Source organism: Sphaerodactylus townsendi, linkage group LG16 (assembly GCF_021028975.2).
Source record: "Sphaerodactylus townsendi isolate TG3544 linkage group LG16, MPM_Stown_v2.3, whole genome shotgun sequence".
Classification (NCBI taxonomy): Eukaryota; Metazoa; Chordata; class Lepidosauria; order Squamata; family Sphaerodactylidae; genus Sphaerodactylus; species Sphaerodactylus townsendi.
Genome location: NC_059440.1, coordinates 16,467,976 through 16,591,740, shown reverse-complemented (window position 1 = coordinate 16,591,740; position 123,765 = coordinate 16,467,976). Strand labels below are relative to the sequence as shown.

The following is a 123,765-nucleotide window of genomic DNA, read 5'->3' as shown; positions in this document are numbered from 1 at the left end:
GAACCAGGTTTGATTCCCCACTCCTCCACCTGAGTGGCAGCAGAGGCTTATCTGGTGAACCAGATGTGATCTGTGCTCCTGCATCCCTGCTGTGTGACCTTGGACTAGTCACAGTTCTTTGGAATTATCTCAGCCCCACCTACCTCACAAGGTGTCTGTTGTGGGGAGAGGAAGGGAAAGGAGTTTGTAAGCCACCTTGAGTCTCCTTACAGGAGAGAAAGGTGGGGAATAAATCCAAACTCTTCTTCTAAGGCCCGAAATGAGATTCATTTATTTGCTCTGTTTATACTCTGCCTTTCTCCCCAGTGGGGACCTGATACGGCTTATGCAGTTCTCCTCTTCTCCATTTTATGCACACAACAACCCTGTGAGATAGGTGAGGCTGAAAATGTGGGGCATGCTCAGTTTTCCAGTAAGCTTCCATGGCAGAGTGGGGATTCAAATTTGGGTCACCCAGAGCCTGATCTGACGTGTAACCCTTCCATCCAGCTGGATCTAACATCCATTTCCCAATGGTAGACGGGTCTGGAGTGGAAGAGGTAGAGTCAGCATTGTATAGTAGTTAGGGTGGACTCTAATCTGGAGAACTGGGTTTGATTCCCCGCTCCTCCATAAGTGGCGGACTCTGACCCAGCTCAGCTCGATCTTGCCAGCTCTTTAAAGCTAAGCAGGGTCAGCTTCAGTTAATGTTTAAATTGGAGACCACCAATGAAATACTGGGCCACAACACAGAGGCAAGCAATGGCAAACCACCTTTGAATGTCTCTTGCCTTGAAAACCCCTATAGGGTCACAATGTCAGCTGTGACTTGATTGCAAGAAAAGCTCCGAAAAACCTAAAGGCAATCACCATACCCTATCTCAATGAAACTTATATAGGCTGTTTCTGCACGGCCCTTTTTTTATCGCGGCCTGGGCGCCAAAAAAGGCTCCAGGCCGCCGTTTTCAAGATAGTGGGGCACCGCTACGCTGCTTACCCAGCAGCAGCGGCGACCTGACGCCTCTTCTTCCTCCCCAGAGGCGCGCTGTCGCCTCTAAACAACACCGCACTTTTAAAGGGTTGTTGTTGGGGAGAGGATCGTCTTTCCGCGCGGGCGCCGGTGCGCGTAACCGGCTGGCCACCGGGAAGATACGCTGTTTCTCCCGCCCCACTTCACGGTGTCCTCCTGCATTGCGTACCTGCGGGCGTCAGCCCGCCTTACACGCGTCCTCCCGACCTCCAGAGCCGGAGGGCAGCGTATGGGCTCACGGCGACGCCCGCAGGCTGGCGATTACAGAGAGTGACACCGTAAGTGGGGCGGGGAGGGCGCAGGAGGCGTTCAGCGGAGCAGCCTTCGTCGTCAAGCCGTTGTCTGCTCTCAACTGGCCGCGGGCGAAGCTTCATAGCCGCCCCCCACGCCGACAGAACTCCTGCCGGCGTGGGGGCGCGAGGGGGCCGTGCAGAAACGGCCATAGAGACAAATAATCCTGTTTCTAGCAAGTTAGTCCAATGCTTCAGGGAAATCCACAAAGTAGGGCCCCTTCCGCACACATAAAATAATGCGTTTTCAAACCACTTTCACAACTGTTTGCAAGTGGATTTTGCTATTCCGCACAGCTTCAAAGAGCACTGAAAGCAGTTTGAAAGTGCATTATTCTGCATGTGTGGAATGAGTCTAGATGTGAAGGCAACAATCCTGCTTTCTTGTTTGGCCCCAGGAGTGAAAATTCAGTGGCAGCTCTTTTGGGGTTCAGTTATTCAGGGAGGGTCAGAGAGTGTTATTTTCCAGTTATTGCCAGAGAAACAAAAAGAAGGTGGAAAGAGGTATGAGTTTGTAAAAAAAATATGTATATGAAAAAGCAGCATTTCTCATCACTATGGCCCCTTCTGCACATGCAGAATAATGCACTTTCAACGTACTTTGCAGATGGATTTTACTTTGCGGAATAGCAAAATCCACTTGCAAACCATTGTGAAAGTGGATTGAAAATGCATTATTCTGCAGGTGTGGAAGGGGCCTGTGTTCCATTATAGATATAGCTGTCTGTGAGATTGCCAGAAACTATGTATGGTGCCCGATGTTTCTTGAATACCAGGACAGAAAGGTGAAGAGAGAGTACTGCACAGTTGGTCACCATATGCTAGGCAGCAAACACAATGCAGACAAAAGATTAACCAATTTATTATGAATTTTTGGTCTTATAAAGTTACAGCAAACACACAGATATCACAGACAGAAGAATCGGTGTCTAAATCCAGTTCTGAGAAGAGCTCAAGAGAATTTTCCTATTCATTTAAGTACAACTAGACCCACATTGCTTACAAACTGTATTCCACCTTTCAATGAAACTCAAGGTCACTTACAAACAGCTAAAATAGGCCATTAAAACAATAATAAAACAGTAACACAACAACATGACAGTAATTTGTTTCCACAATGGCATATATAACTGTGAATTTTTTAATGCATATATTTGTATAAAGACAATTGTAAATAGAAAAGTCTATTATCAGAATGTATTAGAAAGCTGATCAATCAGGTAAATTAAAGGCTTGTAAAACTAACCAGTTAGAAAATATAGCCTGGTTAGAGAGGAACCAATTAAACAACATGGAGAACATGACCATGTGAGACCAGCCATTTTAAACCTGCACTATTACTCATACCAACGACAACTTGGACAGAAGGGCTGGTGAGAACTCCTTGCACAAGTGTACAGTAAGGTCTTTTTCGCACATGCAGAATAATGCACTTTCAATGCACATTGCAGCTGTGCGAAATAGCAAAATCCACCTGCAAATAGTTGTGAAAGTGGATTGAAAGTGCGTTATTCTGCATGTGCGGAACGGAGAGAGATCCTAGCCAGATCTGGATAGGAACATACATGATTTTTTAAAAAAAGAAACAAGATTTGATTTAGTGATGCTGTATTTTTAAAATTCAGAAGGAAGTTAATAACATTAAAACTGAGAAGATCTGTTGATTTCAATATAAGTTCCAGTTAGGTGCATTAAGCAAAGTCCCTATCATATTCAGCCAAAATTAAGTCCCGTTGTGTTTTTAGAATGCTGCTGTTTGCATAGGCAAAGTACTTTGCATAAAGACACCGTCAACATTACACCATAAGAAGAGATTTGATTTATACCCCACTTTTCTCAACTGTAAGGAATCTCAAAGCAGTTTACAAACTCCTTCCCTTCCTCTCCCCACAATAGATCCCTTAAGGAAGGTGGGTAATAATCTTTACTGTTTAAGCCATTTGGCTATAAAATCCAAAAAAGAGTAAATAGTCTAAAAGAAAAATATTACATACAATTAAAACATTAAAATGGAAATAATAAATGTGTCTTTAGTTTAAAATATAAATGGATTACATTCTTAATAGATTAAAATACCACATCGAATTCTGTCCACATCAAATATTACTACGGCTTCTTCCAAACTGAGCTGAATTGTCAATGGACTTAATAAGTCATCAGTGTCAGCAAAGCCTTCCCTCCTTATGAGGTCGGTGGGGCTGAGAGTTCAGAGAAAACTGTGACTAGCCCAAGGTCATCCAGCAGGCTTTATGTGGAGGAGCGGGGAAACAAATCCAGTTCACCAGGTCAGAGTTACAACAATAACAATAACAATATTAGGCATATTAAAATAGGCTCCAGAGCATTACAGAGATTTCTGAAGTACAAATCAAAAGTACATTCAAAACAGACAGATAAACTGTATCTAGCATTGGACGTTACTTAGAAAATTCTGTCACTTGTAGAAGAAATTTTGCTACTTTTTCCAAGAGCATGGCCTCTGTTATTTAACAAAAGCTCCACAACAGAGTTGTCAGAGTCTCTTTCAGATTTGTCTAAGACACGCCCAGGAGAGAAATTCCTAATACCCACATATCTCGGGCAGTCAAGTATAATGTGAGCAAGAGTCTCCACTTGGTTTTTACAGTGTGGACAGACCCGATCCTGGAGAGGGATAGATAGGTAGCGACCCTTTGTAATGGCCAATGAAAAAGTATTACATCAGGCCCTTGTAATAATCCATCTCTGTTGGGGTTCAGTTAATAGTTCAAGATATTTGGCTATGTGCCCCTGTTCTGGTACTATTCCGACAGAAAGGGGTGAGCATGATTTATTTGCTTGGCCCAAGAAGATATGGTATTCCTATTCTAGAAGTCTGCTTTTTAAGGTTTGCAGAATCTCTCTGGGTGACAGCATACAGAGATCTTCAAGTATTAAACCTAGAGAGTAGATTTTTGATTTAAGAAGTTGATACCATTCGGAGGCAAATAGGTCTGGGCGCACAATGTATGTTAAACTGCGCTCATCAGAGTTAAAACATAGTTTGATCCAATACTTGAATGTATTCAGCCATGCTCTTGTTTCAAGTAGGTTCTGACCAGTTTCTAAGCATAGTACAGCATATGGTACAGAGTGTGGTACCCCGAGTATTTTGTAGAGGAAGCCAGATTGTGCAGGTCAGAGTTTACTGCTCATGAGGAGGAGTAGGGAACCAAACCCATTTCTCCAGATTAGAGTCCACCATTCTTAACCACTTTGGTATACCACCCACTTTCTAAAAACACTTGGTATGCATCAGGAAGGGCACATACAGATGCTATATTGGGGGTTTCTGGCTTAGAGAGTTTACAATTAAAAGGCTGATCACAGTTTGCATAAGCCTGTCAAATTTGGGAAGAACCAGGTGAATTCACGGAATCCTCTACTCTTGCACACAGCAAATGACAATGCAAGTTGGCCCTTGACACCATGCAGAGTAACAGATTTGCAGCAATAGCCACTGGTACAGAAAGTGGATAAATGCTGAACACAATACTTCTTTCGAGGCCTGAAAATCGGCGGACACTGTCTAGAACAATGCTGTTCCCCTTTGGATCATCTGCGTTTGAGAAGCCTCCAGACAACTTTAGTTTTCTCACGTGCCTTGACATTTTAGACTCGAGTAAGAGACGATATTTATCCCTCTCAGTTGCAGTGTTGCAAAGAATAGCGATGTTTTTTCCAGAATAACCATTTCGGAAATACTGAAGACAGTGATTTACTATATAATCTGCTATTGTGTTTTCATTGTTCACTTCAGGTTCGACTAAAACCCCCGCCAGACTGTGACCACACCGAGCTTCTTCCACAAGTTTTTTTAACTGTTCATAAGGAATGTACAGTTCATTGCGAAAGGACAGTATAGAATGCATTTGTTTTTTCATGATATCATAAATGTTAGTGGCATTCCGCACCCCTAGAGTTAGCCATTCCTGAGGTTGCTGATCACATGGAGGAGGGAGGCCACAACTAAAAGAGTGTGTTTTTTGTAAATAATCCAAAAAGATCCACAAAATGCCAGGCTTATGAGCATCGGCTTGCGTAATTTTCACAGCTTCCCCGTACCAATCACCGTCTCCAGACTGGAAATTCTGGGCCTCATCAATTATGATGTGCTTCACAAATGGAGGGTATTTCCCTTTTAAAAAACTAGCTCGTGTAACAGCATTGCAAATGTTTTCCATTCTGGAAAAGAAAATGTTATTAGATGTTTATTTAACAGGCTTGAATTCATAATTGGTTGGATTTTTAAATATATATTGCTTGTAAACAATATATATTGCTTGTAAAAATAACTTTTTAAATATATACTGCTTGAAAACACCTCTTTAATTAAACTGCTGGGTGTCCTGTTATTTTTCCTTTAACAATGCTCATTTGCTACCCACCCTACAAAGACAAGGCAAGTGAGGCAGCGTGTTTACCTAACTGAACCACTACTGACTTGTTATTCCCCCTACTCAACAGAACTACCTTGCTGGTGCCAGATCAAAGATCTGTTACAGCTATTTCTCCAGCAACAGCCAGCCAAATCCACCTGGAGCCTTTACCAACATTTCCTCCAAACTCACTGACCTTGATCAATACTGAAAAAGTGATTTGGGACACATTTTGCCAAATATTGAACAAAAACTGCCTGCAAGTTGCATGCAGGAAACTGAATTTCAGTACTGGTTTGCTGTGATCTTAGTTACACTTCACAATTTTTGTGTAAGTGCTTCTACCACTAGTTTACACTCTTCTCGACTGTACAACAACTGTTACTGTTTGCCCCTTCTGCACACACAGAATAATGCACTTTCAATGCACTTTGCAGCTGGATTTTACTGTACGGAATAGCAAAATCCACTTGCAAACAATTGTGAAAGTGGATTGAAAGTGCATTATTCTGCATGTGCGGAAGGGGCCTTTGTCCCGATTCCTGGCTTTGGTTACCCCTGTAAGATCTAACTAAGCTCAGGCAGGGGACATAGATGTTTCTGCAGACTGCCATGCAAAATACTTACCTCACTGTCTCACACAGAGGCCTGTTTTCACAAATATAAAGGATCTCCTCAGAGTCGCAGCAAAAAGCATTCTTCATCTTCTCTATGATCTGTAAGGCCACAATAGTTTTCCCTGATCCTGGAAGGCCATAGATGAACAGTTTCTTGTTCTTGTGGAGGTTCTTTGTTAAGATCTCATGCTGTTTAATGGTGAGAAGGTTGAAAAACTCACAGCCAAGCTGGTCACTTAAGAAAGACCGGAACCTTAGCAAGACAATTGCAAGGGCTTGTATCAGGTCTTCATGGCTGGAAATCAAATAGGGTTGTGGGCACGTAACTTGTGAACTCATATCTATCTTTACCTCTCCACTGATTCCAAGCGTAATGACATGGGAAAGCACACTAAGTTTCTGAGTATATCCCCCTTCGTTCACCAGCTTCTGCTTTAATACATGGGAAACATTTGTTGAGTATTCCAACAGAGAGATCACTGAAGAGACAGAACAATCCTCATCCACAGTAATTGTGTACAGCCTTGGAAATGTACCTGTGGCTACTAAGAAGACATCACAGGCAACCCACGAATTTTGCTGCAGGCCGACATCAACAGCCCAGCTTCTTGAAAACATCAGGACTCCCTTAGATAACTGCAGTTCCTTCATCTTCTTGTGCATAATGTTCTTCAGTCCCTCATATTCCGAAAAGAGTTCCGTGCAGAGTTCTTCTGGTTTATAGCATATCCCACTTGAATCTCCTAGAAATTTGAGAACCATTTATTTCAAAATGATAGAAACCATTATTCCCATTATTAAGACGTTGTTGAAGTTGCTAATAGTGGTGCGGGGAAGAAGGCAACGGAAAATAGCATCCACGGGACAAAGGAGAGACACAATTTAGCAGAGTGAAAAAAATTACATGTTTGTGCTTGTGGCATTGAGGCCTCAGCATCAACAGATTATAAAACCAAGGGAGACACTGGAGAGAAAGTGTAAAGAGAAAGAGGGAGAGACAGATATGCGAGGAGCAAATTCCTCCTGTTAAAAGTTCAGCCACTTGGGATGGGGGAGAAAATGTGTATGTGTTGAAATCCAGGAGCTATAGAGAAGAGCCGCACACGTCAGAATTCACCTTTCCCACACTTTCAGCATTTCCATAGTGGAGAAATACATACATCATCCATACATAATGAGCACTGTGGGGCAGTGTGGTAAGAAAAAAAAATCTCCCTAGTAAAGGTTGTGATATTATGTTACCCCATAAGTCAGTAATGACCCACTGCTGTTACCTTTATTCTATACATAAGTTAAGGTGCTTTATAACATTTGTCCCAACCGTCAAGTACGGTCAGTTTACACATATGAACATGCAGCAGAATGGTGGCTTACTGCTGGAAATAGAGTACTGGTACCTTAAAGAGAAAGATGTTTTTGTATTGGAAGTGCCAGAAAGCGAACGGCAAAGCAAGATGGAGCAAGCTTGTTTTCTGCTGCTCTAGAGACTAGGACATGGAGTAATGGATTCAAAGTACAGGAAAAGAGATTCTACCTAAACATTAGGAAGAACTTCCTGATGGTAAGGGCTGTTTGACAGTGGAATATGCTGCCTCGGAAAGTGGTGGAGTCTCCTGCTTTGGAGGTTTTTAAACAGAAACTGGATAACCATCTGTTGGGAGTACTTTGATTATGTGTACCTGCACGGCAAGGGGTTGGCTGTTGTGGTCTCTTTCAACTCCTTGAGGGAAATTTGATAGGGTGAGGAAAACAGGCGTATGGCATGTTCCATATCCCTAGCTGCCATATCAATACTTTTGCAAAATATACCCTTTAATGTGAGGCTTTGATAAGCAGGCACAGAATATGCAAGAATAACGTGGAAGTGATTGCAATCTAACTGTTCAGTCACACATCTCTTGTATACCTCCACGTGTGAAAAAGGTCATTTTAAAATAGAGTTTTTGTTAACATTCTTACCCACTCCTGAAACAGGCTGCTTTGTATAGAATAAGAACAGCCTGCGATGCAGGCTTCAGTATACTCACTCACTTACACAGTCATTGTGCTTGATATTACAAAATCAACATGGGAACCCACCGGGGCATAGAGAGCTTCGGAGATCCTTCAGGCAGGCAACGCCTTTAGCAGAATATACCGATTTGCTGAGTGGAGACTTACAGGACCTACTCAGTTCGAGCTGGAAGCCATCATTAAAGTGTGAAAGGTCTAGGAAGTAAAGGAAAAATCCAGACTCTGTTCAGGTAAAAACAAACTTCTCACATGGTCATAAATGCAAGTGTCTGGCTCACTCTGAAATATTACAGCCAGGAAGGGCAGATCTATACATCTAACTGCCTTCATTGGTTTCCCAAAATCTGGGATGGGGCACCACCTGTCGACATCAAGCATCTATTTGGCTGGCCTGTCTGTGGCCAGATCCTTTTCTATTCATATGAGACCCTTGAAACAGAGCCCTTTTCTCAATACAGAAACAAGGGTTGTGGCAAAAACAGGATTGGGAACACTCAGCCTGATAGCACTACAACAAAGCAATGAATGAAGCTTTTTCTCTGTCATATGACCCACAGTTTGTATAATTTGCCTCCATTCAATCTGCATCAAGCTCATCTCCCCTGCTCCCCAAGGCTTGTCATGACAGTTAGATCGTGGTGATCATATCCTATCCAGCAGAGGTATGAGTCAGCAAGAAAGGAATGATCTGACAGCTAGAGAACCGGTTCTAACCAGTTTGAAGTGACCTTTACAATGATTGGTTGAGCCATGTATTTAAGCAACTGTATTGTACTGTGTCTGTGTTCCTTAGGGAAACAAGTGCAGGGCGAAGCACTTTGTTGGACTGCTTAATATTCCTGCTTATTCTACTTTGTATATAGTATCTTGTACATAGAGCAACTCAATGGTAAAAGCCTTCTTTTGAATGAAACAGCTGTGTGGAGTTTTTCTTCATGAAGGTTGTGGTTTGCTGTACAAGACCACTTGTTCTACTCTGAGTAGCACCGCTCAAATTCTGCTATCAAGGCTTCCCTCCTTTCCTTCTCTGTGCAACAGGGGAACCCCATTTGCCGAAACTCCATCCAATTATTATTATTATTATTATTATTATTATTATTATTATTATTATTATTATTATTATTATTATTATTATTATTATTATTATTATTATTATTATTATATTTATATTTATAAACCGCCCTCCCCCGAAGGGCTCAGGGCGGTGAACAAAACATAGAAATAGAGCACACAATAAAATCAACAATATCAAAATAAATTAATAAACATTAAACAGTGGCTCTATATATGTTAAAACTACCCCATTAAAAGCAGCGTTCAATCAAATAAATAGATGGCGTCCTACTAACAGATCCCCAAAAAGAAAGGGGAGGAGGGATAGTAGAATCCACAGATGTTCTGGCAGGGGAAGGGGGGGTGCTCTCAGAGGCCGGTCTCCCCAAAGGCCCGGTGGAACAGCTCGGTCTTGCAGGTCCTGCGGAACTCGTTAAGGTCCCGCAGGGCCCGCGTAGCTGGAGACAGAGCGTTCCACCAGGCAGGGGGCAGAGCTGTAAAAGCTCTGGCCCGGGTGGAGGCCAGCCGCATCATTGAGGGGCCAGGGATCACCAGCAGATTGGCCTCTGCTGACCGCAGAGGTTGATTTGGGACATATGGGGCAAGACAGTCCCGTAGGTACGGAGGTCCCAGGCCGCGCAAGACCTTAAAGGTCAGTACCAACACCTTGAAAATGATTCGGAATTCAACCGGCAACCAATTAGAAGACTGTTGCCTTCCCGACTGTAGAGAGTAACATGTTACATCATTTTAAAAAAAAGTTTTTCCTTTCTAAGCTCTGATATTTTCTGTGTGACCTCAAACACATCCCTTCTGGAGAGAAAGGGTTAAGCAATAGGGGACCAGGGAAACTGATCCACCTGCAGCATATGAATACACTGCACATTAAACTCTACAAAACACATCGCTATAACCAGACCTGGATCTTCTGCTGTCATCAGCTCAACCCATTCATCAACTCGTAGCTTCTTCACTTGGCGATCCTTCACAATCCAGGAATCGGGAGCTGCTACAAAGACAGCACAGCACAATGGCTTAACCTGCACAGCAAAGACGTAACCATGCCTTGTTCCGTTTTCTTCGTAAACAGGCAAGATTTTACATTCAGTGGAGACTTTCTTGAAAGAACCACAGAAATGGAAGTGGGGCAAAATCTCTGTGGCTTCCTGCACTTCGATTTCCAACTGATCTGGCTCTAAGTTTTCTTTATAACCAGTAACCTTCCCATCATCAGACACACCATAAATTAAGTATCCCCCTTTGGTGTTTGCAAAAGCAGAGAGGTATTTGGGCAGCGTGGCTTTAACAAATTCCAGGATGTCTCCAACCCTTGTTAATTCCTTCAACTCAACCTCTGTTGACTCTGAGAAATCCAAGGACTCCTCAAATTTCAGACTGTCCCGTTCCAAAAACCGAGCAGCCGCCTTGAGAATATCTTCTTCCACGTGTACGCCACCTTCTTTGGAATGCCAGATGCCATCCGAAAGACGAGCCCTCTTCGACATCAGCCCTGCCACCTCTCCAGGATCTTTCTTGGCAGAAGCCTGCTTTTCTTTCAGAAAATTCAGAGCCTCCAAGGGTTTCATTTGCACAGCCGAGGTGCCAGATCTCCATAGCAGCCCCGTTTCCAAACAACATAGGCGAGCCTTTGATATAACTGTGGGTTGTGAGAACATCTCGCTACTCCATGTTTTGACCCAAATATCCAAGTAGAGACCGTCCTGAACTACGTCGAAGTAATCATTGAAGAGATCAGATTGAACACAGTCCCTAAATGATTTTTCTATGTCCAATCCAATCCGGTGTCGCATAAAGGAATATTTTTCATTCTCAATTTCAGCTCTTATGACTCCGCCCCCTGAGTTGAGCAGGGCACAGGCTGCTCGGGTGAGCTTAATGTTTTGACTGTCTAGCTTTTCTTTACTGGACTTGTCTAACTTCTTCCTTTTTCTCTGGTCCTCACCAAATGTTATTTTTCCCACATCGATGACATTTTCAGGGAAGTTAGTAACATTGAGCCTCAGCTCATCTGTTGTAGCAGCCATCTTCCACCTGCACAGGCAAAGGTAGGGACAAGCAAATCAATGGGGAAACACTGGCATTTCCATTGAGCATTTCCATTTTGACATACTTTAAAAAATATCTGCAGGTCTCTAAAAGCCGTCGGCACCAGCATGGCTGTTAATCAAGCTGAATTACACAATGGGTATTTTCAAACAAACATAACAGCCAAGGCTAAGTGGGTGTTTTACTGATCACCTCTTCAAAGAAGCTCAGGCAAACAACAACAGAAACAAGATGCTTCTGCAAGAGGATACCAGAGACATGTTTTAGCATCAGCCTTTTTAAAAAAGGTATGTATATACTGGTGGCTCTCCGCCCCAAAACTATAGAGGCTGCCCTACCACCTAGTGGAACTCTCGATCAAATGAGACCCAGGCCTTGTATGACCTGGCTCAGTTCTGCAGGGCCTGAGGACAGCGCTGGTCCCAATCTAGCAGTCTTCCACCCTGTTCTTCTTCTCCATTGTCTTTCCCTGTATCCTTCTCTCTCATATTCCTTTTTCTCTCCCTCCTCATGTTCTTTTGTCCACTCTCTTATTGTTAGCAGGGGCCCATGTAATTTTAATGTGGCCGCTAGTCATGATTTAAAATTCTAACGTTACATTGTACAATACTTTTGTTTAAATTGCATTTCATGGGTTGTTAGCCGCCTTGAACCCAACCTTGGGTGGGAAAAGGGGGGGAGGGGAGAAGGGAAAGAAAGAAAGAAAGAAAGAAAGAAAGAAAGAAAGAAAGAAAGAAAGAAAGAAAGAAAGAAAGAAAGAAAGAAAGAAAGAAAGAAAGAAAGGGAGGGAGGGAGGGAGGGAGGGAGGGAGGGAGGGAGAACGAGAAACAGAAAGAGTAAGGAGGGGGAAAGAAAGAAAGAAAGAAAGAAAGAAAGAAAGAAAGAAAGAAAGAAAGAAAGAAAGAAAGAAAGAAAGAAAGAAAGAAAGAAAGAAAGAAAGAAAGAAAGAAAGAAAGAAAAGAGAGGGGAAAGGGAAAGAGAGAGGGGAAGGAAGTCAGAAAGAGGGATAGAGAGAGAAAGAGAAACAGAGGGGGAGGGATAAAGGAAAAAGAAAAAAGAAAAAAGAGAGAAAGGAGACATAGAGAGAAAGGAGGGAAGGAGACAGAGGAACAGAGAAAGAGAGGGACGAAGAGAAACAGAGGAGGAGAGGAAGAAAGAAATACAGATAAAAGCAGCATAGGATCAGCCTGCGTGGCTGCAATTCTAGACACACTAACCCCAGAGCTGGCACTGCAAATATCAGGGCTTCTGAGCAAATCTGCAGATGACCGTCTGTTACCCGGGAGTAAATCCGATTGATTGCGCAGGGACTTCCCAGATGTTCTGCAATAAGCCTGGGCTGATCAGCAGCTTTTCCCGCACCAGGGAGTTTCGTTTCTCGACCGCCTTTAACGAATCCAAATTTGTCAGTTGCACATGGGCGCTCCGGACCAGCTGCTGATTGGTCCCGCCAGATCGCTCCGAAGAGCAAAGGCTCAAAGAAGCGCGCAAACACGCCGGTTCCCGAACGCCTCAAGCCCAGTTGCGGGGCAATCAAGCACCAAAGCGGGCTGATCCTACAGGAACTCAAGTGTTCCGGGTCAGCAACTGGGGAGGTTAATTGTAGACCTTCGGGGAAAACAGAGTGCGAAATCAAATGCAAGACTACATGGACCACTTGGTCCAGTGGCAACCTAGTTTGAAGCACACACTGAGCTTTCGTCTCCCTGAGATTATGCGCAAACCAAGCCCTGTCTGAATCAATACAATTTTTTAAAAACTCTCCCTGCAACTAAAAAAATAGCATCTCAAGGGAAAAGCTTTCAGCATAGCTTTGCATGTGGAAAGGGGAAATTTGGTGGGGGAGATGTAATTGCTTAGCTGCAATCTGAAGAGTTACATTTTGGCATACCACTGTGGGCCTCAACCACCTCAATTCCCCTGCCTGAGGGAATCGAGCATTGGGTGATGCAAACTCTTTAGGCAAGCTGATGCCAGCCCCCACGTGGAATACGGTGAACACACTGGTCTACCTCACTAGGTTGTTGTAACACATGAAGATCTCTCCCTGCCCTAAGTGCAACATTATTATTATTTTGTCACTATAGAAACCAGCAGAGTTCTGAGATGACAGAACTCACTACATCCCTTCAAGGGGGGAGAGGAGATAATATTTTCCAAATGCCTCCCCCACAGAAAAACATACCACACATTAAGTGAAAGCACATCAGAGGCAGAATTATCCCAGTCCATTTTACCCCCTGCTGGATTAAAATTCTCTCTTTGGGCGGTTGTTTTCCTAGGGAAATATTAAAAACATGATCTCCTTCCAGCTTGGAGCGGTGCAGCCTGGTTCACGTGTGGCAGCAGAGCCTCGAAGTGGGAAAATGGGCTTCGGACTACAGGCAGAGGATCCCGATTTTGAATATTGCTTTGCTGTTGACAAAACACAAACACTCTCTGCAAGCAGAAAGCTAGAACGTCAGGGGAGAAAGAAGGTGGCACACAAGTTTTACTACGAAAGGAATCCCCTCCCTTTCAGACTGCAGGCTCGCCTCTGGTTGCCCACCTTCCCCATCGTGATGCTGGGTTTAATTTGTGTGCCATAGATACAGATGCTATGACAACTATGACACCCTTTCCCTGGCCAGGACTGAGAAGCAAAACATGCACAGAGGTTGCACCCAGGGTGACAGTTTCAACCTCAGCTCTGTCTCTCCCCCCCTTCCCCCCCCCCCGCAACCTGTGTGTGAACTGGCCCATAATGGAGGGAGGAGGTTGGAAAATGTCACTTTCAAAGTACATTATGATGCCTTTCACACACACACCCCAATTACAGGTGAGTCATTGTCTCTCTGTGTCTCTTTCTGACTTGCAGTGCGAAAGACGGGATGGAGACTTTAATTTAATTCATTTATATCCCACTTTTCTCCACAATGGGGTCTCAAAACAGTATTTATCATTCTCCTGTCCTAGTTTCTGCCTTCCACGACAACCTTTGGGTGAGAATTAAGCTAAGAGCTGAGAAAAATGTGACTGGGTCATTGGTTTCCGGCCATTGGTCCTGGGTCATTAGCTTCAAACGCTCCCCGGCTGCCTGGCTCCTGGCTCCCCAAATCTTCATGCGTCCTGATCGGCAGAATCAGCTCCACAGTGCTCGGGAGAACCAACCCCCACCCCGTCCTTCCCCTGGACCACGTCACCCTGACCGCTGCTGTGAACCTTTCCCTCCATACAGTCTTTAGTGGTAGACTACTACTGAACAGGGCGGCTCTGCAGGGAAATTCCAACCGAAATGAACTTGGAGATTCATCGGCTGGGAGGATCCGCCAAACAAGGAGAAAGTTAGAATTTTTTTAAAAAATCAATTTATTGCTGCTAGCATGCAAGGAGAGAGCCTGAACGTTGGCATCCCAGGCCATTACATTGTACAATGCTTTTGTTTAAATTGCATTTCATTGGTTGTTAGCCGCCTTGAACCCAACCTTGGGTGGGAAAAGGCAAGGTGGGGGAGGAGGGAAAGAAAGAAAGAAAGAAAGAAAGAAAGAAAGAAAGAAAGAAAGAAAGAAAGAAAGAAAGAAAGAAAGAAAGAAAGAAAGAAAGAAAGAAAGAAAGAAAGAAAGAAAGAAAGAAAGAAAGAAAGAAAGAAAGAAAGAAAGAAAGAAGCAGCATAGGATCAGCCTGCATGGCTGCAATTCTAGACATACTAACCCCAGAGCTGGCACTGCAAATATCAGGGCGTCGGAGCAAATCTGCAGAGGACTGTCTGTTACCCTGGAGTAAATCCGATTGATCGCGCAGGGACTTCCCAGATGTTCTGCAATAAGCCTGGGCTGATCAGCAGCTTTTCCCGCACCAGGGAGCGTCGTTTCTCGACCGCCTTTAACGAATCCAAATTTGTCAGTTGCACATGGGCGCTCCGGACCAGCTGCTGATTGGTCCCGCCAGATCGCTCCGAAGAGCAAAGGCTCAAAGAAGCGCGCAAACACGCCGGTTCCCGAACGCCTCGAGCCCAGTTGCGGGGCAATCAAGAACCAAACCTACAGGAACTCAGTGTTCCGGGTCAGCAACTGGGGAGGTTAGTTGGAGACCTTCGGGGAAAACAGAGTGCGAAATCAAATGCAAGACTACATGGACCACTTGGTCCAGTGGCAACCTAGTTTGGAGCACACACGGAGCTTTTGTCTCCCTGAGATTATGCCCTAACCCTGTCTGAATCAATACAATTAAAAAAAAACTCTCCCTGCAACTAAAAAAATAGCATCTCAGTGGGAAAGCTTTCATGTGGAAAGGGGAAATTTGGTGGTGGTGGTGGAGGGGGGAAATGTAATCCCTTAGCTGCAATCTGAAGGGTTACATTTTGGCATACCACCATGGGCCTCAACCACCTCAATTCCCCTGCCTGAGGGAATCGAGCATTGGGTGTCCCTTGATGCAAACTCTTTAGGCAAGCTGATGCCAGCCCCCATGTAGAATACGGTGAACACACTGGTCTACCTCACAAGGTTGTTGTAACACATGAAGATCTCTCCCTGCCCAACATTATTATTATTTTGTCACTATAGAAACCAACAGAGTTCTGAGATGACAGAACTGACCACATCCCTTCAAGGGGGGAGAGGGGATAATATTTTCCAAATGCCTCCCCCACAGAAAAACATACCACACATTAAGTGAAAGTGTAACCTCTAACTGTGGGTTCTGTGGGGCAGAACTTGGAAGGAGTTGCAAAGAACTAAATTTAAAACAAAATGGTTTACTTAACAAATAAAACTTTTAACATTTACATTTAACATTAACAATTTACAGTCCTTCTAGGTTGCATTTCAAGTCCTTATCTTGACAAACTACTGATAAATGCAAAGTCCAATTCTTCCTGCTGGTGGTTGGCTTATGAAGACTTCAGAGGCTTGGTGAATGGGATCCAAGATGATGAAGGTCCCCAAACGAACTCCCATCCATTACATACATAGCAAGCCCTTAAACAAGGTGTTAAGAGCTTATAACGGATTAAATCAAGGTCCCAGCCTGGTAGCCTTGCTTCCTCCAACTTCACCAGTTTTTGCAGCTTTCTGCGGCTTAGAGTCTCCACCCCTTTCTGGGTCAACCCATTCTGATCATAGGGGTTACAAAAGCACATCAGAGACAGAGTTATCCCAGTCCACTTTACCCCCTGCTGGATTAAAATTCTCTCTTTGGGCGGTTGTTTTCCTAGGGAAATATTAAAAACATGATCTCCTTCCAGCTTGGAGTGGTGCAGCCTGGTTCACGTGTGGCAGCAGAGCCTCAAAGTGGGAAAATGGGCTTCAGACTACAGGCAGAGGATCCCGCTTTTGAATATTGCTTTGCTGTTGACAAAACAAAAACACACCCTGCAAGCAGAAAGCTAGAACGTCAGGGGAGAAAGAAGGTGGCACACAGTTTTACGAAAGGAATCCCTTTCAGACTGCAGGCTCGCCTCTGTTTGCCCACCTCCCCCATCGTGATGCTGGGTTTAATTTGTGTGCCATAGATACAGATGCCATGACAACTATGACACCCTTTCCCTGGCCAGGACTTAGGAGCAAAACATGCACAGAGGTTGCACCCAGGGTGACGGTTCCAACCTCAGCTCCGTCTCCCCCCCCCCCCCACTGGCCAGGCTCCCTGTGTGTGAACTGGGCCATAATGGAGGGAGGAGGTTGGAAAATGTCACTTTCAAAGTACATTATGATACCTTTCATCCCGCCCCCCTCAATTACAGGTGAGTCATTGTCCCCCTGTGTTTCTTTCTGACTTGCAGTGCGAAAGACGGGATGGAGACTTTAATTTCATTTATATTCCACTTTTCTCCACAATGGGGTCTCAAAACAGTATTTATCATTCTCCTGTCCTGTTTTGCCTTCACGACAACCTTGTGAGGTAAGCTAGGCTGAGAGAATGTGACTGTCATTGGCTTCCGTCATTGGCTTCAAACGCCACCCCCACCCCCCTCCACGTCCTGATCGGCAGAATCAGCTCCACAGTGCTCGGGAGAGCCGATCCCCCCCGCCCCCGTGCCTCCCCTGGACCACGCCATGGGGTTTTGCCCAGGGCTCCAGTTTGCCTGGTCCGCCACTGAAGCGGGGACAGAGGGGCAACAGCTGCTTTGCATTGCAGGACCGGATCTCAAGGGTGGGACCTGTTTCCAGCAGAAGCCTGTTCTTTCCTGCTGTGAAACCTTCCCTCCCCTCCATACAGTCTTTAGTGGTAGACTACTACTGACCAGGGCGGCTCTGCAGGGAAATTCCAACCGAAATGAATTTGGAGATTCATCGGCTGGGAGGATCCGCCAAACAAGGAGAAAGTTAGAAATATTTTTTTTAAATCAATTTATTGCTGCTAGCGTACAAGGAGAGAGCCTGAACGTTGGCATCCCAAGCCAGTCTGTCGATGAGTTAAAAGAAGTTAAATGGGGATTTCTTGGGAGTTTTGCGAGAAAAAAGTGAGGCTCTCGGGTGTGAAGACTGCCGAGCTTCAACCGCAAGGAATTTGTATTTCAAATGGAATCCGGAAGTGAAGGTAACATTTGTCGTCCTAGGAAGTACCTCCCGTGACTCTGGGCGAGCCCGCGGTTCGAAAGCAGGGACGGGATTGGATGAATGAGAAAGCACGGAGGAGGAGGCAGGGACGAGTCACCTGACCTAGTTGCGAGTGTTGTGATTGGGAGAGCAGCTTCAGGGATCCAGCCATGCGCACGATGGACGGAAAGGAAGAGAGGTAAGGAAAGGTTCTTCTTAGGGGGCTGTTAAGAATGATTTATTGATACTATCGGAGAGGGCGGGAAATAAAATCGAAATAATACTAATAATAACAAAAGGGAAGTGTTAATAATACTAATAATAAACCAAAAGTTTTTAAACTAAAAGTTATGGGAAGGGATGATTTCATCTTTCTACTCCCTCCAATCCACTTCCACTCTCTTCTCAGCGCTTTCCTATTATTATTGTTGCTGTTTGATACCCTTTCCTATTATTATTGTTATTACTACTATTACTATTATTAGTAGTAGTTGTTGTATTAACATTTTCCGATTATTGTTGTTTGATATCATTTCAAACAACGACAATAATAGGAAAGTGTTCAGGATCTGGGCTTACGTTACAGAATGGAGGGAAAGGACAAATGAAAAGGAAGGAAGAAAAGAGATACGTTCTGGAAGGACTAGATTAGTATATCGAAACTAAAGACCTACAAATGTTACAAATAATATCAGGAGAATATAAAAATCCATGTGAAGATTAAAATATTGTTTACTACAAGGGAACAGCTTATGTCTTTGGGTTGATGGTGGAATAGGTGTGGTGGTGTCTGTCAGCCATTATGGTAGATAGAAAATAAGCCACCGCAGAGGCTATTGTTTCCTTCCTGTCCATCAACAGAAGCGTCACCCGATCCTTGTCCAAGAGACCGTTCTGATTTTCAAACAGTTGTCCGAGGATAGATGTTCAGACTTCCTTATGTAAGGGGCAGTGAAGAATAATATGGATGAACGTATCCGGTTCGTTAACATCACAAGAACACAATCAGGCAGAATATGGAGTTTGTAAAAAATCCCTCCCGGGTGACTGCGGAAGGGAAGACATTTAGGGAGAACGCTCTGTGATGTATTGGATCATTTAGTGTAGTCAGATATTTTGCACTTGCATCTACTGGGGAAGCTATTCCGAATATTTCTGGGGAGCATTTTCTGGGCTTGTGAAGGTAGATGCCTACCATGATCTATTCGTCTTTGATTATTGGGTAAATATATCTTTCATCACACATTTGCAGGGTGTCCAGTGTAATGACTAGAAGTATAAGTTAGGCTTAGGCCCCTTCCACACACGCAAAATAATGCATTTTCAAACTACTTTCACAACTGTTTGCAAGTGGATTTTGCTATTCCGCACAGCTTTAAAGAGCACTGAAAGCAGTTTGAAAGTGCATTATTCTGCATGTGCGGAATGAGCCTTAGTTAGACAGGAAGGATTTGCAGTTTCTTTGCTAGTCCAGTGTAGGTCTGTGCTTTTAAAATGATTGTCTTTTCATGCAAAAACAACGCTCTCCTCTTCAAAAGCAGCCCCAAGTAGAATGGGTTAGAATAATTCCCTCTGGAGATTACATTAAGGGGGATCAGTGGGGCCAGGTTGGACCTAGATGAGGAGCTAGCTTACATAGTAGATGCGCTTAAAAGAAGGGCCTCCTAGTAACAGCTCCATTCATAAACAAAGTCTGGTCCAGGAGCACATACTATCACAGCAGTCCTGACAACATCCCAGTAAATTAAGTCGTGACTACTATCCCTTATGGCTAGTGCAGGCAGAAGTGCTGCAGGTGGGCTGGCTAAGGCCTAGGTGGGTATTTGGCTGAAATGAGTAGTGGATCAGTGACAGCTGGGTCATTCTGTTTTATACACACACACACACGCTCCTCTCACTATCATGTCTGCCTCATGGTATTTGTCTGTGCCCTCCTCAGAGCTGAGGAGCCATCCCAGTTTGGAAAGAACATATTGAATTAGTTGACTAGTAGGCTTGTTAGTGGGTGGGCAGGGAGTGTTACTTCCAAGATGTGCCAGAGGCAATGATGAGTGAAGTATAGTCTGACCTGGTATTGCTAAGGTCTTTCCTTTGGCTCTGACCAGGAGATGATCATGTAATCTTCTCTCTGAGCTGACCCTGGCTGTCTTCCTGCGGGCAAGTCGCTCATACAATGTCTATGAAAATAACCGATCTAATGTTTGTGGCCACTGTTTCTTCGTTCAATCTTGCTACCCTTAAAAGATCTTTCTATAATGTAATTCTGACCTGTTATGATCTTTTCTTTCAGGGCCAAAGAGCGTCATATTCAGAAGCTTATTCACCCAATGGAAGAATGTGGATTTTGAATAGACCCACAAGATGCTGGTTAATTAATGGTTCCATATGGTCACCCTGTTTCCTCCTTAATAGTAGACTTTTCTGTATTTCTGTCCTGTGTTTTTCATTCCTTGCAATAACAAAGGGAATACACAGTACAGCATCACCACTGAACAAAAATCCCGTGTAGAATGGCTAAAAATGGGCACAAAATAACAGTCAATCATATAAACAAACTAGTATTACAGTTCTCTGTTCTTCAGTCTTCGCCAGATAAGCCTCTGCCACTCAGGTGGAGGAGTGGGGAATCAAACGGGATTCTCCAGATTAGAATCCACCTGCTCTTAACCACTACACCACGCTGGCTGCAATCTGCAACTGACTTGTCACTGAGTCAGCCATTAGGGGCCTCTACAAGGCAGTCTTCCAAGATCCATCACCCTTCTAGCCCTGCCCTTCTGTACTTGATTTTTTTAAAAAATTCAGTCTGTATACACCACTTATGTGCACATAGCAAATCCTCCTCTTTATTGCCACCCCTTGCCCAGATGATGCATATTTGAAACACTGGCGGGAAAAGCACCCATTGCTTTACATCTAGCCTACGAGTTAGGCAAAATGCAGTTCAAACTGACACAGCAAACATTCTGGATTGTGCCACAGTCTTGAATTCCCTGCTCCTGGGTCCACATGTAGAAAGCTAGCGCACAAGGGCTCAGCTGAACATTTGTCTGAAAAGCTGGCTTTACTACCTTCAGGGATTTTTAGCGTTTACAAAAATAAGCACACTCTGCAATCAATCGACCAGATTTCTACCTCCCCGTTCTGCATAATTCTTAAGAGCATGACTATACATCATGTTTGCCACGCTCTGCTCTGAGAAGCTTGGAGGCTGTACCGTTACAGAATACAAGAAAGCTGCAGGCCCCAGCCCTGAAATCACAACATGAAGAAAGGAGGTGCTGCTTTTTCTTCAGTCCTGTCTTGCTGGGCTGATCTAGCAGTCAAGAAACAGAACATTAGTCGGGCCGAGCTCTAATTCAGTTAGGTCCAGCATCATCTTCCCTCTCGACTTGCAAAAGAAACCTGCTCAACTTTCCCAACTTGAGAAAGAGCCCTCAGCAAAGCATAGCTGTTTTTCATGGGGTGAATATAAAGGTCCCGGGGCTCACAGTCACCACGTACTCTGGAATGTCTCTTCGCTGCCATATCCGTTATTTTCCAAAACACACTACGGAAACACCCCCCTCTGTATGTGCCCAAGGATTTCCCCTCGGGTCAGTTTTCAGGCATGTATAACTTGACCAGATGTTGGAGTTCTGTGGCATAGCCTGTAACGGGGCACTGCTGACGGCTCTTCACGTAGCTGTAAGCGCAGCGGTAGCAGAACACAAAGCCGGATGTGGAGAGGGCCGTGTCGTTGACTCGGATTTTGCGGCAGAGCGGGCAGATGGTTTTGAGCTTCGGCAAGAGGGGGGAAGCCGTGTCGTGCTCCAGGTGCAGGGGTGGCGGCGGGGCGGGCAAGGCAGTCAGTGACTTGATGTTCTCCTGGTTTTCGGACGAGTACCACCATTCCAGGAACTGCAGGAAGAAGACTCCGACAGAGAGGCCGGTGGAGAGGGAGAAGGCCAGCCCCCCCAAAGCTTTCTTCATGGCCGACTTCACCTGGTCTTTCATGCTGAAGAGGAAAGGGAAACATAAAAAGCGTTAGCAAAAACAAATGGGCTGATTAGACACTGCTGGTAGTCCAATCCCTGCTCAGCCCCAAGCAGAACTGCAGCAGAATTCCCTTGCTGGTGTTGACCACAATCATTTCATCAGTTCTAAAAGCCAAGAACGCCCCTGGGTACGAGGCAGCTTTTTCTATTTCATGCTGGTTTTCTCAACTAGAGAGGACAGGGTTATGTGGCACTCGCCACTCTCCTGCTTAGCCCCTCCTACTGGCCACCTGCTGGAACTGCTGGCATCTCCACAGGAGAAGCGTTTCACCGTTTGGCACAACTGCCTTTATAACCTGTTTTTTAATGAGCTGCTGTTATGTTGCTTTATTGATGCTCTTTTTGAAAGAAAAACAATCAAAACAGCTGGGGCCTGTGGCGTAGGAGGTTAAGAGCTCATGTATCTAATCTGGAGGAACCGGGTTTGATTCCCAGCTCAGCTGCCTGAGCTGTGGAGGCTTATCTGGGGAATTCAGATTAGCCTGTACACTCCCACACACGCCAGCTGGGTGACCTTGAGCTAGTCACAGCTTCTCGGAGCTCTCTCAGCCCCACCTACTTCACAGGGTGTTTGTTGTGAGGGGGGGAAGGGCAAGGAGATTGTAAGCCCCTTGGAGTCTCCTGCAGGAGAGAAAGGGGGGATATAAATCCAAACTCTTCTTCTTCTTCTTGTGCTCCAGGACCAAAGAAAAGAGGAAAACAACCCTTCTCTTTAGTTTATATTTACAGAAAACTTGCGTAATGTTACTTAAATGTCAGACACACAGAGAAGCGGCCTTATCCTCATTCAGACCCCTGGACCATCAAAATATGTACCAGCTACTCAAAATGGCAATAGCTTACCAGGAGTTCAGGCAGAGGCCTCTGATATCACCTGCTACCTGGGCGTTTCAACTGGAGATGCCAGGGATCGAACCTGGGACCTTCTGCATGCTCTGCCACTCCGCCACTACTGTTCATTAATTTAATTGCCAATTTCATCTTTTCAGTAATGAATCTGGATTGGTAATTAGCAGAAGCATCCACCTTGTTAATAATGGGAATATCTTTTCCTGGTCTAGTGAAACCAGAGCGTTAAAAATACCAGGCTAATATTCAACCAGTTGAGTCTACTGAATCTTTCTGGACTCATTGAACAGATTTGGCTCTTACCGTTGAGGTCCAGAACTCTCTGGATTCTGTGTATCGTTGAAGGCTTTCACAGCTGGAATCACTAGGGTGTTGTGGGTTTTCCGGGTTGCATGGCCTAGTTCCAGTAGCATTTTCTCCTGATATTTTGCCTGCATCTGTGGCTGGCATCTTCAAGATCCTCTGAAGATGCCAGCCACAGATGCAGGCAAAACCTCAGGAGAAAATGCTACCGGAACACGGCCATACAACCCAGAAAACCCACAACACTCTCTCTGGATTCTGTTTCAACTCACCTGCTGGTTGGCAGCTGAGCTGTGCTAGCAGCCAGAAGTTTCTTCTCCAGGGCTTGCAGATCTTCGGCCGTGAGCCTGACCAAGCGTACCCCAGCCAACCTCAGCAGGGGTGAGTGTTGCTGAGCCTTCCCCAGGATGTAGCACAGCTGCTGGGCCAGAAACCAGCCCTCCCACGCCAGGTTGACAAAAGGGTAGGCTGCAAGGAAGGCCCTGTAGAACCGCTTCCAGGCCGAGGACGGGGGATGGATGGAGTAATCGTCCTCTTCCCGCAGCCGGGAGACCAGCTTCTCCAGCTTCGTTTTCAGATAAGGGACGAGGACCAGCAACCACAGGGATTTCCAGTGATGCTTCTGCGGCAGCCCGGCAGTGACCGGCCGCCGGTGCAGCCTCCTGCCGTCTCGTAGCGGCAATCTCTTCAAGCCGTAGAAGTTTTCGGGAAAGGAGGCACTGCAGCTGGATAAGTAGTGCTGCTGGAGCAACAGATCCAGGAGTGTGTAGAGTTCTTCAAACCAGCGCCAGAGGAAGCCATAACGGCCTGGGTTGGATTCTGCTAGCACCTAGATCGCAAGATAAGTAGGCCGTGATTAACATCAAGAAGAAGAAGAGAAGCGCGACGATATCCCACCTTCTCTCCTCCCATAAGGATTCTTTTACTCCGCCACCTGTGTGGCAGAGGCTTATCTGCTGAACGAGTTGTGTTTCCGCACTCCTACATTCCTGCTGGGTAACCTTGGGCTAGTCACAGTTCTCTCTGAACTCTCTCAGCCCCACCTACCTCACAAGGTATCTGTTTTAAGGAGAGGAAGGGGAAAAAGCTTGTAAGCCACCTTGAGTCTCCTTACAGGAGAAAAAAAGTGTGGTATAAATACAAACTCTTCTTCAAAGGAAAGTAAGCAGAGAGCTACTGCCGCTGCAGCCCAGCTGCGGAAAGCTGTTTTTTTTACCTTAGCCACATGTTGAAGCGCAGGTCTCACAGCAGACATCAAGCTGTCTTGCGCCACCACCTCAAAGATAGATGGCCTGTCTTCAAAGGTCGGAGCAGTGGTGAGATGAGCCCCGTGCTCGGCCATGGCTTCTCCTGAGGCGAGGGATCCAGGCTCCCTTCTGTGAAGTCATTTGCAAATGAAAGAAATGGTTGCCAGAACTGATCCCAAGGGTGTTCCTAGTCAGAACTGCCTGAATGCATCAGACTTCATTACTTTAAACAAAGTTTCTAGTCCTCAGTATGTAAAAAGGATAAGATGCAGGCGCAAGATTTGGGAGAGCTCCTTTTATCAAGGGTAAATGCCACCAACTTCATTACAGCGAGGTGTAGTGGTTAAGAGCAGGTGGATTCTAATCTGGAGAACTGGCTTTGATTCCCCACTCCTTCACCTGAGTGGCAGAGGCTTATCTGGTGAACCAGATGTGTTTCTGCACTCCTACATCCCTGCTGGGTAACCTTGGACTAGTCTCAGTCTTTTGGAACTTTCTCAGCCCCACCTACCTCACATGGCGTCTCTTGTGGGGAGAGGAAGGGAAAGGAGCTTGTAGGCCACCTTGAGTCTCCTTCCAGGAGAGAAAGGTGGGATATAAATCCAAAACTCTCTTCTTCTACAGTGTGCAGAGATGAAAATGTGGAGGCTTTACTGTAGGTAAACTTATGTGGTTCTCTGTCCGTTTCCTATTGCCTTCTGTGACTTCTGTATGGAAAGTCTGCTTCCTGCTTTAAACAAAGATCCCTTTGCTAATAAATATTTCTAAATTCTGCAAATTACAATAAATGAATGGTGACCAGTGAACACATTTTTTGCTGCAACAGACAAGACAAGATATAGACTCACAAGGAAAAGAACATGATGTGTCCCTGAGAGTACCACTTTCATAGAGGATTTGTGATTTGATCCTTAAAGAATCAGACAACTATATTTACTTTATTAAACCCAGTTTCACCCCATTCTAATCCATTCTGGGTTCACGTATTATTTAAAATGGAACAATTTATCAGTTACACACTTTATCATTTCTGATATTCTATTTCAGTCTGCTAGTTTCTTTTAGATCTCCAATCCTGCAATTATTTCTCTTCTACCATCTTTTTTCAATAGGTAGTCTGTAGAAGGTTTCCAGTTTTCTTGTCTAGTCCTCTTATAAGGCTATTACTACACCCTGCAGCAGAGAGATCCCCAAGTTACATTGTGTGAAGAAGAGGTTCTTCCAACTGTCTGATCCGAATCGATTAACTATCAGACCTCTTCTCCCCATCCCAATTGATTTAGAGCCCCAACGTCCCCCACCTACCTCAGCCTCCTTTTCTCTACAGTCAACTTGGGGCCAACTTGTTACCGGAAGTTCAGTTGGCACTGCTAGGAACTTTGAGCTCCATGGTTCCACCCAGACCATAGAGACTAACCAAAGAATAAACCCCTGCAATAGTTAAAAAAGAATTTGAGAGCGTCCGAAATTCCATATGAATTGAGAGAGGCGTGGGGGTGCCCCTGTGGGAAAAATAATTCTGAGTGGGAAAAATTTGTTCCATTAGAAACCGGAAGTGTGGCTGAGCCTAAGAGGGAGGGTCGTCCTAGATTTCCACAGCAGCATCCGGAAGTGGGTGTGCCACTCTAGCCACCCTCTTCTCGATGATCACAGTCCACTCTAGGCGGAGAGGCGTGGCGGCGTTCTGTGATCGGTCCTCCCGGACAGCCCTACTTCCGTTGCCTCCCCAGCCAGGCGGCTCCTCTCGCTGTGTCCGCGACCGTTGCTGCCGCCCTCGTCTCCGTCCGAACGAGCCTGTCGAGATTCGCCTTCAGCCCGCAGGTGAGGCTGCGGGGGAGGGGCTTGGGAGGGCGCCCCGCCCCCTCAGGATGGAGGGGAGGGGGAGGAAGATCGGGGAGGGGCGGGGAGGGGCGGGGCGGGGAGCATCCTCAGTGGGGGAGGGGGAGGAGTCAGTGGGGGAGGGGGAGGAGTCAATGGAGTGTGGGGTGGAAGGATGTGGGGGTGGGAGCCTTAGGATTGGCCCTGCCTCCTGGAAGGGGGCAGAGGGAGGCAGCTGGGGTCCAGGAGGGTCCCCATTTCAAAGGCTTTCGAAGCAAGTGACCCTGTGCATGAAGGTAAGAGAGGCAGGAAGGACCCTGGGTAGATTTTGCAAGGAGGGGATGATGAAGGTTGGGGATCTGGTGCATCTTTAAGTACCCATCAAAGGACCTCCCAATTGGATTCACGCTGGGAGGTCTGGGAGAGCTGTGCTGATGGAGAAGGTATCTTAGGGGTGAGGAGATCATGCTGTGCTAGTCTGGCCAGAAGCTTACGGGGTTTTCTCCAGTGATGTGCTGAAAAAACAGAAAAGACCCTTGTCCCTGGCATTCTTGTCCCCATAATCTTAATGGTAAAGAAAATGCACTTTGCTCTTGCTCAGAGGGCACTTTTGTGGAACGCAAGACCTGGGAAGTCAGTTTGTATGCCTGAAAATTCAGCTCCTTGCAAATGAGCATCTTTCCCATATTGACCTGCATTAATGTCCTGTAAAAAATATTGTCTTCAAATGCATTGGGTACCAGCATCAAGTATTGGGGAGCAAAGCGTGTTCAGATTTGGCCCTGAGTCTATGCATGGCTGAAGAGAAGTGTTTAGAATTCAAGCGGTGCCATCCAGGAACCATCATCGGCTTCTTGGCTGAGGGCTTATTTCCAGCCTCCCCAGAATCTGTCTTTCTCTCCCTCAAGTAAACATCACTCATACATCTTCTTAATCGTGACTCCTCTCTTGCCAAGATAAATTCTGACCTATCAGTTCTGAGGGCATGAAAAATGTGTTTATTTGGGCATGCTGCTTCTGGCTCACAGACTCCTGCCTTGGTAAGAGAATCCCCTGGGAAAGATGCATGGGAGATTAGAAGCCGCAGAGTTGGCATTTTCACCCCTGTCAAATAGATCCAAGGGCTGCTGTCACGATACTGGCTTGTCAGCTTGCCCGCTGTTCTGCATCTCCCTCCTGGGTTGCAAAACCGAGCTCAAGTGGAAAAACTGTGCTTTCTTTATTCCCTGCTCAGCTCATGGATGGAGCGCATTGGGGCTGAATTTAGGGGTTCGGTTTGAATGCCCCTCTCAAGACTGCATTTGGGATCCAGTCAGATGTCTGGAAACAGTGGGCTCCCCATTTCTCTTATTTCATTTGCTGTTCTTGTTTGGGTCTTTAGGGCAGGGGCTCACGGTGAGCTGTCTATCCATCCTTTCTCTGCCAAAGACCTTAGAGTCGTAGTCCAGAGGGACCTTTCAGAAGGAAGTGTTCAGCAGAGCTTATTCCAGCCATAAAAATATAACCATGGCCTGTTTCTCCATGGGGGCCTTAATAGTCATCTCTACATGACTAGGCAAAGAGGCCTTTTATAAAGCCCTTCACTTTAGGCTATTGACATGCCTCAAATGTCTTACGTGCTCTTAGTGTTCAGGCCTGTTGGATTCACTTGTGCACCTTCCGCACATGTAGAACAATGCACTTTCAATCCACTTTCAATCCACTTTCAATGCACTGTGCGGAATAACAAAATCCACTTTCAAGCAATTATGAAAGTGGATTGAATGTGCATTATTCTGCATGTGCGGAATGGGCCTTAGTGGTGCAGTTCCGGACACCTTTTATGTTTGGGTTCTGGCAGAAGGCTTACTAGCCAATTCCATTTACTCAGGGGAGAGAGCCCCAAGTCACTATATTTTTTGTGCCTTCAGGTCACATCTGACTTATGGCGCCCCCTGGTGGGGTTTCCAAGGCAAGAGGCACTCAGAGGTAGTTTGCTATTGTCTTCCTCTGTGTCACACCCCCTGTCATTTTTTGGCGGTCTCCCTTTCAAATACCTGCCAGGAATGAGTGTGTGACTGGCCTAAAGTCACCCAGCAAGTTTTGAAAGAAAGGATCGGGAATAAAACCTGTTATGTGGCCTCTCCAACAGGTTAGAGTCCAGTGTCATCTCCACTGGGTTAGGAAGAAGAAGAATAAGACTTTTGATTTATATCCCACCTTTCTCTCCTGTAAGGAGACTCAGGGTGGCCTACAAGCTTCTTTCCCTTCCTCTCCCCACAACTGACACCTTGTGAGGTAGGTGGGGCTGTGAGAGTTCAGAGAGAACTGTGACTAGCCCAAGCTCCCGCAGCAGGAATGTAGGAGTGCAGAAACACATCTGGTTCACCAGATAAGCCTCTGCCACTCAGGTGGAGGAGTGGGGAATCAAACCCGGTTCTCCAGATTAGAAGCCACCTGCTCTTAACCACTACACCACGCTGGCTGGAGAAGTGGCCCAGTTGACTTTTCTTTAACCACAATGAGAAGTTATCTAGAGATCACTACAGTTCACCCTTGAGAAGTTTGTGGAAACTTCAGCTGGTGCAGACTGCAGAAGCCAGGATGTTGACTGGACAGTGGGTTGTAGGGACCAGATCACTCCAGTCCTGGCTGATCTGCAGCGGCTCCAAATTGGTTTCTAGACGCACTTCAAAGTGCTCATGTTGACTTGTAAAGCTTTATTTGGCTTGGGACCAACATGCCTTAAGGCACAGTGTCAAACTCGCGGGCCTCCAAATGGTATGGACTACAGTTCCCAGCATTCTGGCAGGGGATGATGGGAACTGTAGTTCATAACATCTGGAGTTTGACACCTATGCAAGGAGTTCATATTCTCTTGTGAAACTTTCTGACCCCTGCAGTCATCTTCTAAAACCCTGCTTTGTATGCCCTGCTTTGAATGCCTCCACCTTCTAAGATAAGATAGGTGACAATTCAGCAAAGACCCTTTGCAGTCGTGGCATCAAAACTCTGGAACTGTCTTTCCAGAGAAGCTCATGTGTCTAATTCCTTTGCCATCTTCTGCCAGCGGGCGAAGACTTCTCGTTTTGTTTGGTGTTCCCTCCAGGATCCCTCGTTCCTGCCCAGTCGTTTTATTATTGCTGTATTTTAGCTCTGGTTTTAATTGTTTTAATGATGTGGGGGTTTTTTTGTCGGCTGCGGCCGGTTATAAGAGGCAGTTTCATTGCGTATTTTTTCTTTGTTACCTGGTTTGGGGGCCCTCAGGAGGGCAGAAAGGCAAGGAATAAATTTTGCACGGTATGATTGTACCCAAAGGAAATTTGAGAAGCCATTAACCCCCAACCCTGGGCATGTTTCCTGGCAAGTAAATCTTCTAGCCCAGGGGTAGGGAACCTTTAACACTCAAAGAGCCATTTGGACCCATTTTCCACAGGAAAAGAAAACACTTGGAGCCGCAAATAATTTTTGACATTTAAAATAAAGATAACACTATATATATAGGGGTTTTTTTACCTTTTACTCCGCTCATTCTGAGAAGCGCATGTATGTGCCCGCCCTGCTGCCTGCAGGGTGGGCAAGGATGAAGCCAGCGGCCACGCCGGCCGCCGGGAAAGCTTCCACCCCGCTCCAATGGGGCGGGCAAGAGGGGAAGCCTGCGGCGTGGCCCAGCCGACCATGGGCAGTTGGTGCGCCCGCCCTGCTGCCTGCAGGGCGGGCAAGGATGGGGCTGGCAGCTCGGCTCGTGGAGCCACAGTGCAAGGGCAGAAGAGCTGCATGCGGCTCTTGAGCCGCAGGTTCCCTACCCCTGTTCTAGTCCCTGGTGGGGCTTTCCAAACTTTTGCATCTCATGATGGTTTGGGAAGCTTTCTGGGGCATGAGATAATGGGCCGTCTGGTTTGTAAACTTTTCCCCGCCTCTCCTTGGCCAACAGACACCTTAGTAGGGATGGGTGGGAAGCGGGGGTGGGGGTTCACAGACAACTGCGACTAGCCCAAGGTCATCCAGCAGGCTTCATGTGGAGGAGCAGGAAAACAAATCCCATTCAATGTGGAGTATTGGGGAATTAAACTCAGTTCTACTGGAGGCAGAGGACATCTTGATGGGTGTTTCCCAGCCCACTCAGTGGGAGGCAGGATCTGGAAACGCGGCTTCACTTCCTGGGAACTGCCTGGGCGCCGATCCTGATCTCCGCGGGTCTCTGTAGGGCAGGGCAGAGTCTAAACATATAAATAAGCAAACTTCCAGGAGAGAAGGAAGGAGGTCTGGTTACAGAGCCATAAGCCCCCTCCCCACACGCGGGCAGAATAATGCACTTTCAATCCACTTTTAATGCACTTTGCATCTGGATTTTACTGTGCGGAATAGCCAAATCCACTTTCACACAGTTGTGAAAGTGGATTGAAAGTGCATTATTCTGCATGTGCGGAAGGGGTCTAGGTGAATGTGGGTAGGTGGTAGAGCATGATAGAGGTGAGGCAGTAGGGCAGAGGCTGCTCTCCATTGTGGGATAGCAGCCTTTAGGTATACCCTGCGCCTCAGGAGTTTTCAGGGCAGAAGGGGAGCTGGGTTGATCTGGAGAACGTTTCCACAAACTGGTTTTTAGTTCCTTGTAAACTGCATCAGTTGTGCAGGTGGTTTTGATGTTTGAAATCTCACGCAGCAAGGCAGGTCGCGGACCCTCTTCTGTAGAACTTGGCTCCTGGAAGCCGTCCTACCTGTTAAAACCTAATTTGCCATCCTTAAACTTTACAGCCGCAGGCAACAGCCAAATCAGAGCCGGCTAATTCGGACAGCGTCCATAGTGCCTCGTGCTTCGCAGCAACGTTTTCAAACGCAACAAAGGATTTTTAAAATTGTACCAAAGCTGCCAGTTGGGTGAGTTCAGAGAGAATCAGACCTTCCAGATCCCTAACGTCATGCCCGACTTTAATTACGTTTCTGTGGGTTGTAGATAGCGCCACGCTGCTTAAGGACAATGGTGCCATCGACGGTACAGAACAGATGGATGACGTGAAACCTGTGAGTTCTGGCATCTGAGGGCAGCCCTGCGTATTGTTGCAGAATGCACATATGCAAATGTGTAGTGGAAGTGAAATATGTGGCAGGGAAAAGCGCTCTGGCGCTAGAAGCCAGTGTGTAGCTGAGCTTGGGATGGGATGGATGAGAAATGCAAAAGGGGTGTGTGTGTGAGAAATGCAAAGGGGGGGCAGTGGGAAGTGGATTGGAGGGTCCTAAGATAAGAAGAAGAAGAGTTGGATTTATATCTCCCCTTTCTCTCCTGTCAGGAGACTTAAAGGGGCTTACAAGATCCTTTCCCTTCCTCTCCCCACGACAGACACCTTGTGAAGTAGGTGGGGCTGAAAGAGTTCCGAAGAACTGTGACTAGCCCCAGGTCACCCAGCTGGCATGTGTTGGAGTGCACAAGCTAATCTGGTTCACCAGATGATCTTCCACAGCTCAAGTGGCAGAGCGGGGAATCAAACCCGGTTCTCCAGATTAAAGTGCGCCTGGTCTTAACCACTACACCACGCTGGCTCTTCATGGAGACTCAGTCCAGGGAGACTCAGTGCAGGAATATCCTGATTTGGGGGAAAGAAGTTAGAAAGGAGAAGGTACTCTGTAAAACAACTTTTAAAATTGAAAGCTCACAAATTATAGCGTCTCGGTTGCCAACAAAGCAAACTCCATGAAAATCTCAGGCCGCTTCAGCCAATTCCGCCTCACGCATCAACAGTCATTCTAAATGGGCAGTGAAACACAGAAATGGGAGGAATTTCAAAAGTTGTGTGGTGTACTGTTGAAGGCTTTCATGGCCAGAATCATTGTGGTGCTGTGTGGTTTCTGGGCTGTATGGCCGTGTTCCAGTAGCATTTTCTCCTGACGTTTCGCCTGCATCTGTGTCTGACATCTTCAGAGGATCTGATGGTTGCAAAGTGAATGGAGTATATATACCTGTGGGGTGTCCAGGGTGGAAGAAAGAACCATTTGCATTGGTTAACAGGTGTAAAGGGTGCAATTAGCTAGTGTGATTTGCATGTGTTGAGTGGAATCCACCCATTTTAGCATATGTAAGTAATAACGAAGTTGCGTAATCAATCAGTGAGGGCATCTGCATAGTAGTTGCCCGGATGTCCCATCCTCTTGATTGCAGATGCCCTCACTCATTGATTCCTTTTTTACTGCTTGCCCCTCCCTCTTCACACTTAGCTCCTTGTGCAGATCTATTCCACTACAAACAACCTTCTATTCATTCAGCATCTTGAAATTTAGGACTTAACGGGTAAGGGGTGGTTTCTGTGTACATAGATCTGCGAAGGAACAATGGGGTTAATAGTTTTTCCCTCAGCTCAGTGTGTTTATTTTATAACACTTTTACTGAGAAGAAGAGGCATGTTATCTCTGCAGACACAACTTCCCAGTTTTGAGAGCCACAAAACCAAGCATCTGTGGTAACATCCTCTCTAGATATTGCAGCAACTGGTTCTGTAGGAGTCACGTGACACAAAGGGCCAATCGGTTTCCATATGGCCCTAGCCTGGTTTCTCATTCTGACTAATTGCCTTCTTTATCTCCTTCCTTGCTCACCTTTCCACGGCAAATTTACCATTTTTAATCAATAAGGCAAATAGTTCTCAAAACTGTAGGGCTCTCTGGATTCTGGAGGCCAGACCGTGTGGTCATATAGGATTTGTTAGGATTTTTGGCATGAAGCTTTTTACGGTGTGCAAAAGCTCTGGGGTCTCTACAGCGTACCTGAGACACCATTTAAGATGCTTCCCAGAAGTATGTGTGGCACCTGCAGACGCTGTTCCAGTGAGTCACAGCCCCTCCACAAATACACAACCTTATAGCTGTCTTAACATTATGGCTTGGGATTTGTGGCCACGAGATATTTGGAGACCCAGAAGCATGTGGCTTTTTAAAGGTAATTGTGGGGCCTTTTGATAGTTCTTGGTGGACCTAAGAGAGAACCTGCAGATTTAGATAGCTCTGTGGAATTCACAGAAACGTTCGAAATTCTACTTTGCGAGGATTCCCAGAGGCATTTGGCTGGTGGCTTTCAGAGCACTGGACTGGAGGGACTTTAGCCTTATCCTTCATTCCCATTCTGAAGAGTCTTGCAGTGAACAACAAGACGTCTTGGTTTGGTAACCAAAGCTCCATTTGTTTTGTGTTGCTGTTATGGGAAGCATGTCTAAGTTAAAAGATATTTTTTTTCAAATTTTGCAGGTGTAAAAAGAAACCGAAACCATGACGGACTCCAAATACTTCACCACCAATAAAAAAGGTGAGCTTTTTATGTAAAATTTGAAGATCCCACTGGTGGGTCGGGTAGAAGGGGGATTTCGAAAGACTTTCTCCAGGACGTGGACTCCGTCCACTTGCATTTGCCAGTTTGCTACCAGCTCATCCAAACTGGGGATGTGGGAAGGCTGGTGGAGGGTTGGGGTGGCATGAGGTGAGCATCGGTTCTTGACTATGGGGTCTAGAAACTTGGGTGAAAAAATCAACTAATATTTTTCTGCCATTCCATGCATGCATTCTAATATTTCCCAGGATTTTGCTGTCTCAAGTGTTTGCATGGATTTCTGGTAGCTGGATTTTTTAAAGGTGCACTCTGCTCTTACATCAGCATGTCACTATCAAATATAACCCAGAAGTGCTTGTGGGTAGCTCTAGGAATCTCTGGAAACTCCATGGTTTTACCATAGAGTTTCCAGCAACATCTAGAGCTACCCATTATGACTTCTAGGGGCTTGCTGATTTAACACCACCCCCACCCCATGTCCTTGCCCCCCCAAGCCTTCCACAGGTTGCTGGGCTCGGCATGGCAAGCCTTCTGGTAATTGACATATTGATTAATAATCTATAATCTTACTGCAGCCCAAAAACTGGTTGTTGAAGATCCTTATTAGGAAGTGGAACTTGTGACATCTTGCAATAAGTAATAAACACACCCAGGACCATCCTGAGTGATTGTTTTAGTGCACAGGCATAGATCTGCACATGGTTTGCACATGGTTTGAGCAGCAGTGGTGTAGGAGATTAAGAGCTCGTGTATCTAATCTGGAGGAACCGGGTTTGATTCCCAGCTCTGCTTCCTGAGCTGTGGAGGCGTATCTGGGGAATAGCCTGTGCACTCCCACACACGCCAGCTGGGTGACCTTGAGCTAGTCACAGCTTCTCGGAGCTCTCTCAGCCCCACCCACCTCACAGGGTGTTTGTTGGGGGAAAGGCAAGGAGATTGTAAGCCCCTTTGAGTCTCCTGCAGGAGAGAAAGGGGAGATATAAATCCAAACTCTTCTTCTTCTTCTTGAACTGAAATTCCTGGCAACTGCTCACCTCTATCGTTGTGCTTTCTGTACAGCATCTCTTAAGAATTCTCTTTAGTCCCATGAAAACTTTTATCTTTAAATTGTCTTTATTGGCTATTCTGACATTCCACCTTATCTCATCAATATAAAGGTAAGTAACTGTATTGTCGAAAGCTTTCACGGCCGGAATCACTTGGGTGCTGTGTGGTTTCCGGGCTGTATGGCCGTGTTGTAGCAGCATTATCTCCTGACGTTTCGCCTGCATCTGTGGCTGGCATCTTCAGAGGATCATTCAGAGGATCATTCAGAGGATCATTCATCTTCAGAGATATCATATGCCACGATGGCCTGGCTGAGAACTGTCAGATACTGGCTACGTATCCACTATTTGCAGGATCACTCCAGTTTGTTACACCTCATGCTTTCCGACTATGCAAATTCTAGGTGGCTGAAACTAGTTGAGGGAAAAATCAACACTCTTGGCTTTTCATTAGAGTCGTTAGTCCCTCTTTCCCTATCAGAAGCATATAGCTGCTTGAAAACTAAGCTATTAGAACAAGAGTATCGGGATATGATAACAGCTGCGAGGAAAACGTGTTCCCCCCTGACCCTGCTTATTCCAATTGAACAAGGACACATGGCCAATTATTTACAGTGGATCACCAACCCTAAATTAAGAAGAGCTTTAACACTGGCCAGATTCAATCTAATGCCTTCTATGCTGCTCTATGGCAGATATCAACAAATTGATAAACAGAGGAGGCTATGTCCATGCAATATGGGTCAGGTGGAGACACTCGATCATACCCTCTTTCATTGTGTAAGGTTTGCAAAAATCAGAATGTCACAATCTGCACTTATCCCATTTCTGTATAACAATCTAACTGATGCTCTTAAGATACCTATGCTTTTGAACAACATGGATCCCACAGTGTGTGAGAATGTAGCAAAATTTCTGCTAACAATAATAGACGTAAGTCTAGATGAATACCAACCAATGTCTATGTATTATGACCACATATAGCCAGCAGTAATTTTTCTAGCTTCTGTCAGTATCCGATGACGTTTAAGTGAGTTAACTTAGCTGAAGGAATGTCCTATAGTTACAGAAGGACCATGTATATATTTTAGTATTTAGTATTTTAGTACCAGTGTCTATAATTGTGAGCAATAATGGGCAAATTTTGTATGCTGATTTTGTATGTTTATTTTATGCCAATAAAGGCTTGTGAAGTGACTATCCTGACGTTTCGCCTGCATCTGTGGCTGGCATCTTCAGAGGATCATTCAGAGGATCATTCAGAGGATCATTCATCTTCAGAGATCCTCATTCATCTTCAGAGATGCCAGCCACAGATGCAGGCGAAACGTCAGGAGAGAATGCTGCTAGAACACGGCCATACAGCCCGGAAACCATACAGCACCCAAGTAAGTAACTGTGCTAGTCTATAATAGTGGAAGAAAACCCAAGTCCATTAGCAACTTTAAAATACCCTGGAAAACATTGGTGGTGTCCATGGTTCTGCCCAGCTCAAAATTTTCTAGCTTGCTAAGAAGAAGAGTTTGGTTTAATATCCCACCTTTCTCTCCTGTAAGGAGACGAGGTGGCTTACAAGCTCCTTTCCCTTCCTCTCTGCTCTTAACCACTATATCACACTGGCTAACCCCTCCCTTCTAACCCCTGCACAATTCTGCTTCTCATATCCCAGTGATTCTAACATGCCCAGATTTCTGTCACTCTTTCTGCCGAAAGCGCTCCCTGTGACATCAGGAGGTGGGTGGAAAGTGATCCCTGACTGTCTTGTCTTTTTAAAAAATAAACACTTCTCCCTGTTGACTTCCCGCTCCTGGGTAATTAAGATTCCCAGCACCCGCCAGCCTCTGCGAATTGCTGAGCTGCCAGGCTTCCATTAAGGAAGATGAGCGGCACCAACCTTTCAGCTGGTCGGGCCTTCCTTAAAATTGCCATTTGGCACCAGATCCGCTCTGAGGAGATTGATCCTCCATTGCTTGATTTTTAAACGCTGGCCTGGTTTGACGAGCAAGCCGTGTTCATTCTTTGGGCCCTGCCTTGGCGATGCTTTCCCAGATGCCTTCACAGCCCTTGCCTGTAACATGTCCTTTTCTTTAGCGCATCTTCTGCTATTCTTGGATCCGTTGCCTTTTATTCTCAGCAGCTGAGATAATCACATTTTTCCCTCCCGCCTGCTGCGTTGCACAGTCAAGCCGCTGTACAGCTTTTCGAGTATTTCAGCAACTTGTTTGACAGTTCAGTGTTGCTCCTCCTGCCTGGTCAAAATCGGCTTTTTCGAAAAGTCTCTTGCTCTCTTGCGATCACCAAATGACCCTTATCTTAGGCTTTCGAGCGTTAAGAAGAAGAAGAGTTTGGATTTATACCGCACCTTTCTTCCTTTTGCAGGGGAGATCTTTGAACTGAAAGCCGAGCTCAATAACGAGAAGAAGGAGAAGAGGAAGGAAGCGGTGAAGAAGGTCATTGCCGCCATGACGGTGGGGAAGGATGTCAGGTAACACCTCTTTGGTTGCAGACTAGGGCAGCCCAGATGATGTCAGAGGCCAGAGCGCACAAAGGCATAAGAACATAAGAACAAGCCAGCTGGATCAGACCAGAGTCCATCTAGTCCAGCTCTCTGCTACTCGCAGTGGCCCACCAGGTGCCTTTGGGAGCTCACCTGCAGGAGGTGAAAGCAATGGCCTTCTGCGGCTGTTGCTCCCGATCACCTGGTCTGTTAAGGCATTTGCAATCTCAGATCAAAGAAGATCAAGATTGGTAGCCATAAATGGACTTCTCCTCCATAAATCTGTCCAAGCCCCCTTTAAAGCTATCCAGATTAGTGGCCATCACCACCTCCTGTGGCAGCATATTCCAAACACCAATCACACGTCGTGTGAAGAAGTGTTTCCTTTTATTAGTCCTAATTCTTCCCCCCAGCATTTTCAATGAATTCCCCCTGGTTCTAGTATTGTGAGAAAGAGAGAAAAAGCTCTCTCTGTCAACATTTTCTACCCCATGCATAATTTTACAGACTTCAATCATATCCCCCCTCAGTCGTCTCCTCTCCAAACTAAAGAGTCCCAAACGCTGCAGCCTCTCCTCATAGGGAAGGTGCTCCAGTCCCTCAATCATCCTTGTTGCAGGTGGAAATATTTTGAGCTTAAGAGAAGGAAATGATCTGGTGTCTCAGACTTTGGAGAAGCTTTTCCCATATTCACAAGGCAGTGTTTGGGTGTCCTGCAGGATGTCTGCTTTAACCCTGGGGGTCTCTCCCTCTCTCTCCAGCTCCCTTTTCCCAGATGTGGTGAACTGTATGCAGACCGACAACTTGGAGCTGAAGAAGCTGGTGTACCTCTACCTGATGAACTATGCCAAGAGCCAGCCGGACATGGCCATCATGGCGGTCAACAGCTTTGTGAAGGTAACCTGCAGCTCTGAGCTTGCCGCTGAGCATTCCCATCCTCTGAACTGAATGAGGAACTCACCTGGATGGCCCAGGATGGCCTGATCTTGTCAGATCTTGGAAGCTAGTCAGGTTTGGCCCGTGTTTGCGCTTGGACAGGGGACCAGCAAGGAGGCCCAGAGTCTCTATGCAGAAGAAAGGATGGCAAACCACCTTTGTTTGTCCCTTGCTTTGAAAACCCCACAAGGTCACCATAAGTCAGTTGTGCCATCAGTGAAGCCAGAGGGGGAAGAGGAAACTCTTCTTCTTCTCCTTCTTCCTCTGTATTGGTGCAAGAAAAGTTTGGATTTATATCCCTCCTATCTCTCCTGTAAGGACACTCAAAGGGGCTTACAAGATCCTTTCCCTCCCCCCCTCACAACAAACACCCTGTGAGGTAGTTGCGGCTGAGAGAGCTCAGAAGAACTCTGACTAGCTCAAGGTCACCCAGCTGGTATGTGTTGGAGTGCACAAGCTAATCTAGTTCACCAGATAAGCTTCTATAGCTCAAGTGGCAGAGTGGGGAATCAAACCCGGTTCTCCACATTAGAGTGCACCTGCTCATAACCACTACACCACGCTGCCTCAGCCTAGCCACTTGCTCCTGCCCCTTCTATTCCAAAAACCTTTTGGAGGACCTGTCTCCTCCAGTCCCGCTGATTTTCCCTTTACCTTCGCATCTGCCGCTCCGATGATGAGCAGTCCATGCTCGCCCTGCGGTGATTTTTCTGAACATTTTGTGATGTCACGGTAAGTCAGCCAATAGGATTCACAGGTACTGTAGCATTTGGAATTCTTCACGGCATTCTCATTCACTCTCACACTGGGGAGTTAGGTGAACCTTTGAGAGGATTCCTACCCGTATTTTGCGAAGGGGAGCTGAGGTTGTCTGAGGTTCGCTGAGTTTTCCCAGTGGACAGATTGGGGCCCTGCTCTCCTTGGTGAAAATGCCCCGCCCAGGTATTGAACAAAACCCATTGATGCTTATCCTCCTCTTACCCATAGGACTGTGAGGATCCCAACCCTCTCATTCGTGCCCTCGCGGTGCGCACCATGGGCTGCATCCGCGTGGACAAGATCACAGAGTACCTGTGTGAGCCGCTGCGCAAGTGTCTGAAGGACGAGGACCCGTATGTGCGCAAGACAGCAGCCGTCTGTGTGGCCAAGTTGCATGACATCAACGCCCAGATGGTGGAAGACCAAGGGTTCCTGGATTCCCTGCGCGATCTCATTGCAGACTCCAATCCCATGGTAACGTATCCATTCCACAGAATACCCCACATTGCGGTGTGGCTGGAACAACAGGCAGTATTGCTGGGGTTTGGTGAGGGACCACAGGTCAGCAATAGAGCTCGCACTTTGTGAACTGAAAGCTTTAGGTTCCAGCCCCACCAAGTAATAACGAAAACCAGAGCTCATCTAGTGCTTTCTGTCCGACTCCACCTCTCCGCTGCTACTCAAGGAATTATAATGTGTGCTGCCGCTTCCGGAGAGTGAGCAATAGAGCTGGAACGGGTCCAGAGGAGGGCAATCAAAATGGTAAAAGGTCTGGAATCCATGCCCTATGAGGAGAGACTTAGGGAACTGGGGATGTTTAGTTTGGTGAAGAGAGGTTAAGAGGTGACATGACAGTCATGTTTAGATATTTGAAGGGATGTCCTTTTGGAGAGAGCAAACTTGTTTTCTGCTGCTCCAGAGACTAGGACCAGGAGTACTGGGTTCAAGGTGAAGGAAAAGAGATTCCACCTAAACATCAGGTAAACTTCCTGACGGTAAGGGCTATTCGACAGTGGAATGCACTACCTCGGAGTGTGGTGGAGTCTCCTTCTTTGGAGGTTTTTTTAAAGAGAGGCTGGGTGGTCATCTGTCAGGAGTGCCTTGATTGTATGTTCCTGCATGGCAGGAGTTTGGACTGGATGGCCCTTGTGGTCTCTTCCAACTCTATGATTCCACAAAAGAACCTCTAATTGCTGATCCGGGAGGGATTACTGCCAGAGGCTTTGTGAATCCACTGAGATTTCTGGGCCCAAGGGTCTAATGATGGAAAGACAATTCCTGTGAGCACGCTCCCTTCTGGGCAAAGTCAGGAGTAGACAACGTACAGCATCAATTGAAAAGTTTTCACTTAGCAGGGCAGTCAAAAACCTCTCTGCTCGTCAGAACCTCTGAATCTTAGAAGACAATGCTGGGTGGATGGAAGCTCTGATTCAGTCAATCAATCAATAACTTGGTTCTGGTGGGTTTTCCGGGCTGTGTGGCCATGGTCTGGTGGATCTTATTCCTAACGTCTCGCCTGCATCTGTAGCTGGCATCTTCAGAGGTGTATCACAGAGGGAAATCTGTTACACACTGTGTCTAGAGAGAAGGGAATGTTTTGGGTATATATTGTCCATGTCCCAGGGTGGGGAACAAGTCAGCAAGTGTTTGGGTGGAACTTGTTATGCAAAGATGTGATTGATAGTATTGTATTGCGGGTGGGGCTTATCAGTTCAGGGAGTGATTCACCTTTTCATGCCCCGTAGCAGCAGCAGTATTGGTGAATGCAAATCCTTTGTTTGGATGGAGTCCATTGTTCATGAACTTAGCATGCCCTTGGGGTTTGCTTTTGGTGTTTTTAAGTACAGGTAGCCAAGCTTTGTTAATTCTCAAAGTCTCTTCTTTCCTGTTGAAGTTGTCTTGGTGTTTGTGAATTTCAGTGGCCTCCCTGTGCAGTTTGACAAAGTAACCTTCTGAATTCAGTGTTTTCAAATAAAATACTGGACATAACCCAGATTTTCTTGCCTGCATGTCAGCAGCCCCCCTCCCCCCACCCCCCCGGGACTTTGTGTCGACTATCTGTCACCTTCAGTAGCTTTCCTATTGTTCTTGAGCTTGGCAGATCAATAGCTCAAGCCATTTTGCTCCTGGATTAGCCACAAAACCCCGACGCCCTTGTTTCAATAAGGTTAAATGAGTTGTTGGAGCCAGAGGGGGATTTAAGAGTCATCGATCTCTCTGCTGTCTCCGGGGAGATAGCTACAGAGCGAATTCATCCATCTGAAAGCATGCCAAGAAAAGCTCAGCGCCAGCAGTGTGGGTTTCAGTGAGCCCAAGGATTCCCAGGTTCCACCAGCTGTCTCTCATGCACACCCTTCTTTACGTTCCCCCGGATCTGTGGGACAATTACTGAAGGTCCCAGACCCTTCTGTCCTCACTTCATGCCCTCTCTGGCTTTTATTCTATTTCATCTGTATGTTGCAGTTGTTGTCTATCTACCCAATGTTTGTTTATTATAAGAAGTGTTTTAAATTGGACTATTGTAACTCGCTCTACGCGGGCCTACCCTTGCGTTTGATCTGGAAGTTACAGTTGGTCCAACATGCGATGGCCCGCTTGCTCACAGGGGGCACCTTTCGTGATCATATTCAACCCTGTGTTGCGCCGCCTGCATTGGCTCCCAGTTGAGTTCCGGATCATCTTCAAGGTATGGGTGTTGACCTTTAAGACCTTACGCGGCCTGGGACCCTCGTACCTTCAGGACCGCATTACCCCATACGTCCCTACTAGGCCTCTGCGTTCAGCAGAGGCCAATCTGCTGCTGGTTCCCGGCCCCTCAATGATGTGGCTGGCCTCCACTCGGGCCAGGGCTTTTACGGCCCTGGCCCCTGCCTGGTGGAACACTCTTCCTCCGGCTGTCCGGGCCCTGCAGGATCTTGGTGAGTTCTGCAGGGCCTGTAAGACGGAGTTGTTCCACCGGGCTTTTGGAGTGTCTGGCCACTGATGTTCCCCCACCTCCCCCATCCTCCCCTTCCCTACTTTAGCCTCCTGTGTTTGGGGTCCCTTTACCATCTATGGGACCCCTCCCCTCTGGGAGGGTTTTATTAACGATTTATTGCCGACGCTGTTTTTATATGCTGACTGCTGTTGTTTATTTTAAATGGGTTTTAATTGTATGTGGTATCATTATGTTGTTCACCGCCCAGAGCCCTTTGGGGGGTAGGGCCGTATAAAAAACTCAAAATTAAATAAATAAACCAACCAACAAACAAACAAACAAATAAATGAATAAATAAATTCCACTTTTCAGTAGAAACTTGTCAGGCACTTTAAAACAACCAAGAGCCCAGCAAATATTTTGATATCACAAACCGCAAATGACTTATGTGAGCAGTGATTTTTTAAAAAAAGAACTTCCCCGCCAGTCTTAGCTGCTCAAACGCGGGGCCTGCATTGGAGCTCATTTGCCTCTTTTCAGTCTGGTCATTTTTTACCCACCCTTCCCCCCACAAAGCTCGAAGTCCTGTGCAAAAGTCCTGCTTCCCCTTTGTCTGCCCACATCGAGCCTTCGAGTTTGGTCAGATGCAGGCAAAGAGATTGGCCCGAAGCCCCTGTGCAAATGGTAGTTTGAATCTAGGTCTAGGTCTGCACACGTGTAAGATGGGTGGCACCTGGCTTGACAACACTACCTGTGAAAGGGATCGGGGAGTCTTAGTGGACCACAAATTGAACATGAGTCAGCAGTGTGTTGCAGCAGCCAAGAAAGCCAATGCAATTCTGGGCTGTATTCATGGGAGTATAGTGTCTAGATCGAGGGATGTCATTGTACCTCTCTATTCTGCATTGGTTAGACCTCACCTGGAATATTCTGTACGGCTCTGGGCACAGCAATTCAAGAAGGACATTGACAAGCTGGAACAGGTCCAGAGGAGGGCAACCAAAATAATCAACGGTGTGGAGCCCATGCCCTCCGAAGAGAGAGGGAGCTGGATTTGTTCAGTTTAGTGAAGAGAAGGTGAAGAGGTGACATGATAGCCCTGTTTAGCTATTTGAAGGGATGTCATGTTGGTGAGGGAGCGAGCTTGTTTTCTGCTGCTCTGGAGACTAGGACCAGGAGTCATGGGTTCAAGGTGCAGGAAAAGAGATTCCACCTAAACATCAGGAAAAAACTTCCTGACTGTCAGAACTGTTCAACAGTGGAATGCACTACCTCGGAGTGTGGTGGGAGTCTCCTTCTTTGGAGGTTTTTAAAGAGAGGCTGGATGGCCATCTGTCAGGAGTGCTTTGATTATGGGTTCCTGCATTGCAGGGAGTTGGACTGAATGGCCCTTGGGGTCTCTTCCCAGGAGCAGCAGTGGCGTAGGAGGTTAAGAGCTCGTGTATCTAATCTGGAGGAACCGGGTTTGATTCCCAGCTCTGCCGCCTGAGCTGTGGAGGCTTATCTGGGGAATTCAGATTAGCCTGTACACTCCAGCACACGCCAGCTAAGGTGACCTTTGGGCATAGTACACAGCTCACCTCGGAGCTCTCTCCCTAGCCCCACCTACCTCACATAGGTGTTTGTTGCCAGAGGGGGGAATGGAAAGTGAGATTGTAAAGCCCCACTTTGAGTCTCCTTTTTTACAGGAGAGAAAGATTGGGACATATAAATCCAAACTCCACCCCTCCTCTCCTCCTACTCCTTCTCCCCTCCTCCTCCCTCCTCCTCCTCCTCTTCTTCTTCTTCTTCTTCTTCTTCTTCTTCTTCTTCTTCTTCTTCTTCTTCTTCTTCTTCTTCTTCTTCTTCTTCTTCTTCTTCTTCCTCCTCCTCCTCCTCCTCCTCCTCCTCCTCCTTCTCCTCCTCTATGATTCTGTGGTTTTATTCTATGACTCTCTGAGACCCTTGTCTAACACCCTAACTGCTATGCTGCTGTTGAGATGATCTCAAGTGGCAGCAGGCACCACTGTCCACGATCCCTGAAGTCACCTGGCTTCTTCTCAGGAACTGAAGCAGAGCAAATGGAGCAGAATGCCTCCCGTGTCTCTCCGGCTGCTCTGTAGCCGCTGCTTACGTGTCCAGGGCCCTTCCCCGACTCGTGAGCAGCAGGGCCAACCTTTCCGATCGATCCCTCCGAGGCTTTCCCGAGACAGCAAAGCGCAAGGTGTCTGGAGCTGCCGTCCTGGAGTTTGCTGTCATTCCCCTGTTAGAAAATTCGACGCCTGTCTGGCTCTCAGTAGGCATCCGTCCAAGATATTTCTGTGCCGTCCTCGCATGAATATTGATGCCGTCTCAGGGACGCCACGTTCTCGTCACCGCAACTGTCTCCTGCAGGGAGGGAGCAGAAGGGAAATGTCCTTCCTTGTTTTTCTTTTAAAATGGTCTGTTGCAGAGATTGCAGCTAGAAAGGCGAGGAGGGGAAAGATGTGATCCTACCAAACGGGGTTCTTCCTGGATTCTGTTTAAGGCACAGGGAAAGGAGGGGGGTGGTGAATACTGGGATTGTACGTGTTTGGCTCAACTGAAAGTAACAGCAGCTCTCCTCCCCCAGCCTTCAGCGAGGCCCAGTTTTTCACAAATCCACATCTTGTTTGCTGCTTGCCAGTCATGCAGCAAATTGGGGCCGTCCACAAATCTGGAGGGATGCTTCTGCCCACATGGGTGAGACTGCATAGCTGGGCGGCTGATGGAATCAGAGAACTGGGCTGGGATTCAGCCTCCTTCTGCATGGAAGCCCCAAGGATTACCACCCAGCCTGCTTCATTCTGGGCCGCTTTTCTCAGTCGTTTCAGTGACAAACCACGAGGGGGCAGCACACGACCGTTGTGTGACGTTGAGCTTCTCTAGATCCTAAGTGACTCTGGGTCAGTGGTGGCGAACCTATGGCACGGATGCCAGAGGTGGCACTCAGAGCCCTCTTTGTGGGCCCTCTCAGTGCCCTCGCCCTCACACATCTAGGCTGGCCTGGGCCGCTGTGCTCGATTATTAGCATTAAACCTAAGACCTAGTTTTGGGGAAGCAGTGTGGGTAACCCTGTTAAGCGCTGTTAAACCCCACTGATTTTCATTCAAAGAACTAAAGCGCGATCCTTTACCTGGGAGTAAGCTCAGTTGCTGGCAATGGGGCTTGCTTCTGAGTAAACACTCCTAGGGTCGTGATTCACCCTTACAACCCCCAGCTCCAGTTCTCTTTCTCTGTACACATCTAGTGCACATCTGCCAGGGTGAAGAGGCCGGCGAGGAAAACCTGCAGGTGGGAAGTACGTTAACTGCCGGGTGCCGCAACAGCCAGCGTGGTGTAGTGGTGAAGAGCAGGTGGACTCCAATCTGAAGGCCTGGGTTTGATTCCCCCGCCCTTCCACATTCGCAACGGACTCTTATCTGGTGAACTGGATTTGTTTCCCCGTTCCTATACATGAAGCCTCCAGGGTGACCTTGGGCTAGTCACAGTTCTCTCAGAACTCTCTTAGCTCCACCTTAGATCTCTTCGCTCCACAGTTCTCCTCAGAACTGTCTCAGCCCCACCTACCTCACCAAGTGTCTGTTGTGGGGAGTTTGTAAGCCCCTTTGAGTCTTTCTTTCTTTCTCCCTCCCTCCCTGTCTCTCTCTGGCTGATTTTTGCCCCACCCTGTCCAAACCAAAGTCAGGTTCTGGCAGTTGACAGGCCAGATTCACTGTGAGGCACTTGTATGTTCTCCACAGTCTCTGGCCCCTTCCGCACACGCAAAATAATGCGTTTTCAAACCACTTTCACAACTGTTTGCAAGTGGATGTTGCCATTCCGCACAGCTTCAAAGAGCATTGAAAGCAGTTTGAAAGTGCATTATTCTGCATGTGTGGAATGAGCCTCTGTTCTGCGGTCATGATCTATTATGTAGTCACAATCTAGCTGTGGGTTGTATTTAAGTGATTTCATCATGTGGGCCTCGCTGCCGGGAGTTGACATCGTTTCGTATCTGGGTCCTTCCCAGAGGAAGGACCTACCAACATCTGTTAGCCATGGTGGCTAAACAGAACCTCTGTATTTAAAAGAAGTATACCTCTAAATGCCAAATGCTGGGGTTAAACTCCAAGGAAAGGACCTTTGCTTCTGTAACCAGCTTGTGGGCTTCACGGAGGCATCTGGCCAGCCACTGTCAGAAAGTGGAGCAAAAATGGATCCTTATTCCCCTCCATTGGGGTGACTTTGGAAGAAAGGGCTCTGCTAAGAGGTGGCAAATGTGACTCAGTAGCAGAACCTGTGTTTTGCATGTAGAAGATCCCAGTTTCAGTCTTTGGCTTCAGATGTCTAAGAGAGATGTTTCTTTGCCCAAGACCTTGTCGGGCTTCATCAGTCGGAGCAGACAGCACTGTCCTGGTCAGACCAGTGATCTAAGAAGAAGAAAAGTTTGGATTCATATCCCACCTTTCTCTCCTGTAAGGAGACTCAAGGTGGCTGACAAGCTCCTTTCCCTTCCTCTTCCCACAACAGACACCCTGTGAGGTAGGTGGGGCTGAGAGAGTTCCGAGAGAACTGTGACTAGCTCAAGGTCACCCAGCAGGAATGTGGGAATGCATAAACACACCTGGTTCACCAGATAAGCCTCCGCCACTCAGGTGGAGAATCAAACCCGGTTCTCCAGATTAGAATCCACCTGCTCTTAACCACCACACCACGCTGGTTCTCTAACTCAGTTTCAGGTGGCTTTGCCCATTCGCGGGTTGCTTCACACAACCCCTCTGGCCACCTTGTGCCCCTTTTTTTACCTGTTTCAACAGTCGATTACTGATCAGGGAGAACGGGGGGCAGCAGAGCCCTCTCTGTACAGTTAGGAGCCACAAACCTTCTCACTGCTTAGTTACAGAAGCCACACAGGGACCATAGAGGCAGCCTCAGGGCTGGAGTCATTCAGATTGACTTTGAGTCATCACCACCAGCAGATGCACTGGATACTGCAGTGGCCCTTCCCCGTCGAGTCTACCCCCTTAATCTTTTGCCGTTCCCCCCAGGCAGCTTCCCGCCACTTTATTTTTAACGCCGAACGAAGCCGGCCCTGTGAAAGGCTGCATTGTCTGGAGTGTTCCGTTCTTCCAGCCGCTGCGATGGCCCACTGTGATTTTCCTTCCCAGAAGCGTTCGGTAATACCAGCCTCCTTTTGTCTGCCGCTATATATAAAGCGAAAGGCTTCTGTTCCTTTGCTGTAAAAGCGAAGCGAACGCTGACGCTGAAAGACAAAGGGGGCCGAGGAGCTTTTTGATATTTTTTTTGGTCGTTCCTTTTTGCTGAGTTTCCGGTTCAACAGATGAGCACGAGAGAATTAAATGTTACCCTAATCAGGCGTCCCGCACATTCCTGTCCTGGTCATTAAGCCTCTCAAAAGACAGTCCCAATTAAAACCCAGATAACCCCTGCAGAATGATGTTTGGTGCCAGATGAAAAGTTGGTTTCAATTCTCCACGATTTGCTGTCTTTCCATCAGAGTCTTCAGTTTGTGTGTCTGTAAACGGGCGGAGTAAGGGGGGACTGCGCCCGGGGCATGCGTGCGCCTGAGCCCCTGCCTCGCCCCCATCTGCCATGCCCCAGAACGCCCCTGGACCGCCCCTGGAATGCCCTCTCCACGCCCCTGCAGGGGCACACGCCCGGTGCGTCGTGCACTCCCCCGTCTCCTTGGTGCTACGCCACTGTCTGTTAAGCTGACGCTTTTCAGCTGGGAAAACATGGGTGAAGGTGGGTAAGCAAAGCCTCGGAGGAGGGCTTGAAATGTGGAGGTAGGGCTTTGAAGGTCAGCTGGCAATTTGGGCCATAGCTCGGGGGACTTTCCTTGCCGAATTGCCTTATGACTGTGTGTTTAATTATTATCATAATCTTTTCAGTCAGCTTTCCTCTAACAAGAGGTGGTTTACGACACTATATAATAATACTGTTAGAATGTTCATGGCGTAACTCGTGTTCCAAAATCCGAACGGGCCTGGAATCATAAGTCCTCCAGAGTGAACACCCCCCACATAGCCCATCTGCAAAATTCAAGCTGGAGTCATGCAGACTTAATGTTGCCTCTCAAGAAAACTATATAGGCGCCCTTCAGTAGGCCATCCTGCCTGCTAGGGGCCATCCCAGGACCTTTCCGCACGGGCCAACTAAACCGAGATAGCACCAGTAAAAAACCCGGGTTGGGTGGGAACTTTGCGCGGATCCCGATCCTAACGCAGATCCGCTCTACTGATTCTCCCAGGTTTTTTTCTTTCAAGAATCATGATATGTGTGATTCTTTTGTTTTAACATGACTTGCAGCCGTGGCTGAGGAAACGGCTGCAACTGCAAGGCATGTTTGAACTAGAGAATCGTGACAATCGCGATTCTCGAAAACCCTTCACCAGCTCCCATCTGCAGAGCCATGCAGGGGAAACAGGCCGTATCATGGCCCGGGAGTCAGTCCTGCCTGCCTTCACAGGCAGGAAGGGCAGGAAAAAGGCAGGCAGGGAAGAAATTAAAATGCACCTTTGTGTGAACGCTAACAGGACAGCCAGCTGCATGAACGGGCCAGGATGAGGGTGGGAGAGAAAGGGGGGAATATAAATCCAAACTCTTCTTCTTCATCTTCTCAAGGTGGTAGCCAACGCCGTAGCTGCCTTATCAGAAATCAGCGAGTCTCACCCGAACAGCAACTTGCTGGATCTCAACCCGCAGAACATTAACAAGCTGCTGACCGCCTTGAACGAATGCACCGAGTGGGGCCAGATCTTCATCCTGGACTGCCTCTCCAATTACAACCCGAAGGATGACCGCGAAGCCCAGAGGTGGGTTAGCCTGAGGTTGCCCAACATTAAGGCTCCGGGCAGCTTTGCTCTGCTTCTCTCCAGTATTTCACAATACCCAGCAACTTCACCATCATGGCAGATGTCGAGGTACGATGAAAGGTGGGATTCAACAGGATTCGCACCGCCAGTGAAACCGTTTATTGAAAATGGTGCTTGTAAACAACCAGTTGTTAAATGTTTTGAATCCCACCACTGGAACCGGTTGTTAAATTATTTGAATCCCACCACTGGTCGGGTGTCTTTTATTTTTGACACCCATTTGAATCCTGTGGAACTCATTGCTGCAGGATGTTGTTGGGGTTCTTGGCATCAGTGGCTTTTGGCTTCATTCTTCATTTATTGGCAAATTGCGGATCGTGGGGTGAGGTTTGGAGGCAGCATAATTCTGAGTTCAAGAGGCCGGAGGAAATCTGCAAGAAATAACTTGTACCCCTCCTGCTGTGCTTTGCCCTCTCCTTCTCTAGCATCCCTTTGAGAGTGGTAGGGCACTTCCGCACATGCAGGATAATACACTTTCAATGCACTTTCTCAGTTGTTTGCAAGTGGATTTTGCTGTTTGACGCAGTGAAATCCAGCTGCAAAGTGCATTGAAAGTGGATTGAAAGTGCATTATTCTGCATGTGCGGATTTCCCGTGCAGAACTATTTTGCATTTTTAGCTAGTTGTACCGAATCCATTCTAACCTATTGCTCCCTGCTGCATTCGTTGGTACTGGTAATTATTGATGCTATAAAAGAAGAATTGTGTTTTGTGTTGGTTATGTCCTATGTCAGTGGTGGTGAACCTATGGCACTCCAGATGTTCATGGACTACAATTCCCATCAGCCCCTGCCAGGGGCTGATGGGAATTGTAGTCCATGAACATCTGGAGTGCCATTGGTTCGCCGCCACGGTCCTATGTGGTTGTTCTACGCCACGCTGGACGTTCCTTAGTATGGAAGAATGGGGAAGAAATCAACTAACAACACAATCCTGTGTGGAATTACTCCAGTCTAAACCCATTGAAATAAATGGGCTTATTTTTTAAAAAATTGGACAATAAAGTCAAAACAAAGTCTTGAATTCCAATTAATATCCATACAAATTGACAAATAAATCACCACTTACTTTCAATTAACATAGACTCCCAACCTTTGCCCAAACACACATCTTGTATCACGTAACTTATAGCTTACTGGAAAACTTTATCCAGACAGAAATTATGTTTTCTTTGCTAATCTTTTAAGCTTTTAAAGCTTATTAGAAAGAGTTATCTCCACAATACTAAGCAAAAGAGCAAAGAATACTACAAAACTGTTTAACTCAGTTTTTGAGCTAATCCAAAAAATATTTTCCATCTTGTTTGCTGGCATACTACCTATATCAGGAGTCTGCAACCTGTGGCTCTCCAGATGTTCATGGACTACAATTCCCATCAACCCAATTGGCCATGCTGGCAGGGGCTGATGGGAATTGTAGTTCATAAATATCTGGAGAGCTGCAGGTTGCAGACCCCTGACCTATACCACAAAGCTTGAGATATGTAATAAGAGGTATGTTGTTTCAAGGTTATTAAAGGACCCCAGGTTTCTTCAAAAGATTCCCAACTTCGATTTCTTATCAAAGACCAGATACTTTACCCATTTCTACAAAATCAATTAGTTTAAGTAACCAGTCTTCTGATGAAGATATTCTCCGATCTTTCCACATTTGAGCATATATAAACAATTTGTCGAGCTTTTGCTTTCCTGTTTTCACCACATTTAACAGAAATATTTCTGGGGTGGGCTTGGCTCTACCTTTGTTATTAATTTACAGGACCCGTAAATCTTCATTCAGAACTTTTTTGCTTGATCACATGACCACCATATGTGGAAAAGGAGCCCACCTTACAATTGCATTTCCGGCACAGGGGGAAACTTGACTTGTACGTCATAGAGAATCTTTTGAGTGGGTTTAGATTAAAGTAACTCTCACCAGGATTGCACTGTGCATAAAGGAAGTATTGGTACATTATGCCAGGGAATGGGCCAGTGGGCCAAGCAGAGCATACCCTTTGGAATGCCCTGCACTGCCCATCAGTCCTAAGTGGCAATGGTTCCTCCCGGCAAAGCAGCAGTGGCGTAGTGGTTAAGAGCAGGTGGGCTCTAGTCTGGAGGAACCGGGTTTGATCCCCGCTCTGCCGCTTGAGCTGTGGAGGCTTATCTGGGGAATTCAGATTAGCCTGTGCACTCCGACACATGCCAGCTGGGTGACCTTGGGCTGGTCACAGTTCTTCTGAGCTCTCTCAGCCCCACCCACCTCACAGGGTGTCTGTTGTGGGGAGAGGAAGGGAAAGGAGATTGTAAGCCCCTTCGAGTCTCCTTGCAGGAGAGAAAGGGGGGATATAAATCCAACTCTTCCTCTTCAAAGCCAGAGTTCTGTGGAATGGATCAAAGAGAGTGCCTTCCGTCAGTCAAAATGTCTTTTTTTGACATATCTCTAAAGTCATGTGGAGATTGGACTGGAACAAAACTTGCCGGGGGGGGCCTCCTGTTTCTCTCCACAGCATCTGTGAACGAGTGACCCCCCGCCTCTCTCACGCCAACTCCGCCGTGGTGCTGTCGGCCGTCAAGGTCCTCATGAAGTTCCTGGAGCTCCTCCCGAAGGACTCAGACTACTACAACATGCTGCTGAAGAAGCTGGCTCCCCCTCTGGTGACCCTCTTGTCCGGAGAGCCTGAAGTCCAGTACGTCGCCCTGAGGAACATCAACTTAATTGTGCAGAAAAGGTGAGGGAACCACCTCCCCTGACGAGCCTTTCCGGAACCTGCTCTTTGAATCGCTGCTGATAACGTAGGGCTATGTGATGTGTGGGAGACTGGTCCTGTTACCAGCAACCCCAGAAGGGCACCTATAACCCTGTGTGAAAGTACCATTGTACGAACTGACACTGTCATACCAATGGTGGTGTAGTGGTTAAGGGCAGGAGGATTCTAATCTGGAGAACCAGGTTTGATTCCCCATTCCTCCACCTGAGTGGTAGAGGCTTATCTGGTGAACCAGATGTGTTTCCGCACTCCTACACTCCAGCTGGGTGACCTTGGGCTAGTCACGGTTCTTCGGAGCTCTCTCAGCCCAACCTACCTCACAAGGTGTCTGTTGTGGGGTGAGGAATGGAAAGGAGCTTGTAAGCCACCTTGGGTCTTCTTAAAAGAGAGAAAAGCGGGGTATAAATCCAGACTCCTCCTCCTCCTCCCCCTCTTCTTCTTCCTGCTCCTCCTCCTTCTCCTCGATTGCCCACTGGAAGCAAGTTACTTGGGAAGGGAAGGCACTCAGACCTCCCACCAAGGGCTCTCCAAAAACCAGGATCTGCATAGGTGAATGTAGCAGAGACTGAATGAAACTCTCAGATGCACTCCATAGATATGCCAAGGGGTGATGCTTCTCCAAATATATTTCTTTAGTTGCTTATTCTTTGCAGTTTGGACAACTTTTGCCTCTGTGTCAGTTTTGATTTTAAAGAACTAACAAAAAACTTAATTAACAAAAAACAAGACAGCCTCCTTAAAGTTTGGGAGTGTGGATTTGCTAAAGTTCCAAACAGAAACCATGTTGTCCACCCTGACCTGGAACACTGTTTTCCGGTTTGTGTGCACGTTCCCCCTGTCCAGGCCGGAAATCTTGAAGCAGGAGATCAAGGTTTTCTTTGTGAAGTACAACGACCCCATCTACGTCAAACTGGAGAAGCTGGACATCATGATCCGTTTGGCGTCTCAAGCCAACATTGCTCAGGTCAGTCATAGAGGAAAAGGGGCCTGCGCAGGCGGCTCTAACACTGCAATCCTGTTACTCCTGTCTAATCCCACTGTTACTCCTGTCTAATCCCACTGAAATGAATGGGCTTAGACTGGTGGAACTCTCCTTAGGAGCTGTGATGGAAAGATCCCACCGCTGCCACCATGTGACCATAGGAGCGCACTGTAAACTGCTGTGGCAGAAGAGTGGGATAAAAAGAGATAGGTAGATACACTCGCCAGGAAAGGGAAAGAGCTTCAGCTGTTATAGCTTTTTAAAAGCCACTCCACTGTATTGGATGTTGACTTGAAACCCATTTCTAGGACAATTCTGTAATCATGAGGGCTAGAATTTTTTTTAAGATTCTGGTGGTTAAAGCTTGTATGGAAATAGGCCAGTGGATGGGAAGATCTCAAATACGGGCATCTTCGAACCCTAGCGTGGTGAGAGCCAGTGTGGTGTAGTGGTTGAGAGCAGGTGCACTCTAATCTGGAGAACTGGGTTTGATTCCCCGCTCTGCCACCTGAGCTGTGGAGGCTTATCTGGGGAACCTGATTAGCTTGTGCATTCCAACACATGCCAGCTGGGTGACCTTGGGCTAGTCGCAGTTCTTCAGAGCTCTCTCAGCCCCACCCACCTCACAGGGTGTTTGTTGGGGAGGAGGAAGGGAGAGGAGATTGTAAGGCCCCTTGAGTCTCCTGACAGGAGAGAAATCCAAACTCTTGTTCTTCTAATGAAAATCTTGATTTTTTTGTTGTCGTTTCTGTTTTTCTGACAGGTCCTGGCAGAACTGAAAGAATACGCCACGGAGGTGGATGTGGACTTTGTCCGCAAGGCTGTGCGTGCCATCGGGCGATGTGCCATCAAGGTGGAGGTGTGAATCTTTCCGTTGCTCCTTTTTTCCCCCTTTCATTTTTTAATCCCCTGGGCTGTTTGTGTTTTCCTGGAGAACGGCCAAAGGTTTCTCAATTTCTTTGTCAGTTTCGTAGAGCAGCCGTCACTTATCCCACCTCTGCCAGTATCCCTGCGAGGTTATCTCCTGATTCCACCAATGCCATCATATGTGCAGTCTGGGTGGCTGGACCCAGCGCTTTGCCTGATCCGCTCTTCCTCTCCTCCCCTTTCCACAGCAATCTGCCGAGCGCTGCGTGAGCACCCTTTTGGATCTCATCCAAACGAAGGTCAATTACGTGGTCCAGGAAGCCATTGTGGTCATCCGGGACATCTTCCGCAAATACCCCAATAAGTAAGTAGCGAAACGGAGCCTTTTGGCCCAAAAAAGTGAGAGGATGCGACTGGGAAATCACCTGGTGCTGTGGGCTCGCCCGCCGCTGGCATTAACGGCCCGCCTCTTTTGAAACTACCTGTGGTGCAGCATTGTTTCCATGTGGTTTTTAATGCTAACTATAAATAGCATGAAACCAGGGCTTGAATGCCATTTGAAACCAGGGTATGAGGCCAGTTCCAGCTAACCATGGTTAATGTTGTAGATATGATTCTGAATTACCGTCCTTTGGGATGAGGGAAGGGAGAGGGGAATTTGTGGTGTGGAGGAGCCAGCAAGACTTAATTCCTACCTGTGGTTAAGAGGTTGGGAACATTTTCTGTGTTGTCCATAAGCACACCCAGTATCAAAAGCCAAAAACAGTGAGGGTCAAAGGGAACATATGGTCCACAGGTTAGGGAGATGGGAGGGAATTAGATGGAGGGAGAAAGAACCTTAGCAGTTAAAAGAGGAGACGTTTTGAAACTGTTAAGCGGCCCAACTCCTTCAGAACACGACAGGGCCTCTGAGAGAACTCCAGGTCGCTAAGCTCTGTCGTGTGTCAACCAGGTACGCAGCAGCATCATAAGCGCCACTCCTGTGTGAGAACTTTCTGGACTCCCTGGACGAAAGCCGGATCACCCGAAAGCAGCCATATGATCTGGATCGTGAAATGATCACGCAGAGAGAGGATCGACAACGCGGACGAGCTCCTGGAAAGCTTTCTGGAGGGCTTCCACGATGAAAGCACCCAGGTACTCCGCGTATCTAGCTCTGGGTGACCTTGGGCTAGTCACAGTTCTTCGGAACTCTCTCAGCCCCACCAACCTCACAAAGTGTCTATTGTGGGCAGAGGAAGGGAAAGGAGCTTGTAAGAAACCTTGAGTCTCCTTACACGACAGAAAGGTGTGGCATAAATCCAACTCTTATTATTATTTGTGCGGGTTTTCCAGATCAAGGGGTGGGTGCCGGGCCCCTAGTCCTTGCAATGAAAAATAATATATATATTTTTAAATCTCATACAGCCAACTAGAGGAGATTTTCTTAACTTGGGTGACAAGTCTTACACGTGATTAGTTGCAGCTCTTGGCAGGACAAAGCCAGCCTGCTGCTGATGGAAAGCCAGTGCAAACCTTTCCAATCACCTTGTTCTTTCCTTGTTTCAGGTGCAGCTCACCTTACTGACCGCCATAGTGAAGCTCTTCTTGAAGAAGCCATCTGAGACACAGGAACTGGTTCAACAAGTGTTGAGTCTGGCCACACAGGTAAGCATCACGTTGTAGGTGGGGAAAGAAACAGATGTTGCTCTCAGCTCAAGAAAGGAAAGCTGTGTGTTCTCCTTTCCTCCATGTTATCCTCACAACAGCCCTGTGGTGTATGCTAGTATCAAGCCCCCGGATCTGCAACCAGTATCAGACTCAGTGATTTCGATCAGAAGCCTTTATTGACAGACATGGTCTAGCCAAAGAAAGCCAGTTCTGAGGACTGTTTTCAAACAACACTTTTTAATGCCCCGATGCCCCCCCTCCCCCCATCCTGAGATATCAAAGGAGGGTGATACAGAACAGGAATGCAAAATACTTTCTCAAGGCCGTGTAGCAGGAAGAAATGGCGTCCGAGTGCCCCTAAATCACCACACATTACAAAGCACAGGGCCAGAGGGAAACAGGAAGTACAGAGCAAGGACCGGGCTACAGTATCGCAAGAAGGTAGTTCAGTAATAGGCAATTCCAAATCCATATCTATGGCAAGGCCAGGTTGACTCCTGCCTTTTACGTGGTTTTTCAAGGCTGGGAGGCAACAAGAAAGCAAACCATTCATAAATATTTGAGAGTCTGGCCACGTCTCTTGGAGCATAACGACCTTGAAATCCTCAAGAAAGTTTGTGAAATCTGGAGTAGTGATTTTATTTCTCCACCCAGCAATGTTCCATGACAGGAAGCTGATTGGAGAATTTGGATTCCTGTAATTATCCTGGCGTCAATCACATTCTGACACTACGTTCAATTTGTTCTCCGTGTTGTGAAAAATGCAGCGATTTGTATTGTTATGAGGCTTAAAGAGGGATTCATAACTCCCTTGCTGCTGTATGTTAGACAGTGAAAGAACTGGGGGAAGGTAGCATTTGAAGCCGAGGAGCTCTGAGGTTTGTCATTCTCCATAATTTCTAAAAGTTCTTGGTTCCATGATTTCCCGTACGTGTCATTGGGTAAGTAACCTTCTAGGACCTTAGAGGAACGAAGGTCTAAGTCAAATTCAGCTGAGGGCTCATTGGTGAGGAACTGAAGTTCAGATTCTTCCAAAGGGTATGAGGGGTCAGTAAAGTAATGTCGAAGGCTTTCATGGGCAGATTCAACTGGTTGTGGTGGGTTTTCTGGGCTGTGTGGCCATGGTCTGTGGATCTTGTTCCTAACGTTTCGCCTGATCTGTGGCTGGCATCTTCAGAGGTGTATCACAGAGGGAAGTCTCTGTCCAGTGGACACAGTGTGTAACAGATTTGGGAGCTCACATGCAGGATGTGAAAGCAATGGCCTTCTGCTGCTGCTGCTGTTGCTGCTGCTCCCAAGCACCTGGTCTGCTAAGGCATTTGCAATCTCAGATCAAGGAGGATCAAGATTGGTAGCCATAGACCAGTGGTGGCGAACCTTTGGCACTCCAGATGTTATGGACTACAATTCCCATCAGCCCCTGCCAGCATGGCCAATTGGCCCATTATGCTGGAAGGAAGTCTGATGGGAATTGTAGTCCATAACATCTGGGGTGCAAAAGGTTTGCCACCACGGCCATAGACTGACTTCTCCATAAATCTGTCCAAGGCCCTTTTAAAGCGATCCAGGTTAGTGGCCATCACCACCCCTCCTGTGGCAATCACCACCCCTTGCAGAAGAGCTGTTATGGAACAGCTTCAATAGGCCAGCTTCTAAGACAAGCCCCACTCATTTGGAGTGATGAGTCACAAAATATTTAATAGCATCCTTGGATCCTCATCGGCTTATTTATGTGTCGGCCTTGATTCATTCTTGAGCATGCCGTGGAACAAGGGGGGAAAGAGGGGAGGGTGGGGGAGAAGGCCAGATCAAAACAAGCCTCTTCTGAACACGGTGTCGTTCCAAGGATCTGATTCACAGGAGCAGAGAGATCCAGCGCCCTTTCTCCAGCAAAGCAGAGTAATCGAGCTGATGCCTCTCCTGGAAGAATGTAAACCCGGCCTAGTGCGGGTCGGGTCACAATGCTGAGATGCTCCCAAGGCCTGCAGACTGGCGAGTCTAATTGCAGTTGGGTTGCGGAGATCCGATCAGGTGTGAACAGCGGGTCTGTGAAATTTCACAGGCAGGAGGGAGGCTGGGGTAAAGGAGAAGAAGAAGAGGAGGAGTTTAGATTTGTATCCTCCCTTTCTCTCCTGTAAGGAGACTCAAAGGGGCTTTCAATCTCTTTTCCCTTTGCCGTCCTCTCCCCCAACAAACTGCCCTGTGAGTGGGTTGGGACTGGGAGGCTCCAAAGAACTGTGGCTGGCCCAAGGTCACCCTTGGCTGGCATGTATTGGAGCGAGCAAGCTAATCTGGTTCACCAGATAAGCCTCCACAGCTCAAGTGGCAGAGCAGGAAATCAAACCCGGTTCTCCAGATTTAGAGTGCGCCTGCTCTTAACCACTACACCATGCTGGCTCTCAAAGGATGATGAAGAAGAAGTATTTGGATTTGCACTCTTCTTTTCTCAACTGTAAGGAGTCTCAAAGTGGCTTACAAACTCATAGAATCATAGAGTTGGAAGAGACACACACCCCAAGGGCCATCAAGTCCAGCCCTCTGCCATGCAGGAACACACAATTGAAGCATCCTTGACAAATGGTCTCCAAAGAAGGAGACCACACCTCACTCCGTGGCAGAGCATTCCAATGTTGAATAGTCCTTGGCGTCAGGCCTTTTTAGAAGTGGCTCCAAATTAAGGCAGTAACCCTCCCCTGGGAAATTTGCCTCGTAATTGTTGGCCTTCAGATGCCAGCCGAGGGCTATTTCGTTCCAGTGAATGCTCAGCGTCCCACGAATTTGTAGCATGCTCATTTATGACTGGGAAATGAATTGTGGATCCCCCCCTGCCCCCGCCAAAAAAGATGGGATTACAGGTGTTGTAATGCCAGAGGGATACTGTTTCCAGGTAAACCTGGAACATCTGAGTTAAGCTTACTGTATGTGGTGGAAGTTAGATAATGCGGGAAGAGAAAGAGAGGCCAGCCAAAACTGTGGGTTCACCTTTTACTGGGTGTTTTTGGGTCTCCCTCACTCTTCCTTTCCCTGCTGACTGCTAGAAAATCTGGCCGGCTCCCAAGTTCGGCTACCATAACATTTAGCACTGCACGGCCGTTGTGACTGACAGCAAACAAAAGCGATGCAATTACCAGAAAATTAGATATCCCTGGCACTGAACCTGCTTGCCTTGTCTTGTAAGCAGAATTTATAGACGTTATGATACCATTTGTTGCTAGTAGCCTCAAGCTGGAGCTGGTGCTTCGGTTCGCTTTTTGGAAAGCCAGTTTTGCATGCTATTAAAATGATAATTGGGAGATGGGTTTCCTTCAGCCCGACGCCGGCTGCCTTCTGACAACAGGCCCTTCCAGATCAGACCGGTGGTCCGTTTAGCCCAGCATCCAGTTTCACACAACTTCTAGCCATCTGCTCTGAAGGCTAAGCAACAGGGCTCAGAGGCTGCAGCCTTTTCCTGATTCTTCTTCTTGGCACTATTATTCAGGGATTTGCTGCCTCTGATGGTGGAAGTCCTTTTTCATCACCATAGCTCCGTGGTGGCGAACCTTTGGCACTCCAGATGTTATGGACTACAATTCCCATCAGCCCCTGCCAGCATAGACAATTGGCCATGCTGGCAGGGGGCTGATGAGTATGAAGTGTAGTCCATAACATCTGGGTTCCAAAGGTCACCACCGACCCGCCATAACTGCGGCAGCTATGGGTGGACAACTTCTCCAGGAATCCATTGAATCCCCCTTTCAAGCCATCTGAGCTCGTGGCCTTCCGCTATGCGCCCGCCAGTCCAAGGGTGCTCTTTGTCCTGTAATCCAAGGTCAAAGAAATAAAAAAGGAGTTGCCTCGATAATGCTGCAGCAGGGGTCTTCCAGAAACTATGGCCCCTCCAGATGTTCATGGACTACCAATTCCCCATCAGCCCCCCTGCCAGCATGGCCAGAGTGGCGGGGCCCCTGATGAGGGTGGCCAGTTCATGAGCTATCCTGAGAGAACCGTTGAACATGCTACGTAACATGGGAGAATCCTAACTAACTCAGTAAGGAGGAATATAGCAGGTTTGTTGACCGTGCCGAGGACAATCCAAAGGAGACCGAAGCTTGTGCTCTCAAGGTATGCCAAGAATCAAAAGACAGTTTAGGCAACTATAGAAAGTCTGACATCACAGTAGCAACCAGTATGTTTGCAGATGACCAATAAGCAGAACCAATGAAAAAGAATATCACTCCAGGCTCAAGTCTTCTCCCGTCAGGATTCGGTGTGCTCTGCAAAAGCTCAGCTGTCTGGGACAAAAACAACCTTTTGCATAGAAGTCAGCTAAGCCGCCATAACCGAACCAAGGGAAACCAGGAAAACAAAGTAAAATAAAGCAGAAGAGAAAGACGGTCTTCCAAGGCAATCCCCCCAGAAACAATGGACACTTCTTACAGGGTCACAGAGATGCTGACATTTAGTTGAGTGGAAGGAGGAGGAGTTTGGATTTATCTCCCACCTTCCTCTCCTGTAAGGAGGCTCAAGGTGGTTGACAAGCTCCTTTCCCTTCCTCTTCCCACAACAGACACCTTGTGAGGAAGGTGCGGCTGAAAGAGTTCTGGAGAGCCCAAGGTCACCCAGCAGGAATGTAGGAGTGCGGAAACATATCTGGTCCACCAGATAAGCCTCCACCACTCAAGTGGAGGAGTGGGGAATCAAACGTAGTTCTCCAGATTAGAATCCACCTGCTCTTAACCACTACACCACGCTTGCTCTTGTTACCGCAACAGTGAAAAGCTCATCCATTATCTATTTATGTCAATCATCGCTGCGTGTTTCAACTTGATTTATTCCAGCCCTCTCCATCACCCGCGGTGAGTTCCGCAGCTTAATTTCTCATGGGATAAAAAAAAATGTCCTTTTGTCAATTCTGAATTCAATTGCCCTGGGGGCTCCCAAGTTCTGGCATTATGGGACGTGGAAATAACAGATTTCCACTTGCTCCACCTCTTGCGTGATTTTATAAACCAGTGTCATGTCCGTCCTCCCCTCCCCCGAGTTTTCTCGGGGATGAATCCTTGAAAACATCTCTGAAGGGGGATCACTGTGAAGCTGCGTGGAGTATACTTGCATCGCCAAAGCACAGCTGCCCCTGTCAAAATCTGGGAGAAAGAAGAAATGACCGGACTTGGGGAATTTATTCATTGGATATGAAAAACCACACAGGCAGTTTCAACCGCCTCGGCTGCCTCTTATCTAGTCGATTTTCAGATCTGTGTGTTCATAGGGCACTTTTTTCTATTGTGGGAGATCTGTGGGCAGCTTGGCCTGTTAGATTTAGCATGTGTGTGCGCTTGTGCAAGAATGTGCATGTTGTTGCCTGCACACAGCACAACCAGCCTTGCTGAATTCTTTGCCACCGCCCGATATGATGTTCAGTTGTGTAAGAGGCTTTTCATAGAATCTTAGAGTTGGAAGAGACCCCAAGGGCCATCCAGTCCAACCCCCTGCCATGCAGGAACACCTAATCAAAGCATTCCTGGCAGACAGCCATCCAGCCTCTCTTTAAAAACCTCCAAAGAAGGAGACTCCACTACCCGCTTTTGCAAGAAGGGATTTTAGATACGCAGAGATTAGTTGGGACAGCTGAGCGTGAAGCCACTTCAGAGCCCTGGGCGTCTCTGATTGCCAGACCACAGGGGTTGGCTGTATTAGGGCCGTTTTGTCCAGCTCATCAGTAGCTTCAAGGAATCTGGCTGGGAGAGTCCTACTGGGGGTGTCATCTGTGCGAAAGTGTGATTGTCAAGTGGGCACTTTTATTTTTTCATCACCCTAGTCAATTTGGGGAGGGAAAAAGTGGCAGAATTATTTTGGAATGGTTTGCATGCTGACAGCCTGCAAGGAATTGTGGGATGGCAGCCAATGAATGGCAAATGCCCCCCTCCCCCCATCTGTTATCTCCTTCTCCAGGATACTAGAAGACAGGGGTGTGCCCGTGGGTGCCATGATGCACACCAACAGTGTTTCTGGAGCCCGCCAAGTGTAATTGAGGGATTAGTTGGGTCAAGTAGAGCTTTTGCCCAGCCAGGCTTCTGACTGACTATTGGAGATTAGATGGGCTATGCAGATTTTTTTTTAAAAGCGTTGCTTTGGCGGCAGCTGCCACCACAGCACAAGTATCTATACAGTCTTACTGAAGTTCTGTGGCAGTCTTTTTATGACTGGTTCTGCCTCCTGTGGCGGCCATTTTGTTGCTGCTGCCACCATGCTGTGTCAGAATTCCAGATGTGCCTTCTGGCTCCAAAGGGTTGGGGACCCCTGCTGTAAGCTACCGAGGGCTTGAGTAGGCCCATTTTTCCTTCTCTTCCCAATGCTTGTCCTTTAGCTGATATTCTGCTGCCCTCTACATTTCCACGGCAATGAGCACGCTCAGGCCTTTTCTGTAACTTACTAGCAAATATTTTTGTGCATGCCTGAGGTGTTCCCTTCTCTGTGAATGGCCTCCACTTCTCTGCCCTCCAATCCCTCAACATTTCTCCATCAAGTCTGCTGTTACGATGGATTTTTGTTTTCCCATTAAAGCTCTCTGGTGCTGAATAAATACATTCTCTTAGTACCTAACTCTGTGAATTCAGCACAGACATTCCGTTGGTTTACACTGGGTGATATTTTTCCCAATCGCGTCCTTCAGGATCATTTGCACTTATTTCTTTCAACCACAAGAACGTGCTGTAGAGAGGCCTGTCGATTGGCTCAGCTCCCGCAGCGATGCCTGACACATTCCCTAAAGTGTGTGTATGGGGAGCGGGGAGGAAGTGCGATGTGTTGTGAATGGTGTAGAAAGGGAGGATTTCTTCTCCATCTCTCAACACTGGAAAGGGGGCGGGGTGTCACTCAGGTAATTTTAAGATCAGGGCTGATGGAAAGGATTGCTTCTTCGCACAGCGCACAGTGGACTTGTGGAGCGGAATCAGGCAGCGTCATGACAAAGGAGAGCCAGCGTGGTGTAGTGGTTAAGAGTGGCTGACTCTGATCTGGAGAACCGGGTTTGATTCCCTACTCCTGCACATGAGTGGTGGGTTTTAATCTTGTGAACTGGGTTTGTTTCTTCCACACGAAGCTTGCTGTGACATTGGGCTAACCACAGTTCTCTCAGAACTCTCTCAGCCCCACCTACCTCACACCATACCTGTGGTGCTGAGGAGAAGGGATTGTGACCGTGAGCCACTCCGAGACTCCTTAAGGTAGAGAAAAGCGGGGTGTAAAAACCAACTCTTCTCCTTCTTAGTCCCTGGGTTCAGAGGCAGGTACCTCAGGATACCAGTCTGGGTGGGTGGGGATAACTCAGCTGGGGGTGTCCTGCTATCTAGATAACCTGCTTGAGGGCTTCTTGGAGGCACTTGGTTGTCCACAATAAGGTGCTGGATCAGATGGGCTTTTGGTTTTGGGCCAGGGGGGCCCTTGCAATGACTTATAGCATTGTGGTTCCCATGGTTCAAATGCACGGTGTGCTCGTGCAGTGCAGAATAACCTGCTTGACCCTTTCCCATCCTTCTTCACCCCTCCAAGTATTTGTTTATCTCTCTGTTGTTGCTTTTGCAGGCTCCACGGAGCCGGAGACCTTCCCTTTGCTTCCCATCTCTTTGGAAACTGTCGTATCCCCACAAACATCAGAGTCACTGACTAAATCCTAACTGTACAAGCGACCTCGACGTTCTGTGTTTAACCTTTTAGGATTCCGACAACCCAGACCTGCGGGACCGTGGCTACATCTACTGGCGCCTCCTCTCCACGGATCCCGTGACCGCCAAGGAGGTGGTCTTGTCGGAGAAGCCCCTGATCTCCGAGGAAACCGACCTGATCGAGCCCACCCTGCTGGACGAGCTGATTTGCCACATTGGCTCCTTGGCCTCCGTGTACCACAAGCCCCCCAACGCCTTCGTGGAGGGCAGCCACGGAATCCACCGCAAGCATTTGCCCATCCACCACGGGAGGTAAGGCTGCAGGGACTGCCCTGTTGCATCTGGCCAAAGCCCATCGGTTTGTTCGTGCGGGAGCTTTTCTGTCCTGCCTCTCCAGTGAACCTGCTGGAGGCAGCTTCCCCAGTAAAACATGGTAAAATCTAATACAGCGTGAGAATAGTGGCAAAATTTGTCCCACGGGCACTGAAACACCAAGTCCTGCAATTGTCTTGACGAACTGGGTCCTGAGCAGTCTAATTCTTGTAGTAGGCAAATAGATACCTTAGCCAGCATGGCGTAGTGGTTAAGAGCAGGTGGGTTCTAATCTGGAGAACCGGGTTTGATTCCCCACTCCTCCACCTGAGTGGCGGAGGCTTATCTGGTGAACCAGATGTGTTTCCCCACTCCTATATTTCTGCTGGGTGACTTTGGGCTAGTCACAGTTCTCTCAAAACTCTCTCAGGCCCACCTACCTCACAAGGTGTCTGTCGTGGGGAGAGGAAGGGAAAGGAGCTGCGTAAGCTACCTTGAGTCTCCTTACAGGAGAGGAAGGTGGGGTATAAATCCAAACTCCTCTTCTTTTTCTGAAATGTGCTGCTTTCACCCTTTTGTTAAATGAACCTTTTGATCTGAATCATCTGGGCATTGCGTGCTGCTGAACGTTCATACTGGGGCCAACCTGAATAAGTCCGACAAGCTGTTGTGCTTTTATAGACTGTTTCATTGAGAATAAACTTGAGTTTAAAAAAACCAACAAACCATTAAACAAACCCAGCCAGAGCGTAAAAGCAGGCGAACGTGTTCAGCAGCATCATAAAACCGGAGATTTGCTCATAAAACAGGCTAGAAGCAGAGCACGGAAACAATTTTGCAACCCCATCTGCTGAATCAAAATGCTAGGTAAAAAAAGAAACGTTTAGCCTGAGGCCTGAAAGAGAGTAAGGCAGGAGCAGGGCGAGCCTCAACGAGAAGGGCATTTTACCAGAGAGGGGCCACCCATGAGAAAGCCCCGTCTCTGCTTGCTGTCTGATTAAATATTCTGCATCCAGTTAAGGCTGGCCAGATGGCTGAATGGTTTATCGGCCCTAAATCACTTTCTGTTGTCCAGTGCTCCTTTCCACGAGACACCTTTACTTTTGCAAAGCTACATCTGCTTCCTTGGAGGAAGAAAAACCACTTGACGGGGCAGAAAAATGACTGGAATTGAAGGATCTAATGTCCCTCTCTCTGCCCTGTTCTTTCCCAGTGCTCCTTTATTCCAAAAAGAAAAGAAAAACCATTGGCTTAGTTACATGTTTGTGCAACGTGTAATTAGCCTCTAAGTAATAATATGGTGCGTTTGCATAGCTCTTTCAAGTGTTTATGACACTTCCTGTACATCGTCTTGGCATAATCCTAACAGCAGCCTTGCGGTGAGAGCCAGCGTGGTGTAGTGGTTAGAGAGTCAGGCTCAGAGCTGGGAGACTCGGGTTCGAATCTTCTGTGCCATGGAGCTTGGGCCGGTCACACACTCTCGGTCTAACCTACCTCACGGGGTTGTTTGGAGGGTGAAGTGGAAAAAGGGGGAATATCGTAAGCCACTTGGGGAGAAAAGTGGGGTGTTATCGAATTAGAAGAAGAGTTTGGATTTGTATCCCCCCTTTCTCTCCTATAAGGAGACTCAAAGGGATTCACAATCTCCTTTTCCTTGCCAGCCTGGCTAACTGGTGGTGGTGGTGGGGGGGTGTCAAAGCAGGTAGACTCAGTTGAGGAGGTGTGTTTGTGCTATGACAAGCAAGTTGTTGGGTGAAACCCATACAGAGAGCTGGAGGGGAGGGGGGCATGACTGGTCTGGAAGCAAGGCTGGTGAGCCCGTATAGTAGGGGACAGTGAAAACCTGCCCAAGCTAGATTGACGTGTAGACCCCTTGTGATAACTCCACAGTTCCCTGGGGGTCCCCTGGCCCAGAGGCTGGGAGCCACCATAAAACTTTTATTAAGACCAACCCAAATGGCACATAATGGCATGCTGCCGTCTGTGTGAATTCCTGACCGAGGCAAGAACTTGAATTCGGATCTTTGGGGCAACGGCCCCCAGCCCTGATGCTGCCCTTTCTCCCTTGCCAAGGGCCAAGGCATATCAGTGCAGCCGGAAAAGCTCCTTCCTCCTCTTTCAGATCCATCTCCTCTCTTTGGAGGGCCGCCACAACCGATCCTTTCCTTTCCCTCTCCCCTTGCAGCACTGACGCAGGAGACAGCCCGGTGGGGGCCACGACTGCTACGAACCTGGAGCAGCCCCAGGTGATTCCGTCCCAGGGGGACCTCCTGGGAGACCTGCTGAACCTCGACCTTGGGCCTCCGGTGAACGTGCCCCAGGTGTCGTCCATGCAGATGGGGGCCGTGGACCTTCTCGGAGGAGGGCTGGATAGCCTGGTGAGCAAATCTGGTACTCCTGGTGGAGGAGACGGCGTTTTTAGCACCACCGCTGTAGATTTCTGAAATCCATGATGATGGTGATTATGTTTGATTTCACAGCTGCCAGTTCTTTTAGCTGGTTGTTGGCCTTTCATTACAATGCAAGCCTCACCCAGAGGCCTAGGACATGGTGATGTATCGGCATAGTATTCATGCAGATCCCAGCAGGGCCGCCTTTTGAATCTGACAGCATTTGGGGAGCAGCAGCCAACCTCCTGCAAACAAATCAGACCTCTCTGAGGAAGACATCACGGGGCCACCATGAAACGGCAACACTGCTGCACCTGAAGTTATAGGAAACCTTTTTTTTTCAATTTGCAAAGCTTGGCTCTGTTCCCGCTGAAGACGTGCGACCGTCGAAGAGAGCCTGCCCTGCGAGCTAGTTCCAGCTGCAGCGGCTTCTCTTCTACGTGCCGTTCTCGCCAATCGTTCTGCCTGCTGCTTTAGGAACCAGGGCAGCATTTCAGGGAAGGCACTTCCACAACCTCCACACGACAGCACCATCGAGATCCTGCAACGTTACACGAAGGATGCGGAGCATCGAGTGCAGGAGAAGATATCTGGGGTAAAAAGGAAGCTGCAGGGTTTAATTTGAAAAGCTGGTCAGCCTTTCTGCATGCCGAGGCAGTCAGAGAAGAAGTGGAGTTTTAATTCAATGGCTAATGAGTACAAAGAAGGCATCCATATGCACGGTTGACAGTGTGGTAGGAAAGTCAGGGAACTCCTGGGGTACCTCGCACTAAGCGATGCCCCAGCGGCAGAAGAGAGGATATGATTTTGCCACTGATTTTTGCACAGTGCAGTGCTTCAGTTCTGCAGAAGGTGCAAGAAAAGCACAGAACCTGACATCCCGGGGGAATGGGGGCAGCGGACTGTTAGCTTTCATTTTTAAAAAGAAAGCTACTGCCACCAACTTTCTAGCTTTTACGACGGCTACTGTGACTTCCACAAATCAGCAGGATGAGAATAAATCATTCAGATTCAGAGGAATTATATATATAAAAGATGCACTTGATTTGTGCGACTTGAATTATATTTGCCGACAACTGCAACCGTGCGTGTGTGTTAAAGCACGAAGCGTATGTGGCTGCTGTCAATATAAGAGGAGGAGGAGGAGGAGGAGTTTGGCTTTATATCCCACTTTTCTCTCCTGTAAGGAGACTCAAAGGGGGAATGGGGGCAGGGGAGTGTTAGCTTTCATTTTTTAAAAGAAAGCTACCGCCCTTTCCCTTCCCCCGCCCCACTACCCAGGTGAAACCACTGCAAAGACCCTGTCCCATCTGCTTTTTAATCTCCTCTCTGCCAGTGTGGATACAGGATGCCTCAGGGGAATTAATTTGCAGATGACAGTAAGGTTCTGAATGAAAAGAGTGGAGGGATCGTGACTTCATAGGAGAGGTCCTCGGTTCAGTTAAGCAAGTCCCCTGGTGTCTCCATTTAAAGAATCTCAGGTAGCAGATCAAGGGAAAGACCCATCTGCGCTGGAGAAAATGCAGCCAGCCAGGGGAGACGGCCTGTGTTAAAGTTGCCGCTCTTCCAACTGGGCCCAGGGCGCATCCGTTTCCTATTATAGGATTTCAGAACTCTGGAGAGCTCCCTCTGCGCAGCTGGCAGGAGCGAAACAAGTGACTCGAGAGTTAAAATTGTAGAACAATCTGCGGAAGATGCAAGAGTGTGCATGTTGGTTCCAGTTGTGTGACTTGTAATAAGCTGAAGAAACCTAGGGGGGAAGTGTTCTTCGGATGCAAAACTTGAGAGTCTTCTGTGAGCACAAAGTGTGCACATCCCTCATTGCGATTCTGCCAGTTTCTTGCCTCTGGCCCGTTCAGCTCAGTCCCAAAATCACAGCTGACCTTGGTGTTGTAATATCTGAATTGACAAGCTGTTGCTAGTGATCTGTCGGCAGACCGGAGCTGAGGGAAGAGAGGAACTAGTCAGACGCCTTCCCAAGATGTATAGTTCCAGCTTTAATCAAGAACGGTTTCTCTCCAGCTTTTGTTATTTTGGGGATAAAAGAGGTCAGTAGGTACATTAAATAATCAGGCTCTGTTTATTTAGTGAATTTATACTCTGCCTTTCTCATGGATACTCAAGACGAATTTCAACATTCTGTCCTGCAAAGAAGAATACAACTTGCTTTGGTACAATGTATGGGCTTAGGTCAGTCAAAACAAGGAAGCGGAGTTGGATACTGTTCAAAAAAGAAATGAAGGGTTCAATCCAGCCAGCATGGCCACTCACCTGGGCCCCCTCTGAACTACAGCCCCTGTGTGGCTTTTGCCCGCGAAGGTCCCGGTATCCTCCGCATACCTTTTTTGTATGGTCAAAGGGATCCACTTGCTCCCTTTTTCATCAGCAAGAAGAGCCGATTGGATCCAAGATCATTTGCAGGTTGGCACCAATTATTCAAAGATGTTTGATTCTGCTTTGCTCTTTTGACAGACAGTTTAATCCCCTTCTTAGTGGGTTTGTTGTACAAAAACCAACGGGTTCGATTGATGCTTTACTTGTCATTGAACATTCTGTTTATTTGTTCCTTGAGCAAACACACCTGTCCAGCACGCCTGGCCTGGTGGTTTGAAATCTCAAGCCACAATTTGGGTTTCTGGCGTAACACCAGCCATAGGGTTCGCGTGATGTCTGAGCCCGGCCTTCCATTTTTATCAGCATTTAAATTGTAAATTCCTCGGGGCAGGGTCCTGTCTTTACCTTTTGCATCGCTCCGCAAAGCTCCGCATGCCAGAACAGCGCTGCGCAAACTGGTAAGGAGCAGCAGGAGCAGGAGCAGCAGCAGCAGCAGAAGGCCATTGCTTTCACATCCTGCACATGAGCTCCCAAAGGCACCTGGTGGGCCACTGCGAGTAGCAGAGTGCTGGACTAGATGGACTCTGGTCTGATCCAGCAGGCTCTTTCTTATGTTCTTATGTAAGAGAACACAAGAAAAACAAAACACGATCGGTGACCTGCAGCAAAACGTTTCCGGCCGTTTTGAGCTTGCTCTTCCAGTCCCAGCTCGTGAGCTCCTCAGATGCAGGAAAATGATTCCTGGAAGCCTTTCCTTTCTCCCCCCACCCCCCATATCCCACCCTTCATTTTTATCAAGAGCTTCAAACCCTGGGGCAGGGGTTTGTTTCAAAAAATGTGTTTATGAGAGAGAGAGAGAGAGAGAGCGCACCAATATCAGGGCTGAGAAGTCTTGATTGTGTCTTTCAAGCTTGGCTTCCCAGCCTGTGGCTTTTTTGAGATAAGCTTGGCAAAAGGAGCTGGCAAAAGCAGATTAAAACATCTGGCTTCATTATGTAGAGTTATTCACAAGCCATTTCCGCCTTGCTTTATGCAAGCTTGTTTTTTTTTTAATGGGGGTTGCTTTTCCCCCCTCTTCTGATTTCTCTTGGGAATAATCCTGAGCCCCCACCCCACCCCCACCCCGCCTCCCCCAGGGAAGGGGCTGTGTGTCACTCACGTGGCTGGAATCTGCTTGGGTCTTGCTTCCAGTCCTCCTTTCCCCTCCTTTTCAGGATCCCCCCCGCACCCCGCCACCTTTTGCCACGTGTTCCTGGGACTTGCCCTCTCCTCCAATTTGAGGCTATCGATTGAAGAGAAGCAGTCATGACATGCGATTACTTCCACACACACACAAAAAAAGCCACAATAAACCGTCAGGGATCCCCCCCCCCCCCGCCCAATTTGAGTGCAACATTCAACCAATTTTTTTTGGGGGGGGGGGGAACGAAGCAGGGTATCATATCTATTGTCTCCCGCATCAGGATAGGCCCAAGAGAGCCAGAGTGGCGTAGTGGTTAAGAGCAGGTGGATTCTAATCTGGAGAACCGGGTTTGATTCCCCACTCCCCCACCTGAGTGGCAGAGGCTTATCTGGTGAACCAGATGTGTTCCCGCGCTCCTACATTCCTGCTGGGTGACCTTGGGTTAGTCACGGTTCTTCCAAACTCTCTGAGCCCCACCTACCTCACAAGGTGTGGGGAGAGGAAGGGAAAGGAGCTTGTCAGCCACCTCGAGTCTCCTTGCAGGAGAGAAAGGTGGGATATAAATCCAAATTCTCCTTCTGGTCTCAGAATAGTGAGAAACCTGGAGGTTTGGCTCATGTTACGATTGGCCATTTTAGACAAGTCAGCCTCTGGTCCTCGGGGGATGCCTCTGCTGAGAGCAAAACTTTGCTTGCTTCAAGAAGAAGAACCTGCTGTTGAGTTGCTGCTGGCTCATGCTGACCCTGTCCATGGGGCATTCCAGGCAGATTTGGGGGGCTGCTACCCTCCTCCTCGTACCAACCTCAGACTCCCTTGGCCGTCTCCCATCCAACTACTGACCCTATTTAATCTCAGAGCTGCACTTGAAATATCAACCAACTGACCACATCAATGTCTTTCAGATTCGAAAGGCAGCCTTCTGGGATCTGCGCGAACTGTACGTCACGATGTCCCTGGCCTCTGGGTGGGGCTCGCACTGTAATGAAAGGCCAACAACCAGCTAAAGAATGTGCAGCTGTGATATGAAGCGTGATAATAACCATGATAATAATAAAGTAGCCAAGGAAGGTTGGCTGGCGTCAACACTGTGTTTGGAACACTGTCTAGGAACGGTTTAGAAGTGAGCTGATGAGACTGTTTTAAATGGCACTTGACCAAAGGAATTCCTGATCTGGTTGTGGTGGGTTCTCTGGGCTGTGTGGCCGTGGTCTGGTGGATCTTGTTCCTAATGTTTCGCCTGCATCTGTGGCTGGCATCTTCAGAGATGTGTCATAGAGGGAAGTCTGTTACCCACTATGTCAGAGTTCCTGATTGGTTGGAGTTCTTCCCGGCGGCTGTCTGACCAACCAGCCCGCATGAGCAGTTGGTGGCGGGTCTGCTTTTTGTCCAATGCACCACGTCCAACTTTCCTCCCTGCGAGCTTTTCGGATTTCAGGTTGGCAGCCCGTTCTCTCCTTGTGGTGTTTTGCGGTCCCTGCACGCACTCTGCATCTGCTCCACAAATGGGCTGGTGTGTGTGTGTGCCTTTGCAGCATCTTTCAGGACCCACACACTCTTTTGTTTTCCAGTGCCTGATGTCTCTCTCTGTCTCTTTCTCTCTTCCTCTCTCTCTCTCTCTCTTTCTCTCTTGCAGCTTGGCAGTGACCTTGGCGGGGGAATTGGAGGAAGCCCTGCAGTAAGTGGCCGCCATTCTTTTTTCAGATCTTGGTTTTTTAAAAAGTGCTTTATGCTCCCCCTTCCCCCACCAGACCCTTGAAACTGAGTTAAGCAAGGTGTTCAGTGAAGTAGGCGGCTGGAATCCAGTGGTTGTTAAAACAGCTGTCGTGGTTGGTAGCCCTAGGTTAGGATTCCCAACACTGCCTCTGCAAATGCTGGGAGATTCAGCGGCAGTTCCTGGGAAGAACGGAGTTTGGGAAGGATGTGACGTCACTTGCAGGTGATTCTCTAGGCTACTTCCCATAGTCTCTGTGGTCTTTACTTTAGAGACTAGGAGAAATTCCAAGAGCATCGCTATACAGAAGGTTTTTCCCCCTCCTGCTGCTCAGTTCCTTGGAGGCATGAAATTAAGGCCGAGAGTGGGCGAACGGGAGGCCTACCCTAAGTCAAAACTGTAAACTTTCCCAGAAGGGGAGTGAGGGAGGGGAGGGGAGGGGAGGGGAGGGAGTGAGGGGGTGGCATGCAAGGGAGGGGATGGAAGGGGAGGGGCCCCGGCATCTGGACATGGCCCACCCACCCTAGCGGAGGGAGGGGAAGGGAAGGGTGGCATGTGAGGGAGGGGAGGGAGGGAGGGGTGGCATGCAAGGGAGAGAGGGGAAGGGGAGGGGGCCGGCATCTGGACATGGCCCACCCACCCTAGCAGAGGGAAGGGAGTGAGGGGTGGAGGAGGAGGAGAGGGGAGGGGGTTTCCTTTAGGGTGTCATGGCCAGTTATCCTGCTTTCCACCTTGGGTTGAGGTCTCTGCCCCGGCTTCAGTTGCTCGACAGAGTTTTCACATTGCAGCAGGGAGCTGAATCCAGTCCAAGAGTCAGATTTCCACGTGACCAGTCCGAGGGTCAGTCCAGGCTTGTATACTCCGTGAGCCTGCTTGATATAGGGTCTTCCAGCACGTTAGTCTTCCTCCTGTGAAGACTCTGCTTCCCCCTGCTGCAAAAGGTGCCTTCTCTGAGGCCCCTTCCGCACATGCAGAATAATGCACTTTCAATCCACTTCCACCATTGTTTGCAAGTGGATTTTGCTCTTCCGCACAGTAAAACCCAGCTTGCAAAGTGCATTGAAAGTGGATCGAAAGCACGTTAATCTGCATGTGCGGAAAGGGCGCGCGCTTCTCCTGCAGGGGCCCTGGCTGCTCCAAGCCCAGCCCTTGTTGGTTCCCAACCCGGTCTGGCCTTACTGGGCTCTTCTCATCCCCTGAGGACTCATCACTCGCCAAGGGATGGCCCACGGCACCCTCCTGGATCGCAATCTGTGCCCAAATCACAGCAGGACCGGGAGCAGTTAACTGAGCCAGGGGGAAAATGAGCTCGGGGTTGGGGGGATAAGAGGCGGCAGCAGGCAGGGACAAAAACGAGACTCCCGCCCTCTTCCGCAGCTCCCTCGATCGGTCTTGTAACTCCAGCAGCTCCTGGACTGACTTCCCTGTTGTCTGTGGTTCCCGGGCATCTGCATTTTAAAACAAAAAAATGTGGCTATAGTTTGGCATGTTCTCAAGATCTCACAAATGTCAGTATGATCCTGGAAGAGAAGCTGATTAGTTCGAGTTGGGGCCAAATTGCTTCTTTGAGCATGTTTTCCACACACACACACACACACACACACACACACACCCGGCGCATTCCCCTACAGAGATTTCTTGTGCCTGCAAAAATAGGAGGAGCTATGAGTGGCGGTTTCGAGGGCAATCACGGGGCGAAGGTGATGGGGAATGATTGCGGGGATTAAGTCCTGGAGTGCATCGGCATGCATATGCATTATTTAGCTCTCTTGATAATTCAGCAAGCTGCCTGTAAAGAGCTCTAAAATATTCAGGATATTGCGTGAGTTCATGCTTTATTTAATGAGGCATCTGCTGCCTGCGAAATGTTAAGCGCGTACCTTTTTCCCCGCAACCAGGTGGGACAGACCTTCATTCCCTCGTCGGTGCCTGCGACCTTTGCCCCTTCACCAACTCCAGCTGTGGTCAGCAGCGGCCTCAATGACCTCTTTGAGCTCTCCTCCGGCATCGGCATGGCTCCCGGCGGATACATATCCCCCAAATCGGTACGCCGGACTAATGCAGCTCCCGTGTATATTTTCCCCACCTCTGTCTTGCGCAGCCATTTCCCACTTTTACTCACTTTTCCCTTCTGTGCAACTTAATGGGCCAGCATGGTGTCGTGGTTAAGAGCAGGTGCATTCTAATCTGGAGAACCAGGTTTGATTCCCCACTCTGCCTCTTGAGCTGTGGAGGCTTATCTGGGGAACCAGATTAGCTTGTGCACTCCAACACCTGCCAGCTGGGTGACCTTGGGCTAGTCACAGTTATTCGGGGCTCTCTCAGCCCCACCCACCTCACAGGGTGTTTGTTGTGGTGGGGAGGGGAAGGTAAGGAGATTGTAAGCCCCTTTGATTCTCCTTACAGGAGAGAAAGGGGGGATATAAATCCAAACTCTTCTTCTTAATTTAAATCGGGCACCTGTGACTGTTCGCCGGCTTTTCCACTGGGAAAAAAGCTTTGCCCGAGCCTGCCACTGTCCACTCTCCTGTTTAAAATAGATCTTATCAGGGCAGCTGATGGTTTCTTGAACTAGACGCTGCTCAGCCCTGACCGCTGTTTTTCCCAATACCTTGCCTAGGTCTGGCTGCCGGCAGTAAAGGCCAAAGGGCTGGAGATCTGTGGAACATTCGGTCACCGACAAGGACACATCTACATGGACATGAGCTTCAGCAACAAGGCTCTGCAGCACATGACAGACTTTGCCATTCAGTTTAATAAGAACAGGTAAGGGCAACACCTTGGCAGCCTGGTTATATCTTTATTGGCTGAAACAAGGGAGCGGTCCTCCACCTGCATCTGCCTTTCTCTAGGCTTGTGCCTAACCAGTCCATGCTTTTGCTTCTGGTCTGAATCCGTCGAACCAGTTCTTCTGAAAAGGCTACCAGAGGAAGCCTGGTGCATTTCCCTTGGGCAGGAACGCCTTGGTTGCAGTCCCATTTTGACCAGTGGTGGTCACTGTCAGAAGGTGGCATCCTCAGAGGGGCCTCTCTATTCTGGATCTGAAGTCGTGGAATCATACAGTCGGAGACCACAAGGGTCATCAAGTCAAACCCTCTGCAATGCAGGAACGCACAATCAAAGCACTCCTGACAGATGGCCATCCAGCCTCTGTTTAAAAACCTCCACTCCACCACACTCCGAGGCAGCGAATTCCACTGTCAAACAGCCCTGACGGTCAGGAACTTCTTCCTAATGTTTAAGTGGAATCTCTTTTCCTTCACCTTGAGCCCATTGCTCCTGGTCCTAGTCTCTGAGGCAGCAGGAAACAAGCTTGCTCCCTCACCAACATGAGAACTGGTGTAAGCTGCTACCTTCTCTTCCAAAGACTCAGGTGCCTTTAAGGGTTTCCTAAGGTTGGCTACCTGGAATTCTATTCAGCTGCTATAGACCAAGCTGAGCACTGGACCCACTAGACTCAGTACCATCTTCTCGGGTTGGGCACTCTAGACGGAATGGACGGTCTGTTGTTCTGAGCCAGCAAGGCAATTCTATATCCATCTGGTACATTTTCCCCCCTCCCTCCCTTCCCTCAAGGACTTCAGGCCAGCAAACAAAAGGTTCCCCCTCCAGTTTGACTCTCCCAACCCTGCGAGGTAGGCTAGGGTCTAGCCTAGGCCAACAATCTTAACCGCTAGACCGCACCAGCTGTCTCTTTTCCCCCCTTCTGAAACGAAAGCTGAGAGAGCCAGCGTGGTGTGGTGGTTAAGAGCAGGTGGATTCTAATCTGGAGAACCGGCTTTGATTCCTCAACCCTCCACCTGAGTGGCAGAGGCTTATCTGGTGAAACAGATGTGTTTCCGCACTCCTACATTCCTGCTGGGTGACCTTGGGCTAGTCACAGTTCTCTCAGGACTCTCTCAACCCCACCTACCTCACAGGGTGTGTTGTTGTGGGGAGAGGAAGGGAAAGGAGCTTGTCAGCCACCTTGAGTCTCCTTACAGGAGAGAAAGGGCGGGGTATACATCCAATCCTCCTCCTCCTCCTCCTCCTCCTGGTGCTTCAACAAGTCATTTCAAAATTTTCTCGTCTCTCCAGTTTTGGAGTCATTCCCAGCACCCCTTTGGCCATCCACACTCCTCTGATGCCGAACCAGAGCATCGACGTCTCCCTCCCCCTCAACACTTTGGGACCGGTCATGAAGATGGAGCCGCTGAACAACCTCCAGGTCTGAATGGTGTGATTGGGGGTGGGGGGAGAGAGGCTTGGATTTTAAGGCACAGGGGTGGGGACAGGGGCAAGATTCCTGGCTTTGCCAGAGGTTTGCTTGGGGACAGGAAAGAAGCGTTTGGGGAGGGGGCAGAGTGTCTTTGCCAGGCAGCTTTCTTGATTTCAGAGGGCGGCCCTGTGGGTTTGCAGTAGAACAGCTCGATTCGAGCCTAGTAGCACCTGAGAGACCAATTAGATGTTCGGGGTTTGAGCTATCCGGAGTCAAAGCTTCCCTTTCAGCCCCATCCATCGGGCGGGGGGGGGAGCTTTAGGGAGTGGCGCAGCTGTGCATCGGCACATTGTCCCTCCCCGGGGCACTTACCCCAACGGAGGTGGCAGGTGCACCAGTGGCTATCCGTCCCTCAGCCCCACAGCGCAAAACTCAACCGAATGCTGGAGGGGGCTGTGTTCTCGGGGGCGAAGCTGACGTTAGCCGGTTCCGTCCTAGGGTTTAGGGCTGGGGGCCATGTGCCCTAGCCCTCGGGCTTATGCCAACTCCTTGATGGTGTCACGTCAGAAAGCCCTGTGGCCGGGGGGGGGGGGGTTTGGAGCTTTTGAAGAAGAAGAGTTTGGATTTATACCCCACCTTTGGGGCACAGACGTCAAGTTGGCCTGTATTTACGGTCGCAAAGATATGGCAATCAGCCAGCCCGCCTATCTTTGCGACCACAAGGGCTAGCGACGAAACTTGAACAATAACAGATGCAGAGGTTTTCATGAATCTGGATTCTGCCCCCTTTCTTGCACGCTGAGTTCTATTGGTCTCCTTCACAACAGCTGCATTACCCGGCCTATAATGGCCAAACGCTGCGTCCTGTAACAAAATGCTTCACGAATCCTAATTGTGTGGCAGAATAATGCATGTAATGTTGCGACTGGTGCATTCAACTGTGTCCGGTGCTTATTGCTTAGTTCCGGTAAGAGAATCTGGCGCTTTCAGAAAACTGCTCTCGAGCCGAGTCTGTTTTTATGCAATCGCAGCCAAAGCTGCTAACTCAGAGAAGCTCACCGTTGTTGTTTTTCTAAGTAGTACAAATCACATTAAATGCAGATGTTTTATGGGGAGGGGATTCTCAGCTCTGGCTGGATCTGAATGCCTTGGTGGGATGTCTGAATACTTTCTCCAGTGCCTCTGAGGGTTCCGTTGACGGCAATTGACATGAGAGGCAATGAAATGGAAATCGCTCCGCCAAATAGGATAGACTGCTGCAGAGTGGGGGGTACATGGGAAGGGGGGAATTGATAGGACTGCTTGAGTGATTTATCTCCAGGATGTTAGTGGACTATATTGGCCCATCAGCCCCTACCAGCATGGCCAATTGACCATGCTGGCAGGAGCTGATGGGAATTGTAGTCCATAACATCTGGAGTGCCAAAGGTTCGCCACCACTGTCAGATAGACAGTAACAGAAGCTTCATTGGGCATGTGCCAAGGAGTTGGGGGTAGCCTGGATTGGGGAACGACTTGGCAACAGACCAAACGGTTTGGCTGGACGTCTCTCCTAATTGGCGCCGCTTCCTGTGGAAGTAAAGCAGCTTGAGTGGACAATCATACTGACTGAGTGGGAGTCTTGTGTTTGCAGCCTAGACCTGAGAAGTCCCACTCCCCAAGGCAAAATTCTGTCCTTCACGTCAAGTGTGGCAAGGAGAAGGCTTAAGAGCAGGGGAACGGGGCAGAGTTTTGAACCTGCAGGCCGCCCGAGCTTTGCCCCGTGTTTTGACTGAGGCGCAGAGAAAACAGCCAACCCCCTGCGCCGTGCTTTTTGGCAGCGAGGGCCAAGGGCGGTGTTGGCAGCTGCCGCGAGGAAACGAATTGATCCTCGCCGCTTACAAACAAGCCCTGACTACGTTTGGGGATGAATCGGAGGGCAGCAATTTGTTGTTGTCGTCGTTCCCCTTTTTTTCTGCCGCCGTGTGGGAATACCACTCTCCACTTCTTGCTCTCTCACCGAGCCGAGAGCTCTTGCGATCAATAGCAGGAGGTGCCAGGGAACAGGAAGTCACTGATTGCTGATTTAGCGGCTGCGTTCCCCGGAGAGCTGTAGTGCTTCAGGCTGGGGAAGGAACATCAAGGCTCTGGGTTGTGCTTTGCAGAGTCTGTTTCTTGCCAAGTCAGGGCTGGTTCGCTTGGAAGTCTGTTCAGCGTCACTGGGCCGTGCTGGCTCCCTGGGCTTCACGTGTGCGGCCTCTGCGACGTGCGGTGCTGTGTGTTTAGCATGCCAACTCTCGCATGAACTTCTGCTGATTCCATCAGTGAGAGGAGATTTGAGAGCAAAGTCTGTGGGTCGAAATTACCTCCCTGGATTCTTAGTTTTGCAGAGGTTTGTAGAGATGCGTTACAAGGAATGTCAGAAACATGCCGATACTCTCAGGTGGCAAACTTTGCAAGTATAGGTAGATTTAGTTCCAGAGGGTTGTATTGGTTTGCAACAGATCTGAGTTAGTGCCATCGTGGTGTGGTGGTTAAGAGCAGTTACATTCTAATCTGGAGAACTGGGTTTAATTCCCCACTCCTCCACCTGAGTGGCAGAGGCTTATCTGGTGAACCAGATGTGTTTCCGCACTCCTACATTCCTGCCAAGTGACCTTGGGCCAGTCACAGCTCTTCAGAACTCCCTCAGCCCCACCTACCTCCCAAGGTGTCTGTTGTGGGGAGAGGAAGGGAAAGGAGCTTGCAAGCCACCTTGAGTGTCCTTACAAGAGAGAAAGGTGGGGTACAAATCCAAACTCTTCTTCTTCTTCTCTCTGCTGTTTTTCCTGCTCATGGAGAGACGGCCAATAAATAGGAAGGATTTTCGCCAAGTTCACTCCCTTCCAGCTAAGTCCTACTTTTAGCTACTTCAGGATCCTTGATAGAAAAGTAGGGTTGAATTTGGGTAAATAACCATTTCTCTTGCTTCTTCCCACCCCCATTCAGGTGGCCGTGAAGAACAACATCGACGTCTTCTACTTCAGCTGCCTTATCCCGCTCAACGTGCTTTTCGTGGAGGATGGCAAAATGGGTCAGTGGCACTTTGTTAGCTACCTCTCCGTGGTCCGCCCTTGGTGGATCAGCCATGGCCAAAAGGCTGGGGGGGGGGGGGTGTTCTTGTGTGAAAAGTCGAAGTGTAAAACGGGACTCAAGAGGGGAAGCAGTGGAGAGAGAGGAGTACCTTTCGGGGGGACTGGTTGAGATCAGAAGGTGCCGCCGCCGCTGCTGGTTTCATAGAATCATAGAGATGGAAGAGACCCCAAGGGACATCAAGTCCAACCCCCTGCAATGCAGGAACACACAATCAAAGCACTCCCGACATAAGCTGATCCAGCCTTTGTTTTAAAACCTCCAAGGAAGGAGACTCCACCACACTCCGAGGCAGTGAATTCCACTGTCGAACAGCCCTGACGGTCAGGAAGTCCTTCCTAATGTTTAGGTGGAATCTCTTTTCCTTCACCTTGAATCCATTACTTGCCTTTCAGCCTAGAAACTCTTGTTCATAATGATGGCTTCTAAGAACCAAACTGGAGGAGGTACTGGGAGAGCGGGGAACAGCTCTCCCCAGCATGTGTTAAAGATAAATGGCATCCAAAGGAACCCTGATTCAGGTGCACGGAGAGGTCAAATCCTGGCACTTCCTTTATCCAGACAGCCAACGTGGTGTAGTGGTTAAGAGCAGGTGCATTCTAATCTGGAGAACCGGGTTTGATTCCCCGCTCTTCCACTTGAGCTGTAGAGGCTTACCTGGTTGACTAGATTAGGTTGTGGACTCCCAACACGTGCCAGCTGGGTGACCTTGGGGTAGTCACAGTTCTTCGGAAGTCTCTCAGCCCCACCCACCTAACGGCGTCTGTTGTGGGGAGGGAAAGAAGATTGTGAGCCTCATTGAGTCTCCTTACTGAAGCTAAGCAGGGTCAGCCTTGGTTAGTATTTGGATGGCCAACTTCCAAGGAACACTTAGGGGCATGACGCAGAGACCAGCAACCTCTGAATGACCGCTTCCGCACATGCAGAATAATACACGTTCAATCCCCTTTCACAGTTGTTTGCAAGTGGATTTTGCTACTCCGCACAGTAAAACGCAGCTGCAAAGTGCATTGAAAGTGCATTATTCTGCATGTGCGGAAGGGGCCAACATCTCTTGCCTTGAAAACCCTGTGAAGTTGCCATGAATCAGATGTGACTTGACAGCAGAAAAACCCCCACAATTGGGGCTGGGTTTCTGAAGACCCATCAGGAGAAAGTTGCCCCCCCCCCCCCCACTTTAGTCACCCATCAGAGAAGGATCTGATCTGTCAGCTGTGTGGCCTGCACTGATCAGACATCGGGTTTCAGGATCTCCGCAGCTTGGTGTAGTCTGCAGTCAGACTGAGACGGTCTGTTGATCAGGGACAGAAGTTCCCCTCAGCGGGGGGAGGGGGGGGCTCAGAGCACATGGCTCTCACAGCAACTGCCTGTGTCTCTGTAGTGAGATCTTTCTGTCTTGAATGCCTGATATTCACACTTGTGTTTTCCTCTTCCTTCGCTGGTAGAACGCCAGGTCTTCCTCGCCACATGGAAAGATATTCCAAACGAAAACGAGCTCCAGTTTCAAATCAAGGATTGCCACCTGAACGCCGGTGAGTAGAGGAGCCGCCTTTCGAAAGTGGTTCGCTGCTTAGGATCTTGTTCCGTTCTTACCTGTGTGATGCATCTGTGTCTCAAGGTATGACTTTGTAAACAGAGCTTGTGGCTCAAAAGAAGCTACCATTTTGGCCAGGGATGCTCAGGAGCAGCAGTGGCGTAGTGGTTAAGAGCAGGTGCATTCTAATCTGGAGGAAGTGGGTTTGATTCCCCGCTCTGCTGCCTGAGCCGTGGAGGCTTATCTGGGGAACTAGATTAGCCTGTGCACTCCAACGCATTCCAGCTGGGTGACCTTGGGCTAGTCACAGTTCTTCGGAGCTCTCTCAGCCCCACCCACCTCACAGGGTGTTAGTTGCGGGGGGTGGGAAGGGAAAGGAGATTGTCAGCCCCTTTGAGTCTCCTACAGGAGAGGACCGGGGGGGGGGGGGGGTTATAAATCCAAACTCTTCTCCTCCTCCTTCTTCTTAGCCGTAACTGCTTCAGTGGAGAGAATCACTGCTGTTCACCTGTTTTTTCAGGTGTTAAGACATCCTGGCATTAGCTGGAATGTTTCTAACATCAAATAGCTGCCCTCAGTCAGTTAAGGAAATATCTGTGCAGCGCACTTGAGAGTGCTAGAGGGGTGTTCCATCAGCAATAGCCAAATGACATAAATAGGGCATCATCGCTTTGCCAGCGACGGGAAAGCTGGAGGAACCAAAATGTGGCTGTTTCAATTGTGGGATTTGCACGTCTGTATCTGGGAAAGAGTTTCCATTTCTCTGTTCCTTCGAAAGGGAAGATTGGGGATTGGAGCTGTTGCATGAGATTCACATAAGTGTAGCGTGATAGTAAGAGTGTTCAGTTGGGACACGATCCAGATCTCAACTCAGGTGTGTGTTCCTGGAGAGCCCACGGCAGTTAGGACAGACACGCAATGACCGAACAATGGTCCAAATCGGTATAAGGGCAGCTTCGTGCTTTCACGTGTCTGAATAGATACATTGAAGGGTATTCGGTCCCAGATTCTGTGAGTGGAACAGTCACTCTCTCAGCCTGTGTGACTACACAAGGTCCGAGGTGCTGAGCAGAACTTTCATCATCTTCTATCCTGAGAGCCAACGTGGTGTAGTGGTGAAGAGCAGGCGGATTCTAATCTGGAGAACCGGCTTTGATTCCCCATTCCTCCACCTGAGTGGCGGAGGCTTATCTGGAGAACCAGATGTGTTTCTGCACTCCTACATTCCTGCTGGGTGAACTCTCTCAGCCCCACCTACCTCACAAGGTGTCTGTTGTGCGGAGAGGAAGGGAAAGGAGTTTGTAAGCCACCTTGAGTCCTCAGCAGGAGAGAAAGGTGGGGTATAAATCCAAACTCTTTCTTCTTCTTAGATTCAGTCCCATTCCCAGCTAGATCAGTTCACACATCCCCACAGTTCTAGTGAACAGGTATCCCAAAGCACCACCACCCTCTTCCAGCAAACGCTTTTAAAATCCTACCCAGCCCTGCAATTCCTGTCCTAAGTTCGCGCAGCGGCAGCTTTAAATAGCGCCTTCCCCGCCCTGTTTACCCCTCGAAAGAATTCTTTTGACATCTGCAGAAGCTGCCCTGGCTGCTCAGAGGGAGTACAAAAGCATTGCCTCGGTATTGTTGACTAATTGTTAGGTTTGTGGCTTTCTGACAGATTTCAAGTCCTCCTCAGAGGGTGACCTTGTAATTGCCAAAGGGGAGGAAAGGCACGGTGGCAAACGGGGGGGGAGCAGCCGGAGAGAGGGAAAATGGGTAGCCTCCTCCAAGCCCTGCTGTTTGTTGGCCGAGGGCCCCGAGATTGGAACAGAAGGCATCCAAGCCCAATCCAGGAGCACGCATCAGCCGATTTGGAAATCTTTTCTCAGCTGCCCCCGTGGCCTTTCATTATACCGCCCTCCCGCTCTGGAAATCGCAGCCCCCCTTTGTGCGGGCCGGTTAAATGTGGTCTTTTGGAATGCGGAACAATGTCAAAGGAAGTGGGCGGAGCTGAGCTGCTGGAGGGGGCGGGGCAGAACAGGGCCAGGACAAAAGAGGAACGAGCTGTCCCCGTCTGTCAAAATCTGATTCTGCCCCCGGAAGAAGCTGGGCAAGTAGATTTTACCTCTGTTGCTCAACAAGCCTCCGTTGTGCCCTTTGCAGTTTGCGGGGGAAACTGCACAAAGGCGCACTCTGGCAACCCAGGGGGCACAGTTTGCCCCCTTACAAAATGTGGGCTTTAATTCTATGGCCGATTACTCAGAACAGCGGCCTGCCTGGGTTTAGCCAAGTAATTATGCCCAGACTTACCAACTTTAGCATCTTGGCACATGCATGTATAGTCCTGTAATTCTGCCCGCCCCTCGCTCTCTTTCTGTTTTTCAACTCCAGCCGTTGTCCCTTGCAACCCCTTATGTTTGCAACATGTACGTTATGAAGTTTCTCTCACTTCCTTGATGCCTGTCAGATCGCACCCCTGCCTTGAAGTCTGGCGTGACCCTTGAAGCACCCTTCCCTGTTCCTAGAAAACCTAATGAATCTGCAGAGAGCGGAGACACACATGCTTGTTTCTCTTCCCTTGTCTCTCTCTTTGATGTGTATTGCTTCTCTGGTGAACCAGATGTGTTTCCGCACTCCTATATTCCTGCTGGGTGACCTTGGGCTAGTCACAGTTCTTGGGAACTCTCTCAGCCCCACCTACCTTGCAAGGTGTCTGTTGTGGGGAGAGGAAGGGAAAGGAGCTTGTAAGCCATCTTGAGTTTCCTTACAGGAATGAAACGCATTCATAACTCGCATTCCATTTTTCTCTCCAATCGGGAGCAAAGTGGCTTGCCACATCCTTCTCTCCTCCTCCTATTCAAACAACAACCTTTTGAGGTAGGTTAGGTTGCGAGAACTGAGGGATCTGAGCTCTTCCCCCTCCTTTTCAAGCGATCATTACTCTGGAAAGGCAGGCATTGCCTACAGTTGGGAGGGGGCAAGAGCACTAAACACTCTGCAGGTTTTTCCAGAAAGCTTGCTCGAACCTTCTGCTGTAGCCCTGCGCATGCGCAGTCCCCCAGCATGTCCCTACACAGGAGACCACTAGGTGAGCAACACAGGTAAGTGACAAGATCAGCCTCTGTCTCTGAAGAAGTGTACATGCACATGAAATCTTATACCAAGAATGAAACCTTGTTGGGTTTTAAGGGGCCACTGGACTCAAAACTTTTTTCTGCTGCTCCAGACCAACACAGCTATCCACCTGAATCTGTCGTCACATTTTAGTGTTAATTCAGGGGGGCTTTCTTGTACTCCTGTTTTCTTTATCCTCCATAACGTTGTCTGCACTCTGACACCGTGTTGTTCTTCGCTCTGAATCTGATCAGTCATTGCCGGCACAGCATGAGGCCTAGTTTTGCATCGATAAAAGACTAAGAACATTGCTTATTTTTTTAAAAAAATCTAACTTTTTTTTTTTTTTTTGCACCTAGTATCAGATTCTGCCCTGGGGCCACGCAACCAATCGCAGGCTCATGGAAGAGCCCCAGCTTAAGTTATCTGTCCCCGTTTCCATGTTGCCACGAACCCTGGGGATCACAGTGTTTTGGTCTTCCGTAACATTATTTGCAGACATCTTTCGAGCTCAGTGGGAAGGGAAATCCTCACTTGTCCCTCCTCGTACACACGCGCACGCCCACACACGCAAAGGATTTTTTTTTTTGTAGAAGGAAGAGGACGTTTCCGTGAGAGCTGAGCAGTCACCGGGGAGGTTACAGCAAGTGTCGGATCTGCCACTCTTTCTCTGCCTGTGTACAGCCTGGAAAGTGGGTCACATCTGATAAACAAGGGCTCGGTGGCTCTTGATCGGTTCGGGCTGGCTTCCCTTCCACAGCAGTTACAGCAGCTTCTCGGCTGCCCTTTTTCCTTCCGTGCTTCAGACCTGAGTTTAAACCAGTGGGGAAATGGAGATTGATTGATTGATTGATTGATTGATATTGTCTGTGTGTGGTATGTGTGTGTAAAGGGCTGTCCAATCACAGCCAACTCATGGTACCCCAGTAAGGTTTTTGAGACATTCGAAAATGGTTTGCCATTGCCTGCCTCTGCATCCCGTCCTTGGAGGTCTCCTATCCAAGTGCCGTGGGCTCAGACTCAGCCAGCCAGGAGTCCTCTGATGAGGAGCACTGGCAGGATGACCCCGCTGTGCTGGAACTCCAGACGACTGAACCTCAAGCACAGCCAGAAGCCTCCCAGGATGCAGGCAGAGCTGGCCCAAGTCAAGAGCTGGAAGCCAGAGTGTTTGCAGAAGCGCCTCCAGCCACTGAGGGCCAGCTTAGCAGCCCGCCCAGTTCACCTGAGTCTGTACGGCAGCTGAGGATTTGCACCGGGCTGGAACTGAACTCTTACGGGCGCAGTGCACGCTTGGAAGCCCTAAGGCAGCACAGAGAATGCTGGGAGTCAGCTCAGGATCAAGACTGAGCCACAGCACAGGTTTATAAGAGATGGCGTCAGGAAGTGGAAGTTGCAGGAGCAACCTTGTGGAAAGCCTGACCGCTTTCTGCCACGCCTGCTTGCAGACTGAGTCTCTGGAACTCCGACTTGGACCGGATTGCCTGACCTGAGCCCTCTTGGACCCTGACTGCCTCTTACCAGACCTGCTTGGACTCTGCTTCTCCGGACTCAGAGCAAGATTCTCCCCCTCTTGTTTCTGTGCCTGCTGTTAGCTGGAACCTGACTCTCTGGGAGCCTGGCAGGCCAGGACACCAAGGACCTACCAGGGCTGATCCTGCTTAGTTTCTGAGGTCTGACAAGATAAGCCTGGAAACGGTAGCATCGCACATGGAAACGGTAGCATCACACAACAGACCAGGAAGGTCGGCCTTCAGTGATTGCAAGCTGCAGGTCGCAGTGAAGCTGGATGGGTTCTGAGAATGGTGTTCAGAGGAAGCTGGGGAGCAAAGTGACTGGTGCCGTGCCTGGTTGGAGGGCTCAGGAGAGGAACAGGATCACAGCAAGATCAGAATGGCTGCAGACCTTCTAGTCAAACAGCTTGGGGTCTGCATGCCTGAAGAACCACCAGCTCCCAAATAAACCTCTGTGAGAGTGTGTGCGTGCGCGCACCCGCCACCAAGCCACAGCCGACGTACTGAGCGCCAGCGTGGTGTAGTGGTTAAGAGCACTACACCACGCTGGAAATGGTGGAAATGGCTCTGGCATGGGTCCCGTTGCCTGTGCGCTCAAAGTGCTGAGTTCGTACTGGGAGTCATCAGGCTGCAACACATCTCCCAGCTTCTTGACTGCAGCCCCACAAGAGCCACCCGTTTCACCGCGAGCTAAAAATACTTCTCCTTCCCAACTGGTCCTCCCAGGGTGCAGCGGAGATAGCTACTTAAATATCAATGCAGTGCTCAAGAGCAGGCATTTGCCAGATGAGGCATTCATCCTAAGGTACCCCAAAGGGTTCTGGGAAACTTTTGAAGCCACCCACCATAACTGTCAGGAGCCCAGAATACGGGGACCCTGGCCCTGCAGCCTTTGGTTGCCTTGTTTTGCATAAGCAGCTTGCAAACAGAGGAAGCGGGTGGACTTTGTGGCTCTACAGCACCACCGTTGGAGCAGGACAGGAGGCGAACTGCAGCTTTCAGTCTAGGAGGGATCAGGTGGCTTGAGAAAGTAAATGGAATCCCCAGAGGCATGATAGCTGGCGAGCGATTTTTCACTTCCCTGAAGAAGTTCTGCTTGCCAACTGCCCGTTTCCCTGCTTGGACCTCAACTGAGCCACCAGCCCCAACCATAGTCTTGACTCAGGGGCCCCTCAGGATTTATGCTTCATTTATGCTTTCGTCATCGTGAGGTTTGATCTAGCGTCATTCTCTCAGCACTGAGCTGTATGGGAGAACTCTCGGTGGATGAATCCAGAGACTTCTCCCCTAGGTTGCCTGCAGTGAGCAGAAGTTATTTCCAGGCCACCAAAGAAAGGGGTCTTTCTAAAAACTGGCTTTATGCGGTGTTCTTTTAGGCCACAAATATGTCCACAGGGGCGGGAGAGTTAAGGTTGGTGGGAAGCCACGGCCCGCTGAGCCAAAAGACCGGAGTCCCCACATAAATGGGAGGCTCAGACCGGCAACAGCTTTTCAAGTGCTCAGAGGTTCTTCCCTTTAGCTGATATCCGGGATCTTTTCGCTTTAGCCAGAGTTATGGATCTGCTGTGCTGGAATCTCTCAGCCGAATCAGAGGCAGGCAACGGCAAACCACCTCTGAACATCTCTTGCCTGGAAAGCAGGGGCGTACTGGGGGGAAATGGCACCTGGGGGGCAACACCTGCTCCGAGTGCCCACCCCCTGCGCCCCACTTACCTTAGCTGGTGGCAGCAGTTCCAGACAGCCTGGCTGGGCCAAGGGGCACCTTGTGGGCCCGTGGCAGGCTCCCGGGAGCCTGCCGGCCTGCTGGGCACCCCACACGTGATCTAATGAGGGCACCCAGGAACAAGTGATCCCCCCATGTTCCTCTGGCAGATACGCCACTGCTTGAAAGCCCACAGAGCGCGGCATGAGTTGACTGTCACTCGACAGCGCTTTCCCCCACCAACCTACCTGTTGTCTCCTCTGACCTCCAAAAGGATCTTGTTTCCCCAGTGCAAAGTCCTACAGCCTTTGCTTTAATGAGAGCGGCCTCAGGGTCATGGGAAATGTCCCAAGCTGCACCCTGTCCCCCCACCCCGGCATGCTGCTGAATCTTGTGATATCCTCCAAACAGAACACGGGCTAGGAAAAAACACCAGAAACGAATCTGTCGGCTGAGCAGCGCAGAGGAAATCCCTTATGAAATCAAAGCATTCTTTAAAAAGCGAAGAGCAGAACGTTTTTTGCAGTCGTTGCTTGGGTCTTCCCGGAAGAGATGCTGGCTCTTCTGAAACAGTCAGCAAGGCTACCTGTAGGAGATCCCTGCTGTACGTGGAGATTCTCGGCAGCTTCTGTGCCCCAGGCTTGCATTCTGTCCATATGGAGCTACTGCATAGAGCTGTTAGCCAAGTTCTGGCTGCTAGGAGAGCCCTACTTTCTGAGATTCTTTAATTGGAGATGGCTGGCATTGAAGAAGAAGAGAAGAAGGTTTGGATTTATATCCAACCTTTCTCTCCTGTAAGGAGACTCAAGGTGGCCTACAAGCTCCTTTCCCTTCCTCTCCCCACAACAGACGCCTTGTGAGGCTGAGAGAGTTCAGAGAGAACTGTGACTAGTCTAAGGTCACCCAGCAGGAGCGTAGGAGTGCGAAAACACATCTGGTTCACCAGATAAGCCTCTGCCGCTCAGGTGGAGGAGTGGGGAATCAAAGCCGGTTTTCCAGATTGGAATCCACCTGCTCTTCACCACCGCACCCCACTGGCTCATGCTGTGACCTTCCCTATGGAAAGCAATCGCTGTGCCCCTAGTGACTGTCCCCCCTGTTCCATGCTAGAACTGCACAGTCTTGGAACTGACACATCCTCAGCTAGACTGGAAAAGGAATCCTGTGAAGGAATCCTATTCATTTTTGGTTGTGATCGTGCAAACCAGGGCTGACACTAAATTGGCGGATCCCTCCTGAGTTGCTTGCCCTACGAGGCCCAGCTCTTGGGCGCCTCGGGCTTCCCCTCGCCATCAAACGACAACCCACGCCGCTCCAAGCCGAACCCGCAGCTGCAACTCTGAGGCAGCGTCTGTTTTTAAGGAGAGGCGCCCCCCCCCCCGTCACGTGGCTGTGCCTTGTGTGCAAGGCACTGCCTGGCAGCGTTGCCTAGCAACCCTGCCTGTTCCACCGAGGAGCTGACACCGGCCTTGTCACGCGCTCACCGGGGATGGGGGGCAGAGCCGCTTGCCTGTGAATGGATGCGGAGAAAGCCCCCAAAGCATGTGCTCGGCAGCTAAACGCAGAGCTTTTACTACTCACCATGCGAGGCGCAGGACAAGCCTTGGCACTGATTCACACTCCCCTTCCTGGAGGGCTGAGCATAGTTGTGAGACTGAAGGGCGTTTCTTGCTGATGAAGAAGAAGAAGAGGAGTTTGGATTTATACCCCCCTTTCTCTCCTGTAAGGAGACTCAAAGGGGCTTACAATCTCCTTTCCCCTCCCCCCCCCAACAAACACCTTGTGAGGTGGGTGGGGCTGAGAGAGCTCCGAAGAGCTGTGACAAGCCCAAGGTCACCCAGCTGGCGTGTTGGAGTGCACAAGATAATCTGGTTCCCCAGATAAGCCTTCACAGCTCAAGAGGCAGAGCGTGGAATCAAACCCGGTTCTCCAGATTAGAGTGCACCTGCTCTTCGCCACTACGCCACTGCTGCTCCCTTTTTTTAAAGCTTTGTTCGTTTCATATAAACATTAATACAATACAATAATTCCAACGGTAAACATATGCATACAACAAAACAATAAACAAAAGTACCATTATCTTATCATACTTATGAATTCCTATACCTAACTTATTTTATACATTCTTAAAGTAACTATATCGCTCATACATATCATCTATATAATTAGGTATTGTCTGTATAATAACCATACATAAGAGAAAGAAGGAAAAAGAAAAGGAACAAGATACATTCCACACTAAAGAAAGAACGAGAGCATGAAGGAGGAAAGAAAAGAATAGACTATAGCCACTGCTGCTCCCGTTGATGTGCTCCTCTTGATGGGCTGCAAGCCAGTTCGGTTGTAAATGGATAAAAACAGCGACTGGCAAACAGGAGACTAAAACGAGTTGTCAGAACTCATCAGATGCTCCCGACTCCTTTCGCTTTTTGTTATTTATTTATTTATTATTTAGATTTTTCTACCGCCCTATCCCCGAGGGGCTCCGGGCGGTGTACAACAAAACTAATACAAATCAAGTTCAGGAGCAAACTATACAATTAAAACAACAGCAACCCTCAGAGGCTCCATCGTTAAAATATACTGGATTTCATTAAAAACAGCGGTAACAGCGGTGATACCATAGTAGAAGGTGCCCGGTAAGGACTGGTTTGCTCCTAAGTCTGCACATGGATTCTGTGAGATGTGGCCAAAACATTTCATGCCATGTCAGTTGGGGGGGGGAGAGGGAGGGAGGGAGGGAGGGAGGGAGGAGGGAGGGAGGGGGGGAGGGAGGGAGGGAGGGAGGGAGGGAGGGAGGGAGGGAGGAAGGAAGGAAGGAAGGAAGGAAGGAAGGAAGGAAGGAAGGAAGGAAGGAAGGAAGGAAGGAAGGAAGGAAGGAAGGAAGGAAGCCACCTCTGAATACCACCCCAGTCCCAAAAACTTCAAAAACCTTAACTACACTGCCAAGGACACTGGGTTTTAAATACAAATTGACTGGTTTTAATTTATATTGACATGTGTATGCATTTGTTTTTAAGATTGCACATACACATGTTGACTATACATCTATCCCTTCCACATTGCGACTTTCCCCATCATGGTTTTGACATATTGTGGGTCAGCATAAAGAAAGTAAACGGGAATTTGGGGGGTGTTTTACGGACCCGCAGGCGACACAGACTTATTCTCTGCTTCGAAGGGAGGGTAAAAAAAAAAGGTACGTGGATTTCCAGATCTCTTGGAGCACCGCACCCCTATCCCTCACAGGGTGGAAGGGGCGATTGTATTGCACTGTTGTTTGCCCACTCGGGATCTACCTGCAGGGGGAAGGGATATAAATAAATAAAGTCATGTATTGATAAATAAAGTCCTAGAATAGGAATGATTGATGTGGGGGACCGAGTAGGGTACCATTCTTCCGAGTAGGGTACCATTCTTTAGAGAGACAGGCTGTCCGGACTTCTTGTCTGCAAACCTCTTGAAACGGAGCGTTGATCTTGTCATATCTGATACCAGAAAACCTGAGGGCAAATTTTCACTGGATGTGTCACATCTCATGGGGTTTTAAATTAGCATCCTTTATGCTTCATCTCCCGGCAGAGTGTCGGGCTGCGTACTCCATTTCCTTGCCTGCCCATTTGACCTGACGAACTTCCCTTTTATCCTCCCTTCTTTTCAGACACGGTGTCCAGCAAACTCCAGAACAACAACGTGTACACCATCGCCAAGAGGAACGTGGAAGGCCAGGATATGCTCTACCAGTCGCTGAAGCTCACCAACGGCATCTGGATCCTGGCCGAGCTGCGCATTCAGCCGGGCAACCCCAACTATACAGTAAGACCAGCTAGCAGGAGCGCCATGGAACGGGGCTGTGGCTCAGTGGCAGTGTATCTGCTTTGAATGCAGAAGGCCCCAGGTTTGGTTCTTGCCCTCTCCCGTTAAAAGGATCAGGGGAGGGGAGGGCCACCAAAATGGTAAAAGGCCTGGAGTCCAGGCCCTACGAAGCGAGGCAGTCTCTGCTCCCTCTTCGACATGGCATCCCTTCAGATACTTAAATCTTTTCTCATGTGCTTTTTTCTGAAGACGCTGAGTTGCTGTAGAAGAAGAAGAAGAAGAGTTTGGATTTATATCCCCCCTTTCTCTCCTGCAGGAGACTCAAAGGGGCGGACAATCTCCTTGCCCTTCCCCCCTCACAACAAACACCCTGTGAGGTGGGTGGGGCTGAGAGAGCTCCAAAAAGCTGTGACTAGCCCAAAGTCACCCAGCTGGCGTGTGTGGGAGTGTACAGGCTAATCTGAATTCCCCAGATAAGCCTCCACAGCTCAGGCGGCAGAGCGGGGAATCAAACCTGGTTCCTCCAGATTAGATACACGAGCTCTTAACCTCCTACGCCACTGCTGCTCCTGTAGGAATTCCTGGGATGCGATATTGACAACACAGTAAAGAGGGAGATTGTGACTTGTCCATGTCAATTTCCAACCTCTGAAAGGAGGGAAAAACCAGTCTTCCAGTTAATCACACCAATTATATCAAAGAGGTCACTGTCTGGAAGGCCTGGCATTCAGCGGTTGACTGCCTTGAATGTGCCTTTAGCCGCCATGGCTAGTCGCCAGCTGATAAACCTGTCCTCCATTAATTTACCTAATTCTCTTTGAAAGCCATTTAGGCTGTCTTGTTAACCAACAAGCCTACTTAATTATTCCCTCTCCCACTGTGTCTAAAAGATCTCTCTCTCTCTCTCTCCCCCTCTCTCTCTCCCTCTCTCTCTCTCAATCAAGCCTTTATTGGCATAGTGAATAATAAAATAAATACAACAAGATAAAACTGGCAAAAAAGATGGATACACAGAGCAAAGAATAGAACGTTAGGTAAAAAAAATTGCTGCTGGTTTTTGAGAATTTCCAAGAGGAAGTCTCCCAGTATCACACAGAAGGAAGGAGCTGGATTATTCAGCAAGTAGTGTCATCTGAATAAATCAGGGAGATCAGTTGAGAACAAGGGAGTAAGATTCACGTACTTTGATCTGATTTCCTTGAACCTGGGACAGTGTAATAATTGGCGGGCCAAAGATTTGGCTAAGCCAGCATTACACGGGCACAATCTGTTAGACTTGTCTTGATTGTTAAATCTACCGTGTAGCAAGGTGGAGGGCATAACGTTAAACTGGGCGAGCATTATAGCTCCCCTTTGAGCAGGGTTTATTGAACAATGCAGGTAGAGAGCCGAGTGGCCCAGTTTGAATGGAATTGAAAAATACTTGGGGGTGGGGGGGCTCAAGTTTTCTTGGCTGCAGTGACTAAAGTGGAGAACTCTCTATCCAGTAACCAGCCTTTTAATTTTTTATAAGCATCTAAGTAGGACAAGGAACAGAGCGAATCCACTGGCAGTCCTCTCTCGTTCACCCATCCATCCATACAAACTAAAACTTTCCACAATTCTCATCTCACAGAAGAAGAGAGGAAAAGGGGAGGGGGGAGAAAGAATTGACAGAGAAGGAAGCAACGGATCCGTTCGGCGGTGGTGGGAAAGACCAACAGCCAGAGAGCCGTCGCCAGCCTTGAGAGACGGGACTGTCCTTGATGGACCAGTGGCCTGATTCAGCATAAGGCAGCTTCATGTGTCCATAGTTTACAGAATAAGGGCCGTGGCTCATTGCTAGAGTACCTGCCTGGCATGCAGAAGGTCCCAGGTTCGATCTCCAGCATCGCCAATTAAAAAGGGTGATGAAGAAAAAGATTTTGGATTTATACCCAACTTTCTCTCCTGTAAGGAGGTTCAAGGTGGCTGACAAGCCCCTTTCCCTTCTTCTTCCCACAACAGACACCTTGTGAGGTAGGTGTGGCTGAGAGACTTCTGAAAGAACTGTGACTGGCCCAAGGTCACCCAGCAGGAATGTAGGAGTGCAGAAACACATCTGGTTCACCAGATAAGCCTCCGCCACTCAGGTGGAGGAGTGGGGAATCAAACCTGGTTCTCCAGATTAGAATCCACCTGCTCTTAACCACTACCCCACGCTGGCTCTCTGGATTTGAACTGGATTTGTTTCTCCGCTGCTCCACATGAAGCCTTCTGGGTGACCTTGGGCTAGTCACAGTTTTCTCTCAGAACTCTCTCAGCCCCATCTATCTCGCAAGGCTTCTGTGGGAAGAGTAAGGGAAGAAGTTTGTAAGCTGCCCTGAGTCTCCTTACAGGAGAGAAAGGAGAGGTTTAAATCCAAACTCTTCTCCAGATTAGAATCCACCTGCTCTTAACCACTACACCACACTGGATGGGATCATAGGCTATGTGGAGGACCGAAGATTTTGGAGAGCTGCTGCAAGTCAGACTAGACAATCCTCACTTCTATGGCCGAACCCTCGGACTCAGTGCAAGGTTGCTTCATGCATTCCTGGGTCCTTTCCTCACCCCCTTTTCCTTTCTTCCCACAGCTCTCACTGAAATGCCGCGCTCCTGAAGTGTCTCAGTACGTCTACCAGGTCTACGACGCCATTTTGAAAAACTAATGCCACAGAACCTGCCACCACCTCGCCTCCGTGGGGATTTAAGGTGGGGCCAAGACCCCGCAACTGCCGCTGCCCCCCCCACCCCCCAGCAGGCCGAGAACTCTCTCAGTGTGGGGGAAACAGCTCTGTGTCATGTCTTCGCCTTCAGCCCCGACAAGCTGAAGGCAAAACCAAGGTAGCGAGTAGTGTCCACGTGCCGGTAACTGTAGAGAATGACCCGTTTGATACTTTTAGCATCTGTGAGAAGTTTGTAACCACTTTGCGTTGCCCGTCGCCACCGCGCGCCTGTGCCACGTCTGTCTGGTCTGTCTGTTCCCGTGAGCTTGCTCCATCTCGTGCCAACGCCGTGCATTTTCTAAACCACTTTAGGCCTCTAGATGCTTTTTTTTTTGTAACGCGCATCCTCATTTCGACTCGCACACGCAGTCTCCGTCGAGGCAAAGGCATCCGAGAACCATTCGCTGCACTTTACTGTTTTCTATTTGTGTGTTTCTGACGGATTTGTTTGTTTTTTTAATTAGCCAGCAGCCTAAAAGATAGGGGAAGGGGGTCTCTAAAACAGACCTGCCGTTATCAATTACATAGGAGAAAACGCTGGGTCCCTTTGGATATCGGAGACCTTGGGGGTTCCACCACTGGTTACTGCTTTGTAACCTTTTGATTCACAATATGCCAGTCACCCCCTCCCATCTACTCACCTCCCCTCCAACCCCAGCACTGAAAATCTTCCAGCCGCACCTCCTCAAATTCCTTTGGCTACGTGGGCTGTCGTTTTGTTTTTAGAAGGAGGACCAGCCAAAGTTACATTGATGCAGTTTGGGAAGGGCGCCTGATGGGCTCAAGAGGTGTGAGACAGGGTCACACCGTGCTCAGTTCTGATTTATCTCTCCCTAGCATGACAGGTTCGTGTGTCGTGGACAGCTCAGCCTTTCCTTGCGGTGATACCCACATGTGCATGTTTTGTGCATATAGTATCCCAAGGGAATGCAGCAGCTGGGCCAGAGCTGGAAAGCGTGGGGCTTCTAGGGAAAGAAAAACAAAAGGGCCAAGTGAACAGCCGGGCAAATTGCCAATCGAGTTGCTCTTTCCCTGCTTCACGGGTCCCGTCCTTGTTGCTAGAGAGGCTGCAGATCCCTTACTAGGGTCTCAGGTCTTCAGGGAAGCTCCCTGAAGATCTCCAACAATCGGCCTCTGTCTTGGCCAGACATACACGGTGTCCCATACTATGCCCTTTACGGGAGAGGCGCAGCAGTTGATTAGTCCCCAAGGCTAGAGCAGGACCCCAGAATGGCTAAACTGGGAACGTGACGATGGTCGTTATCCCTCTGCGCTGTAGATCAGGAGTTTAATTCTGGCCCCAGATTCCTGACTCTCCTTCGATGCTGAGTAGCATTTCCTGACCAAGCTTGGAACCCAGGCCCCTGACTGGGGAACCCATTCAAATCAGTGCCATCGAAATGTGTCCAGGTACTCGGGACTGGTACAACTGTCCCTCTTTCCGTGTCAATCAGCCACCTCTTTGCCCTTCCTTCCTTTGCACCTGTTTCAACTTTTTCAGCTTGTCCCCTTCCATATTACCAACTCCTCTCTTTGCTCGTCAACCTCACTGACACAAAGAGGTCCTCTGAGCCTCAAAGCATTGGCTGCCCTCCTTCCCTCAGTCCCAGAAGAGAAACCAGAGAAGGGCCGTTCCACCTGGGCCTCGTTCACTCACACGCCCTTTGCAATGCTGACAAGGCCTAGAAAATCCACCCTCTGGCTATTTGGGGATATGGCGGAGATCAGCTATTTACACTATGCCCAATGGCTGAAAACAGAAACATATACACACAGAGAAAAAGGATATATATGTATATGTTTCTGTTTTAAGCCATTGGGAATAATGTAAATAGTCGGCCTCTCTATACAATAATCGCATTGCCCAAGATATATTGTAAGTTAGGGGAGAGATCCATCCATATTTGGTGGGGAATACATCTGCATTTAAATGGAAATCAAATGAAGGAAAACTGGTAAATACCAGTATTGGGAGTGGTCCTGGTTCTTTAAACCCTATTGACTTGGACAACAAAAACCATCATGGGGTGAATGAACACACACACTAAATGAATCTCCTTAAGTCCATCTGGTCAGCGTGCTCTGTTTATAAGTAAGCAGAGTCCAGTTTCTTCTTGGAGTTCTCACAAAAATTCGGCACGAGCCTGACCGACAGTCGTTCAGTCTGCCAGTTTATGTCCTGCCCATCTGAATCGCTGGGGGCCTTGGCCTCCCATTTCCATTAGTGGAAAATTGAGTCCACTCGAGGGTTGCTTAGCCCCTAGAAGGCCACAAGGCAACTTGAACTGCTATCAGAAGTCTGGAGCAAAACAAAATGGCGGGTACAGCCTTTAGCCTACGAAGACCTCTATTTCCACATCGTACGGGACCACGCTCAGCTTGGTGAGTCACAGGTTAAACAGGCCTGCCTTGATGTCAAAACAAAAATCAAAACAAGGGAGCGCAGTGTGCCCCACACCTCAACCGTTTTAGCTGTGTGCAGGTAATATGGCTGTGCTGTGCACCTGTTGAGAGGAATTCAAAATGGCCGCTCACTAGGAACCCCAGTTGGAAACAAAGGACTGGAGGGGGCTGGCCAACAATTTGCATTCACACTGAGAATTCCACGCACACTGAAGTTCTCCACACAAAGGCGGTAAATGTGAAGGGAACAAATGAGGGGCGTAAGGCTGATCTTGAGGAGGCAGTCTGGATCCAATCCCCTTCATGCTTCCCTGAGTTTAAGGCTGAGGTTTTCCCCCAGGTGAGCTGAAGGAAGGAGCTGAGGTTTAACCTCCTTCACAGTCAAACATTCTGGGTTAATCCCCGCCAACCTTTGAGGCAAAGGAATCGCACACACCACACTTGTGCAGTTGGTTTTGTGCCTCAGTTTTCAGGTAGTAAATAATGTTAAATATCCTAGGAACACTCCTATGTAGCATGTGTAGTACATTGGTCATGGCAAATTGACCGTGGTAGGATTCTTTTTCATAAGACATGAAATCGTGAGGTGGAGGTAGTCTTACAACTGGTTTTATGAAATGGTGCTCAGTGTAGCTCAAGCCACCATCAGAAGACTGGAGAGAAACACAATGGTGGACCAAGCCTTCTGCCTACAGAAACCTTTTCCGCCCTGTCCGTCGTCTGTCTGCCAGGCTTGTGCCATTCGTTGTCTGCATGCCGTGATGTGGGGAAAACGTGGAGTGGGGCAGGAGGGAGAGGGGAGGGGGTCGCTCACACTTGCTGCCATTCTGTCATTTGACTGGGGGGAATGGAAAGGGTTAAGCTTTGCCTTGTCTCATCAATAAACGTCATTTATACAAGTTGACCATCTCCGGAATTGTATTTCTTCAGGGTGGAATAGTAGAAGAAGAAGAAGAGTTTGGATTTATATCCCCTCTTTCTTTCTTGTGACTCAAAGGGGCTTACAATCTCTTTTCCCTTCCCCCCCTCACAACAAACAGCCTGTGAGGTAGGTGGGGCTGAGAGAGCTCCGAAGAACTTTCCCGAGGTCACCCAGCTGGCATACGTTGGAGTGCACAATCTAATCTGGTTCACTAGATAACCCTCCGCAGCTCAAGTGGCAGAGCCGGGAATCAAACCCGGTTCTCCAGATTAGAGTGCACCTGCTCTTAATCACTACACCGCGCTGGCTCTGGAGTAACAGGATAGCGGGCATTGAAGTTTTCCCTTCTTAAGCTTCTTGACCCTTCAGGCAATAGCCCACCATTCCATGAGCAGAACAGAATCCCTGCCAGCTCTTCGAAACCCTGGACAGATCATCCCTAGTATGGCAAAGGGGTAAAAAATGTCTCCCCCTTCTGCAAATGCAGCACTTTTGAAAAGGACTTCAATTTCATCCTTTTTGTCTCCTTACTGGTTCATGAAGATTCTGGACCCTCCGATATAATCTTTCCAGGTGTCCGAAGGTAATCCAGGAGCATGGGGGAGATTTTGTGCTCCGATTGTTGGATGTTGCTACCCTGTATCTTAAACATTGCACAAGTTATACCTCTGTTAGTGGCTACTGTAGATTAAATCCCCTGCCCTGCCAGTTATTTATGTAAGTGGGTTTTTGATGCCTGTCCAGGGTCCTGCTCGAGAAAGTCCAATCCTTGTATTTTGTGCCGCTCGGGGCTTCTCTGCACAGAATCCCAGGAACTTCAGTTTGGGGAGGATACTGGGGGTTTTCTGTTGTTGCTTCCATCCTAGAACTATATTTCTCTGGAAAGAAAAAAACAATGTCTATGAAACAGGTTTAGGTCTGTAATGTAGACACTCTACCCACTGCATTCTGAAAAGCACACCTGTACCAAGTTCCTGCTCAAAGAGGATGTCAAACTCTCACCTGTTGGCTAGCATTGATTGCTAAAAACATCCTGTTTACCTAGCTCAGGGGTAGGGAACCTGCGGCTCTCCAGATGTTCAGGAACTACAATTCCCATCAGCCTCTGTCAGCATGGCCAATTGGCCATGCTGGTAGGGGCTGATGGGAATTGTAGTTCCTGAACATCTGGAGAGCCGCAGGTTCCCTACCCCTGACCTAGCTCCTTGAAGCAGTATACTGGGAAGATGGTATTTTTACATTTGCTTCCTTCTGCTGTGTGGGAAAATCTACTTGGAAACCATTGCGAAAGTGGATTGAAAGTGCATTATTTTGTGTGTGCGGAAGGGGCCTTACGGGGGAATCCTAGATGCTTTCATGGGCTTGAGCAGACAGAGTTCTTTCCCCGTCTCTTATTTCTCCACTTGTTGACAGTTGCCTGCCTTCGATTTCCCATGCTTTTTGAAGATTGCTGAGGGTGTTCACCCTCCTCAGACAACAGTTTGGGCCTTATTTAAAAAGTATACTATTATGTTCCTCCAGTCTGCAGAAACTTTGTGTGTGTATGATGGCCTGTATTTTACTGTCCTGTTGATAATCACTTAGTTGTTAAATGGAGCAGGTTAAAATCTTGTTAGGATTCTCAAGGAATGGTTTGTAGGCCCTGCTTGCGTTCTAATCTTAAAATGTGCCCCCCCCCCCCCCGCTGTTCTGCATACCACTGGAGTGCTTTTGTACACATTCTAGATTTTCCTCAATTTTCCTGCAATTACTCCTGAGCCCGATCACCTATGAAGTTTTTTAGGAAGATCACAGCAAAGCCAGAACGGGAAAATCCAGCCCTTTCCTTGTCCCAGTTTTTGACGGCAGCTGTCCCCCCACCCTCTTTGCCCCCACCTTAGGGCTTTCCCAGATAGTTAAAAAAATTAGTAGTTGACCTATTGCTACAGCTTTCAAACACGACAATGATACATCGATTGCAAATTAAAAGGCCCAAATGTATTTATGCACTTGATTTATATCCTATGTATCTCCTCAACGGTGGTCCAAAGTGGCTTACGTTGGTCTTTGCTTCCTTTAACCCTCACAGCAACCCTGGGAGATAAATGTGTGTGACTGGTCCAAGGCTACCCAGCAAGTTCCTCAGAAGGGTGGGGATTCAAACATGGCTCTCCCAGATTCCTGTCTGACCTTCTAACTATACAACACTGACTCTGTAAAAAAAAGCACTCCGGGGGTCGGGGGTGGAGAGGGCTCTAGAGGGAGCTGGGGCAGTGCAACAATAAGAAACACACAGTCTGGAAATGGTACGACTGCTCTGCTGATTTGCCAATTGCGGAGGCACCAAGGAAACATCCAAGAATCACCACTATGTGGAAGAACCCATGAGAATCTACTATATCAGCATTATGTGGCTCCCTAGGGTGGCCAACCTCCAGGTAAGTCCTGCAGATCCCCCACGCTATTTGAAATTATTTCCAGATGACAGATCAGTTCCGGGGAGCAACTGGGCTGCACGTGCGCACACACCAATTCTCTAGATATTTCCCCAACCAGAGCTGGAAACCCTACCCCCTACCCTGTGTAAGGCATAAGGCAATTAGCCCTTACTTTAAAGTGGGGATACTGGGTTATTCCCCAGAAAGTGAATGCAGACGTGTATAGTGAGCGGCCATTTTGAATCAGGCCAGTTAGTATTTTGTTGGGAGGCCACCAAAGGAAGTCCAGGGTCACTAGGCAGAGCCAGCTAATAGCAAACGCACCACCACCACCCCGCCCCAAATATCTCTTGCCTTGAAAACCCTACTGGGTTGCCATCAGAGGGAAAATGTAGCCTGGTGCAAAAATCTGAGCTTTCCACACTCCCCCCTTGAACCAGCCACGGATGCAGGCAAAACGTCAGGAGAAAATACTACTGGAACATGGCCATACAACCCGGAAAACTCACAACAACTAATTGGAGATTGCTGGGGGGTTTTGCAGCAGTTCCAGTAATTAATTGTGTGCCATCTGTAGAAATCTGAATTTGTGTATTTAAAAATTAGTCTAACATTAAGGCCTGGATGAAATCTGTTTCTTAAATCTTCTTGAAAAAAGCTTTCCCCTTTTTCGTTACAACTGGAACTTTGGGCAAACGTTTATTCAGGCGTGTCTTGGTTAAAATCCAGTAGGGCTGCAGTCAAAGTTCTCTCAAATTCTCTTTGTCTACACAGAGACAGGCAGTGGCAAACCACCTCTGAAGGTGTCTTGCCTTGAAAACCCCACCGGGGGCGCCATAAGTCAGCTGTGGCTTGACAGTATCTACACATACACACAAGGCTACTATTCAGCCCTACTGACCTGGATAGTTCAGGCTAGCCTGATCTCAGAAGGCAAATAGGGTCAAACCTGGTAAGCATTTGGATGGGTGACCTCTAAGGAATACAAAGGTCATGGCGTATGAGGCAGGCAATGGCAAAACACCCCTTTTGCCTTGAAAACCCTACTGGGCCGTCATCGGTCCGCTGAGACTTGATAGCAAAAAACCCAAACAAACAGCTGGATAAGATAGCCCATCAGATAGTTAGCAAGCACTCTTGTATTACAAGGCAATTGACCAGGTGAAGATCACAGGAATCCAAAACATTATTGAACCAGTAAGAAGAGGGGGTTTGGGATGTATACCCCCCTTTCTCTCTTGTGAAGAGGTTCAAAGGGGCTTACAAGCTCCTTTCCCTTCCTCTCTGAGGCAGGTGGAGCTGAGAGAGTTCGGAGAGAACTGTGACTAGCTCAAGGTCACCCAGCAGGAACCTAGGAGTGCGGAAACACATCTGGTTCACCAGATAAGCCTCCGCCACTCAGGTGGAGGAGTGGGGAATCAAACCAGTTCTCCCGATTAGAGTCCACCTGCTCTTAACCACTACACCACGCTGGCTCAGTAATAACACTGAGAACATAATATGCAGCCTGAGAGGAGAGAGTTTGCTTTCCAAGTTACAAAGAGCACTGAAAAGGACACGCGGTTCTTTACGGATGAATTTGTATCATCAGCCTGGGCTTTGCTGTTTTGAAAGCACAATTAGAGGCTGGGAGGGTAAGGCAAGGAACAACAGGATTGCACAGGGGGGAAAAAACCCATGGCAGCATAGTGTAGTGGTTGGATGCTGGATTGGGATCAGGAAGGCATAGGTTCCACTGCCTGCTGGGCCGTGGAAGCTCTCTGGATGACCTAGGGCCAGTCGCTCCCAGTCTGTCCTACTGCACAGGGTTGTGGCTGTGAGGATGAATTGGATTAGAGAAGAATGCATTGCCTTAAGCTTCTTGTCGGAAGGGTGCAACAAAAATGTACTCAGTATGGCAACAACAAGACTATTATACACGAAAAATGGAAAATTTAATCTATATCTACAATAGAAGGATCTTGGGTGCTGTGTGGTTTCCGGGTTGTATGGCCGTGCTCTAGCAGCAATAGAAGGATCGCTTGTGAAATTGCTGGAGTTGGTAGAAATGGCCAGAGTTGCTTCTTTGATTCGAACTTGCCTAAATTCTTTGTTAAATGGAAATCTCTGATTGACTTTTTGCATAAAACAGGGAAAAATAGTTGATGACTTGTGGATTTGAGGATTAGAAGATTGGGGGGAATATAACAGAGGAAAGAGCAATGCTTAGTACTAATGATTATGAATTAATTTTACGAAGATAATTAGAGAGCAAGTAGTAATTTTTAAGCGTGTTGATACTCTACACACACAAAATCAGGGCCCCTGTTGTTAAAGGTATTTCCTGTCCTTTTCTCCCCCACTTTTATATTTGTAAGCTTTTGAAGTTTCAATAATAAAAAAACTTCAAAGGGAAAAATTTACTCAGTAAACAAATGCCACTGGATTGCAAACTGCCAATAGACACTGCTTTTAACAAAGAATCGGGCCTGATAGCTGTGAATTCAGTAGCCTGTATTAATGCGATAAATGGAAAGATAGTCACTTACTGTGTAATCCTGTGCCCTTTGAAGACTTATGACTGCACTTAATAGAAGGATATAACTGCACTATTATTCCACAAAGTTATCCTTGGTGTGGTGGTAACAGAATTGGCCTAGCATCCAGGAGGACCAGCTGCAAATCCCAACTCTGCTATGAAGTTTGCTGCATGATTTTGATCCAGTCACTCTCTTTCTCAGCCTAATCTACCTTATAGTGTTGTTGTGAGAATTAAATGTGTGTGTGTGTGGCGGGGTGGGGGGGTGGGGTATTCATGCACCCCATCCCAAGCTCCTTGGATGAAAGGTGGGATTAATTTAAAACTTCTACCTAGGCGTATTGTCGAATTTATTATCGAAGGCTTCCGCAGTCTGAATCCACTGGCTGCCATGGGTTATCCGGATTGAGTGGTCGCGGTCTGGTAGTTTTTCCTCGTACAGTTTTGCCCCCATCTACAGCTGGCACCCTACCTAGTCCTTTATCTCGCTCGCAATTCCTTTCATTCCTCAATACGTCCTCTTTAACTAACCCCCCCTGCGAGGTAGGTTAGATCGAGTGAGGCTCCAAAGTCTTCAGGGGCCTTTGGGGCTGAACAGATAAGATACTTGGGGCTGAACAGAGACTTGAGCGCTACACTGAACCCCCCAGCGCTGTGCTCAGCTATCGCGCAGAAGAACTCTTGAAACAAAGCAGGAAATGATGAGAAGTGTTTGGCCTCAAAATCAATGTTGATCTCAAAATCAATGTCAATTTGATTACGATGAAGTGGTTGGAAGGGGAGGATTGCCCCCCCCCACACACACACACACGCAGGCACAACCACAACCCTGTTGTGGCAAGGTTCCTTAGACCAGCCCTTGATGGGAACATGTGCACATCGCAACCTCTGGCAACACGATGAGGACACATCGGAGCATCCTCTGGGCCCTACAGCTTTTCCGTGCTGCTGCCGCCTGCTAAAAATAGCTCGAGAGGGGGTGAGCCTGCGGGAGGGTAGCCTGCTTTCCCCATGAACATGTCAGGCTCTGCGACCCTGTGGATCTCCTGCAATCAGTGGCAGGATTCCTATCCTCCCCCCCTTTTCCTCCCCAACACACACACGCGCAGACACACACATACACACGGCTCATCTTCCCAGCTAAGCCTGCAATGCCCAAGCCGGAGAGAGAGATGGAGAGGAAAGACGGCTGGTCTTTGGAAACAAAAAACAACAGAGGAGAGAGGAGACCCCACAAGAAATCCTTTTAGTCCCGAAAGCCATCTATCTCTCCCCCCCCCCCAGCACCACCAGCACTACAGTTCTTCTGAGCCAGATGCCTTGACTGCATCCCCCAGTCCTCTGCACAGCTAAACCCCCTCCCCCCATCCTCCAAGAACTGGGTGGATTGCTGAATGGAAGATCTTCCTAACTCTGCAGCCTGTTGGGGCACCCCTCATTTTTTCCCAAGGATCTGGGGTCCACCGCCAAAGAGACTTTGCCCTGGGGAGAGTTTGTCCTTGGTGTGCTCATCCTTGCAAGGTAAGGAAAGGACTGGGGGGGGGGGGGGGGGGGGGGGGGGGGCAGGGGTGGAGACTGCACAGGGAGTGGAGATTTCTACACAGGAGAAGGTTGCACTGAAGGAGGGAGGGGCAGGTTGCCGGAGAGACCATTGTTCCAGCCTTACCTTGCAGGTGGGTTTGGGAGGGCAGGAGAGCCGCACAGGTGAGGCGTCCACCCTACCTGTCCTTTGGCCCGAATGAAGTTGGAGAAGGGAGGAGGGTGGAATAAGAGCTGAGGGTGGAAGTTAAAATTGGGGCAGTTCTGGCATCGGGAAGGAGGGGGTTGCAGGACTGATGTACTGGGGGTGGGGGGCAGGTGTCAATGCTATACCTAGACTGATACCCCTCCCTTCCTCCCATCACAAACGCAACTATACCCCTCCCTCCCATCACAAACGCACACAGCCCTCTTAGAGATGTGAGGTTGGCCAACTGGCCCTACCTCCTCCCCAAAAAGCAAGAGGCTTTGGCAACTGCAGATGGAAGAGAGAGGGGGGCATTTGAAGGTCCCGTGACCAGCTCTACTGGGTGACTCTTCCATCGCCTGCGCGAGGCAAGCAAAGCAAAGCAACCTCAGGCTGTCGCTGTAGATGTTTTCCCTTCTGCGGCTCTTTCCCCCTTTGCGTAATCAGCACTTTTATGTGGGTTTTCTGCACCACCCACCCTGCCTTGGGGAGCCCCAGGATTGCCCCGAAACCCAGGAGAGGGTCCGTCCAAAGTGGCTCTAGACCTTGAGCTCCCACGCTGGTCGTTCGGGCAGCAGCTCAGAAAAGGACATGTCAACCCCCTTTTTGACAGAGGCCTCTGCCTCTGGCGGGGATGAAACATCCACACTGCCGGGCCACGCTGCAAAGTGGATCTGTGTGAGGCCCGCTAGGATTCTCTGGCTCTGTCGTGCTGGCAGGTGGGACGGCTGGCTTCCTTCTACTGCAAGCACACGACCCTCACCACCACCACCCCCCAATGTACACGAACTTCATCCATGCACAGCAGTGTGGCTCGGATGATGCAGGCTCGGTGCATGTTCTCACATACCCGTTTGTCGGGAATGCTCGTATTCCTATCCCTGGGCACCGTGTGAGCACACGGATGTAAATGTGGCCCCATGCTCACTTGCTGTGTCTTGGTATTATGTAGATTGGCACGCCAATAAAACGTCAGTGGACTTGTGTGCTTATGGACAAGGTTGGGCTGACGGCCATAATTGGCATCAGGAGGGAATGTCTTCACCAGGGCTGCCTCGTAGAGTGCATTTTCCTAGGAATGCCCTATTGAGTCTTACTCCCAAGTAAGCATGAACAGGAATTAGTGGTAGAAGGGCCAGCCATTCAGAGTTGGTAGGTTGACTTGAGAGGTTGGAAAGGGCGTGCTCTGCCGTTCCCTTTTTTGGGGAAATTGCCCTCGGCCATATTGATTGTCCGTGGTCTGGATTCACGGGAATAAACTCTAGGGCAGGGGTGTCAAACTCGCGGCCCTCCAAATGTTATGGACTACAGTTCCCATCATCCCCTGCCAGCATCATGCTGGGAACTGTAGTCCATAGCATCTGGAGGAGGGATCAATGTATGGGAAACTGGAACAAGGCCTCCACGCTCTCCTACCGAATATCATCTGATGAACGAGGCTTCCTCCAATGGTGTGCATTGATGCGGGGGGGGGGGGGGTTGCGTGGGGGTCCTTGAAACACTTTGCTCCGTTGCTCCTGCCTCATTTGGCTATCCCACTTTTTGCTGGCTCAAGCATGCATGGTGACTCCTCACCCTTTGGCTTGTTGGCACAAGATGACCACAAGGGTATGAGAGTTGCCAGGAAAACCTCATTGGGTGTTCTGCCAAGAGCTGTTGTGCATCTCGGATGGGGCATTCCCACATACAAATCTTCACCTGATGTCACAGTCGTGATGACCGAGGCGTGTGTGGATCAAACTTTTGTTTTGCAGTTCTCCAAACAGACTCCTTCTCTGGGCCTGTGTTCCAAATTAGGGTACTTTGGAATGCCAGGATCTTTTCACAAGTAATGACTTTCCGTGCCTGCCTCCTCCAGCCCCACTCCAGTGTTCCTGAATAGCTGCCTGTTTTCTAAATGGAAGGCCTTCCTCTGACACTGACTCAGACCCTTGGAACAATAACTGATGGTCATACTGCATCAGACCTTCGGTCCATCAGTCACTATTGTCTACTCTGACCGGCAATAGTTTTCCAGGGTCTCAGACAGAGGTCTTGCATATCACCTTCCCCTGGGAGCAGCAGCGGCGTAGTGGTTAAGAGTGGGTGCACTCTAACCTGGAGAACCGGGTTTGATTCCCCACTCTGGGGAGCTGTTGAGCTGTGGAGGCTTATCTGGAGAACCAGATTAGCTTGTGCACTCCAACACATGCCAGCTGGGTGACCTTGGGCTAGTCACAGTTTTTCAGAGCTCTCTCAGCCCCACCCATCTCACAGGGTGTTTGTTGTGGCGGGGGGGGGGGAGGAGATTGTAAGCCCCCTTGAGTTTCCTACAGGAGAGAAAGGGGAGATATAAATCCAAACTCCTCCTCCACCTCCACCACCACCTCCTCCTCCTCCTCCTCTTCTTCTTCTTCTTCTTCTTCTTCTTCTTCTTCTTCTTCTTCTTCTTCTTCTTCTTCTTCTTCTTCTTCTTCTTCTTCTTCTTCTTCTTCTTCTTCTTCTTCTTCTTCTTCTTCTTCTTCTTCTTCTTCTTCTTCTTCTTCTTCTTCTTCCTGATCTTTCCCCCCTGGAGATTCTGGGGACCAAACCTGGCACCTTCTCCATGCCAAGTAGATGGTGTGCCAACTGAGCCAAACCCGTCTCTGCTATTCCCATTTGAATAGCATTATAGCTGTGAATCCACCTGCTTCAATCCCCCACCAATACATTGCACAGCACATGACCTGGGGTCTCTCCCGTTTAGGATAGTTAACGTTCGGTTTCAGAAACACCATCCTCTGGGAACGGAGCATCTGTTCCAAATGCCCACCGGGGCCTTGTCAGACCATGGCTCGATGTTTCAGAATTTGGCACGGAGCTGAACACAGCCTGGCAGGCTCTTCCATTTTACCGGCCTCCCAGGCTCCAGTGCCAGCGATCCGAAATGCCTTTCCACTGGCCGGCCTGGTTTCCTGCTGGCTTTCTGCCACGGTACCCTCCTGCCCCCCCGCCCCCCCCCCGAGGCTCTTCTCTTTTTCTCAAACTGCAAAAACAGGATTAAGGACGGGAGCCGTTTTTGCGTGGCCGTGGGTTGGCTGCCGAGCACATCTCACACCAAAAGAAGTGCCGGAGCGCTCGGAGGCTTCTGTGAAGCTGGGTTTTGGCCTTCTCTGCTTGAGAAAGAATCTTCTCCCATGGCAGTCGTTTGGGGAGTAACGCCCAAGGCCAGCCCGACCAGCACAAAAGCATCAAAAACTCAGACCTGTGAGGGTAGGGGACGCAAATAGCGTTGCCAACCTCCAGGTAGCAGCCGGAGATCTCTGGCTAGTAGATGGCCAAGGTCAATTCCCCTGGAGAAAGTGATTGCTTTGGAGGGGTGGGCTCTAAAGCATTATAACCTGCCGAGGTCCCCTCACCCAACTGCACATCCTCTCCAGATTCCACCTCCAAATCTGTCAGGCATTTCCCAGCACAGAGCCGGCCACCCCAGGGCCCAAAGGAGAACAGCACAGTTTGCAGAGGCCGGCCGGGGAGCTGCGAGATGTCGGGATCCTTTAAGAAATCGCTTCGAGTCCCTGACCGTGTTCTCATGGATGAGCGAGGGAAGAATCCGTTTATGTTTGGAGAACAAAAAAGGGGGGGCACTGGCGTTCCACTCAGAGGAAAGGAGAGTGGAGCATTTTTCAGGCAAAGATGGCAAATCAAAAGGAAGGAAGTTTAGAAAAAGGCAGTCTAAAAGGGAACACCGATCAGGAAACGATATGATGCTTAAAATAATGCAGAGTATGCAGGAAGTGGAGAGAGAACTCCAGTGGGGGACCCAGTTAAGATGATGGGTGGTTGATTCAGGACAAAGGACAGATAATTAACTTGTGAAATTTCCACAGTTTTAAAAGGAGCCTCTGCAGGGTTTTAAGCATATTTGGCTTTATGCTATTCTGGTAATAATAGTATGGGAGAAGGAAGACTGGAGCTTGGAATAGGTAAGGAATCTGCCCACAGAGGACATAGCGTGTTCATATGATGTCTAATTCTTAATGCATTGTTTCAGACTCCTGAAATCGTAGTCCTATTACATTGTTTATTAGACATATTGTTCTGTTGATTGCATTACACTGTGTAATCTGTAATTTGTCTTAAGTCTCAGCAAGAAAGGTGGGTTATAAATAAAATAATAGATGATGATGATGGTGATGGTGATGGTGATGGTGATGGTGATGGTGATGGTGATGGTGATGGTGATGGTGATGGTGATGGTGATGGTGATGGTGATGGTGATGGTGATGGTGATGGTGATGATGATAATGCACCACACTGGGGGAGGCAAGGCCAGGACAACACAGGCAAACCTGATCTTGTCAGATCTCAGAAACTAAGTGGGGGTTCGTCCTGGTTAGTACTTGACTGAAAGACCACCAAGAAAGACCCGGGTCAGTAAGCAGAAGGCGGCAATGGCAAACCCGCACTGTTAGTCTTTTGCTCTGAAAACACTATTGGCTTGCCAGGAGTCAGCTGCAACTGGACTGCACTTTAAATGCCCATATTTTGGGAACCTCTGAACACTCACTCATTCTGCTTGCATGAAAAACACCTCGTCAGCATAAATCTATTATTTCAAAACAGCCCCGTGTGGTAGGCTGGTTCAATAACCTGTCTGGCACAATGGGAGGAAGAGATTGAAAGTTACAGGCCCTAAGGGCACATCAGAGGAAACAGGTTTTATTGTTATTCCCCAGTGAAGTCTGGCAATTGTGGTTCTATACGGGAAACGGGGGTTTGATGGAGGGTGCAATGCACAGTAGGCCTGTGGGAAGAGTGGAGTTTAGTGAGGGAAGAGACCTCCCAGTGGGGCATAGAGTCCATCATCAAGAGCTGCCATTTACCTCAGGGGACTCTGTGGTCTGGAGATGAGTAGTAATTCCGGGGCCCCTTCCGCACATGCAGAATAATGGACTTTCAGTCTACTTTCAATTCACTTTGCAGCTGTGCAGAATATAAAATTCCGCTTGAAAACAGCCGTGAAAGTGGATCGAAAGTGCATTATTCTGCATGTGCGGAAGGGGCCTAGGGGAGTTCCCGTCCTCATCTAGAGGCTGGCAGCTTAATGTTATGGTATGGTACATTATTGTTATTGTTGTTGTTACTGGCCTGCTTTTTGACTAAAAACAGCGGCTCCCAGAATGGCTCCTGTGAATCAAAATAAAATGCTAACTTACATTTTAAAAATCCTGGCCCTGCCAACTAGCATCTATTTTAAGACACATGACAGAAACGGACATGTTTTAATTGGACAGCCCCCAACTGGATGTCGACAAAAGCGGGTTAAGAGGTAACTAACCTGCCATAAAAGATCCAGAATTAGCCGTCTTGGAAGCTGGTTTTTGGCACTGTAGGAATGGATTTATAGCAGAGCAAAGGGGAGGTGAAAGATCCCTCCGAAGGGCAGGCCTCCTAAATTAACACATCACTGACTTGATTGCTTCGGAAAGATCCGTATGAACAGATTGCATTAAATACACACAGTGTTGACAGCGCAGGGACTTTAATTAACTTCGTTTATCTTGCTTCCCCCTCCCCCCCAAAGTCTGCAAACATAAGCAAAGCAAAGTGCTATCATCTTTCCATGTCCATCCAGTTGTGCCTTTAAGCAGCTGGAATGACAGGCCGATATTCTACCGGTGATGCTTAACCTAAAGGCCTTGGGGAGGAAGAAGTTAGCTGCTGGATTTCGGTTTCTCAGCTGCTGTCAAAGGCCCCTGGGGAAATGTTCTCCTTGACTTCCTACAGGGATTCATGGTGAACTTTCCTAGGGAAGTAATATACGCATGCTCCGTTTGTTTGCCTTCATATTTTTAAGTGGTGGACATAATGTTACCAGCCACAAGTTGGGGACTAAGAGTTCTTCTAGAATTGGGATTGGTCTCCAAATGATCAGCTGGAGAACGTGACAGGTTCTCAAAGTGGGTCACATTCATGCTAAATTCTCTTCCCTTCCCAAACTCTACCCCACAAGCTCTGCCTTCAAATCACCTGGAATTTCCCCAGCCAACCCTAGTTGGAGAGATCAAAGAGGTCCAAGGGTCCATTTTCCTTGCAAGGAATTTCTCTTAGTTGGCATTCTTTCAAAATAATAATAAAAAATTCACTAATGATCTCAGATTCTAAGCAAATTTATTGAACGTCCAAGGAATTAGTGCATCAGTCCCCATCGGTATATTTATTTTCTATATTTAGATATTATTTTCTTCTTTATTTTCCCCCTCACTACAGTTCTGGGAGATAGAGGCCCTTTCTGTTCAGCCAAAATAAAACGTTTTGAGGCAGGAATCCCCTGCTCTGACTAGAAACCACATTCCAGGGTCTCCAGACTTTCATGTCACTTTCTCCCTGATTCTTTTAAGGAGAGGTGCGGGGGGGGGGGGGGGGGGGGGGGGAACCAGGGAATTTCTGCATGCTAAGCAGATACTCTGTCACTTGGGCACAGCCCCTCCACTGGTCTGCCTGGGCACGAAACCCTTTCTTCTATTCAAACGAGATTTCTCTTGGTCTTCCAGTGACGGGTCGAGCCAACGAGGAAATGGTTCCTGTCCTTGGCTGAAACCGCAGCTGCCGGAATATGCAGCCCGGGGGCCTTCCTGGCAGCGCAAAGGCAGCGGACTGCGCCAAGGAGCCGATCACCACGTCGCGCGCGGGGGCCACGGCCGGGAGGCATGGTGACAACTTTCAAGATTGCCGTGCTGGGTGCTCAAGGGGTCGGAAAGAGTGCCATTGTTCGCCAGTTCCTCTACAACGAGTTCAGCGAGGTCTGTGTGCCCACCAAGGCCCGTCGCATCTACCTGCCTGCCGTGGTCATGAACGGCCACGTCCACGACCTACAGATCATGGACTTCCCACCCATCACCTCTTTCCCAGTAAACACACTGCAGGTAGGTGTCACCCACGTGGGCTGTCCAGTCAGAAAACAGGAGACTGCCCAGAATCTACTTCCTAAGAGATGGCCCGTAGGATTCACCAAGGATAACCATGGTGGTGAATACTGCTGCCAAGTCACAGCTGATGTATGGTGACCCCGTAGGATTTTCAATTCAAGCAAACAGAGGTGGTTTGCCATTGCCTGCCTCTGCATAGCCACCCTGGACTTTCTTGGTGGTCTTCCATCCAAGTACCAGGACCAACCCTGCTCAGCCTCTGAGATCTAATGAGGTCGGGTTAGTCTGGACCAGGGGTCTGCAACCTGCGGCTCTCCAGATGTTCAAGGACTCCAGTTCTCATCAGCCCCTGCCAGCATGGCCAATTGGTCATGCTGGCGAGGAAGCTGTCAATTCTCGATCCATGAACATTGGAGAAGTCACCGTTACAGACTAATCCATGTTTATAGAAATGAGGAAAAGTCCAGTGTCACACAGAGTGAGTTTTTGAGAGATTTCATGTGTAGGGGAGACGTCATGTGTAGGCTTCATGTCTATGAGTGGGGAAACAAACCCAGTTGTCCAAATTAGAATCCGCTGCTCTTAACCACTGCACCACCCTATCTCTCTCTGGCACAGAAGCCAGAATGGTATAAGTGTCCTTAGAGAGTGTGTTGCAATTTCTCAGACTTCAGACTTGATTTGTGGCATATCTTTTTTAGTCAGGCTGGCTACCGATGATTGGTCTGAAGGTCTCCGGAGTATTCTGGGCTGTATAAAGGTGGGATCTGTAAAGATGGGATATACTGATAAGAGTGTTGGAATGGGATCTGGGTTCAAGTGCATCCCGACTGACCCATGAATTTTGCCAGGTGACCAGTCACTTTGTCTCAGTGTAATTTACTTCAAAGGGTCGTTGTGAAGGTAGAATGAGAAAAGGAAAAACACAGGCATGCTGTTTGGACATCACATGAAACTAAAGATAAGATATTGTGTGGTTCATAAGCTAACTTCAACATGCATTTTATTTTTTTATTTATTATTTCAATTTGATATACTGCCCCATCCCCTAAGGCCGTGTTGGCAAACCTTTGGCACTCCAGATGTTATGGACTACAATTCCCTTCAGCCCCTGCCAGCATGGCCAATTGGCCATGCTGGCAGGGTCCCCCCCACCCCCCCCCCCCCCCCTTCCTACCCCCCCCCCCCCCCCCCCCCCCCCCCCCCCCCCCTCCACCCCCCCCCCCCCCCCCCCCACCCCCCCCTCCCCCCCCACCCCCTCCTCCACCACCTCCCCCCCCCCCCCCCCCCCCCCCCCCCCCACCCCCCCCCCCCCCTCCCACCCCCCCCCCCCCCCCCCCCCCTCCCACCCCCCCCCACCCACCCCACCCCCCTTCAACCCACCCCCCCCCCCCCCCCCCTCCCCTCCCCCCCTCCCCCCTCCACCCCCCCCCCCCCCCACCCCCCCCCCCCCCCACCCCCCCCCCCCCCCGCCCCCCCCCCCCCCCACCCCCCCCCCCCCCCACCCCCCCCCCCCCCCACCCCCCCCCCCCCCCACCCCCCCCCCCCCCCACCCCCCCCCCCCCCCACCCCCCCCCCCCCCCACCCCCCCCCCCCCCCACCCCCCCCCCCCCCCACCCCCCCCCCCCCCCACCCCCCCCCCCCCCCACCCCCCCCCCCCCCCACCCCCCCCCCCCCCCACCCCCCCCCCCCCCCACCCCCCCCCCCCCCCACCCCCCCCCCCCCCCACCCCCCCCCCCCCCCACCCCCCCCCCCCCCCACCCCCCCCCCCCCCCACCCCCCCCCCCCCCCACCCCCCCCCCCCCCCACCCCCCCCCCCCCCCACCCCCCCCCCCCCCCACCCCCCCCCCCCCCCACCCCCCCCCCCCCCCACCCCCCCCCCCCCCCACCCCCCCCCCCCCCCACCCCCCCCCCCCCCCACCCCCCCCCCCCCCCACCCCCCCCCCCCCCCACCCCCCCCCCCCCCCACCCCCCCCCCCCCCCACCCCCCCCCCCCCCCACCCCCCCCCCCCCCCACCCCCCCCCCCCCCCACCCCCCCCCCCCCCCACCCCCCCCCCCCCCCACCCCCCCCCCCCCCCACCCCCCCCCCCCCCCACCCCCCCCCCCCCCCACCCCCCCCCCCCCCCACCCCCCCCCCCCCCCACCCCCCCCCCCCCCCACCCCCCCCCCCCCCCACCCCCCCCCCCCCCCACCCCCCCCCCCCCCCACCCCCCCCCCCCCCCACCCCCCCCCCCCCCCACCCCCCCCCCCCCCCACCCCCCCCCCCCCCCACCCCCCCCCCCCCCCACCCCCCCCCCCCCCCACCCCCCCCCCCCCCCACCCCCCCCCCCCCCCACCCCCCCCCCCCCCCACCCCCCCCCCCCCCCACCCCCCCCCCCCCCCACCCCCCCCCCCCCCCACCCCCCCCCCCCCCCACCCCCCCCCCCCCCCACCCCCCCCCCCCCCCACCCCCCCCCCCCCCCACCCCCCCCCCCCCCCACCCCCCCCCCCCCCCACCCCCCCCCCCCCCCACCCCCCCCCCCCCCCACCCCCCCCCCCCCCCACCCCCCCCCCCCCCCACCCCCCCCCCCCCCCACCCCCCCCCCCCCCCACCCCCCCCCCCCCCCACCCCCCCCCCCCCCCACCCCCCCCCCCCCCCACCCCCCCCCCCCCCCACCCCCCCCCCCCCCCACCCCCCCCCCCCCCCACCCCCCCCCCCCCCCACCCCCCCCCCCCCCCACCCCCCCCCCCCCCCACCCCCCCCCCCCCCCACCCCCCCCCCCCCCCACCCCCCCCCCCCCCCACCCCCCCCCCCCCCCACCCCCCCCCCCCCCCACCCCCCCCCCCCCCCACCCCCCCCCCCCCCCACCCCCCCCCCCCCCCACCCCCCCCCCCCCCCACCCCCCCCCCCCCCCACCCCCCCCCCCCCCCACCCCCCCCCCCCCCCACCCCCCCCCCCCCCCACCCCCCCCCCCCCCCACCCCCCCCCCCCCCCACCCCCCCCCCCCCCCACCCCCCCCCCCCCCCACCCCCCCCCCCCCCCACCCCCCCCCCCCCCCACCCCCCCCCCCCCCCACCCCCCCCCCCCCCCACCCCCCCCCCCCCCCACCCCCCCCCCCCCCCACCCCCCCCCCCCCCCACCCCCCCCCCCCCCCACCCCCCCCCCCCCCCACCCCCCCCCCCCCCCACCCCCCCCCCCCCCCACCCCCCCCCCCCCCCACCCCCCCCCCCCCCCACCCCCCCCCCCCCCCACCCCCCCCCCCCCCCACCCCCCCCCCCCCCCACCCCCCCCCCCCCCCACCCCCCCCCCCCCCCACCCCCCCCCCCCCCCACCCCCCCCCCCCCCCACCCCCCCCCCCCCCCACCCCCCCCCCCCCCCACCCCCCCCCCCCCCCACCCCCCCCCCCCCCCACCCCCCCCCCCCCCCACCCCCCCCCCCCCCCACCCCCCCCCCCCCCCACCCCCCCCCCCCCCCACCCCCCCCCCCCCCCACCCCCCCCCCCCCCCACCCCCCCCCCCCCCCACCCCCCCCCCCCCCCACCCCCCCCCCCCCCCACCCCCCCCCCCCCCCACCCCCCCCCCCCCCCACCCCCCCCCCCCCCCACCCCCCCCCCCCCCCACCCCCCCCCCCCCCCACCCCCCCCCCCCCCCACCCCCCCCCCCCCCCACCCCCCCCCCCCCCCACCCCCCCCCCCCCCCACCCCCCCCCCCCCCCACCCCCCCCCCCCCCCACCCCCCCCCCCCCCCACCCCCCCCCCCCCCCACCCCCCCCCCCCCCCACCCCCCCCCCCCCCCACCCCCCCCCCCCCCCACCCCCCCCCCCCCCCACCCCCCCCCCCCCCCACCCCCCCCCCCCCCCACCCCCCCCCCCCCCCACCCCCCCCCCCCCCCACCCCCCCCCCCCCCCACCCCCCCCCCCCCCCACCCCCCCCCCCCCCCACCCCCCCCCCCCCCCACCCCCCCCCCCCCCCACCCCCCCCCCCCCCCACCCCCCCCCCCCCCCACCCCCCCCCCCCCCCACCCCCCCCCCCCCCCACCCCCCCCCCCCCCCACCCCCCCCCCCCCCCACCCCCCCCCCCCCCCACCCCCCCCCCCCCCCACCCCCCCCCCCCCCCACCCCCCCCCCCCCCCACCCCCCCCCCCCCCCACCCCCCCCCCCCCCCACCCCCCCCCCCCCCCACCCCCCCCCCCCCCCACCCCCCCCCCCCCCCACCCCCCCCCCCCCCCACCCCCCCCCCCCCCCACCCCCCCCCCCCCCCACCCCCCCCCCCCCCCACCCCCCCCCCCCCCCACCCCCCCCCCCCCCCACCCCCCCCCCCCCCCACCCCCCCCCCCCCCCACCCCCCCCCCCCCCCACCCCCCCCCCCCCCCACCCCCCCCCCCCCCCACCCCCCCCCCCCCCCACCCCCCCCCCCCCCCACCCCCCCCCCCCCCCACCCCCCCCCCCCCCCACCCCCCCCCCCCCCCACCCCCCCCCCCCCCCACCCCCCCCCCCCCCCACCCCCCCCCCCCCCCACCCCCCCCCCCCCCCACCCCCCCCCCCCCCCACCCCCCCCCCCCCCCACCCCCCCCCCCCCCCACCCCCCCCCCCCCCCACCCCCCCCCCCCCCCACCCCCCCCCCCCCCCACCCCCCCCCCCCCCCACCCCCCCCCCCCCCCACCCCCCCCCCCCCCCACCCCCCCCCCCCCCCACCCCCCCCCCCCCCCACCCCCCCCCCCCCCCACCCCCCCCCCCCCCCACCCCCCCCCCCCCCCACCCCCCCCCCCCCCCACCCCCCCCCCCCCCCACCCCCCCCCCCCCCCACCCCCCCCCCCCCCCACCCCCCCCCCCCCCCACCCCCCCCCCCCCCCACCCCCCCCCCCCCCCACCCCCCCCCCCCCCCACCCCCCCCCCCCCCCACCCCCCCCCCCCCCCACCCCCCCCCCCCCCCACCCCCCCCCCCCCCCACCCCCCCCCCCCCCCACCCCCCCCCCCCCCCACCCCCCCCCCCCCCCACCCCCCCCCCCCCCCACCCCCCCCCCCCCCCACCCCCCCCCCCCCCCACCCCCCCCCCCCCCCACCCCCCCCCCCCCCCACCCCCCCCCCCCCCCACCCCCCCCCCCCCCCACCCCCCCCCCCCCCCACCCCCCCCCCCCCCCACCCCCCCCCCCCCCCACCCCCCCCCCCCCCCACCCCCCCCCCCCCCCACCCCCCCCCCCCCCCACCCCCCCCCCCCCCCACCCCCCCCCCCCCCCACCCCCCCCCCCCCCCACCCCCCCCCCCCCCCACCCCCCCCCCCCCCCACCCCCCCCCCCCCCCACCCCCCCCCCCCCCCACCCCCCCCCCCCCCCACCCCCCCCCCCCCCCACCCCCCCCCCCCCCCACCCCCCCCCCCCCCCACCCCCCCCCCCCCCCACCCCCCCCCCCCCCCACCCCCCCCCCCCCCCACCCCCCCCCCCCCCCACCCCCCCCCCCCCCCACCCCCCCCCCCCCCCACCCCCCCCCCCCCCCACCCCCCCCCCCCCCCACCCCCCCCCCCCCCCACCCCCCCCCCCCCCCACCCCCCCCCCCCCCCACCCCCCCCCCCCCCCACCCCCCCCCCCCCCCACCCCCCCCCCCCCCCACCCCCCCCCCCCCCCACCCCCCCCCCCCCCCACCCCCCCCCCCCCCCACCCCCCCCCCCCCCCACCCCCCCCCCCCCCCACCCCCCCCCCCCCCCACCCCCCCCCCCCCCCACCCCCCCCCCCCCCCACCCCCCCCCCCCCCCACCCCCCCCCCCCCCCACCCCCCCCCCCCCCCACCCCCCCCCCCCCCCACCCCCCCCCCCCCCCACCCCCCCCCCCCCCCACCCCCCCCCCCCCCCACCCCCCCCCCCCCCCACCCCCCCCCCCCCCCACCCCCCCCCCCCCCCACCCCCCCCCCCCCCCACCCCCCCCCCCCCCCACCCCCCCCCCCCCCCACCCCCCCCCCCCCCCACCCCCCCCCCCCCCCACCCCCCCCCCCCCCCACCCCCCCCCCCCCCCACCCCCCCCCCCCCCCACCCCCCCCCCCCCCCACCCCCCCCCCCCCCCACCCCCCCCCCCCCCCACCCCCCCCCCCCCCCACCCCCCCCCCCCCCCACCCCCCCCCCCCCCCACCCCCCCCCCCCCCCACCCCCCCCCCCCCCCACCCCCCCCCCCCCCCACCCCCCCCCCCCCCCACCCCCCCCCCCCCCCACCCCCCCCCCCCCCCACCCCCCCCCCCCCCCACCCCCCCCCCCCCCCACCCCCCCCCCCCCCCACCCCCCCCCCCCCCCACCCCCCCCCCCCCCCACCCCCCCCCCCCCCCACCCCCCCCCCCCCCCACCCCCCCCCCCCCCCACCCCCCCCCCCCCCCACCCCCCCCCCCCCCCACCCCCCCCCCCCCCCACCCCCCCCCCCCCCCACCCCCCCCCCCCCCCACCCCCCCCCCCCCCCACCCCCCCCCCCCCCCACCCCCCCCCCCCCCCACCCCCCCCCCCCCCCACCCCCCCCCCCCCCCACCCCCCCCCCCCCCCACCCCCCCCCCCCCCCACCCCCCCCCCCCCCCACCCCCCCCCCCCCCCACCCCCCCCCCCCCCCACCCCCCCCCCCCCCCACCCCCCCCCCCCCCCACCCCCCCCCCCCCCCACCCCCCCCCCCCCCCACCCCCCCCCCCCCCCACCCCCCCCCCCCCCCACCCCCCCCCCCCCCCACCCCCCCCCCCCCCCACCCCCCCCCCCCCCCACCCCCCCCCCCCCCCACCCCCCCCCCCCCCCACCCCCCCCCCCCCCCACCCCCCCCCCCCCCCACCCCCCCCCCCCCCCACCCCCCCCCCCCCCCACCCCCCCCCCCCCCCACCCCCCCCCCCCCCCACCCCCCCCCCCCCCCACCCCCCCCCCCCCCCACCCCCCCCCCCCCCCACCCCCCCCCCCCCCCACCCCCCCCCCCCCCCACCCCCCCCCCCCCCCACCCCCCCCCCCCCCCACCCCCCCCCCCCCCCACCCCCCCCCCCCCCCACCCCCCCCCCCCCCCACCCCCCCCCCCCCCCACCCCCCCCCCCCCCCACCCCCCCCCCCCCCCACCCCCCCCCCCCCCCACCCCCCCCCCCCCCCACCCCCCCCCCCCCCCACCCCCCCCCCCCCCCACCCCCCCCCCCCCCCACCCCCCCCCCCCCCCACCCCCCCCCCCCCCCACCCCCCCCCCCCCCCACCCCCCCCCCCCCCCACCCCCCCCCCCCCCCACCCCCCCCCCCCCCCACCCCCCCCCCCCCCCACCCCCCCCCCCCCCCACCCCCCCCCCCCCCCACCCCCCCCCCCCCCCACCCCCCCCCCCCCCCACCCCCCCCCCCCCCCACCCCCCCCCCCCCCCACCCCCCCCCCCCCCCACCCCCCCCCCCCCCCACCCCCCCCCCCCCCCACCCCCCCCCCCCCCCACCCCCCCCCCCCCCCACCCCCCCCCCCCCCCACCCCCCCCCCCCCCCACCCCCCCCCCCCCCCACCCCCCCCCCCCCCCACCCCCCCCCCCCCCCACCCCCCCCCCCCCCCACCCCCCCCCCCCCCCACCCCCCCCCCCCCCCACCCCCCCCCCCCCCCACCCCCCCCCCCCCCCACCCCCCCCCCCCCCCACCCCCCCCCCCCCCCACCCCCCCCCCCCCCCACCCCCCCCCCCCCCCACCCCCCCCCCCCCCCACCCCCCCCCCCCCCCACCCCCCCCCCCCCCCACCCCCCCCCCCCCCCACCCCCCCCCCCCCCCACCCCCCCCCCCCCCCACCCCCCCCCCCCCCCACCCCCCCCCCCCCCCACCCCCCCCCCCCCCCACCCCCCCCCCCCCCCACCCCCCCCCCCCCCCACCCCCCCCCCCCCCCACCCCCCCCCCCCCCCACCCCCCCCCCCCCCCACCCCCCCCCCCCCCCACCCCCCCCCCCCCCCACCCCCCCCCCCCCCCACCCCCCCCCCCCCCCACCCCCCCCCCCCCCCACCCCCCCCCCCCCCCACCCCCCCCCCCCCCCACCCCCCCCCCCCCCCACCCCCCCCCCCCCCCACCCCCCCCCCCCCCCACCCCCCCCCCCCCCCACCCCCCCCCCCCCCCACCCCCCCCCCCCCCCACCCCCCCCCCCCCCCACCCCCCCCCCCCCCCACCCCCCCCCCCCCCCACCCCCCCCCCCCCCCACCCCCCCCCCCCCCCACCCCCCCCCCCCCCCACCCCCCCCCCCCCCCACCCCCCCCCCCCCCCACCCCCCCCCCCCCCCACCCCCCCCCCCCCCCACCCCCCCCCCCCCCCACCCCCCCCCCCCCCCACCCCCCCCCCCCCCCACCCCCCCCCCCCCCCACCCCCCCCCCCCCCCACCCCCCCCCCCCCCCACCCCCCCCCCCCCCCACCCCCCCCCCCCCCCACCCCCCCCCCCCCCCACCCCCCCCCCCCCCCACCCCCCCCCCCCCCCACCCCCCCCCCCCCCCACCCCCCCCCCCCCCCACCCCCCCCCCCCCCCACCCCCCCCCCCCCCCACCCCCCCCCCCCCCCACCCCCCCCCCCCCCCACCCCCCCCCCCCCCCACCCCCCCCCCCCCCCACCCCCCCCCCCCCCCACCCCCCCCCCCCCCCACCCCCCCCCCCCCCCACCCCCCCCCCCCCCCACCCCCCCCCCCCCCCACCCCCCCCCCCCCCCACCCCCCCCCCCCCCCACCCCCCCCCCCCCCCACCCCCCCCCCCCCCCACCCCCCCCCCCCCCCACCCCCCCCCCCCCCCACCCCCCCCCCCCCCCACCCCCCCCCCCCCCCACCCCCCCCCCCCCCCACCCCCCCCCCCCCCCACCCCCCCCCCCCCCCACCCCCCCCCCCCCCCACCCCCCCCCCCCCCCACCCCCCCCCCCCCCCACCCCCCCCCCCCCCCACCCCCCCCCCCCCCCACCCCCCCCCCCCCCCACCCCCCCCCCCCCCCACCCCCCCCCCCCCCCACCCCCCCCCCCCCCCACCCCCCCCCCCCCCCACCCCCCCCCCCCCCCACCCCCCCCCCCCCCCACCCCCCCCCCCCCCCACCCCCCCCCCCCCCCACCCCCCCCCCCCCCCACCCCCCCCCCCCCCCACCCCCCCCCCCCCCCACCCCCCCCCCCCCCCACCCCCCCCCCCCCCCACCCCCCCCCCCCCCCACCCCCCCCCCCCCCCACCCCCCCCCCCCCCCACCCCCCCCCCCCCCCACCCCCCCCCCCCCCCACCCCCCCCCCCCCCCACCCCCCCCCCCCCCCACCCCCCCCCCCCCCCACCCCCCCCCCCCCCCACCCCCCCCCCCCCCCACCCCCCCCCCCCCCCACCCCCCCCCCCCCCCACCCCCCCCCCCCCCCACCCCCCCCCCCCCCCACCCCCCCCCCCCCCCACCCCCCCCCCCCCCCACCCCCCCCCCCCCCCACCCCCCCCCCCCCCCACCCCCCCCCCCCCCCACCCCCCCCCCCCCCCACCCCCCCCCCCCCCCACCCCCCCCCCCCCCCACCCCCCCCCCCCCCCACCCCCCCCCCCCCCCACCCCCCCCCCCCCCCACCCCCCCCCCCCCCCACCCCCCCCCCCCCCCACCCCCCCCCCCCCCCACCCCCCCCCCCCCCCACCCCCCCCCCCCCCCACCCCCCCCCCCCCCCACCCCCCCCCCCCCCCACCCCCCCCCCCCCCCACCCCCCCCCCCCCCCACCCCCCCCCCCCCCCACCCCCCCCCCCCCCCACCCCCCCCCCCCCCCACCCCCCCCCCCCCCCACCCCCCCCCCCCCCCACCCCCCCCCCCCCCCACCCCCCCCCCCCCCCACCCCCCCCCCCCCCCACCCCCCCCCCCCCCCACCCCCCCCCCCCCCCACCCCCCCCCCCCCCCACCCCCCCCCCCCCCCACCCCCCCCCCCCCCCACCCCCCCCCCCCCCCACCCCCCCCCCCCCCCACCCCCCCCCCCCCCCACCCCCCCCCCCCCCCACCCCCCCCCCCCCCCACCCCCCCCCCCCCCCACCCCCCCCCCCCCCCACCCCCCCCCCCCCCCACCCCCCCCCCCCCCCACCCCCCCCCCCCCCCACCCCCCCCCCCCCCCACCCCCCCCCCCCCCCACCCCCCCCCCCCCCCACCCCCCCCCCCCCCCACCCCCCCCCCCCCCCACCCCCCCCCCCCCCCACCCCCCCCCCCCCCCACCCCCCCCCCCCCCCACCCCCCCCCCCCCCCACCCCCCCCCCCCCCCACCCCCCCCCCCCCCCACCCCCCCCCCCCCCCACCCCCCCCCCCCCCCACCCCCCCCCCCCCCCACCCCCCCCCCCCCCCACCCCCCCCCCCCCCCACCCCCCCCCCCCCCCACCCCCCCCCCCCCCCACCCCCCCCCCCCCCCACCCCCCCCCCCCCCCACCCCCCCCCCCCCCCACCCCCCCCCCCCCCCACCCCCCCCCCCCCCCACCCCCCCCCCCCCCCACCCCCCCCCCCCCCCACCCCCCCCCCCCCCCACCCCCCCCCCCCCCCACCCCCCCCCCCCCCCACCCCCCCCCCCCCCCACCCCCCCCCCCCCCCACCCCCCCCCCCCCCCACCCCCCCCCCCCCCCACCCCCCCCCCCCCCCACCCCCCCCCCCCCCCACCCCCCCCCCCCCCCACCCCCCCCCCCCCCCACCCCCCCCCCCCCCCACCCCCCCCCCCCCCCACCCCCCCCCCCCCCCACCCCCCCCCCCCCCCACCCCCCCCCCCCCCCACCCCCCCCCCCCCCCACCCCCCCCCCCCCCCACCCCCCCCCCCCCCCACCCCCCCCCCCCCCCACCCCCCCCCCCCCCCACCCCCCCCCCCCCCCACCCCCCCCCCCCCCCACCCCCCCCCCCCCCCACCCCCCCCCCCCCCCACCCCCCCCCCCCCCCACCCCCCCCCCCCCCCACCCCCCCCCCCCCCCACCCCCCCCCCCCCCCACCCCCCCCCCCCCCCACCCCCCCCCCCCCCCACCCCCCCCCCCCCCCACCCCCCCCCCCCCCCACCCCCCCCCCCCCCCACCCCCCCCCCCCCCCACCCCCCCCCCCCCCCACCCCCCCCCCCCCCCACCCCCCCCCCCCCCCACCCCCCCCCCCCCCCACCCCCCCCCCCCCCCACCCCCCCCCCCCCCCACCCCCCCCCCCCCCCACCCCCCCCCCCCCCCACCCCCCCCCCCCCCCACCCCCCCCCCCCCCCACCCCCCCCCCCCCCCACCCCCCCCCCCCCCCACCCCCCCCCCCCCCCACCCCCCCCCCCCCCCACCCCCCCCCCCCCCCACCCCCCCCCCCCCCCACCCCCCCCCCCCCCCACCCCCCCCCCCCCCCACCCCCCCCCCCCCCCACCCCCCCCCCCCCCCACCCCCCCCCCCCCCCACCCCCCCCCCCCCCCACCCCCCCCCCCCCCCACCCCCCCCCCCCCCCACCCCCCCCCCCCCCCACCCCCCCCCCCCCCCACCCCCCCCCCCCCCCACCCCCCCCCCCCCCCACCCCCCCCCCCCCCCACCCCCCCCCCCCCCCACCCCCCCCCCCCCCCACCCCCCCCCCCCCCCACCCCCCCCCCCCCCCACCCCCCCCCCCCCCCACCCCCCCCCCCCCCCACCCCCCCCCCCCCCCACCCCCCCCCCCCCCCACCCCCCCCCCCCCCCACCCCCCCCCCCCCCCACCCCCCCCCCCCCCCACCCCCCCCCCCCCCCACCCCCCCCCCCCCCCACCCCCCCCCCCCCCCACCCCCCCCCCCCCCCACCCCCCCCCCCCCCCACCCCCCCCCCCCCCCACCCCCCCCCCCCCCCACCCCCCCCCCCCCCCACCCCCCCCCCCCCCCACCCCCCCCCCCCCCCACCCCCCCCCCCCCCCACCCCCCCCCCCCCCCACCCCCCCCCCCCCCCACCCCCCCCCCCCCCCACCCCCCCCCCCCCCCACCCCCCCCCCCCCCCACCCCCCCCCCCCCCCACCCCCCCCCCCCCCCACCCCCCCCCCCCCCCACCCCCCCCCCCCCCCACCCCCCCCCCCCCCCACCCCCCCCCCCCCCCACCCCCCCCCCCCCCCACCCCCCCCCCCCCCCACCCCCCCCCCCCCCCACCCCCCCCCCCCCCCACCCCCCCCCCCCCCCACCCCCCCCCCCCCCCACCCCCCCCCCCCCCCACCCCCCCCCCCCCCCACCCCCCCCCCCCCCCACCCCCCCCCCCCCCCACCCCCCCCCCCCCCCACCCCCCCCCCCCCCCACCCCCCCCCCCCCCCACCCCCCCCCCCCCCCACCCCCCCCCCCCCCCACCCCCCCCCCCCCCCACCCCCCCCCCCCCCCACCCCCCCCCCCCCCCACCCCCCCCCCCCCCCACCCCCCCCCCCCCCCACCCCCCCCCCCCCCCACCCCCCCCCCCCCCCACCCCCCCCCCCCCCCACCCCCCCCCCCCCCCACCCCCCCCCCCCCCCACCCCCCCCCCCCCCCACCCCCCCCCCCCCCCACCCCCCCCCCCCCCCACCCCCCCCCCCCCCCACCCCCCCCCCCCCCCACCCCCCCCCCCCCCCACCCCCCCCCCCCCCCACCCCCCCCCCCCCCCACCCCCCCCCCCCCCCACCCCCCCCCCCCCCCACCCCCCCCCCCCCCCACCCCCCCCCCCCCCCACCCCCCCCCCCCCCCACCCCCCCCCCCCCCCACCCCCCCCCCCCCCCACCCCCCCCCCCCCCCACCCCCCCCCCCCCCCACCCCCCCCCCCCCCCACCCCCCCCCCCCCCCACCCCCCCCCCCCCCCACCCCCCCCCCCCCCCACCCCCCCCCCCCCCCACCCCCCCCCCCCCCCACCCCCCCCCCCCCCCACCCCCCCCCCCCCCCACCCCCCCCCCCCCCCACCCCCCCCCCCCCCCACCCCCCCCCCCCCCCACCCCCCCCCCCCCCCACCCCCCCCCCCCCCCACCCCCCCCCCCCCCCACCCCCCCCCCCCCCCACCCCCCCCCCCCCCCACCCCCCCCCCCCCCCACCCCCCCCCCCCCCCACCCCCCCCCCCCCCCACCCCCCCCCCCCCCCACCCCCCCCCCCCCCCACCCCCCCCCCCCCCCACCCCCCCCCCCCCCCACCCCCCCCCCCCCCCACCCCCCCCCCCCCCCACCCCCCCCCCCCCCCACCCCCCCCCCCCCCCACCCCCCCCCCCCCCCACCCCCCCCCCCCCCCACCCCCCCCCCCCCCCACCCCCCCCCCCCCCCACCCCCCCCCCCCCCCACCCCCCCCCCCCCCCACCCCCCCCCCCCCCCACCCCCCCCCCCCCCCACCCCCCCCCCCCCCCACCCCCCCCCCCCCCCACCCCCCCCCCCCCCCACCCCCCCCCCCCCCCACCCCCCCCCCCCCCCACCCCCCCCCCCCCCCACCCCCCCCCCCCCCCACCCCCCCCCCCCCCCACCCCCCCCCCCCCCCACCCCCCCCCCCCCCCACCCCCCCCCCCCCCCACCCCCCCCCCCCCCCACCCCCCCCCCCCCCCACCCCCCCCCCCCCCCACCCCCCCCCCCCCCCACCCCCCCCCCCCCCCACCCCCCCCCCCCCCCACCCCCCCCCCCCCCCACCCCCCCCCCCCCCCACCCCCCCCCCCCCCCACCCCCCCCCCCCCCCACCCCCCCCCCCCCCCACCCCCCCCCCCCCCCACCCCCCCCCCCCCCCACCCCCCCCCCCCCCCACCCCCCCCCCCCCCCACCCCCCCCCCCCCCCACCCCCCCCCCCCCCCACCCCCCCCCCCCCCCACCCCCCCCCCCCCCCACCCCCCCCCCCCCCCACCCCCCCCCCCCCCCACCCCCCCCCCCCCCCACCCCCCCCCCCCCCCACCCCCCCCCCCCCCCACCCCCCCCCCCCCCCACCCCCCCCCCCCCCCACCCCCCCCCCCCCCCACCCCCCCCCCCCCCCACCCCCCCCCCCCCCCACCCCCCCCCCCCCCCACCCCCCCCCCCCCCCACCCCCCCCCCCCCCCACCCCCCCCCCCCCCCACCCCCCCCCCCCCCCACCCCCCCCCCCCCCCACCCCCCCCCCCCCCCACCCCCCCCCCCCCCCACCCCCCCCCCCCCCCACCCCCCCCCCCCCCCACCCCCCCCCCCCCCCACCCCCCCCCCCCCCCACCCCCCCCCCCCCCCACCCCCCCCCCCCCCCACCCCCCCCCCCCCCCACCCCCCCCCCCCCCCACCCCCCCCCCCCCCCACCCCCCCCCCCCCCCACCCCCCCCCCCCCCCACCCCCCCCCCCCCCCACCCCCCCCCCCCCCCACCCCCCCCCCCCCCCACCCCCCCCCCCCCCCACCCCCCCCCCCCCCCACCCCCCCCCCCCCCCACCCCCCCCCCCCCCCACCCCCCCCCCCCCCCACCCCCCCCCCCCCCCACCCCCCCCCCCCCCCACCCCCCCCCCCCCCCACCCCCCCCCCCCCCCACCCCCCCCCCCCCCCACCCCCCCCCCCCCCCACCCCCCCCCCCCCCCACCCCCCCCCCCCCCCACCCCCCCCCCCCCCCACCCCCCCCCCCCCCCACCCCCCCCCCCCCCCACCCCCCCCCCCCCCCACCCCCCCCCCCCCCCACCCCCCCCCCCCCCCACCCCCCCCCCCCCCCACCCCCCCCCCCCCCCACCCCCCCCCCCCCCCACCCCCCCCCCCCCCCACCCCCCCCCCCCCCCACCCCCCCCCCCCCCCACCCCCCCCCCCCCCCACCCCCCCCCCCCCCCACCCCCCCCCCCCCCCACCCCCCCCCCCCCCCACCCCCCCCCCCCCCCACCCCCCCCCCCCCCCACCCCCCCCCCCCCCCACCCCCCCCCCCCCCCACCCCCCCCCCCCCCCACCCCCCCCCCCCCCCACCCCCCCCCCCCCCCACCCCCCCCCCCCCCCACCCCCCCCCCCCCCCACCCCCCCCCCCCCCCACCCCCCCCCCCCCCCACCCCCCCCCCCCCCCA

General features: G+C 53.4%; 3 protein-coding genes and 1 non-coding gene across 5 annotated transcripts; 2 read left to right on the top strand and 2 right to left on the bottom strand.

Moving 5' to 3' along the window:
• Positions 1-4,485: 4,485 nt before the first annotated feature.
• On the bottom strand, positions 4,486-15,245 carry LOC125445842 (schlafen family member 11-like). Of its 2 annotated transcripts, none has more exons than XM_048519243.1 (5): positions 15,137-15,245; positions 10,299-11,431; positions 8,393-8,521; positions 6,324-7,056; positions 4,486-5,502 (listed from the first exon to the last, which is right to left on the bottom strand). In XM_048519243.1, exons 2-5 carry the CDS (start codon positions 11,422-11,424, stop codon positions 4,662-4,664), a joined length of 2,829 nt encoding a protein of 942 aa, XP_048375200.1. In that variant the 5' UTR covers positions 11,425-11,431; positions 15,137-15,245; the 3' UTR covers positions 4,486-4,661. The 2 variants fall into 2 exon arrangements, with proteins under 2 accessions (XP_048375200.1, XP_048375201.1); XM_048519244.1 differs by lacking the exon at positions 15,137-15,245 and adding an exon at positions 12,664-12,690.
• Positions 15,246-20,003: 4,758 nt separating this feature from the next.
• Positions 20,004-20,100, top strand: LOC125446105. The gene has a single exon (XR_007246365.1). It is a non-coding gene; the product is annotated as a Z30 small nucleolar RNA (small nucleolar RNA).
• Positions 20,101-20,849: 749 nt separating this feature from the next.
• Positions 20,850-26,193, bottom strand: LOC125445598 (peroxisome assembly protein 12-like). Its single transcript, XM_048518729.1, has 4 exons — positions 25,706-26,193; positions 24,370-24,529; positions 23,426-23,982; positions 20,850-21,961 (listed from the first exon to the last, which is right to left on the bottom strand). The coding sequence occupies exons 2-4, from the start codon at positions 24,493-24,495 to the stop codon at positions 21,562-21,564; spliced, it is 1,083 nt and encodes a 360-aa protein (XP_048374686.1). The 5' UTR covers positions 24,496-24,529; positions 25,706-26,193; the 3' UTR covers positions 20,850-21,561.
• On the top strand, positions 26,091-95,359 carry LOC125445597 (AP-1 complex subunit beta-1-like). The gene is given in 23 exon segments (XM_048518727.1): positions 26,091-26,221; positions 33,431-33,488; positions 36,935-37,040; positions 37,814-37,949; positions 38,976-39,221; positions 48,289-48,479; positions 51,028-51,249; positions 52,132-52,252; positions 53,034-53,129; positions 53,386-53,501; positions 54,090-54,159; positions 54,161-54,274; positions 54,686-54,784; positions 62,483-62,742; positions 64,928-65,120; positions 70,283-70,324; positions 72,259-72,405; positions 72,981-73,126; positions 74,438-74,567; positions 77,526-77,610; positions 79,115-79,201; positions 89,177-89,331; positions 91,926-95,359. Coding segments are annotated over 22 exon segments (2,874 nt in total). The 5' UTR covers positions 26,091-26,221; positions 33,431-33,451; the 3' UTR covers positions 92,001-95,359.
• The last annotated feature ends 28,406 nt before the right edge of the window (positions 95,360-123,765 follow it).

Bases quoted from the DNA above. Each gene is read 5' to 3' on its own strand.
- LOC125445842 (XM_048519243.1), bottom strand. From the start codon at position 11,424: ATGGCTGCTACAACAGATGAGCTGAGGCTCAATGTTACTAACTTCCCT. The intron at 7,057-8,392 runs GTGGGTTCCCAT...TCAAATTTCTAG, and splicing joins CCGAAGCTCTCTATGCCCCG to GAGATTCAAGTGGGATATGC. The intron at 5,503-6,323 runs GTAAGTATTTTG...TTTCTTTTCCAG, and splicing joins CCTCTGTGTGAGACAGTGAG to AATGGAAAACATTTGCAATG.
- LOC125445598 (XM_048518729.1), bottom strand. From the start codon at position 24,495: ATGGCCGAGCACGGGGCTCATCTCACCACTGCTCCGACCTTTGAAGAC. The intron at 23,983-24,369 runs GTAAAAAAAACA...CTTGCGATCTAG, and splicing joins CGCTTCAACATGTGGCTAAG to GTGCTAGCAGAATCCAACCC. The intron at 21,962-23,425 runs GTGAGTTGAAAC...TTTCCTCTTCAG, and splicing joins GCTCAGCTGCCAACCAGCAG to CATGAAAGACCAGGTGAAGT.